The sequence below is a fragment of the Odocoileus virginianus genome, chromosome 6, assembly GCF_023699985.2.
Source record: "Odocoileus virginianus isolate 20LAN1187 ecotype Illinois chromosome 6, Ovbor_1.2, whole genome shotgun sequence".
NCBI classification, from domain to species: domain Eukaryota; kingdom Metazoa; phylum Chordata; class Mammalia; order Artiodactyla; family Cervidae; genus Odocoileus; species Odocoileus virginianus.
This window is the reverse complement of record NC_069679.1, coordinates 52,956,507-53,061,381: the sequence shown is the minus strand read 5'-3', so window position 1 is coordinate 53,061,381 and position 104,875 is coordinate 52,956,507. Positions and strand designations below refer to the sequence as shown.

The window sequence follows — 104,875 nt, the reverse complement described above, 5'->3', positions numbered from 1 at the left end:
AGAGAGATCAAAGATGCAATCAAATCAGCATGCCTTTTGGCGCTCCCCCTTGACTGTTCCTGAAAAAGAGACCAAATAGAAAATAGCTTTTCATTAACTTAAAAAAAAATTGAGATATAATTCACAGAGCATAGTATTTAAAGTTCACAGTTTGGTGGTTTTTTAGTAAATTCACAAAGTTTTACATCTCTAGCACCTAATTCCAGAACATCTTCGTCACCCCAAAAGAACCTACTTCTGATCCCTCTGTCCCCAACCTCAGGCAAACACTAATCTTTGTGCCTATGGATTTGCCTATTCTCTGCACTTCAGATAAATAGGATCACACCTTATGTGACCTTGGTGCTTAACTCTTAACAGCATAATGTTTTCAGGATCCATCTGTGCTGTACCATGAATCAGTACTTTGTTCCTTTTTATGGCTAATATTCCATTGTGTGGATATGCCACATTTTCCTTATCCATCAGCTGACAGATAGTTGGGTTGTTCCTACCTTTTGGCTGTTATGAAGAATGCTGCTGTGAACAGCCACATAAAAGTTTTTGTGTAGCCATGTATTTTCATTTCTCTTTGGTATATACCCAGGTTCATTGACTCATAAAAATCATAAGTCCCCTTTTCTTAATTTCCATCTGAACATAATAGAAATTTAAGAGAAGCACTAAATTCTAACCACCTTCAGGGCAATAAAAATTATCTAGATCTTACTAGAGATTTGGCAATTCTGAAAGGATTAAAGCAAGACTACTTTTGCAACTTTTGCTACTTCCTTATCACCTCAAATTTTCCCAGATAAAAATCTCTGATTGTTAATCTCAAGGAATTACATATACCAATTATGAAGTACAATTTTATTTGCTTAAGCTTCTAAAGAGCATTGTGGCCCTGTAGAGGCAAATAAAAATGAACAGCCTTGTGATGGTTGGCCAATTAGAAGAGCAAATTGTAGTGTTTGGGAGGGGGGACTGTGTCTTCAACTTTAAAACACAAGTCTGATTGAAATGCAGTGGCTTTACAAGATGAACAAGGCGGCGGAAGGTACCATGCAGTGGGTTTGGGAGGGGAAAAGGCCAATAGCAATATTGAAATGTACGTTTCAAAAGATTTATTGATTTTATTTTTGATAGTGTTCTCAGCATTTTCCCCAAATGTTTTATCTTGAAAAATTTTCAAATATGCAGAGAAGTTGAAAAACTAGTACAAAGAACACTCACACTTTTGATCAGTTGACATTTTTCCACATTTGCTCTATCTTTCTGTATACTGTGCTTTTTAAAATGAACTCTGAAACTAAGTTACAAGGTAAAGCTATTTATGCCTAAGAGTAAGGATATTCTAGCCAACTGTTACACTATTATCAGTCCTGAGAAAATTAACATTAATTCAAACATATGACCCATTTCCTCTAATTTTAATGTACTTTATAACTGTATTTTTTAGTCCAGATGCTTATCCAAGCTTCACTTGTTGCATTTGATTGTTAGGCTGTTGTACTGAATACCTGACAGCTATGTATGGTCATGGAGGTGACTCCCAAGGAGCTTATAGAACTGCTTTCTCTAGAGTTTGATCTGGATGCAATTCTCTTGCATTGTGGGCTTTGAAATTTAAGTTTGAGACATCATAATGACATTTTCAAGTAATCTAAATATTTAAGAAGTTGTACAGTTATTGGGCATTCACTGTCTGGTGGGTGCTGTGCTGACCTCAAGGATCTGATAGGAAAAGGACACACACTTATGAACAAATCCAAGCAATGTGATGACAATAAAGCAAGGACAGAAATGAGCACATGGTACAAAGGAAGTCTTCTGGAATAACAGGGATTCCTGAAAACCTAGTTTCTTTCAAAACAAGTAATTAAAATTCAGAAAGGGAATTGAAATAGAGATACATATTTACCAAGCCACAGAGGGCTCAGATAGCAATCTTTAGAAACTTGAGTAATTTAGTACATGAAATTTAATATTGAAGTGTAAGGTGGGATAAGATATTATGCTATTATCCTGCAGGCAAAAAGGAACTAGATTAGGACTTTTATTATATATATAAGATGGGGATGAACATCATACAGTTTACTTAAGGGAGTGTTGACTGTTACCAACTAGAGGTTTGTGATGTGCGTGGAGGCCAGAGACCAGCTGCTGCCAGTGGTCCTGGGTCCAGGTGGAGCCATGACTAGCTAAGGAAATGGCAGAGGGAATGGAGAAAGGAGGATGTACTTGAGAGTGATTGAAGGGGGGAAGACCTCAAGGCTTACTGGATGTGGCTGGGGGATGTCCAAAAGGACTCTCAGATTTCTCACCCCAGTGGCTGGGTGGGTGGTGGTGCCAAGACCGAGGATACAGGAGGGAAATAAAATGGAATGTTCAAGGGAGGGGTAGATAAGGAATGAGTTAGGTTTTGGAATTGTTCATCGGAGAGCCCAGGAAGCTATCTAGGTAAATTATTTCTCAAGAACTGCAAAGATGTGTGTTGGAGACAGTTCAAAGGATGATAAAAGCCAGGGTGTGGATGAAACTGCCTACAGAGCCAGTTATAGAGTGATATGAAGACTAAACAGACAGACAGAAGTGTCATCATGAAGGGCATGGGCTGGAAAGAGGATTTGGGCCCTGGTGAGGATGGAGAGAGGGCTTCCTAGGTGATTCAGTGGATAAAAAATCTGTCTGCAATGCAGGAGACGCAAAAGGATTCAGTCCCTGGGTTGAGAAGATTCCCTGAAGAAGGGCATGGTGACCCACTCGAGTAGTCTTACCTGGAGAGTCCCAAGGACAGAGGAGCCTGGTGGGCTACAGTCCATGGGGCCACAGAGAGACATGACTGAAGTGACTGAACACATACGCACAAGGACTGAGGAATATGGGGAAGGAGAATCAGCAGATACATCATGGAGCCCAGAGAAGAAGGAATGCTCTTCCCTCGTTGGTTCCAGTTTGCAATTAAACCAAAAACCCAGAGTCCTTCAGTTAATAGCCTTGAGCCTTAAGCAAACACCCATCATTCTCTCCTATATAAAAAGAAGATATGGAATTAAGCTTTCTGAATAAAAAGGTTAAAGGCCATGTCACTAAAAAACGAGTGAAGTCTAATTATGTACTCACTCAACATTATTTTCTTGGGGGAAATTTTCTCACGTTTTAGCTGAGACTTTGGAGAATGAAACTACAGGCTCTGAAATCAGACCACTCTGCCACTTTTCTACCCATGTTTTGTAACTCAGATTCCTGGTCTATGAACTTGGGTTAATCTGTACCTGCTTGGGTTAGTTGTGAAGATGATGTGAGATAAAAATACCTAACTTGGTGCTTAACATGCAGTAGTTGCTCAGTGTGTGTGTGTATTCGGTCGCTCAGTTGCATTCAATTCTTTGCAGCCAGCCCACTAGGCACCTCTGTTCATGAGATTCTCCAGGCAAGAATACTGGAGTGGCTTGCCATTCCCTTCTCCAGGGCATCTTCCCAACCCAGGGATTGAACCCGAGTTTCCTGTATCTCCTGCATTGGCAAGCAGATTCTTTACCTCTAGCATCATGTCATGGTCCTTTTTGCTTTCTAAAGAATGATTATTACTATAAAAGAGAAAGCTCTTAATGTGTTGAAAATTATATTCTTCCATGAGTGAGAATGTTGCCTGTTTGAAATTCACACATGTCGACTGGTCTGGTTCACCTTTGGCTCGCAACGCCCTAGTTATAAACCTTTGCCAGAGCACAGACACACCCAAAGATAAACAGATCTCACCTTTACTCTCTAGACACCGAGCTAGAAACAAGAGCCTCTGCATGCGTGTGCACATCTAGAAAAGACATACTAGCAAAAGTAATTATTTATTTATATATATATATAATATATGGACATGAATTTGAGCAAATTCTGAGATAGTGGAGGGCAGGGGAGCCTGGCGTGCTGCAGTCCATGGGGTTGCAGAGTTGGACACAATTTAGAGACTGAACAACAGCAACATATGTAATGTTAAAAATGTCACTAGCAAACTACCTTTATTTTAGTAATCACCGTATTCCACTTCTTACATTCAAAAATGATGGTAGGTGGAGTTCCTTGGCGCTCCTCCTCTCCGTGCTCTTACTGCAGAGAGCCTGGGTTCAATTCCTGGTCAAGGAACTAAGATTCCACATCCCACAAGCCATGCAGAATGGCAAAAAAAAAAAGAAAAAAAGTTAGTATGAATAAGGAAGAGAGGTGAAGTTGAGTATATGTATGTAAGAGAACACTAGGAATCTAATTAGTTTTCCTGGTAATTATTCCTTATAATATCTTTTCTCCATGCTTAGAAAGTTACTTTCAGGTATTTATGTAGTTTCTCCCTAAAAACTAAGGCTTTGGTTTCAGTAGTGTTTTACTACATCATTTGCCTGTGTGCTTATGACTTAGCTTTAAAATGAAAATTAGAATAAAATTAAGGAAAAAAAATTAAGGAAAAAAAACAAAAGCCATTTTGATAACTCTTGCTCACATGCTAAAAGCAAATTGCTGTTTTACCTGGTGTGACTTATGATACATATATAATAAAATATTGTGTATTTGGAGAGAGGGCATACTATTTAAAAAATTAAACTCTACTTTTTTGTGTTTTCACCAAGTAATACATGTGATTTCTCCTTTACTTAGTTGTGCGTAATCATGAAGTTGATACCATTCTATTCCCTGGGTGTTTGTTCAGGTTGCATTGCCTTAGGCAAGTTAACCTGATTATTTTATAATGCCTGTGTTTATCTAAATTTTCCTTATCAACATTAACAAGAAATGGGTTGTTCATGTCACAAGGCAAATGTGACTGTTTGCTTGTTATTTTGGAGACAAGTTCATTGAGTCAATCACTGGACATTTCTCAAATTTTTTTCCAGATTTTTGAAAGTAGAATCATTACTTATTTATTTTACATTTAGATATCCTTCAGATACTTGGAGGCTTTTCGGATGTGCATACCCTTCAGGGCACAAAGACTTGAACCTCTTGGTTTGCCTAATTTTGTGGGGTTTTCTGGGTCAATTGAATAACGAACCATTTTCAGAGGTCACCTCCAGGCCACTTACTGGGAAAGTGCACTGTTTACTTTTTAAATTATTTTTTTAAATTCAAGCATAGTTTAGATAGAATAAAATGAACAGGACATAATGGTTCAGTTAGAAGTTTTGAAAATTATACATACCCATAGAAGTATCAGGCAAAACAAGTGAAAGTGAAAGCCTCTCAGTCGTGTCCAACTCTCTGCAGCCCAGAATGCAACTAACTCCAGGCCAGAATACTGGAGTGGGTAGCCTTTCCCTTCTCTAGGGGATCTTCCCAACCAAGGGATTGAACGCAGGTCTCCCACACTACAGGCAGATTCTTTACCAGCTGAGCTACAAGGGAAGCCCATCAGGCAAAGCAAACTATTGAACATTTCTATCACCCCAGAAAGTTCTCTTGTGGCACAATTTACTTTAAAACCCACCAAACTGTACACTTTAAGAGGGTGAGTTTTATGGTATGTGAATTATATTTTTTAAAAATCTGCTCTATATTTATTTGCTCTCTCACCTCAAGAAATAACAGGGGTTGGCATAACTTTTTCCACCATATGTAGTAGTCTGCCCCCAATCCCCATATATTATTACATTTTGGTTGTTTTCTTTTCCGAAAACAGAAAACTGGAATTTACTGCAGATTGTAAGAAACACACCAACAAGAACACCTGGGCCAGGCCTTGTAGTTCAAGCTGTCCCTGCAGTGATAACAAACAGGCGTCCCTGGGCTCGGGTGTGGATAGACCCAGAAGCAGAGTTCAGACACTGGGTTGACCTGGTATCTAAATGATGTAAACATTACCACCCACAGAGGAAGGGCCCAGGCAGACTACAGGAGTTACTGTAGCAACTAGACTATCCCTGCAATAAATCCTCTCCAGGACAAGGCTGTGACCAGGCAAAGCAGGAGAAGTCACAGTTGACTTCACAACTGGATTAGCGTATGCTCCACCAGCTCCTCTATGGTGTATGTCAGAGCTTGCCCAGAGAGCAAGGAACCTTCCATATCACCAAACCCAATCCTCCCAAACCACGCTAGGAAGCTGGCTCATTCTTTCAGTAAGAACAGCTGTTCTCAAACCTGAGCTGTTCTCAAACACCAGGCTCTCCTGTGAGGCATCTTAAAATGTGGATCGCTGCTGTTGTTTTAGTCGGTAAGTCATATCTGACTCTCTGTGACCCCGTGGACTGTAGCCCTCCAGGCTCCTCTGTCTATGGGGATTCTCCTGCCATGAACACTGGAGTGTGTTACCGTTTCTTCTCCAGGGTATCTTCCTGACATAGAGATCGAACCTGGGTCTCCTGCATTGGCAGGTGGGTTTTTGACCACTGAGCCAGCTGGGAAGCCCAAAACATGGATTGCTGTGCTCCCAATGCAAAGCTTCTGCTTTAGTGGTTCTGAGGTGGCACCTAAGTATTTGAGGTTCTAATGCCTCCCCCAGTCCAGGCTGCCTGCTCAGTCACACTGACCCCAGCACCCTAACCCGAGGAGTGGTGGGTCTAGGAGGTGTCTGTGGGGTTAGATGCAGATGCCTTTTTGACATCTTCATTTCTCTGCAGAGATGACACTACTGACCACCCATGTCAGGACAGATGGCGGTGGTTCTACCAGTAACAATCAAATCTGACATGAATTCAGCTTCATGGTGGGCACAGTGGGCAGGGAGCAAGCAGACAGGTCAGCATGTGACTCCAGGCTCTGCCAGTCTAGAGCTGGGTGACCTGGGTGGGTTTCCTAACTTCTCAGAATGTTACTTTGCAAAAGGATCCTTTGCAAAAGGATCATCTTAAGGGTAAGCCAGTGCAATGGGTTAATATTTAGAAATGTCTTCACTGAGATATCTTATTTCTGCACTATTTCCTCATTGCTCTTCTTCCCTCCAGTGTTCAATCAGAGCACCTTTTGCCTCAGGGTAAGGACTGAGATGCAAAAACAGTCCTACTCTGGGACTTCCCTGGTAGTCAAGTGGTTAAGAATCTGCCTTCTTCACCAATTCCCTGACACATTCCCTGACTCAGGTTTGATCCCTGGTCAGGGAACTAAGCTTCTTCTGGTGGCTCAGTGGTTAAAGAATTTGCCTGTAATACAGGAGACACAGGTTCAATCCCTGGGTCAGGGTGGTTTCCTGGAGGAGGAAGTGGCAGTCCTCTCCAGTGTTCTTGCCTGGAGGATCCTGTGGATAGAGAAGCCTGGTGGACTAAAGTACATGGGGTTCCAGAGTCATACGTGACTGAGTGACTAAACATGCATGCAAAGAACTAAGATCCCACATGTGCTATGCTATGCTATGCGCTGTGCTCCGTTGTGTCTGAGTCTTTTGCTACCCCATAGACTGTAGCCTGCCAGGCTTCTCTGTCCATGGGATCTCCTAGGCAATGGGGCAGGTAAGTCTTCCCCCTCCCCCAGCCACAACTACTGAGCCTGCACACCACAACTAGAGAAGCCTGCACATTGCAATGAAGACCCAGCACAGCCTCATCACCTGGGTCCACACCCATACCTCCTGAATCTGCATCTCTGGAGGGAGGCCCAGGATTCTGGGTTCAGTACACATCCTCTTCAGGGTCCTGCATGGCTTAAGTTTGAGAAGCTCTGGTCTGGAACAAATAAATAGAAACACAGAGGCTTCGAAATCCATAGCTGACACCATAGCCTGCCCCAAAGCCAGTAGGCACATATTTGTGGCAAGTTGGGAGAGAAAGGGTTTTTGTTTGGTGGACAAGCCTTGGTAAATTGAGGCCAGAGGTTATGTTCTAAGCCACAGCATCTGGAAGACTTTGTGATGGTGTAGTAGCCATCTGTATATCCCAAAGGAAAACCAGTTTGACAAGCAGGAAGAAGAGAGGATGAGAAGAGGCTGAGATTAGATCTTCCAGTACCTGCAGGGTTTTCCGTCCCCTTGTCAGTGGTCTCGTGAGGCCCTGGCTTGTAAAAGGATTACTGTGTCAGACAGACTCTCTCAGAAGCTTAAAGTAAGAGACAAGAGTGACAGCCAGGGGAAAGTCAGGGACTTGCACCCTAAGTTATTGAAGGAGTACGGGTGGAAAGAAGTCAGTCAGGAGAGGGGGGGACCTGAGCAGAAAGCGAGGAAGGGGCCGAGGTGTGGGCAGCTGCATGTGTCCAGAGTCACTAGGATTATTGCTGTGAGCTCAGGGCCCTGGGAAGGGGTGCAGGCAGTTCAGAGGCAGAGCCTCAGTCACACCGCATCTCCCGATAGTAGACTGTTCAGTCACTGTCTCGTCCAATTGGTCTGAGGGTCACTGCTCCAGGCCTGCCCTTGACCTAGCCCAGAGCAGACCCTGGGGAAGGTTCTATCTGGGGTGGTTCCCTGCAGACCTCTGACTATGGAGGAGCTGGCATGAGGAGGGGAAGAGGCTGGCGGAGGCAGGGGGTTGCGGAGTAGGCTGCACTGCCCTGCAGTGTTGGGCAATATGGGAGTGTCCCTGGGTTTCCTGGAGAGTTGGCTCATTCCCTTGACCAAAAGCAAAACTGGGACGCCCTTGGTGAAGTCAGTTTCAGTTTCAGCTGCTTTGCACACACACAAAAAATTCTTTCTCCTCTTGACTGGAAAACTTACACCTAAAACTTGAGCGTGTTGTTGGGTGAGCCAGAAGGTGTGGGTTTCCTCTTGCTCTGAAGGACCTTTGGAGAAATGACCCACACAGTCAGCGGGTGGTGGCACCTTGTTCAGCAGGCTCAGAACACGGTCCATGATGAACAGGTCGGTAGGTGGCTGGATCCATGTGCAGACCGCTTCCTCAAAGGAGCCTTTACTGAGGCCCAGGCAGATCCTCTTGCCCACATTTCCACAGTCCTGTGACCCTTTCCTTTAATAACTTTTTCAGACTCATTTTATGTGCATTTGGAAGTCTAATTTCTTCCCCCACAAATCTGGAGCGCCATGGGGACCTATTTTCCACTTGTCATTGGATCACTAAGCCACTGGTGTGTGCCTGGTGTGTCATGGGCATGCGTCATATCTATTTGTTGGATAAATGAATACTTAAATGTATGCCAAAGTTCAATTATGGCACGAGTCTTTGCAAAAGGATTCATCACGGTTGAATCATCCAGAAACCACTTAAGGGGCATCTGCTACCTGCCATGTGCCGTGCTAGGTGATACAGTGAGAGGGCTTAGATGAAGGTACAGCTAACAGGGGCACAGGTGGAACGTCCCTGGTGGTCCAGTGGTTACGATGGTGCACTTCCACTGTGTGGGGGGGTGCAAGTTTAATCTCCGATTGGGGAACGAAGATACTACTGGCCACATGGCCAAAAAAAGAAAAGCAGCACAGGCTGGGGGTAAGGCCCACGCTCTGCTGTGGCTGCTCTGGTGTCTTATCCTGTTGTTCTTCCTGTGAAGGAAGCCGTTTCATACCTGGTCATGGTTGGGGGTAATCAAGAGCACATCCTAGCTCTCATAGTTAGAGGAACAGAGGTGGCCATCCTATGTGGGAGCTTTGCATAGTCAGACAGTCCATGAACCACCTAGATTTAGAATTAGAGGCATAGGAAGTTGGACATGGGAGAGATCTCACAGATGGCCCATTGAGTCTGCTCACCCTGGGCCCCCACATACAGACCAGCCTGTGCTCACGGTTCCGACAGCCCCAAGCTCTCCGCATCTGAAAAGCTGGGAAAGAATGGCCCAAGTGCTGCGGTGAGGATTCAATGACATGATGCTCACAACACTTCTGTGAAGAACCTGGCCAGTGAGGGCAGGGTCCTGCCCACTCCGAACACATGGGCCATACTGCTAACCTTCCTCCCATTGGCCCCGGGCTCTCTGTACTCCAGACAGCACTCTGGGGCAAGGTCATGCTGCCCAGTGGGCAAGGGAGTTGAGGTCACTGTCTACTCTCAATTCTTGTCCCTGAGTCACTGCCTGGGTCTGAAAAGGGGAAAGCCAGCCTTCTGGCTGCAGCCACCCTGCTTGGCTCCGCTGGTTCTGGGGATCCCCACTGTCCCTCGGGGTCTTCTAATGCCTGGGGTCCAGCAGTTGCTGAGGACAGCAGGCAGACAGTAGTCAGGAGCTCTCTCCACTTTGCTGCCTGTTCTCCACGGAGCCTGCCTCTGGGGAATCTGTGAGGTGTGTGATGTTTTTTTCCAGTCCCTTCTGCTGGTGTCAGGTCAGCCGCCCACAAGCCACCCGCCCAGGGGGCTCACATCAGCTGCCTTCACTTCAACCCACAGCTCTTGGCTCGCTCATACCGAAAGCTGGCTGGCATCCTGGAGAACTCATGCGCCCTCACACGGAAGCCACGGAATTTCCCCAGTAAGGTGTCTTTGGCAACTCCAAGACCACAGGAAGTTCACAGCTGGTGAGACACAGAATGTGAGGGAGGAGGTGCCAGCCGTGGCCACACTGTCTGGGGCCCCTCCCAAGGGGACAGGAAAGCTCCGAGTCTCCACAGACAGGACCCTGACACCACCAGGGAGTGCCTCGGCTTCAGGAGGGTCTCATGTTACGTACCTGACGCCAGCAACACCCCCTGCCCCCCACCGTCTAGACCCGGAGTTGTCAGCCCTGGTACATCAGAATCTCTGGGGCGGGACCAAAGTGGGTTACCTGTGCTTTTTAAAGTTTTCCAGGTGTTTGCTGTGTGCACATGGTGTTGAGGGTCGCCACTTAGGAAAATAAAACCCTTAAATCAAATCTTCGTGTTTGGGCGTGTGGGGCCTGGGGGCAGCCAAGTTTCAGATCCTTCCCCCATTACTTACTAGTTGTGCCTTCACAGTTCTGAGTTTGAAGCCTCAATCTCCTCATCTGTTAATGTGAGAATAATAATGTAAGTGTCTACTTTGTGGGATTAGATGTGCCAGTCTGCTTACAATAGAGCTGGTCACTCCCTCCTATTTCCTTATAAGTCATACTCTGTCTTGTCTACACCTCCAAATGTGAAACCCGTGTCTACCCAGCTTGGAGTGCCCAATATTTGTCTATACAGTGCTTTGCACATCACTATACTCAATAAAGACGAGTCAAATAAAGGAGTTGGAAGAGGATCCTTGTGCAGTGCTAAGACTTGTTTCCTAATTAAGCATTGGAGTAAATCCACAGTCCATATACTGATTCTGTTTAGCAAATTATTATTTTTTTGAGTGTCCGCTATGTGCTGGGCTCTAAGTATTTGATGATAAAGACATAATTGCTGTCACCGAGGAGTTGAGTCGGGCGGGGACACAGATTCATGACCTCACACTTTCTTTATCGCCTATAAAGTTAGTAATAGAAGCACCCCAGGCAAGAGGAGGAGGACGGGGTGCAGGAGGAGGAACAAGAGGAGGGTGAGGAGGAGGGGCAGGTAGAGGAAGAGAAGGGGGAGGAGGGCGGTATCCACACAGAGAATGGGAGATGACTTCTGAGATTTTTTTTTCAAGGTTTTTTTTTTTTTTTTTTAATTATTACTAATTTAGTTTTGGCTGTGCCGGGTCTTGGTTGCTGTGTGGGTTTTTCTCTAGCTGCTGCGGGCAGGAGCTACTCTCCAGTTGTCGTGTGAGGGCTTCTCACTGCCACCAGCCCCAGGCGCTTGGGGTTCAGGGGTCCTGTCACATGCGCTCAGCCGTTGCGGCTCGCGGGCTCTAGAGCGCAGGCTCAGCAGTAGCGCAGGGGCTGAGTTGCGTGCGCGCTCAGTCCTGTCGCCTCTTACGACCCCATGGGCTGTAGTCCATCAGGCTCTTCTATCCATGGCAGTTTCCGAGCAAGAATGGGAGAGTGGGTTGCCATTTCCTCTTCCAGGGGATCCTCCTGACCCAGGGATGGAACCCTCAGTCTCCTGAATTGACTGAGGTCGGTCATAACAACGGGAAGGAGCTTGACTGGTGGAGAAGCAGAGAAGGGTGTTGGAGGCAGAGGGAACGGCACCTACAAACCCAGAGGGGCCCGGAGGGTGTTGCGCCATGTTCGAGGATGGTGTGACGAGGCCGGAAGGAGCATGGGGTCCACTTGGTGGGAGATGAGGCTGGACAGTCAGGTTGAAGCCCAGCTGGGAAAGGCTTGGGGGCTGGGCTAAGGGGCTGGGGCTTCATCCTGTAAGGACAGGGAGAGACCCGTCCTGTTTGCGGGCCGGGCGCACACCTGTGTTTGGTTTCCTTCCTTAAGGCATTAAGGCAGCCACTCCTCGCCCAGGGGAGCCCTGCCCCCAGTCACTGAGCAGCCTTTTCCTCCTGGTCCCCGCCCGGGAGAGCCTGTCAGGTTGGGTCAAGCTTTGTCCCCGCTTCCTGGTGTCTGAGGGGCAGATGAATGAGATGGGTGTGAAGGAAGGTGCAGGAGGGGGTGGCCGTGATTTCCGTTGAGTTTCACCCACTGGAGGCATGACTTTGGGCTTCAAACCAGCTGGAAAAGCTGGGGCGGCCTACCCTAAACAGGTGGGCTGGGGGTAGGGGTTAGCCAAGGGCCCCTGGCGGAGGGAGGCCCAGGAGACTGCCTTTTTTGTTGTCAAGCATGATTACCTCGCCTGCTGTGGTACCGTGGGCGCTGAAGTCCCTCTCAGCAGCTTCCTCAGCTTTGAAGTGAAGGAGGAGGGCCACGCCATCTCCCAACCCCGATTCCGAGGGAGGAGCGTGGGACTCTGGCGCGCAGGCTGCTGGAGGTGGGGGACTGCCCGGCAGGACAAAGCCTCTTCTAGAGGGACGGGCGGCTTTCCAAGGCTCGCCTCCCTGCCGGACCTCGGCTGCTCCGGGACCTGCCCGCAGCCGGGCGCAGGCTGACGCGGGACCTCGGAGGTGCGAGCGGAGGTCCGCCTCCAGACCCGGCAGATGAGAGACCAGCCGACTCGGCCAGGCTGCGCCGGGAACAGCGCTGGGACGCAGGAGGGGCCAGCTGCTCCCTGGGGGTTCCCCCTCCTTTCCCGAGGTCCCTCTCCCCCGCCCCCCGGGGGCAATGAGGAGCCCACAGGAGTTAAGCCCAGGGGCAGACACCGGGGCCCCGCAGGCAGGGTGGTGGGTGACAGCAGGAAGTCAGCAGGGGCCTCTGGGCGGAGAGCCCGCCAAAGGATGGAGACATCCCCAACCCCGAAAGCCAGCCAGACCGCCGGCGCTCGTCATCCCCAAGTCAGCCGCACCAGGCAGCCCCGCCTCTTCCGCCGCCCACCCCTCCTTACTCACTCAGTCACCTGAAAGCTCTGGTCTTCAAAAGCATCCTTGTTTTAAAAATAATTTCTGTTTCCTTTATTAGCACTCAGCTCCAGCTTTCATAAATATGTGAAATCGATGTAAATAATTTTTTAATTAAAAATGCACATGTTCCCAGGTGGATCAAGAAGACCTAGCGGTCATTCTCAGGAGCTCTGTGCTTGGGGAACACAGCCCTGTACTCAGCGTCCTCACAGGGCTGAGGGTCATCACAGGACCACAAGGGGGGTTCAAGGAAGACTCTCGGGAGGGAACCTTGAGCTGAGACCTGGGGCTTAACAGAGATCTGGCCAATGAAGAAGAGAGGGCATCTCAGGAGAGGGGCCGACCTAGGCAGAACCAGCAGATGGGCAGCACCAGGAGTTGGGTCAAGCAGGGAACTGAGGAGGAAATGTTCCTTTTCCTGAACTCATCACACTGATAATCATTTGTACAAGTATCTGTCAATATCTGCCCTGGTAGGTTACAAGCTCCAGGTGAGGAAACGGTATACATTTTATGGTTCCTCAGGATACTGGTGTTCAGTACAATGACTGGCACACAGTAAGTATTCAGTTAGATTGGTGTTAATTGACCAAGTAAATCAGAATTCTCCGGTTAATGTGGGTTTGGTCAGAAAGGGCTGAGAAGCCAGGCTAACTAGAGTGTGAATGTTATCATAAGGGCAGTAGGGAGCCACTAAAGGTTGTAAATACTTGACAACAAAAGTTTTAAATAAGGGAATGACTCGGTCAGCTTTGTGTTCCAGGAATCCCTTTTTGGTTTTGGTCTGGAGAATGGCTGGAGCCAGAGTCCAGGTGGCAGACATATTGTCCTTACCTAGGAGCACTGTTTGACTTAGTATCTCTTTATGTGACTCTCCCTCAGTAGGCCATGAGCCCTGGAGGGCCAGGGCCAGGTCTGTTCACCCAGCACACATGGCACGTGGTAACGCTCTGTGGGTTTAATGGGTGAAATTCTGATTGGAAGTTGCAAATGCAACTTTAAGGGTAGGTGATGATGTTTAATGCATGCAATGTCACAGGAAACTTTCAAAACATGGGGAACATGAAGGAAAAGGTCATTTAAGTTTGGGAAGCAGTGGTCAGAGCCCTGGGAGGTTGGATGGAGGAGGAGGAAGAGGGGTGTGGGGAGATGAAGCGGGCTCCCCAGAGCTGTGACAGTTGCTGGACTGATGAGGCCTTCCAGGTTTGGGATCTTTCTGAGATGTGAGGCTGAGGTGGGAAGCAGCAGGTTTGGAGGACTAGGTGAGGTATTTGGGTGTCTATGGGACATCCAGCTCGAGACTGGGGTGTCTCCAGCAATAGAAGATTCTGGAAGCTTTCAGGGTAAGCGTATGGCAGAATGTGGGGAAGTGTCTGGAATTCCCTGGAGAGGAGAACTTTTAAGTAGGAGCGGAGGAGTGAGTCAGGGAGTCAGGGGGGATGGAGAAGCAACAGGAGCTCCTACCGCAGAACTGTGAGCCAGTGACTTCCTCTCTGTTCCCTCCAGACTCTTCATTATGAGCCCATCATAACAGCCCTGTCAGGAACCAGCACTGCAGAGCCTCTGGTGAAGCCCAACTCCATGGGGCTCAACTTCTGTGTGTTTTTGGCTCACCTCCCTTTTGTGGTCAAATTGCCACATTCTGTGATTGCCTTCTGTCTTCACAAGACCTGCCTTCTGGACATTATATTTTACTCCACTCAGTCACTTTTACTGCTTTTCATTTCTGCTTGTCACCTTTCTCGTGCTCCTGGCTTTTCCAAATAGTTCTGCCCACGCCCTAGTGAGCCAGGCTCCCTGCTGCTATGTCCTGGGGGGAACCGAGGGTGTTTCCCAGCTTCTCTCCACTTCCTCCCCTTTTCTCCCCCCTTGTCTGCCTGAGCAAAGGTCCAGCACTGGCAGCAGTGGGGGGAAAACAGGGTTGGCTGCCCTCCCAGCCACTGTGCATCCAACTGTGGGCCAGGCACAATGGTGTACCTGTCAACAAATAACTGGTACTTGGGGCAGAAAGCCCTGATTTCTTAATTTCTGTGGTGTAAATATTTCCACCACCATCAATTTCAAGCTACCAACAAGATGTTACTGAATGCAGAATTGGGGACAGATGGGCAGCAGTGCACTGTCACATGATATATCCAGCAAGCAGACGCAACAGGTGTAGACAGCCTCAAAAGCAAATATAATTACAAAATTCAGTCAAATAATTGGGAAGTTTGGAGTATTTGTTGCTTTTAAAAAATATAACTTTCTCTTGTAAGATTTTATAAATGTTAACATAATGGCTATTTTACTTTGCAAAAACCAAAACAACAAGCTTTGCAGAACTCCTTAAAACTTAACAATTAGATCTTGTAAGCAGTACAGACTGGCTTCAGCAAACCACTGGGTGCCACATGGGCCAGGAGGAGAAGTAGAGACTCCAAGCCCCAAACTGTAGAGCGTTCTCACCTGCAGCCTCTCCCTGCCCAGGCCGTGTGGGTGGCAGGTGACAGGTAGCAAGCCTCTGCAACCCAGGAGGAGCTGGGCCTTGGGCACCCCTCCCACCTGTAGACATGCACTTTTCTGGCCTGGGCCTGTGGGCTCTGCGCCCACCGAAGCCCCAGCTTCCGGACACCTACCTTAGTAGCCTCCAGAATGAGGAAGTCTGAGCGGTGCAATTTCCTCTAACCTAGAATGTGTGAAATGCTGCTCAGAAAGCAGGCTTGCCCAATTACCCACAATGAAAAGCCAGGAGAGGACAAAGCCTCTCTTTCTAAGCTTCTCTTTATATCAGTGGGCTGCACAGCAGGTCGTGCTCGGTCTGAACAGACGTGGGATGGAGAGGACTTCAGGCGTGCAGCTCAGCCTGTGGCCTTTCTGAACACTGAGAATGAAAAGCACCAGTGAGCTAATTCGACTTGTTCTAAGTGTGCCAGTCTTTGTACTAGGTCTTGGGGACTCAGAGGTGGTGACCTACCGTGGTAGAAACCTTGTCTTGGCTACTCCAGGAAATAGCTGAATCTCTGACTTGATGTTCCTGTGTTCTTGCCAGTGACCATTGTGAAGGCTAGATAAAAGGGGTCACCTTCTCACCACATCCTATATGTGTCTCGGGCCCTGGTTTATGTCTTTGCATAAGTATTAATAACTAAAGGTGTCTTTTTGCTCATAATCACATCCCATCACAAGCCAACCCATCACACCTGCCCCCTCAAGCTCACTTTCAGAGCTGCACCTCTGTTTGCAGCTTTTCCACATTCTCTCATGGGGTCTTCCTTTGAGTCTGGGGTTTGTGTGCTCTGATATGTAAGCTCAGGAAGGCCAGGACTTCATCACTCACACACGCATTCATTCCTTTGTTCAGTGGGGAGTGGGCTGGGGAGAAGGCAGGAGGATGGAAAGGTCTGTCCAACTCTAAGTGGGGGCACAGCTCAGGGAAGCCTGCACCCTGAGTGGAGGCAGAAGGAGAGGCAGAGGGAGGCAGGAACAGAGACCAAACCCCTGTTTCTCTCTGCTTTCGGACTTTGTGCTAGGGGGTACCTGCATTTTGTAAACAGTGAAACAGTGTCTGAATTCGAGGTGAGGTAGTTATTCATTTTGTTTGGACTGAAGGTTACTCCCAGAGGGTGTTTCCATGGATTTGCCCACCTCAGAACAGCCTCACCTCTGTTTCCTGCTTTGGGGTAAAAACTTTTTTATTCCTTTATTTGCAACAAAAAACATTAATGTGTTGTTTTCCACCCTCCGACCAAAAAAAAAAAAAAGCCGTTCTAGCTGTATTCCATCTAGCTATATGGTGGCTTTAAGTTTTGATTTCTCATTATTTAAATTGCTTACTTGCAACATTTGGGGAAATTTAGCTGAAATTCAGGCACGGCCAGTGGAAGGCTCAGGAGCAAGGTTATGGCTCCATCTACTGGTAACATCTAAGTATGACAAAGTTGAACTTGCATTGAGCCTCTTGCGTGGGTGAAAACGACTTGATCTTTAAGTGAAATACAGTTGATTTACAATGTTGTGTTGCACATGAGTTGATTTAAAAACTTAAAATGAAAAGTGTGTCTGCATCAACATATGCAGATAACAAGTTAATATAAAAAAACCTCAATAGAAAAATGAGCTCAGAAAAATGCATGAGACATAAAGGGATACTTAATAAAAGAGGATATCCAATGCATGATGAATTTCTGAAAGATGGTTGACTTTTCATTCTTGGAGACTCCTGAGGGAGGAAGAGACGTAACAGAGGGCCTCAGACCGAAAAACCAACACCTTCCAAGTAATTCAGATTTTATCCACCAAGGGGAGGTCTTCCACTTTAAAGTGCATCAGGGAACTGCAAATTGAAACCACAGGTGTCACCATTTACCCTCCAGAATGGTTAAAATTAACAATAAAAGACTGTCAGTGCCAAGTTGGCAAAAATGTGGGGTTATGGGTATTCAAATACACTGCTGCAGGGAGTTGTTCTGCGTTATCTAAAAAAAGTTGAACGAATGGCTTAATCTGTAACATAGCAACTTGGTATATACCCAACAAAAATATATACCCATGTACCCTAAGATGCATACACATTGTTAACAGCATGAATGAAGCAAAGCTGGAATCAAGATTTCAGGGAGAAATATCAATACCTCAGATACACAGATGACACCACCCTTATGGCAGAAAGCAAAGAAGAACTAAAGAGCCTCTTGATGAAAGTGAAAGAGGAGAGTGAAAAAGTTGGCTTAAAACTCAACATGCAAAAACGAAGATCATGGCATCTGGTCCCATCACTTCATGGCAAATAGATGGGGAGACAATGGAAACAGAGACTTTATTTTGGGGGGATCTCCAAAATCACTGCAGATGGTGATTGCAGCCCTGAAATTAAAAGATGCTTGCTCCTTGGAAGAAATGCTATGACCAACCTGCTGCTGCTGCTGCTAAGTCGCTTCAGTCGTGTCCGACTCTGTGCGACCCCATAGACGGCAGCCCAACAGGCTTCTCTTTCCCTGGGATTCTCCAGGCAAGAACACTGGAGTGGGTTGCCGTTTCCTTCTCCAATGCATGAAAATGAAAAGTGAAAGTGAAGTCGCTCAGTCATGCCCGACTTTTAGCGACCCCATGGACTGTAGCCTACCAGGCTCCTCCATCAATGGGATACTCCAGGCAAGAGTACTGGAGTGGGTTGCCATTGCCTTCTCCTATGACCAACCTAGACAGCATATTAAAAAGCAGAGACATTACTTTGCCAACAAAGGTCTGTCTAGTCAAAGCTATGGTTTTTCAGTAGTCATGTATAGATGTAAGAGTTGAACTATAAAGAAAGCTGAACACTGAAGAATTGATGCCTTTGAACTGTGGTGTTGGAGAAGACTCTTGAGAGTCCCTTGGACCACAAGGAGATCCAACCAATCCATCCTAAAGGAGATAAGTCCTGAATATTCTTTGGAAGGACTGATGCTAAAGCTGAAACTCCAATAGTTTGGCCACCTGATGCGAAGAGCTGACTCATTTGAAAAGTCCCTGATGCTGGGAAAGATTGAAGACAGGAGGAGAAGGGGATGACAGAGGATGAGATGGTTGGATGGCATCACCAACTTGATGGACATGAGTTTGAACAAGCTCCAGGAGTTGGTGATGGACAGGGAAGCCTGGTGTGCTGCCGACCATGGAGTTGCAAAGAGTCAGACATGACTGAGCGACTGAACTGAACTGAACAGCATCACTGGTAATAGCCAAGAAGTGGAAACAATTCAAATGTCCATAAACAAACAATAGGCTAGATAAAAAGAAAAAACTGTAGTATATTAATGCAATGGAATACCTAACAGCAAAACAAACAAAAGCAAACAAATTGCGGCCACATAGCAACAGCATAGGTGAGTTTTACAAATGTAATATTGAAAGAAATTGGACATAAAACAGTGCCTACTTTGTGATAATGATTGTATAAGTCAAAGAGGCAAGTCATTTTTTAGTGTTGGATGTCAGGATGATGGTGTGCAGGATGGAGGCAGAGATCAGGACTGAGCTGGGGCTGATGACGTTTTATTTCTTGACCTGGTGGTTATATGGGTGTGACCACATTGTGATCATTTATCTTTGATTTGAGCACTTTAAAAATAACACCTTTTAACTAAGTGTTAATAATTTAACCCTTCATTTATAAAATTTAAAAATAAGAATAGTTAAAGGTGAAAAGGTAGAGTGGGATTCCTAACCAGTATAATATAGGCAAAAGTGTGGAAGGAAGGTATCAGAAACTCGGGAAAAGAGAGAACAGGTGTTGGCTGCAAAAAGGTTCCAGGTAATTCAGATTCTTCCCACTAGGGGTCTGCTTCTCTGCCTTCTCTCAGATTCTTGCCCTAGGCAAACATTTTGTTTGGGTTTTTTGTTTGTTTGTTTACTTTTGAAGTATTTCCATAGGGGAAATTTTCACGAGTAGAATAATTTGGTTGAAGGGTATGGCTATTTTAATGTCTTGTTTTATATACTGTCAGACTGTCCTCCAGAAAGACTGTATCAACCCATAACAACTCAAGAATGCTTCAAAGTGTGTGTTTCTAAAACAGGGATTTAAGAGTTTGTGGATTTAACATTGGCAAAATGGTATGGAAGTGGACTAATTTACATTTCCTTAGTTATTAGTGAAACTAAACATTTTCCTTTAACATGCTTAATAATAATTCCCTCTTATACATACTGGCTGGTTAGTGTTTTCTCTGCCTGTTTAGGAGTTTGTTTTTTCTATGGATCTGTATTTGATCTTTATATATTTTATTAGCAAATTTGTATCTCTCACAATTATCACAATTTCTCCAGTTCCCATGTGTTGGTCCTTTAATGGACGGGAACCTGATGGTCCGGAGTCGACGATAAGAAAGTAAGAGAGAGAAAGAGGCTGATAGCACTTGTTGGTCCTTTAATGGACCGGAACCTAGTGGTTCCGAGAGAGAGAGAAAAGGTTGATATCCCCTGGCTTACGCAGAAAGCCAATAAAGCCCCGTTCTCAGGGCTCGCGCTGCTGCACGGAGGCACCGGCGCCCTCTCGAGTGGGTGAAGGCGCAGTGCGCCTTCTCGAGAGGGGCTTAGAAGCCCAGGCAAGAAAGTGAGCTCAGCGGGCCTCCGCGCTCCAAGGACTTAGCCAGAAATAGAGAGAGAGAGAAAGGAATAGAAAGAAAGACACGGGGACCCAAGCTCTGATGGAGCAAAGGTGTTTTAATCAACATGGCGTGGGCATATATACTGTCTTACAAGGTGGTTATTCTCAGCAAAGACAAAGATTAAAATTCCAGACTTACAAAACATAAGATGATCCCTATCAAAGAGAGAGTTGCAAACGATCACCTTTTACCATTTGGCTCATAATAAGGAAGAGGGTACTTTCACTGTAATGGGAAATGCCTGGATTCCTCAGCCCTGGGAAAGGCGTGCCTCTCCTCTTAATTCCTGAATATTCAAGATTCAATAAGGGCCAGAGGGTTCCTAACAGATCCCAAACAGCACACAGGAAGCCTCTTGTTAAATGCTTCCTGACACTCATGGTTACTTTTTTCCATCTTAATTTTTATCATTTTCTTTTGTAATACACTGGACTGCTCCTGTGGTTATACCTTTCCATTTTTTTCATCTATTAAAAAAAATTAATAGTAATAATATATATGTCACCAGAGGAATGGTGATTTCCTTGATTCTTGTTCTCTCAAGGGAAAGGATTCAGTTCAGGGACATGGAGGAGTTTTAAGTAACAAAAGCTTTGTTTATTTATTTGTTTGACTTAAACACCAAATTTATTTTCTCAGAATTTTGGAGGCCAGTTGTTCAAGATTAAAGTGCTAGCAAGATGTTTTTTTTAATTACTTATTTTATTATGGTTAGAACACTTAACATTTAACATAAGAACTTAAGAACACAATAAAATTTTAAGTGTAAAATAACAATATCATGATCCATAGGCACAATATTGTTCAACAGATCTCTACTGATTATCTGTCTTGCATTGATTATCTGTCTTGCATAACTGAAATTTTTCAACTGTTGATTATCAACACTGCATTTATCCCTTTCCTCAGCTTCTGAAAGCCACAGTTCTGTGGTTTGTTTCTATGGGTTTGGCTGTTTTCCATATCCCATATAAGCAGCATCATGTATTTGTCTTTCTGTGGCTCGCTTGTTCACCTGAGCATGATTGCCTTCGGGCTCATCCATGTTGTCGTATGGCAGAATTTCCTGCTTTTTAAAGGCTGAATGACAGTCTATTGTATGTATATACCACACTTGCTTTATTCTTTCATCTATTTATGGACATTTATGTTGTTTCCACATTTTGAGTAGCAAGAGTTTTAAGGAAAAGGGAAAGTACCGCTCAAGGAAGGATGCGATCTGGCTGTCTGGAAACCAGCAGCAGCCCGGCGTGGGGCGTGGGGCGTGGGGCGGCGGCGTGGGGCAGGGCTGGGTGTGTTAGGAGTGGGGGTGCCTCCCTGTGTCCTGTGTCATCTGACTGACAAGTTGATAGTTAGCTTTAGGTTACATAGCTTTTCTCCTAGTGTGCTGCTGCTTTCCCCGGGGAACCCATGGTGGTGGGGGTGGGGGTCAAAAACTGCAGTGCTAATTTATTACACATACAGCACAATGAAGCCCAGGTTACTTTGAGTCACCTTTTAGGTCTTGGTGCTTGTGTGCCAATGTGTGCTGGTGGTTTTTTTCTTCCCTGGTCATGATATGCCTGCATACCTAGCAGGGGGCCTTGGCCACAAGAAAGAAGGTTTTCTCATCACCAGAGTCCAGGTGGAGGAGAGAAAGATGACACATTGCAGGATAGGGCATGAACCCACTCATGTCTGACTGCCTAACATATGTATATTTCTTCCTAAATTAAGGTAAATGTGCATTTCCCCTAGGTAGTGTTTCCCAAATCAGTTTCCTTTTATCTCTTTTAATGTTAATGCATTTTCTGAAGGGGCTCCATGGTCAAAGAATATTGGGGAACAATGAATTAGACAAAAACTAAACATCTTCCTTTACTACAGTACTTATCTGATCCAATAAACATGGTAGTTTATTCATTGAACAAAATATTTATTGAGCACCAACTATGAGGCACTAGTGAACAAAGAGCCAAATGTGTATTTCTAGGTGAAGGACACAGTAGACAAATTTTCTCTAATGCGTTTGAGCAAAAAGTTTTTATATCACCCATTAATCTTTTATATGATTCCACAGAATATCCTGATCTGGAATTTTTGCAGCATGATGTGAAAGACATGAATCAGCTTTCATTTTTTCCTAACAGACTCATCCATAGTCCTTCGCAGAATTTGTTAAATGTGATTCTTCTTTGTGTGGTTTTGTTGTCTTCTACTCATTGAATATACATTTTCCATAATTTGGGGATTTGTGGCAGAGTTGTTTGTTTCATTGGTTCCTATTTCTGAACTGTGTGTTGATAATGAAGGAACTGTTATTCAGTCACCAAATCGTGTCCGACTCTTTGTGACCTCATGGACTGCAGCACACCAGGCTTCCCTGTCCCTCACGATCTCCCAGAGTTTGCCCAAGTTCATGTCCATTGAATCAGTGATGCCATCTAACCATGTCATCCTCTGTTGCCCTCTTCTTCTTCGGCCTTCAGTCTTACCCAGCATCAGGTCTTCTCCAACGAAAATAAGGAACTAGCTGTATCCTAAAAGGGACAAGAACTTTCACTTTTCCCACCTTTAATTCTTGCTAAGATGAAGTGGTGCCCTTGAGCTGCAGTTTCCCTAGGCATCTGCCAGCAAGAGCTGGGCATCTCTCAGAAGAAGCATGAGAGCAGAGGGTATAATGTCTCTGGAGCCGCCTTAGTCCATTCAGCCACCCAGAGGGCTGGCCCTGGCTGGAGCAGGAGTATTAGGAGTCTGAGCAGGAAATTGATAGTTACTGAGTGCTTACTATGTACAAGCCACATTGCGTGTAAGGAATATTTAAGGAGAAAGTAAGGCAGCCAGAGGAAGCAGCAGAGAAGTGAAAGGAGAACCAGGAGGGAATACGTACAGACTGAAGGAGGCGAGTTCCCAGGATGGGTTGGTCAACAGAGTAAAAAGTTACAATCTGTTCTCGGTAAAACAAAAAAAAATCAGCCTATAATTCAGGAGACTGGGTTCGATCCCTGGGTTGGGAAGATCCCCTGGAGAAGGAAATGGCTACCCGTTCCAGTATTCTGGCCTGGAGAATTCCATGAACAGGGAAGCCTTGTGGGCTACAGTCCATGGGGCCCCAAAGAGTTGAACACAACTGAGCAACTAATACTTTTCACTCTTACCATATAATCGAGCAAATCACAATCCTTCGAATCTAACCAAAGGAGCTGAAAACTATGTTCACACAAAAAACCTGCCCTTGGATGTTTATAGTGTTGTCATTCATAATTGTAAAAACTTGGAAGCAATTGAGATGTCCTTGAGTAGGTGAATGGATAAATAAATTGTGGTACATCCAGACAATGGCACATTATTCAGAACTAAAAAGAAAGGAGCTATCAAGTCGTGAGAAGACATGGAGGAAAGTTAAATGCATATCGCCAAGTGACAGAAGCCAACTTGAAAAGGTTACGTACTATGTGATTCCAACCATATGGCATTCTGGAAACATCATAACAATGGAGACAGTAAAAAAAAAAAAAATCAGTGTTTGCCTAGAGTTGGGTCAGAGGAAGGATGAATAGGCGGAGCACAGATTAATGGTGAATGCGTGCCACTATAGATTTGTCAAAGCTTGCAGAATGTACATCAAGAATGAACCCTGAAGTATGGACTTTGGGTGATAATGATGTGTCAATATAGGTGTCTTTTGTTGTTTTTGGATTTTTGTTTTGTTTTGTTCTGTTTTTTTGCTGCACTGCATCTTCCTTTTTGGCCTGCAGGCTCTTTGATGTAGTGAGTAGCCTTCTCTAGTTGTGGCACATACAGGCCTGGTTGCAGCATGTGGGATCTTAGTTACTGGACCAGAGATGGAACCCACATCCCCTGCATTGGAAGACAGATTCTTAACCACTGGACCACTGGGGAAATTAGGAATATAGGTTAATCAGTGACTCAATGGACATGAGTTTGAGCAAACTCCAGGAGACAGTAAAGGACAGAGAAGCCTGGTATGCTGCAGTCTATGGGGTCGCAGAGAGTCAGACAGGACTTAGTGAGTGAACCACAACAACAAACAAAAAGAACAAAGCAGCACTCATGATCTGGTCATGTGGGTTAAGTCAGCACTCACAGACAGAATGCCCTGAGGAAATTCAGGATGGAAAAACAGGGTACACCAGTCCCTGATAGTTAAGATGCATATCTAAAGAAGAATTTCAATGATTCCAGATTCTTGCACCTTCTCATACTTAGAAAAGCATGAGAATCATTAACTGGAGATGTCTGTTCTTTGTGATTAGCAGTCATTTTTTACCAAAATGTATGCTGGATACATGTATTTCCCAGCCGAAAAATTCACATATATATACTGGCTCTTCCCCTAACTCTTTGAAGTAGTCCCTTCAAAGCTAGTAAGAGGCTATTTTCTGGGGTGAGGGGATGTTGACAGTGGGGGAGACTCTGCATGTGTAGGGGCAGAAAGTAAATGGGAAATCTCTTACCTTTCTCTCAGTTTTGCCATAAACCTAAAACTTCTCTAAAAAAATAAAATCTTAAACCCCAGTCTTGCAGATCCAGTGAGAACTCAGCTAGACCAGAGTTCCAATTACTGGCATGAAAGATGATTAAGATGATATTCCTAGATGATATGAAACTGAGTCCCCCCAAAACTGAATACCCTGGCCAAGTTTATGATTAACCTCTCCAACCAAAACTTTATTCTCTTTTTTTGTCCCACACTTGTCCCCTCAGCATTGAGGAGTATCAAAGCGGAGACTGAAAGCTAGCAGGACCCTGTGGAGCCCTCCCAGATACAGTCTCCTCCATGCCGCCCACTCCCTTCCTGTTTGTAGAAAAAGGCTTCAGCCTCCTAGACCTTCTTGAGTTTCAAAGGGCAGATTCAAGGACTTCCTAGTTTGGGAAGAGAGGGAATGCAGAAACAAAGGAAAAGCCGTCAAAAAACAATGTGTATGCGTATTCAGTCCAGCCGGATTCTTTGCAACTCCATGGACTGTAGCCCACCAGGCTCCTCTGTCCATGGAATTTTCCAGGCAAGAATACTGGAGCGGGTTGCCATTTCCCTACTCCAGGGAATCTTTCCAACCCAGGGATCAACCCATGTCTCCTGCATTGGCAGGTGGATTCTTTACCACTTGCCACCTAAGAAGCCCCTCAAGAAACAATGGTGCAGCAATTTAACAGAGTCCTGGTTCCTCCTCAAGGGCTGCGTGTACCAATCTGATACATAGGGCTAGGTTGTTCTGTAGGAACTAAGGCCCCCACCTTGGGCCTAAGTTCACAGAGCTGAATTTGAACTGACTGCAGGCAGGATCCAAGCCCTCTTTTTTCCACTGCACCACGTTGTCTCTCCTTAGTGTCTCACCCATGAAGTGTACGAGAGAAGAGGCACCAAGAGCATAACCCCTTGGGGTCTTTTATTTGCAAAACCTGCTAGAGAGCCTCAGGCAGTCCTGGGAGACATGAGGTCAGAGTTACAGGTAACCTGTCCATCCAGTTGGACAATCACTGATGAAGCAAGCACAGTCCTGCTGGGTTCCTCTTCTCCCATGTCCATCCCACCCACCCAGGTGGGTTCTTGCAATGGCCCAGGACAGTCAGCCCAAGCCCTTCTGACCCTCTGAAAGCACCACACAATATTGCACTTGATAACCAATGTGGCCAGTCACAGCTCTAATCACATCATAAAGGGTAAGAGAGTGGATACTGGAGCCTGATTGCCTGGATTTGAGTCCCAGCTCAAGGTTACTAGCTAACCTTAGGCAAGTTTCTTAACCTCTCCCTGTCTTAGCTTCCTCACCCGTAAAAGTGGGATGAGAATAACTCATAGGTTTGTTTGGTAGGATTCTCAAAAACCTGAAAAGCTTTTAGAACAGTTAACTACCCCAAATGAAAATGAGCATGTCTCTACATGAAATGGATTAAGAAAAAATAAATACTTGAAACTTTTAGAACAATGCCTGGTGTATACAATGCTAAGTACTCAGTCAGTGTTTTAAAAATAATAACAATTATTTTTATTATCATTATTTTTGGCCATACCATGTAGCGTCTTAGTTCTCAGACCAGGGACCAAACCTGCACCCCTGGTGGTGGAAGCACAGAGTCCCAAACACTGAACAGCCAGGGAAGTCCCTATTATTATTATTATTATTATTCAGATAGCCAGACTGAGACATAGAAAAACAGAGTAACTTGTCAAATGAAGCATGTATATATAGAAAAGCTGGAACCAGAACTGGTTCTTTTGCGTTTTAATCCAGTGTACTTTGTATACTTGGTCACATGCTTTAACACTAAGATTACTGATTTAAAATTCATTGATTCTTTGAAAGTAGCCTGAGCTGTTCCCCTATGCTGAAAATAATCACTTTATTAATTCATCTTTTTAAAAGTCTTTTATAAAAACAAACTGTCATCAAGAAGACTAGAATTGACAGGAACTAGCTCAGTTCTACCACTGCATTGGACTCCAAGAGAGATTATCAGGCTCTATAAGTGATAAAAACTGCTGGTTGTTAGCACCAGTTTAGTTGCAATTAATTGCATAACTGTCTTGGGTGTTTCAGAAAAGTGTCTAATTTCTGTTGCAATCTTAAAAAGATAAAACCATAAATACTTGCACAGCTGTAGTAGAATTACACATATCCTAAGTATAAAAAACCAACTTGTCATTGGGAGATGGCCCATCTGGAATATTTTTATAGAAGAGTGGGTTTCAGTGACATTACAGAGAAGAGGCTAAAACATTGGTGGTGGGGATTTTTAGGGCTCCTTAAAAAAGTTTCTGTGTATAAATTGATATTTGATGATGGTATAGTTTCCAACCGTGGGAACATTTATGCAGCCCTGCAGTGTCTCTAACATTGGAGAGTCAAAGAGCAGACCTAGGTCTCACCCAGGGGGCTTGTGGGTAATCAGACAGTGGTGGTTTTCCAGGATGATGGTGACAGAATGAGGGAGGTGAGCACAGAGTTGTGTATGTGTTAAGTTGCTCAGTCATGTCTGACTTTGTGTGACCTAATGGACTGCAGCCTGCCAGCTTCCTCTGTCCATGGAATTCTCCAGGCAAGAATACTGGAGTGGGTTGCCATTTCCTTCACCAGGGGATCTTCCTGACCCAGAGATCAAACCCAGGTCTCTTGTATTGCAGGCAGATTCTTTACTGTCTGAGCTGCCAAAGAAGCCCAGAGAAGTGGCTCCTGATAGGGAAGGCAAGGAAAGCTTCTTGAAAGAGATAATGCCTGAGGAGTCTTTAAGGATGAGTTGATTTTTGTGAGGTAAACAGCTTGAGGAAAAGGTCTTCCAGATAAAGAAGGAGATGAAGGAGCAGAGATAAGAAAGTCTGTCTTGTTCTGGATGTGCAAGATGCAACGCTCAGTTTTTTTTTTTTTTAAGTCTGCATTTGTGAAGAAATTAACATGCGGTAATAAGGATAGCTGATGTTTTGAGTTTTGTGTGTTCTTAAAACTTTGATTATGTTGGTCATTTAATTCTTGCAAAAGTCACATTAAGTAGAGACACTTATTGTCCCCATTCTGCAGGTGGAGAAACTGAGGCACAGAGGAGTTCAGTGATTTTCCCCCGTTCTTCTGGAGAACCAGGATGGTAACCTAAACCGTATGTCAGAGACTTTGCCTCTGTGTGAGCTCACAATGAGAGCATCTGTTTGGTTTGGAGCTACCTAGTAACTAACCCAGATAACAACCAGATTTTACCCACTCCCAACCAAGATGAGATCAACTTTAGCCCATAATTCCATGACTTGTGGGAAGTCCATTCTCTTCTTGAAAATTTCTATGAATTACGAGGCTTGTGTTTTGTTTCCTGTGGTTCACATTCTCTATGCAGCATTTCTGAGCTGTTTCTTTGTCTCTATCCTGTCTTGGTGATGGCCGGTTGGTGGGTACAGCCCCTTCTTAATTTAACCCCTTCCTCCCCTACCCAAACCATGCATGAATTAAGATTTGGGGGGCTGCTGTGACCAATAGATGCCATGGTATGTTGACTGTAACATGGAATTCCCTCCCCTTCCCGCCTCACAAGCAAGGCCAACTGTGGACTGGGAAATGCAATGTCCTGACATTAAAGGAGTGGCAGGCTGCAGAGAGAAGGCCTGTGGCCTGGATCCCAGCCCTTCCCAATCTGCGAGGGCTGAGGAATGAGAGGAAGGGCGAGGGAAGGGGATATGCTGGGACGCGATTCAGTGCCATCCCGGTACCTCAGAACACAGGAACTCAATTAACAAACAGTAAACTTTTGGCTGCTTTCTTGCTAACCATGCAGGTAACTGTATAAGGTTGAACGTTCCCTAAACTATTATACTTCTCTGACTTTTAAACACCTATTATCTAAAACCTGGTTGTGATTTTTAACTGCATTAGTTTATATTGCATCCCTTTTGTATTACATGTTTACATGTTTTTGTATTACATGTGTATAACTGTATTTAGGAGTCATCTGTGATTTCTGTTTCTGAATTACTGCTTTACCTTTACCTATGGGACTTTGGGCAAGTCACTTCATTTCTTCTGATCTCAGTTTCTTCAGTTGCAAAATGAAGATTATAATTATCTTCAGAGGACCATCATGAGGATTAAATAATACATAAAAAAGTGCATGGTACAGTGTCTGAAGGGCAGTAATGGATCGGTACATGTTAGCAATCATTATTTCTCCCATCAACCAAGAGCTGACTGTAATTTGGCTGATGTAGGGGAGGTAGGATGGCAGTAAGCAGTCACCAATTAGAAGGATTTTGTGTTTTTACCCAAAGGATGGATTTCATCCAGTTTTTCAAGCCATCTCTAATGGGAGTGGGATCTATCTATAGGGGTGACAGTATAACCCAACATGCTCTCCAAAAACATAACAGAGTTTAATTTCCTGTTTAATTTAAAAAATACATAGGTGTTTCATGCTCTATTCTGTAACATGTTCAGTGGTACAAAGGTGGCCTTCAAAGAGGAATATTTAGTTGAATGATTATAAAATCAGCATCTGGAAGGAGTCTCAACCTATTCTAGAAAAAGAGAAAATTGCCAACCAATAGAACCAACTTTTTGAAATGTCCTGATTTCAGTACCATGTCATCTTAAATTCAAGACTGCTTCTAAGATCAAATATATATATCAATGATTAATATATTCTGTAATACATTCCGTAATACTTTGTCTTAGGGATTAAAAAAAATATTCTGGGCTTTGGAAAATGTTCTTACACAAAAAAGCAAAGAGAGGATAGAATATGCTCGTGTTCTGAAAATACTGAAACTTTGGTCAAGCTGTAACTGATTAAAAAACCTGTTGGAACTAGGATTTGCCTTGGAGCCTTCACAGTTGAATATGATAGATTAGTGAATGGAAGCCCAGGAAACTCTTACCTTCACCCCAGTTCTCAAGTTTGAGGCCAAACATTCAACGTAATCACTGTTACATTGGGTAACACGGTAAATATATCCCTGTTTCCTTTATGCTGTTGGCAAGTTTCTTCTGGAAAGGTGTAGGGGAATGGTGATAGGAGAACGTGCGGACAGACTGACTTTCCTCAGTCCTAGGAAAGTCAAGGGAACAGTCTTGCTGTAAGGCTAGCCTTGCTTCATGAGGTCTGTAAAAGTTTCCTATTTAAAAATATCCCAGCAATTCCAGCAGCACAGTTTTTGAGGAACTAGCCTACTGTGTTCCCCCTTTGCTTGGCAAAGTAATAAAGCCACTCTTTCTTTTTCTTTCAAAAAAAACAAACAAAAAAAAGTCCTATACTCTTAACAAGAAATACCTCAATATATTTTGGAGAAAAACCTACCCATACACGTCTTCTCCATACTGTCAGCATTTTGTTAAAATGAACAAAAGTTTTGTTTTTTTTTTCCAAAAGAACAAAAACAAAAATACCACAACAACCCACAAACCAATATGCAGAAACTGGGAAGTGAAACACAGAAAATAGGAATTTAAAAGTCAAACCAGAACAAGTCTTTGAAAAGTCCAGGACAGGATACATGGAAGCTATTTTGTAATTTACAAACTATCATCTTTATGTTTGGTAATACCCACAGGCCAAATTTACAGTTTATGTTCTGTAGAAATCACATGAGAGCCTTAAACCAAAATGCTGCTTGAAAATGATGAGCTCATTGGTGATACTTCACTGAACCTTACAATTTTAGGAGGTTTAAACATCTTATCTCCATGACTCATGAACAGATATTTAGTCATAGGCTTCATACTTTCTATATATGCTTCATTTATTTCACAGCTTATAGCAATTATAGTAGATCATAGTTGGAGCTGAAATATAACAAAAAAATTATTCTAATATATTAAGTAAGGCTGAAAGTTTAACATAAACAAGTCTATAAGATTGGTACCCCAAATTAGGATTATTTTAATATATGACACAAACCCCAAAAATAAAACATCAAAAAAATAGAAATAGACCAAAGAGTATGTCACAAAGAGTATGTAACATACAAGTGCTTACTAATATAACATATCTAAAACTGTATTATTATTTTCAAAAATAGTTGTCTTTTACTAGCTGGGTACCGAAAAACTTTAAAGAACATACTGTTTTAAAAGCCTTATAAGCAATTTTCAATTTACTTAGCAGATAAAATGTTATCTTTTTTGTTTGTGAGCTCCCAGTTGGTACCAACTATGTAAGGTATTCAACATGTATATATTTTTATTTCATTCATTTTTTTGGTAATAATTTATGTGCAAAATTTAAAAATTCAGGTGAATAAGCTCTATGTTGGAAAGTATTCTTAAATGGTGCTAGTGACCATGGTGCTATAGAAAATGGCTTTGCTGCTGAACATTATGTAGAACATATGGTAATTGAAATCTTGCTACTCCTTCTCTATATTTTGGCCCCAGACTCCAAGGCGGATAAAGAAAAGAAAAATGATAAAGGGAGGAGAAGATCTTTTGGTGACTTGGTTAGCTGTCAGATCAACCAATCACAGGAACTTCCAAGCGGGCTCTGTTGAGAGCTTGGTGCACCCATTTATGCTGTTATGGTCCTAAAGTGATACAACAGGGCACACCAGAGGCCAGCACACTTTTTCTATGAAGGGACAAGCAGTAAATATATTTGTCACAACTACTCAATTCTGCCACTGTAGCATGAGTGCAGCTGTGGTTGAATGAGTGTGACTGTGTTCAAGTAACTTTATTTACAGACGCTGAAGTGTACCTTATGTAATTTTCACATCATGAAATATTATTATGATTTTTTAACGTTAAAAAATGAGGAAACCACCCTCAGCAACTTGGGCCAAAGAAACAGATTGTGGCAGATGGGCCAGTGAGGTGTGTCTGAGCCCTGGTCTGCAACGGTTGGAGGTCCTTGGGGCATTGAGCTCACTTTCCAATGGGCCTCACCAAACTGACTCCCACAGCAGCTTCTTTCTTTCCTTTGTGCCGTTGTTGCTGGGCTGCAGGGACATCAAAAGGGGCTGATATGGGAATTCCCTGGAGGTCCAGTGGTTAGGGCACCCCACTCCCCCTGCAGGGGTCCAGGTTCATCCCTGGTTGGGGAACTAAGATCCTGCATGTAGCATGGCCAAAAAAAAGTTTTTTAAGAAGTGACAGATATAAAAAGATAAAGGTTATTTCAATCTCTCTTTTGTCCTCTCTGGAAGATTTTCTTCAGGTTTATTTCTTAAACATCTAAGAGGACATTAAATTAGAGATTCTAAAACTAGATAGCTTAAAATCTATTTTCCAATGTTTTTCTTTCTATGAAGATTACATTTTGAGGCCTACTATGATTATTTGATTTTAAATATCTAGAAATTTAAGGCACTGTACACTTTCACTTTTTTAATAAACCACATGGCAAAACAATACTTTAATAAATGTATAGGAAATTATAATTTGAAGATCGCAAATTCAGTACATATACATATACTATAGTTGGATTTTAAATTACATGGACAGACTCCAGCTTCAAAATCTTTCTAAAAATCAACCATTATGCAAAATACCTGGTTTCTGAAAGTGTATATGGGAAAGTATATACAATTTCTTAAAGTGTGATATGGCTTACTTATTAACATGTATTTATTTAGAGAAGCATAAGCTTTCCAAATATACATTATCTTTCAGGTGCAAAGTTGACATACTGGCACATTTCAATTTTGTTGCAGTTATTTCAGAATATACTTAATTGCAATATTTAAATTGACACTGTCATAGGTTTAACTGGGAGTCTTCTTAAGTGTTTTCCAATCTAACCAAAAATTAGAAAATGTTTGTTGGTCATCACAATATGACTAGAAGAATGAGTTAAATCTTTGGAAAGCGAGAATTCAATGACCGGCTGGCTGGAATGTGTAACAGAGGGGCACACATACAATTTAACACTGAGGACTTCCCATGATAGTTCTTCTCTACAATTTGTGTGCTCCTACTGGCATCACAAGCAATATCCCTGGCTAGCGATCGGTAACATAAATGTGAAGCCCTGTCTGGTCGGATTCACAGGACAGATCTGTAGCCAGGGTTTGCAAATGATATTGTGGTCAGAGAGACATTAGGCATAACAACAATTTGGGGATCAAGCTGGCCTCCCCTCAACAGAGCATACAGCAAAGTGTCACTATACATTTGTGACTAATAATACCCAAGTGAAGTTTGATTCAAAGACAAACTGAACCCGATGAACTAGTCTTGTGAACACATTCTGTAACTTTAAATTTACTATAATATACATAAGGCAGAGGCAACAGCAAAAGTGTCTAAAACCTCATTCCAAAGGGGCTCAAATTCTATATAATACCTTATTTCGTTGACCAACTGAAGAAAATACATTTAGAAAATACATTAATTGTGCTTGTTTCAGAAGTGAACGCTTCTCTGTGGTAAGAGTGGTTGTGTGAATCTTAGCAGTGATCCTGGCTTGTGATTGTGCAGTGCATCTACTTCTACCACACTTAGCATAAAACTCGGTGTGCAGAGAAACTTGGATCAGGAACAATCAGCAGCTTAAACAAAGGTTCTGCCCTACCCAGAAACACATTTATAAGTGGTGCTTTGTCTCTGAAGGATGGTTTTTCCTCACATTAAAATGAAAGGGAAGCTCATATATCTGATCCTGTGTCTATTCTGGGAAAATTCTACTGAAGACAAACACTCCGTGAGGACACCTGGGCTCAAGAGACAAAACCAGAACACTGAGACTCCTAAGAGCAGGAAACTAGTTTTAGGAAATGGGAACAAAGCACCCAAAATGGAAAACAGTGAAATAAGAAATCCAGTGATGTGGCAAACAATACTGATGGGAGCTGCAAGTTGTGAAAATCCAGGCTCACGTCACACAAGGAATAGCTAATGCAAAATGTATGAAGGAATTTAGTTGCTTCTGGTTCTGCATTTCAAAGCCCTCTGAAATATGCCTTATGCAACTATATTCCCCATGTTATATTTCTAAAGCAGCATGGTTGTTAATGAAATGGGCCATAAAAGTCAAAATGCTGCATCTGGCCAGAGCAGTGAAACACAGGTTATACACATAAGTAACTCTGACTATTTGCAAATGATAACTAAAATACACCTCACTGAAGAACTGTCCAGTTTTTATGTTGTGATCTGTTTTCCTTATGCAAAATTAATAATGCTAGGTGTTCATACATACAGCCACCGCCTTTGCTGGACAATGGAGAGCCCTTTTTGAGAGCTGGCTGAGGAGTATAACTACAGGCTGTAACTAGGTGGGGGAAGGACAGACCAACTTTGCAATTCTTGGTCGTATATGCTAAGTTTATATCCTTCTCTGTGGATCTTATGAAGTTACAAGTTAAATCTATCAATCCTCAAATCTTATACTCCCAGTGAAGTACCAGTACAAAGTCTATAGTCCTTGCTACAAAAAGCAAAGCATAGGCAAACTTCATGTTTCTCATTTTAAGGAGAACACTATAAGATTTACAAAAGTTTTTGGTCTTTGCGTTTTACAAAAAGATCCTTCCAATCCTCAAATGTATTTCAGACTGTTTCATCAAGTAACTTTCCAAGGAATGGGTCATTATGAAAAGTCAGGTATAGCTATTTAAGATAAAGGAAAATTTATAAGAAACAAGCTGGGTAGCTATGAGGAACAATTTGCAAATACCAGGAAACCATTAGCATAATTAGCATTAAGGCATATTCTTTTCCCTTCTCTTGCTAGGTGCTCAAAGTCTACAAGTGCCCAAATGTCTACTGAAATGCCTCTCATTTATTCTTACTTGCCCTCTGTATTTTAATTTTATATTTATTTTGATTTCAACAGCTTATGTGCTACTGAAATTTTTGAAAAATCCAAATCATTATTTTAAATATATTCACAGTAAGATTCTCATAAAGTTAATATTCAATTCAACAAACACAAGGTTTTATTAGGAACCATTAATCCTCATCAACCCTTTTACTGGATACCGTCAACAATAAATTTTGGGGTAAATCCAGGTTTTATCTTAGGCTTATTACATAGAGAGGTATTTGGCAGAAAGATAAAGTGTGTGTCCTGTTCATTTATATCAGGAGTCATCTGCATGCCCATCTAGGATTTCAGTTCACAACTTGCCTGGTACACTGCTGCTCTGCTCTGATTCTGAGGAGTCAAAGGATCCTATCTGTTCTTGGTATAAGAAACTGTTCTTGAAAATGGATTTGTAACATGTATAAAGATAATCTCAAAACCAACAGTTGCAAAATGAAACATGAATATTCACAGCTGCCTCTTTAACACAATCGTTACCAATTAGTTGCCTCTGCTCTGAAAACTAATGCTTAGCCTCCCCACAACAGATTTAATGTCTATCCCCATTCCCCTGCTTCAAAACACAAGAACATACAAGGTCAAAGACCCTTGAAAATTTTGTCTTCTCAGAGTAATATCTTCCCCCAATCCCTCTGGGCATTTCTGTTATGATACTATCATTGGAAAAACTTCAAAATTATATCCTAGGATTTCTGGAGTCCATGGAGAATCCCTAACCCATACCATTGATCCAAAATTCCTCCTGGAGGAAGGTGGTTGGTCTACACATGAGAGGTGGAGGGCACGCTGAAACTTACTTTCCCAGAGTTCTACCCTCAAAGGGCTCCCACAGATTAACTGGTATGGAAGCAGGAAGGAAGGTGCCGAGCAAACTTCCTATACAAAAAGCAAGGCAGTTCTTAAAAGGACAGAGAGTCACTGTTTACCTTCTGCAGTCTCTTGCTGTTCTTAAAATAATTCCACGAATAAGTGATTTCAGGAAGACTTAAATCTGAAACCCCACAACCCATTCTCACTCCTAAATTTTGTTTCAAAGTATCATATTATAATTTGAGTTTATGATTCACTTCTCCTATTCAGAATAACACAGAAAATATCTCCTAAACAATTTAGAATCAGTGGCCACAATATGTTAATATTTGATTCTGATAAGATTATAAATAACCAAAAATGCTAACTTTGACATACAAAACCCGGTACTATCTGGAAATAGTTGATTACAAATTATAACAATAAGATTTGAACTTATTTGTGAAATAAAACATTTCTGAAACTCTAGGAATACATGCTTATTCCACCCTCTGGATAATTAGTAGTACTTTGAGAAATAATTTTGGTAAAAAGAGAGCTGGGTGTCAAATTCAAGAAGCTGGGTTCAAGATTACATAATAAAAAAAAACAGTTTTCCAGCACTGGCTTGATATAAAAATGGTCTTTAAAAAGGATTTTTAAATGCAAATACTGAATTCTTGATGCTTTCTTTTAAAACATGTACTGTCATAATTAGTGAAGTACGGTCTTGGATTGTCTTCTATGAGGTATCTGTAGAGTCATGTCTCATTCTGTAAACAGTGTTTTAGAAACATCTTCATATGAGAATCATGGTGAAGTCTCATTTTACCATTAAACAGAAACTACCACTGTGAGGCTGGAGTGTCTGTTTTGAGAGACTGGTGCTTGATAGTGACACAGCCGTCAGGGATTCCATTTCTCACTCAGGTGTGCATTTATTGCTCTCACATCTGTGACTGCAGGATAAATAAGGCAGCAGTCTCCCCTATATACACAGTTAGGAACTGGAATTCTGACAGTTTGCACAAGTTCTGTCCACTTCTTGCCTGTAGCTCTGAAGCTGAATAGTACATTTATACATGCCAAATGTGTTCAATAATAAATGCTTTGCTTTGGACTGTACTTCCTCCCATTTAGATGAACTTCCAGGAACTGCAATATCAAGAAAATATCATTACTATTCACTGCACACAGTTACATATTAGTGAACAAGATAAGGGGCAAAAAAACAATCATACTATTCTGTGTACATGTTTTTATTAGTTTGAATTCTACCCTCTTGAAGCTATTCTTTTAGAGAAGTGTTTCAGTTCACAAAGCCAGAACGACTTCTTCTTATTCCAATTTTTCTAGTCCACTCTTGCGTAGAGAAAGAACACTAGACATCAATTGCAAGTCTTTCATCTTTTGTAGTCTTTTTAAAAAAGCCATAAGCATGTATTATTTTGATAAAAAATAAAAAGCAACAATCTGTGAAATGTTTAAATAAAAACATAGAGTCTAGCTTTTTCTATATAGAAAAAACATGGTAAATATACTTTATGCCTTTCATCTGAAGGCAAAAAATCAATCTGTAATATCTCATCAGAGAGAATATGATTGCTCTGCTATCATTATATTGACTTGCAACTCACCTTTTGAAGAGCTTCACCCTTCCCTTAAAATAAATCTTTCCAGCAGAAAAGTCTTCCTATTTACTCCTAAGGACAGTTGTTAAATTCCAAAGATAGAAGTCCACCAACCCCAGCATTTACCGTCAGCAACATACTTAGCTGTATGTGTACTATGGCAGTAGGTTTTCCTGAAGTGAGAGACCAGATATTTAAATCTTCCACTGAATGTACATCTTCTATTTTCATCAAAGCTTCTTTGATATAGTCTACGTTCAAATGGCTTGGTACACCTATTCAGAATGGATCATTTATAAATAAAGGCTATTTTAAGAAAAAAGTTATATATCACTAATATGACATTTTTTAAGAAAAGAAACCAAATGGGTTTACCTAATTCAGTTTAAATTAATATTTAAATTATATTAAAACTTTAATATAAACTATGCATATATATAGCAGGATATACACAAGAGGTTAATAAATACTTAAAAAAATGCACACCAAAAAGAAATGTCAACCAAATCAGAATACTTTAATAAAAAATAAGCTAGGATAGATGAAAAAGAAAAAAGGAACATACAATGATGATAAACCTACTTTTGAGAACTCATGGTTACATGCTTATACTTAGTATCAGTAAGGCAGGAATGTTGGAAATTGAAATAGCAAGTTAAATGGAAATTATAGACTTAACACATGAATTACTACACATAACTACATTAAGAATTATGAGTTGCATTCTTGTCCTAGCTCCACAGTTTATTAGCAGCATGACCTTAATGAAGTTATGTTACCCCACTGTGCCACAGTTTTGTTATTGGTAAATGGGGATAATAATGTCTGCCTTGCCTACTTTTCTTGGCTATTATAAAGATCAAATGGGCAATAAATGGGAGAGTGCATTGATTCTTGTATGTTTTTTCATGTAAGGTGGTATTATAGACTAAGAAGTATTAGTAAAAAGAAAGACATGACTCCTACCCTAGAGAATCCCTCCTGCCAACAGCCCCAATCTGATTTAGGGAAATAATAAACCCACAATGGGGAGAACAGAAACCTTACCTTCTAGAATTATCACTACTGTGTCCCATATGATTCGAAGGGTTGTAAAAGCCACAAGTAATGAAAACACATATGTACAGATGGGATCAGCAATCTTGTATTCTGGCTGAAAAGAGACAAATCAAAATTGTGTGATTAAATGCAAACAGACATAAAACAAGTCTGAAAAGCAAAGCAAGGCATACTCTGTCCCTTCTTTAGCAGGACTGGAGCATTTCTTTAAAACTTGGATATTGCCAATCGAGAAATGTCTACTGTTCTTTGTGAAACCCATTTCCATAAGTTTAGCCATTTGTTCCACTGTTTTCCTCTGTGCCTCCTCTAAATCTTCCACCCACAAGCCACAGACTATCAGAATTGAAAGGAGTTTCGGCAGCCATCCATCTGGTCTAAGCCCCTCGTATTAAAGTGGAGGGAACTCAAGTTTAGAGCTGGGGGACTTGCTTAAGGTCAAAGCACTACAGCCAGAGCCAACACTAGAACCCAGATCTCTGTATTTTCATGCCGGTATATATTCCAGTACCTAGTAGTTGAGTGACAAAGCTTAAAATTGAGTTTTTCAGTGAAAGCACCACCAAAACCAATAGATAAGTTATCCCTTGAGGTGATACTATTGTGACTGGTGCTAATAAAAGAGCGATACTGATAGTTCATGTATGTTTGCATAACTCAAAATGAATAGGACTGGCATTGGTGTCTAGTATACCAATAAAAGATAGTCGTCACCTTTAGTTTTGTTTTTCGTTTTGGCCGAGCCGCACAGCATGTGAAATCTTAGTTCCCCAAAAAGGAATTAAACCCATGCCCCCTGCATTAGAAGCACAGAGTCTTAACTACTGGACTCCCAGGGAAGTCCAGTCATTTTTAATGATGAAATTACAAGCATTTTAAAATAGAAGAATTAGCGATTATGTTACCTTGAATCGTATGATGTATGCAGCTATTAGCACACCAACACTCTGTACCAGATCCCCCAAGGCATGTACAAATGCAGCTCTCACTGCCAGGCTATCCTGCCCTTGGTTTTGTCCACATCTGGGACCTGTGGTAGGAGAATTTGAGGGCAGGGAGTGGGAATGGGCATGATGGTGACCAGATTGGTTCAACAGAAACCCCATTCTGTTAAGAATAAAAGAAAAGATTATTATTCTTTCTAGTATTATTGATTAAAATATTTGTTACTAGTCAGGCACTAATGAGGCAACATGAAACTCATTCATTTAATTAATATTTGAGTGCCTATTATGTATCAAGTACTGTTCTAGGTGTTGGGGTCAAAATAGTGGTAAGGCAGACATATCCCCATGGAACTTATGTTCCAGTAGAGAGGGCAGAGAATTAACAAATAAATACGTAATATACTAGTTGACAGTGTGAATGCTTTGAAGAGAAAGTAAAGCATGACCGGGAGATGGAGAGTGATGGGGAGTGATGGGAAAAGGCCTCACTAGGATTCTGAGTAGAGACTTGAATGAAGTCAGGAAGTGAGTGGTGGTGGAAGAGTGTTCTAGACAGAAGGACCACCAGGGCAAAGGCCCTAAGATGAAAATATGCTCTATGTGCTTTAAAAAGCAAGACAGCCATTGTGGCTAGAATAAAGTAACCAGGATGCTAGGAGGTGAGCTGGAGAGGTACACAGGATCTAACAAAATGCCTGCGGTAAAATGTTTTGATTTTATTCTAAGTATGAACGGAGGCTATTAGCACAGGGACTGGCAAACCAGAGTCTGTAGACCATGGTTGGCTCACTTCCTGTTTTACTACATTTTTTTCTTTTTCTTTTGCAAATAAAGTTTTATTGGAACACAGCCATGCTCATTTGTTTAGATACTAAATGGGGGTGCTTCTGTTCTATAGCAGTAGAGCTGAGTATATGTAAAAGAGGCTCTCAATGCCTCACGTATTTATTATCTGGTCCTTTTACAGAAAAAGTTTACTGAACCCTGGTCCAAATGATTAAGTAAGTATTAAAGATTTTGTAGTTTTTAGGAAAAAGTTGGTAGTTAGAAAAACTTATTAAAATAAAAATACTATAAAAGTTATTTTAAAAACTTTGTCCTACTTAAATTCCTGATTATTAGTCAAACTTCAGTATACCTGGGCAAACCCATGAGAAACTTATATAATTTCACAACAGTATTTTATTAACACTTAGAAGAAAAATTAATGTACTATAAAACTTCAAAATATATTAAAATATCACTGCACATTATTGAATGCATACACAATAGTCTCTAAGTTCACAGTACTTGAAAATATTAATGTGAACACAATATAGATTGTGATACTATAATGGTAGATAGTGTCATTATAAATTTGTCCAAACTCATAGAATGAGTTTAACACCAAGAGTGAACCCTCACGTGAACTATGGATTCTGTGCAGTAATGATGTGTCAGTGTAGAGCTCATGGCTTGTATTAAAAACAAGTGTACCACCCTAGTGGGGGATGTTGATAATGGGGGAGGCTATGCATGTGTTTGGATAGCATACATATGAGAAGTGCTTGCAGTGAACCTAAAACTGCTTTAAAAAATAAAGCCTATTAAATTTTTTAAAAAATACAGCTTACATCACGTTAACTGCAACTCCAATAGCTGCGGTAATGAGCATTATATCTCCATTTATTTCATATTTCATGTGGATGGTTCTTTGGACAGCTTCATAGAGGAGAAACCCCATAAGGATATACACCAACAGCACACTAATCATAGCTGACAGAACCTCTGGAAGGAAAAATATAAAAAATAAATATATTTGCAGAATGGCTATTATACTTCATACATACTAAATACTGTGCAGTCTCTAATTTATATCTTCTTTCCTCTAAGGAGATAAAGACATTATTTTTGTCATGTTATTTTTCTTATTTAGAAAATTGTTTAGTAGTTTGCTTTGGATCCTCTATTAATTCATTCCCACCACTCCCCACCTCCTTCTCATCTCTTTAGGGTCAAATTATATTTTTGGGTCAAAGTATATTTACAAACATAATGAAAAAAAAAACTGAGAAAGAATTTGTAACACACTTGGCCACAGATTAATTTCTCCATAGATGATATACTTACAAATCAATAAAAAAGCAAACAACCCATAAGAAAAATGGGTAAAGGACACAAATAGTAATATACAGAAAAGAAACAGGCATCAAAATCAACCATAATACAAGAAATTCTAATAATTCCTTTTTGCCCCTTACAATACTTTGGCCACCTCATGCGAAGAGTTGACTCATTGGAAAAGACCTTGATGCTGGGAGGGATCGGGGGCAGGAGCAGAAGGGGACAACAGAGGATGAGATGGCTGGATGGCATCACCGACTCAATGGACATGGGTTTTAGTAAACTCTGGGAGTTGGTGATAGACAGGGAGGCCTGGCGTGCTGCGATTCATGGGGTCGCAAAGAGTTCGACACGACTGAGAGACTGAACTGAACTGAATTGAAGTTGGCAAATGTTAAAAAGTTTAACAGCCATAGTTAGCAAAGACATACTGATAGAAGCATAAAATAAAACTATCTTTTTGGAGAGCAGTTAGTAAAACTAACAAAATTTTAAAATGCATATGTTCCTTAATTCTAAAAATCTATCCAATAGAAACACATCCATATGTATGCAAAGACATCTACAAAATTTTCTACTGTAGTTAGCCTGTAGTATAAAAAAAGATCTGGAGACATCTTAAATGCCCACCAATAAGGAACTTAATGGATAAATTATGGTATATACATAATGGGAAGCCATAGTAATATATATATATATATATATATATATATATATATATGTATTTTTAATTGAAGTATAATTGATTTACAATATCATGTTAGTTTCAGTTGTATAGTACAGTATATATATATATATATATATATATATATATATATCTTCTTCAGGTTTTCTTCTCTTATGCTCACTTTAGCTGTGTCCAACACTTCAATTGTGTCTAACTCTTTGTGACCATAACCTGCCAGATTCCTCTGTCTATGGGATTCTCCTGGCAAGAATACTGGAGTGGGCTGCCATGCCCTCCTCCAGGGTATCTTCCCAACCCAGAGATTGAACCTCTGTCTCCTGCATTGCAGGCAGACCCTTTACCACTCAGCCACTGGGGAAGCCCCAATATAACAAAATATTGAGTACAGTTCCCTGTGCTATATAGTAGGTCCTTGTTGGTTTATTTATATTTTAAAAAACGGGGAAAAAAAAGAACTTCTCTGGTGATCCAGTGGTTCAGAATCCACCTTGCAATCCAGTGGGACACGGGTTCGATCCCTGGATGGGGAACTAAGATCTCACATGCCTTGGAGCAACTAACCCCACACACAACTATTGAGCCCAAGCACAACTACTTAGCCCACACGCCACAACTACTGAGCCCACGTGCCACAACTAGAGTTTGTGTACCACAGTGAAAGATTTTGCATGTAGCAACAAAGACTTGACTCATCCAAATAAATAAATATTTAGCCAAATAAATAAGTAAAAAGGAAAAAAATCACGCAAATTGATAATCACAAGAAAAGACTGACAAGAAAATGTATACTTGGGAAGTAAGACTGAGTGCTTGGGGAATTTATTTTTCCCTTTATTTTTTGTAATGCTTGAAAAATTTTAAATTTTTACTTAAACACATTTGTCTTTAGACTAAAGAAAAACAAACCCATTTTTAAAGGAATGTAAGTATGCATGAATGCACTTTGACTTAGGAATTCCTCTTCCAGGAATGATATACACACTCACGTCAACTGAGCTGCACGTGTACAAAATGAGGTATGTTAAGAATCTATCTATCAAATATTACATAGAATAGCAAACAAGTGAAAACAATAAAAGAAGTGATTAGTAGGAGCATTGTAGCATGGAATATTATGCAGTTGAAAAAAGAATTGAGCTTTTAATGTTTTAATGAGGAATCATCTATGTGAAATAAGAAAAGTACACAACAGTATATATGATATGTTAGCATTTGTTGCCAAAAGAAAGAGAATATATAAATAATGATCTGTACATGCAAACTCTGGAAGAATATACAAAATACTGATAAAAACAGATTGCGAAGGAAATGGGTGGCTAGGAAACAGGGATAATGTTCCACTATACATGATTTCCACCATGTGAGTAAGAAGTAGAAATCATTTTATATCTTTTTAAAATTACTAAAATAGGGCAATGTAAAGTACATTTAAAAATAATTATTATATAAAACTAGTGTTGACACGCAGAACAATAATAGAAAGAAAATACATGAAATTTTTTTTAAGAAATCAAATATTAAACCTTTAAGTGTTATAAGTTAAAACAACCTGGAAAATTGTTATCTGGGTCAACTCATTGCTCAAAGGTCCCAGGCAGTTCAAGTATATTGGACTTTGATACATTTTTATTCTACCTCATAAATTGCAACACAGAAAACTATCTGGCAGTAAAATAAGCTGTTTCCCCAAAGACATCTCATTAATGTAGCCAAAACTCTAAAATTCTGTGAATCAACAGATGTTAGAATAAGACAAAAAACATAACAACTCCTATTTAAAACTATGATTCACCTACTCCTGACATACTAATTAACATACTTTAAAGGAGACATAGCAATAAGAAAGACAGAGAAAAACCAACTGAAATACACAAAGCTATGGAGAGACTACCATATCAAGTCTAGGCTCTAAGCCCCATAAGGATGTGACTACTTTACATTCCATGTCACATTTACTGTAGCACTCAGCAGAAAGGCTGGCATATAGTATGTACTCACGTATTTATGGATGGATCTGTAGAATGAAGTTAGTTAGGCTGAGTAAGGAAAGATAAAAGGGTATATATACAATTAAGAAGGTTAAGCTAAATATGAACAATAGGTTACTTACTAAATCCCGAAAAACAAGACTAGGTTAAAAGAAAAGAATTAAGCCAAATATAAGACTGAAAACACACAGAATTTCTTGTTAAGTTATAACTGCTGATGGCAAAATATACATATATAAATAATATAAAGAAAGAATAAATAACAAATTTTGAACTGTAAAATTTCAGGTACTAGTGGTTGGCTCCTCATTTTACTCATGAAGAAATAGAGCTTTAATTCTCTTTAATTCTTTTTAATTCTCTTAATTCTTAATTGATTCTCTTTAATTAATTCTTTTAATTCTCTTTAATTCTCTTTAATCCTTCTCAAACTCTTCTGGAAAAAAAAAAAAGAACTTTAATCATGTGTCCAGGTTGACACTAGCTAACAGTTAGGACACCACAGTTTTAAGGGTACCTAAATAAAATTTTTAATATGAAATTATAAAGCAGTACATTTTGTAAAGATTAACAGTTATATGAAATTATAAAGCAGTACATTTTGTAAAGATTAACAGTTATACAAGTTAATGACACAGAGATGTGATTGCTTATGAAGATCTAAAACCAGTAATTAAAAATTCTTTCAAAACACCTTGTAATTAGGTTGGCCATACTTTTCTGTTTTCCCAGATAGCCCCAATTTATGCCTATTATCCTGTCATAATTACTATCAGTGTCCCATTTCACTCTCAAGAGTGTCTTTGTCTTTTGGATGATAAGATACATTGTGACCCTAGGAGGTCTTCCAGATAAAATACTGGATGCCCAGTTAAATCTGCATTTCAGATAGACAACCAATTTTTGCATATAAGTATGTCCCATGCAATATTTCAGACATATTGTCACCTGGAGAGAGCGAGAGAGCTTGCAAGTTAAATGTGCCAACACCCACATCTCAGTGATCGTTTTCCTAAACACTGAGAATTATCTTTTTGTGAACTTTCAGACAAAGCAAAACCATATTCAAAATAAAGTAAAATGAAAGTCAAACTAAAGCACAACGTTCTTGACAAGGAGGATTCCCCTCCTGAGAAGGCCCGAGGCCCTTGCAGCCGAAAACTGTTTTCCACCACACAGTTTTCACCCACATGAGGAGGACAAAGGACCCTAATGCCTGCCCATAGTTAAGAGTAATGGAATTCAGTTGATTCCTAGAAATTCTCAAAATTACATATTAGGATACTGTAACCAAAGATGTGGCTTATTCAGTAATTAATAGGAATGTGCCTCATATTTAGTTTCCCTGGTGAAAAGCAAAGAATTCATCTGTTATTTTTTTATTCTAATGATCTGTCAAAATGTTTTCTAAACAGAGCACTGATAAATGCAAAAAAGAAACTAAATTTTGAGTATATTTTTAGGACTGAGATTTATAATTGATAAGTATAAGGCACAGGAACATATATAACTAAAATTTCCAAGAGTAGACATATGATCATTCTGATAAAACGAACAAAAAGTTCTTTCACTGTGAATAAATTAAACTTTGGTGAAATATAATGAATAGACCTAATTAGTGTTTAAAATTTTTTCATAGTATTTTAAATATGATGGAATGTAGATAAATGCAGGCAAGATATTGTTTTCTCCCACATCTGAGAGAGAAGGAAGTTTTCAATCAACAACCAAATTATGATTTGCTCCAATCTTCTCATTCTTGACCTGTTGCCCTGGGTTGGTATCTGGTCACATAACATACATTAAAGTTTTTCAAGATGAAAGGAGCATACAACATGTGGATTTTTCATTTTCTAAAGGAGACTCAGGAACTTTCACAATTGAAACCCTAGTTTCTGTGAAAGTTACCATCCTATTCGTCTTAGATAAACCTGACAAAATGGAAATTTAGCATAGGTAAACTCTTGAAAGAGATTTTTATGGAAATTCTAGAAAACCTATTTTATAGTAGTTATAACATAATTTGCTACTTTATTCTACACACAAATAATTGTATCACTCTACTTGACTGAATGATAGCATTGGAGGATAGAGTAAGATGAATGAATATGTGTTTTGTAACACTCACTTGGGTCATTTCATTCAGCTGAAATACAAATGCTTATTATGATCAATGATCTAACAAAGACCAAAATATACCCCAAATTTCACATAGAGAGGACAAACAGTTTTGATTCGAAAAGCTAATAAATAGTAAGAATAAAAATTAAATGGAACAAAACACACATGATTATCAAGTTTTGATAGTAGTATAATAGATTAAAAATGTTTATTGTACATTTTAACACATCTGTAAATTGCCAAAGGGTTTTCCAGGTCGTACAGTGGTAAAGAACCCATCTGCCAATGCAGGAGATTGATCCCTGGGTCAGGAAGATCCCCTGGAGTAGGAAATGGAAACCCACTCCAGTATTCTTGCCTGGAAAATTCCATGAACAGAGGAGCCTGGGGGGTTGCAGTCCATGGAGTCTCAAAAGAGTTGGATACAACTGGGTGACTGAGAGCACGTGCAAGTAAACTGCCAAAACTAGAGGTTTTCAAGATTCATATGAAAAATACTGAGTCCTTCTCTGACATCCTCTGTTATGCTCCATCATACTACCTTATTCTTTCTCTTTACAGCATTTAATATAATTTATGATTATGTTGTGCTTGTGTATATATTTACTGTCTTGTTCCCCGCCCCCCTCCATAATATTACCCATTCAACAGGAACTTTTGAGCACCTATTCAGTGAATGAGTAACAATCTGCTTCAACTATGTAAACCACACTCAACCCAAGCATATTTGCTTTTTTATGAGTGCTGCCCAGATGTACTGGCCTGTCATAACCGTTATCTTTGCCATGATGCCAATAATGTCTGTTTCCCTTGAGGTATACACACTCTCTCTATTGACTCAAATTTAAATAGCAAACATCTAAAGTTCAGCTTTCAGAGGCCTGTAAAAAAGAGTAGGGAACGAGAGTGGAGATATAGTCTCTTCCATTTCCTTTTATGCTATTTTTCTTTTCTACATTCTTCTAAAAGCAGATAGGAAGGAAAAAGAAGGAAAAGCAGTGGGCTGTACTGGATTTGCCTAGGACTTCCAAACTAGTATTTTTAATTCATCTCGTCCACAGATGAGGATGAACTCAGGACAAAGAAGACATCACATAGGATTTCAGGGACCCACAGTTGCCACCAGGATACTAAAAGCTAAACTGCAAAGAATGTATCTTTAGATTCTCTCACTTCCTACTCTAAATCACCTTCTGTTTTCTGCCTTTGTACCACTCCCTCTTCCCCACACCCACAGTGCCCAGTGCTCTTGAGTCCACTTTTGGCTATCCAGTGTTGACTGATGTCTTATACCTGTCCCATTTCTAGCACGTACCTATACTTTTCCTACATATGTTCATGTGATATGAATTAACGTTTAAGATGTGACCATGACAAACAGGCATAACTTTTGTCAGGGGTGGGAGGAAGTTGTTGAAATGAATCACCAGGGAGAAGAGAAGGGTTTTTTTTTTTTTTTTTGGCTGCATGTATGGGGGAAGAAATTTGTTTAGCTGAATACTTTCTGTTCCTTTAGTAAGTATCAGGGGAAAAATAACAAACTATGTAGAATTAGCATTATAATCAGATCGTTACCTCAGGACAACCACCATCTAGTCAGATCTGCAAGGTCTGTGCTCAGTAGAATGACACATTGCTATACAAAAGATCCCTGCACTGTCACTTCACAGTTAACCTAGACTGAGGTCTGCATTACCAAAGTTAATCTTGCTTTTTATTTCAAATACAGACAACTCTGCTTATTATAGTCCTATCACATGGCCACTATCTTTATCTAATCCTTGCAGACTCTTCAGCCCAAGAACTGGAAGAAAAGCCAAATAAAGTCAATTACCCTCATAATCCACAGAGGATAAAAGCAGAAAGTTTTTCCCCCCTTTGGAATAGCATGTCCCCTGAGACATAATGCTATTCCTCCTAAGGATTTGTGGGATTTCTTCTATAGTGTGGCTTCATGAAGTTCTGAGTTTTATTAACATCCAGAATAAGATGACATACCCACAGTCAAATAAATCCAGGCATTTAAAAATAACTCACATACTTTCTCACAAAAGAGCTGCCATTGCAACTCACTGAAATGTAAGAAAGAAAGAAAAAAAAAAGAAAAAGGAAAAGAAAAACCTGAATGATTTTATACAACCTGTGAGTTCACATGAAGGACAGAAAGCACTAACAGAATGGAACTGACTCCTGCAACAGCCAGCTGGGCTTACCCCTCAGATCTGAAACTACCTCTCTCGCCTTGACTGAACCATTTTTGCTAAAATAAACTTTGTTATACTGCCCCAAATGTTACTAAAGACCTGAGTTATAAAGCACATCTTTAAAAATTGTTAATCATGAGGGTGAATCATGTTACTTTTCTCCTACTACCTGGCTGAGATAGTTTTCCTTAAGAAACAAGAATTTTCATTGGGGTCAGGGGAGGCAGGCAGTTTTGAAGCATAGAGCATTTTGAGAGATAAGGAAAGTCTGGATAAGATGACAAACTGGCAGATAGAAGAGGGAAGGAAAAGAAGGCTGATACTGACTTTTAGTGAGAATTTACTCTGTGCCAGGTGTCATGTTAGGGACTTATACTGCCTTAATTATGTCTTTTTTTTTTTTTTAACAATTCTGCAATAAAAGCACTATCATCCTATTTTACAGTAGAAACCCATAGTTAAGTCAAGTCATTCTCCCAAAGGTCATACGGCTAGTGAAAGAGCAGATCTCAGATGTGGGATCAAACCCTGACTAAGATAAGGAGAAGAAATTCCCTTCTGACTAGTTTCTTAATTAGCCTGAAGGACCTACAAGCCAGGCTACACAACTCAGCTATGTTACTGCAAATAAATTTTTAGAGTTTGTGAGTATAAACTGATTCAGAATTATAGAAAAATGCTTTCAAGTCCCAAATAGTTTTGTCCCAAAATTTAAAAAATTCTCCTACTCTCAGTTTGGAAGTTGGTTTAACTTCGAAAACAAATGATTTAAGGATCACTAGATTATCTGTTTCAGTTTTCATATCCATATTTACTCAGCTTTGACTATGTAACAATCGGATGAATGATACCTTATACAGCACTTATTAGTGCCAGACCCATAGAGTTTCATATTTTATGTTCTTGTCCCTACTTAATTCATGGTCTAGAAGGAGACACTGTCTCATAAAAATATCTATAAATATGTGATAAATGCTATTAGACATGTATAAAGTGTTACAAAAATGGAAGGGACTTAACTGAAGTAGAAGATATTAAGAAGAGGTGGCAAGAATACACAGAAGAACTGTACAAAAAAGATCTTCACGACCCAGATAATCACGATGGTGTGATCACTCACCTAGAGCCAGACATCCTGGAAGGTGAAGTCAAGTGGGCCTGAGGAAGCATCACTACAAACAAAGCTAGTGGAGGTGATGGAATTCCAGTTGAGCTATTTCAAATCCTGAAAGATGATGCTGTGAAATTGCTGCATGCAATATGCCAGCAAATTTGGAAAACTCAGCAGTGGCCACGGCACTGGAAAAGGTCAGTTTTCATTCCAACCCCAAAGAAAGGCAATGTCAAAGAATGCTCAAACTACCGCACAATTGCACTCATCTCACACTCTAGTAAAGTAATGCTCAAAGTTCTCCAAGCCAAGCTTCAGCAATACGTGAACTGTGAACTTCCAGATGTTCAAACTGGTTTTAGAAAAGGCAGAGGAACCAGAGATCAAATTGCCAACACCCGCTGGATCATCGAAAAAACAGGAGAGTTCCAGAAAAACATCTATTTCTGCTTTATTGACTATGCTAAAGCCTTTGACTGTGTGGATCACAATAAACTGTGGAAAATTCTGAAAGAGATGGGAATACCAGACCACCTGACCTACCTCTTCAGAAATCTGTATGCAGATCAGGAAGCAACAGTTAGAACTGGACATGGAACAACAGACTGGTTCCAAATAGGAAAAGGAGTATGTCAAGGCTGTATATTGTCACCCTGCTTATTTAACTTATATGCAGAGTACATCATGAGAAACGCTGGGCTGGGGGAAGCACAAGCTGGAATCAAGATTGCCAGGAGAAATATCAATAACCTCAGATATGCAGATGATACCACCCTTATAGCAGAAAGTGAAGAACTAAAGAGCATCTTGTTGAAAGTGAAAGAGGAGAGTGAAAAAGTTGGCTTAAAGCCCAACATTCAGAAAACTAAGATCATGGCATCCAGTCCCATCACTACATGGCAAATAGATGGGGAAACAGTGGAAATAGTGGCTGACTTTATTTTTCTGGGCTCCAAAATCACTGCAGATGGTGACTGCAGCCATGAAATTAAAAGACGCTTGCTCCTTGGAAGGAAAGTTATGACTAACCTAGACAGCATATTAAAAAAAGCAGAGACATTAGTTTGCCAACAAAGGTCCATCTAGTCAAGGCTATGGTTTTTCCAGTGGTCATGTATGGATGTGAGAGTTGGACTTAAAGAAAGCTGAGTGCAGAAGAACTGATGCTTTTGAACTGTGGTGTTGGAGAAGACTCTTGAGAGTCCCTTGGACTGCAAGGAGATCCAACCAGTCCATCCTAAAGGAGATCAGTCTTGGGTGTTTACTGAAAGGACTGATGTTGAAGCTGAAACTCCAATATTTTGGCCACCTGATGTGAACAGCTGACTCATTTGAAAAGACCCTGATGCTGGGAAAGATTGAGGGCAGGAGGAGAAGGGGATGACAGAGGATGAGATGGTTGGATGGCATCACCGACTCAGTGGACATAGGTTTGGGTGGACTCTGGGAGTTGGTGATGGACAGGGAGGCGTGGCGTGCTGCGGTTCAGTCACAAAGAATCAGACACGACTGAGCGACTGAACTGAACTGAACTGAAAGTGTTATAAGAAGACAAAAAGAAAATAGATTTAGGGTATCATACTACTAGTATCTAACTCTTATCCATAGACACACACCTCTAGTATGCTGCCTTTGCATAGGAAAGGGTGGCGGGGAGTGGCATATGAACGTACATATTTTTTTTTCTTATACTTTCAAAAGGAAATGCTGGAAGGACAGACAGAATGTAATTAGAATGGTTGCTAATTAGGAGTAGGGCAGAAGGATGGGTTGGAGGGGACAGGATGAAAGCAAGGCTTCTCTGAGTAAATCTTTTCTTTTAAAAATTAATTTTTGACTTCTGTGACAGTTTTACATATATACAAAGTAAATCAACAAAGAAAAATCCAACTCCTATCACCCATGCCATCAAAGCAAAACAAAACTCAACAGCACAGTAACCAACCAAAAGTTTCTTAGGGGGAATTCCTTCCGAAACGTTCTTTAGAACCTGAATCCCCAAATCTCGGTAGTTGGGAGGTCATTAGAGGCATGCTCTCTAAAGGCATCCAACGTAAACATACCTTCCCCTAGAGAACTTGGATTACTTGTGAAGCTGTGGAATGTTATAGCACATGACGACAGCCACTGCTTCGGTTTATAGCTTTGTTCAACTCTACATACCTTTAGTGCCTTTTTAATCCTCCTCAGATCATCATAAGTTTTTCTTTCATTACTTCAAAGAGCAGAATATGTGAAATACGTTCTTATCTATCTATATTCTTGTAAGATTTTGGAATACAAAGAAGAAAAAGATCTCAAAAGGCCCTTCTAATATGAGGGAGTGATTCTCTCCTTAGCTCTGGAAAATACTCACCTATCTGTATCACAATAATCCTCTTCCTTCTATTTTTTAGATGACTTAAAAAATTTAGATAAAATTCAAATAACAAAATTTACCACTTTAACAATTTTGAAGAGGACAATTCAGTGGGTTTTAGTATATGCACAGGTTGTACAAGTACCATTAATTCCAGAACATGCTCATCAGCCCGAAAAAGAAACCCTATAATGCTGAAGCAGTCACTTCTTTTTATTTTTTAAGTCTCTTTTTCTGAGGTTTTTAATAGTATACTTCAGACTTTCCAGATCATTCTTTTATAGTTTTAAACTTTTTTTCCTGTTTTTATTTATTTTTGTTCTGTATTCTGGGAGACTTTTTTTCTTTTTTAGTACTGTTTAAAATTTTTATTGTAGCTGATTTACAATGTTTGTAAATTTCTTCTGCAGAGCAAAGTGACTCAATTATACATATATATTCTTTTTCATATTTTTTTCTATTATAGTTTCTCATAGCATATTGAGTATCATTCCCTGTGCTATAGAGTAGAATCTTGTTTATTCATCCTATTATATAATAGTTTGCCTTTGCTAATCCCAAACTCCCATTCTGTCCCTCCCCTACCCAGCCCCCACCCTCCCCATCCCCTTCGGCAACCACAAGTCTGTTCTATCTGTGAGTCTGTTTGTTTCATAGATGGGTTGATTTATATCATATTTTAGATCTCATATATAAATATTATCATACAGTATTTCTCTTTCTGGAAGACTTTCTTGATTATATTTTCTAGTCCTATTGAAAAAAAAATTTTTTTTAATTTTTTGTAATATTTCAATTTCAAAGAGCTTTTTCTATATGCTTTTTTCAAAATATTTTACTGTTTTACTATACTGAGTATATTAATAAGATAATTTAAATCATTTTCCTCTGTTTCTTAAGTCACCTCTTTTTCAGGTAGGACAAATTTTTGTTAGTTTTTTTTTCTTTTTAAACTTTCTTTCATGCTGCTGATTTTTCTCATTTCCTAAAAGATCCTTGGTTGTCTGTTCACATTTAGGGTAGAAGGACAGGACTATGCAAAAAATAAATGCTGGAAGGATAACACATAACTATTTAAGATAGTTATGAATAAGGGGTATAGAGCAGGGCAGACTAAGACAAGTGTATTACTTTAGCATGAGTATGTGGGGAACCAAACTCTAAGGCTGCAGAACCCTGAATTCTAGGATGAAAAAGATTTATTTTGGAGCATCAACATTCACACTAAAAACCTCAGCTTTCTCCAAACATCTGGCTCAGTTTCTTTCTAGAACTATTTAGTGTTCACATGGAGAGAAATGCAGACTGCCTGAGGGAGGTGGGGATGGGAAGAAGGTAGGGACATAGTGAATGAACTAGTAGGAGCAGTTTCCCATTTATAGCCATTCAGTTAATCTTGTTTTAAGCCCTAATTCTCACTTCTGCCATTTCTGTCCCTGAGTCTTCTTTGGAGTTCCATTAGGCTGATCCAGTTCCTGCCCAAGTGTACTCCAGGCTGCTGCTCCTTGGCTTGTTTCTTTCTTCAACCCACTCCCATCTACTTTCTGACTACCAGAAATTTCCTGTTTATTGGTTACCCAGCCATTTGCTTTTCTTTGTTGTTTTGGTACTCTGTATTTCCTATTGAAATGTATTTCCCATCTCAAATGATGATTTCTAGTCCACCACCTTGAACTAGTACTTTTAAGGAAAGGGAAAAATTTGACTTTCTATAGAAATATACAGAAATACAATAGAACCAGTCAGTTCTTTTTTCTTTCGTCTTTCCATAGTGCTTGTAATCTATGACCAAATAAATATTAAATACTTCTTTGACACTTAATAGAATTTCCATGATTATGTGTTCTTAATTTATCACTTGTAGAACCTTCTATGTTACTGCACGTTTCTAGGGGAGAACTCCACTGTTTTCATTAGAATTCCAAGGGATCTACAATCTAAAATGAATGTACTCTCTTTAGAAAATAAAAATCCCCATTCCATGATGCTATGTTTGAGTTCTGATTTAAATTTCAGGAGTTTATATCACAAAAAGATTAAAGTTTGAGAATAATTTTGAAGCTGTTCACAAACCCCAAGGCAATCAGTAAACAAATGGATGTATAATGTGTGAGTTAGCAGTGGGAGTTTTTTAGGAACACATCCAAATGCATTGTGTTGTGCACTGGCTTAACAAATAACAGAAAGACCTTGTTCAGGGCTTTACCTCTCTTGTACAGCAGCTGAGGATGCTGAGATACAGGGATGCCAGATAATTTCCCTAAGTTATGACCTGGATAGCTACTTGGAATACAGCCATTCATGTACAACATCAAGTTTTACACCAGAAGACTCAGCTATTAAATTATATGAAACCTACATGTTAAGATTAGGCTAAAAAGTAACAAAGAAGGGGAGATATTGACTACCATATTAGCCCAAAGTGTCAACGTCTCTACAAAAGATGTTAAGTCTGATTCTTTAAGACCAGCTTTGCTGAAGCTACTTAAATGTCAATTTTTAGGTTCTAAGCAAATGCAAAAATTGGTCATATGGCACTTCATTTACTAATTCAAGTGACTGTTCTACATGTATTTTAAAAATAAGTAAAAAATTTAAAAACAAACAAGAGCTGTGTGGATAACAATGTATGATTTTAACCTCTTTTAACTGAATATTAATATTTATCCAAAATAGGAAAATAAAATATGTGTGCATTGTTAAAGAAAAAAATTCAATGACACTTGTTAAAATGTAGTAAACAAGACTTTATTAAAGGTTGGAGGAAGCCATCGAGATTGGTATAGGAAGTCTTGCTGAAAACAAGCCAGGGTGATGAGCCATCACCTGGGGATAACCCATCGAATATTGAGAATGGGGTTTCTGTTAAATTGGCTTGGCAAGGTTCTTGCTAAAACTAGATTTTACAAGGAAGAACACAGATGGGCTTGGGAGATGGCTCAGGTTTGGTCAAGCAGAGAATCTTCGTTGTATTTACAGTTAATGGCCACAGTGAAGGTGAGCCATGCAGCATGTTATACAAATTACAGTAGTACCCCAAACCTGGACTACAGTAGCTTTGGTTGGAAAGCCTGAAGTGAAAGAAAGAAGTTAACACTCATTGATGAATTAAATACATATAGTTCTGCTTGGTTCAATAAACTGAAGGTAAACTTTTTTTCTGTTAACATCTTCAGGACACAGGGAACAACATTTGAAGATTAATGATCATCATATAATTTTTTTCTTTTGGCTATGCCATGGCATGTGGGATCTTAGTTCCCTGACCAGGGATCAAACCTGTGCCCCCTGAAGTGGAAGCACAGAGTCCTAACCACTGGACTGTCAGCGAAGTACCTGATTACCATGTAATTTTACATGTGTAAGCTATTTAGCTGAATGAACTGAATGTACTCTGGAAGATATATATCTGAAGAAATATATCTGAATAGCTTTATTTCCTAAGCCAATGCATAACACATAATGCATTTGCAGGTGTTCCTATTTGTCTATTTTCATTTGCTTTGTTCTAATAGGCTATCACCAGAAAGACTTTAATCAAAGGTTATATAGTTCATTGTGATTTTACTATAAAATTTTATAAATAAAGAAACGCCCCATTACTTACCTAAACGATGAAATCCAAAGGTGAATCTTTTGGTTGGTGATTTTGAAGACAGCCACAAAGCAAGCAGGGTCAATATGATGGCACTGAGGTCAGTTAACATATGAAGTGCATCTGTCATGATTGCTAGGCTATTTGCAATGTATCCACCTTAGAGTAAGGGTGACAGGAAAGAAGGAATAAGTTAATTAAAATAACAAACATAAGCAATCAAACCCCAAATATGCAATATTTCACAAAACATGAACTTATAACTAAAGTTAACTAAATACTTATCCTATTGCAATTAAGTCAAAGTATCCTGAAGCTTTATGTAAAACATTAACTATGCATATTTTTTTTTCTGGTGAGACTGTCCATTTCTAGAAGCAGATTCTCTGAGGAATCAATGGTCTTAAAAAAGTGAAGAGGCACTAAAGGGGGGCTACCACAAGAGAAGTTTTATGTTTTAGCACTTCAGCTTTTACTCAGCCTACTAATTCTGCGGCTGCCACTTATTGCTTCAGCTGTGTCCAGCTCTGTGCGACCCTGTGACTGCAGCCTGCCAGGCTTCTCCGTCCATGGGATTCTCCAGGCAAGAGTCCTAGGGTGGGTCGCCATGCCCTGCTTCAGGGGATCTTCATGACCCAGGGATCAAACCTGGCTCATATTATTTACTGCTGAGTACTGTTAGTGAAATTAACCACCATATCTAAATATTATAATAAAGCTGAATAAAAGGTAGGTATTCACTAATTTGGGAGGGTTTGAACATAAACTAAAGAAATTCATAAGGTATTCAATAGTTCAAAACAAAAGATAAAAATTAACTGATTCTCTCAGATATAAATAGCAGTGTCTCCTAATAGAGGGATAAAAGATGGCATTTAGAAAACAATATTTTTGTACTGGTTTTCCAGTAAATGATAATAATGTATATATTTCATATATTTGGGTGTGTATGTCTGTGTCTGTATATATAAATTTATATTTATTTTATATATATATATGTGATGTATATACACACACACATAATATATGTACACTATTTATTATTATTATTACTTAGTTCCATTATGGTCAACCAATTTTCCTATCACCATTCAGAGAAGAAATTTTTATTATACAGAGTATTCAAGCTTGTATGTATATCACAATCACCTGGAAGGTTTGTTAAACTATGGACTTCTTGACCCCACTCCCAGAATTTCTAATTCAGTAGGTCTGGATGAGGCCTGAGAATTTACATTTCTAACATGTTCCCAGGTCGTCATTGATGCTTCTGGTTTTGGAACCACACTATGAGAATTACTGTTACAGTGTACTGCAGAACTTCATGATCAGGATGTTGTGACACTTAAATGTGTTGATTCCCCTGTTCCTGGGATGGGTGTGCAGAGCCAAGGGCAGCAGAAGTAGGGCTGATGATCTTGTAGGTACACATCCATTTACCCCAGTGTTGTCTATACAAGACCATTTTTTATGTATTCCCCGACATGAAAAAGCTGGAAATCACTGGGAGAAAATACAGCTTGGTGGTTAATAGCATCAGTTCAGTTCAGCTGCTGAGTTGTGTCCAACTCTTTGCAACCCCATGGACTGCAACATGCCAGGCTTCCAGGACTTTGAAATCTCAGAGACTTTGAGCAACTTACTTAATCATTTTTGAGCTTCAATTTACTCATCTATAAAATGAAGATAATACCTTAAAGCCACACTGTCCAATAAAACTGAGATGATGGAGATGTTCTATCAGTGCTGGCCAGTGGAGTAGCCGCTAGTCACATGTGGCTTTTGAGAATCTGAAATATGGCTAGAGCAACTAAGGGATTGAATTTATTTTAGTTAGCCTAAAGAGCCACATGTGGCGATCACTGGCAAAGAAACCAGAGTAAGGACCTCTGAAAATCATCATTGTATGGAGGCATACAAGGCATGGAACATGGGCAAAAATTGTCCAAACCAGCTTTCGGAAAACTATGGAAATTAATTAAACAAAGGCTGATACAGGTAGCATTTATTCAAGGAAAAAGGCTCAACCTTGGTAAGAAGCTCAGTAGCTCTGTGGCATTTTAGCTTGCTTTATACCCAGTCTCTCCCTCTTCAATTCCATGGTAATCTTGGAAACTAACAAGCAGTAACCACAGTGAAAACCTCAGCCGGACAGCCACTGTAAGGAATAGGATGGAGTTGAAAGTGAAAGTGTTAGTCGCTCAGTTGTGTTTGATTCTTTGTGACCCCATGGACTGTAGCCAGCCAGGCTCCTCTGTCCATGGGATTCTCCAGAAAAAAATACTGGAGTGGGTTGCCATTTTCTTCTCCTGGGGATCGAACCTGGGTCTCCCGCATTGCAGGCAGATTCTTTACCATTTGAGCCACCAGGGACATCCTCGATGGAGTTACAGGTCATTAAAAGCCCCACCGCCAGGAAATTGTCATTATTTGACCTCTCTGGTAATTCCCTCAGAGACTATACTTGCAAGGTTCTTTTTATTTGACTTGACTTGGAACTTGGCCCTGGTGCAAACCACAGTGAACGTTTGTCGAAAACAATCAGAGACAGTTGTTAAACACACCAGTTGCCTGAGCAATAAATAAGTCTCCTGAAATTTTACAGTGACATACCTTGGTGTGGTATTATTTTCATCCAATTTGGGCTTTTATTGACTCTGTCTGTAATTATATACCCATTGGTTCTGGGGAAATTTCTTAAACTATGTTATTGATAATTTCTTTCTTATGCTTTCTCTGTTCCCCAAACCCCTATTATTTGGAACTTGAACTCATATACTAGTTTTCTTGCCTTTCTTCTCCCATGATCTTCTATCTCTCTGCTCTATTCTGTAAGAGACTATCTTAATTCACCTTCTAATTTGTTTGGAGTTAAAAAATATTTTAATGTTTTTATTATTCAAAGTCTTTTTTTCTACCCTGAATTTCTTTTTAAGAATAGCCTATTCTTGTTTCGTAGATTCATGATCTCATTTTATCTCTATGGATACTTATTCTGTTATTATACTATTATATCTGACTGGCTCTTAAACAAGTTTTCATAAGCTTTCCTTATTTTAGCCTTCCTCTTTACCCACTTAGAGGGGTACCTGATACAACCAATTCTAGTCCTGCTTAGTATTCTCTAGTGCAGTTCTCAATTGTAGTATTCAGGATCAGCAGTATCAGCATCTCCTGGGAACTTGCTAGAAAATTCTACCCCAGAACTACTTAATTAGGAACTCTGGTCCAGCAATTTGTGTAACAAGTTATCGAGGTGTTTCTGATACACTAGTATAAACTGGATTGGGTCTTGGTTTTCCCCACTGCTTGTTTAGGAATTGGCTTTCTTGGGCCTATTTTATGTGATTCTTTTCTAGTTTGTGTTGCTATTGTCTCCTTTCCAGTTTTCCCCATCTATGTGGAGATAATATATATATATTCCATATATGTATGTAGATATATGTGTATGTGTGTGTGTATATACATATACACACATATGTATCTTTTTCATTCCCACGCAGCTGTTAGAGCAGTCAATAACTGTTACTAAATCCAAAGGATATTTTAGTTCTCATCTTATTAGGCCTCTCAGAAGCTTTAACTTATTTATTTCCAATTTGAAATACTCTTTTCTTCAGTTCTGGGATACTTGTTTACCTTCTGCCTAACTTCTAAAGTTGTAGTTCCTCAAGACTTAAGCTCTCTAGATAATTTTTTCTATTCCTATGGCATCTACCTTGACCTCCCTTCTGAATGACAGACTTACATATAATAGGTCACTAGACATTTTTACATGGCTATTGCACATACCTGTAATACTTAACATGTGTAACACAACCCTTGAGCCCATGCTTAAATCCTGTTCTGTATTTTCTCCCTTCCCTGCTTCATAAATGATACACATTTCCATACACTCAGCAGGTTAGGTACGAAATTTCAGAATCATTCCTGATATTGCTTTCCCATCAACTCTCACATTCAACTCATTAGCCGTTTTGCCACAGTTACCTCTAGAATGTTTCTCAACCAGTGTATTTTTCTCCATCCACTCTATTTCAAGTCATAATCACTTCCTATTGGGACTTCTGTGAAAATATACTTCCTTCTACTCTTGTACCAGCCAATCTACTCTCCATATAAGAGTCAGAGTTATCTTTTAAAAAAGTAAATCCCATCATGTCAGTCTCTACTCAGAAGCCATCACTGGATCCCCGATGTACTTAGAATTAAAGAGTAGACTCATTTAAAATGGTCTATCAGGACCTACTTGATCTGGGCTCCCTACCTCTTTCCCTCTTACTTACTATATTCTGGCCAAACTGGTCTTTTTAGGTCCTCTTAAAGAACTGCTGGTTTTAGGACTTTGGAACTTGCTGTTCTCTTTGCTTGAAAAAAAAGTCCTCCTCCAGTCCCTTTTCTTAAATAACTCCTAATATTCTTTTTTTGGTTTAACTGTATCTGGCTCATACATAAACCATGTCCTATTGATTACTATGTACTATAGTATCTTGTTCTTTTTCTTCACAGTACTTAAAACCATTTGCATTTTAAATTTACTTGCATGTGTAACATCTGTGTCCTCCACTACAGGAGGACATAATGTCCTCCAAACATTAGATTAAATGCTTTAGATAGTAGGGATCATAATAGTTTTGTTCTCCATTGTATATCTGGAACACCACAGCACACTGCCTGGTACACAGTAAGTATACCAAGAAATACTTGCTGAATGGAAAGAACTGACCTTGCCTAATGTCTCAGAGCAAACCCAAGATTCAAATCAAGTCTCCTCTTTCAGATTTTTAAATTATTTCATTTTAAAAATTACTCCATATTTTCTACATAAGATGATTTATTTCTAAGTGCTTTTGACACATTATAATAAATGCTCTACTGTATACAATTCTATGTAACATTCTGAATAATACTGTTAACGTCTATTCTAAGTACTAGCATCTCTACAGTGTTTGACAAGATTTTCATACCTGAATATTAAGTTAGTATTTGAAAAGAAACGCTTAGTGTAGCTTTTGCAAAACATCATTTACCAAGTAAAAGACTTAAAAAATGGTAAGTCAGGGCAATTATATCTTAGTAATTCTTATAGGTGTAAACTCTAATTTTAAGGGGAGAAATTGTGATTAAATGTGACTTAACTTCAAATATTAAATATTAACTGAATGACTCCATATTCATGTGAATTTGGGCATCATTGACTCAGTCTGCTAAGGTCATACCTTATCTGATCTCAGCTTCCACTCCTTTCTTTACAGTGTAAACATTTATAATTCTCAAACAGTAATTATTAACTAAACAAAAATTTATTAGATGTATACTCTTTGCTAGTCACTGTGTTGTGTGCTGGTAACTGAGCTTATATTTCAGTGGACACTGATATTAAACAAGTGAATATACGAGCAAGACAGTCTGAGGGCTTTTAAAGTGGGGGAAGGAACAGGGGAGAAGAGACCTATAGTCAGTCAGAAAGGTCTCCAAGAGGTATCTTTTGAGATGAGACATGAATGACAAGAAGTCATCCAAGAATGTTTTGGGAAAAGGCAGTCCATATAAAGCTGTGTTTTTCAAATTGCCGGCTGTGACCCATTTATAGACCATGAAATCAATTATGGGCTGGACCATAATTGAAAAAACAGTAGAACACATCACATGATGTGCAACTTTTGTTTTAGTTATACATACATTTATACATATGTGTATGTGTCTGAACATACTTACAGATGTATGCATGCATGCCTACACAGGTCACTACGTTAAGCACGTATCTTACTACAGTGAGATCAAAAAAGTTTGAAAGCCACTGACTTAGAGGGGCCAGTCTTTGAAGGCATTATGGGCAGGAATAGAGCTTTGTGAGTTAAAGAGAGAAAGAAGGCTAGAAAGGCTGATGTGAGCACTGGGGAGGAGTGGCATGAAACAAGTTAGGAAATGTACATAATTTTTCTGCACATAACCTCCAGCCAACATCTTAAATCCAGACAGCTTCCTCTGTTTTCATCACGGTTCATCATTAAGCGAACACAGGAGGGAATTCCCCGGCAGTCCAGTGGTTAGGACTACCTCAGAATTTCAGCCCCTGGTCCAGGAACTAAGATCCCACAAGCTCCAGGGCGTGGCAAAATATAAAAAAGGAGAACACAGGAGAATAATGTCCTTTCTTTAATGTCACTTTATCAATTATCACTTAGAGAAGTTAGCAGTTACACTAAAGTGACTCTGAAATTAATCTCTAAATGGAGAATGTACTTTATAGTAAAAATGCATTACTTGAATAACTAAAAAATGAAAAAGCCAAATTCATAAAATCTGGGGAAGACCTCTGGCTTTCAGATTCTCCTTAAAATGAAAAACTTTGAGGTTAGTTAGTGGTATTTGTTGGAGAAGGAAATGGCAACCCACTCCAGTGTTCTTGCCTGGAGAAACCCAGGGGTCGCACAGAGTCGGACACGACTGAAGTGACTTAGCAGTAGTAGTATTTAGCTATGCAAATTTCCTGGATGTAAATACAAAAGGAAATAGTGAACAACCACTAAATTCAACTGTAGAGGGAAACAAAATCAAGACAATGGGACGTAGATCTTCACTTACTTAAGTGTCCTCATAATTTATTTAACCTCTGTGCCCTCAGATCTCTTAAAAAAGGTGGAGCAGGTGTTCAGTAAGGTCCCTTCATATAGTAAAATGTTATTTTTCTAAGTAATTTTAGAATCATTTACTATTTTAAACGTTGCAAAAATTAACCTAGTGTTTTATCAGTTTTTTTCTGAAACAGGAAGTTACGTGGTATATAATGAAGATAATGTCCTTAACTTTAACAGTAGATGACACAGTGTTCAGAGAACTAGAAAATGTCAAAGTTATCTTTGGAAGTTTATGTTGTACCTAGGCTGATCTGCAGTTTGTGAGGCCTCGTCACATCACCAGATCAGTATCTTGATAAATAACAAGCTTCCTAAAAAGCAAGTTTAAATCCCAAAGCAATAGGCAAGGTAAGTGGAAAGTGAGTTGGCAACACAACTCACCTACAAGCTCTCCAATCATGAAAAGCAAGTAAAGAACGGCAGCAATGGTCAATCTGGTTTTCACCTTTCTCTGTTTCAACAACTCTCTCTGCTTGCTGCAGTTGTCACAGGGGTCCGCCTTCAAACTCAGCTGACTGTTGGTCAAAGGTAAGTCATGGTCCAGCAAGGAGTCATCGTCGGCCTGGAGAGCCGAGTGCGCCCCGTTAGCAGGCCTTTCCGGGGTTTCGGAACCGTCGTTGGCCACCACAACTCGAAGTTTGTTAAACCGAGAAAGCCCCTCGTCGCCCACCTCGTCCGAGAAGTCAAAGGCGCTGGTGTCATTTAAGAACAGCGGCGCATCATCCTTCCTCAGCATTGATTTGAGGCGCTTCCACGCGCCGGATCCGGCCATGGCACTGGCTGAGCGGCCGCGGCGCCGAGCGGCTGGGTGCAGGCGGCCGGCCGGCGACTCCTACTTCACTGGAGAGCCAGTTCCCAGGGGCACTGCGGCGCGTCCCTCCTCATCCTGCGGGAAACGAAACATTATAAATTATAGGCGGCCCGACAGAGCCCACAAGTTCCGAAGCCCGGGGCGGCTGGGGGCGCCGGGGCTCCGAAAGGGGGCAGCGCTCTACCTGGGGTGCCGCCGCCGGGCCGCCGCTCATCTCCCCTCCCCCGGCCGGCTCCGCGGGGCCGGTTCGCACATCTCGGCCCGGGGCCGCGAAGGAGCGGGGCAGTCCTCGAGCCTGCAGCGCCCGCCGCTCCAGGCCGGCTTCCCGAGTCTGACAGGTTCGGGGCCGGGCCCCCGCGGCCGCCGCCTCTCCCCGCCCTGCGCGAAGCCGCGCGCGTGCGCTGGAGCGGCGGCGGGCGAGCCGCGCCAGGGAGGGGTGGGCGCGAGGACACGCAGGCCTGGCGCGCCAGGCTGAGGCGCACGCGAGGGGCGGGGCAGGCCAGGGGCGCGCGCCGCGTCCCCCGCCCCTCACCGGGCTCTCCACTTCGCTAGGCTGGGAGGCCGGGTCGGATGGAGTTGGAGTCCTCGGGTTAAGTGGGCAGATTTCTACGGTCCCGCCCACCCGAGGTTGGGCGTTGCTGCCGGGAGTTCGCTCCGTTGAAGGACGGCCTAGAGAATCTTTGATTGAGATCTGAGTTTCGGATGCTTGGCGACATGAGAATGTAACCCTTTCTTGCTAAGTTGAGCAGCTTTTCTGCCATTAGAGTTGTTGCCTCTCTGGCAAGTTGGCAAAATTTGCTGCACAGTCAGATCAGCTTGGAGAGGGCAAGGCTTGTGGTCGTAAGCAGTTCAGTGTCCTGCTTTATATTTACTGTTGTTTTTCAGCAAGTATGTGTTATCTGTGTGCTCCCTATCAGGTTCCTTTTGCCGCCAAGGTATTTACAGTATGGACTAAACCCAAGCACAGGAGGTAAGTCCCCTACATACCAGCCTTCAAGTTGTGACCGGTCAAAGGCGTGAACTTTCAAAGATGCGAACATGCTTTCCATGCTTTCCCCCTGCCTAACCACATAGGTGAGTTCACGTGTCTGGCATATATTATCATATATGTGCATCCTCTACAAGCGGTTGCGCTTTTGTGTACTTTACTGTACAATACTATATAGAGTATAGTACTCCAGTATCTTTATTTTAAGCTCAGGATGTCCGGAAGCAAATTTAACAGCAGCAGTGATGTAGCTGGTTTATAGTACTACCCAGACAGCACTGGATCTTTTTTTTTTTTTTTCAAGAATGTAGATAAACTTGAATCCAGCAAGGAATCAGAACCTGTGCCCTTAATGTCAGGTGTGAGTGAAATTACAGTTTGCCCTCCCGTCTCCTGTTGCTTCAGCGCTATCAGCTCCCACCTCCTCTCCCTCCAGCCAGTAACTCTTCTTGCCTGTTCACTCAGTGCCAACCCTGGTATGCCAGCTGTGTACTGTACTACTGTACTTTTCAAGGTACTATAAGATTAAAAATGTTTATTTTTGTGTTTGTTTTTATGCATTGTGTAAAAAGTATTATGAAGTATTATAAACCTATTACAGTACAGTATTATAGAGCCCATTGTCTTAGTTGGGTACCTAGGCTAACTTGGTTGGAACAAATTGGACCTGCAAATGTGCTCCCAGAATGGAATTTGTTTGTAAGTAGGAAACTTACTGTAGAAGTATTTGTACTGGCTGTTGATTTTATTTAACAACAAGGTTTAAAAAGAATTAAGTTTTTAGTGGTAGCTTCTAGTTTAGATCTAATTTTAATGACAAAATGAAATGACAATAAGCCCCACCTCCTGCTTCTCTGGCGATTCTCTGGATGAGTCTTAGGGGATTTGGAGGCCTTAAAACTACTTGCAAAATTTTGTGGGTATATGTATTTTCTTGAGTAAGTCTGTTAGCCTTCATCACATTCTCAAATGGGGTTCAAACTCAAATAAGATGAAAACAACAGCACTGTTAGGAGAACTCACAGATCAAGACCCTAGCTTCTGCTTGGAGTTGAATTGTAGTGCAAACTCCCATTAATCCAGTGTTTATAAACATATTTTAACAACAATCTATATGAATTACCACATTTTAAGTTACAGAAAATACAATAATACAATAAAAAGTCGTATGAAACATCATTTTCCTCTGAAGATCCAGATGACACTTTAGAATCTTGCATGTCTCAGGTGCAACTCACCTTTGAATGCCCACAATATTCCTACAGAACTGCAGTCATGGGAGTCAGGTTAGGAAAACTGGGTTAGCGATCCCCTAGTTCCCTAGACCCAGAGTATTTAATAACCAGGGGACTCCGGTCATTATCAACAGAAGGAAGAAATTTTCCTGAAGGTTGCTTCCTTAATTCCAATATTAATCCATCCAGATTGGGAATAGTTTATTTGCTGTTAGTACTTTTAGTTTGTTATATTGCCTGAAATCCTACTAATGAGAAATAACAAATAAAGTATTTCAGGAATGTGCTCACTCTTTAATAAAAATTTTGCAAATGAGATTCCATTAAGGAATGGAGATTGATATTTTTGAAAACAAGATGAGGCAAGAGCATGTGTTTTGTTTGCTTGTTTTTGATACTTACAGTAAACTTTGTTGGGAAGAGCTAAAATATGGTAAGTTTTGGGGTAAGGTGTTACACAGCAGTAGATGACTAATATAGTCGATATCAACTTTCGTCTGTTCCAGAAAAGACACCTCTCTTATTCTTTTATCACATGGACTCTTGTTCCTAGGCCTACCTTGAGTGGCCTGATTTCTATCCTTGAACTTTAAAGGGGGCTAAATAAATAGATTTCTGTGAATAGTCTTGGAAGGTAACCAGCATTTTCAACCTTTTGTCTACTTATTCAGAGTTTATAACAATAGATAAGTCAGCTTTTGAAACACAACCCATTTATAAGCAGAGTGCTTCCTGCAAGTATGCTAGCTGTTGATCAGTATGCCATTCTTTTATAAGAGACAATACTTAATACTTTGGGCAAATGGAAAAAGTTGTCAACCATTTAGCCTATCTCTTAACCAGGTAACCTATGTATGTTACATACAGATGGTTTAGATAATAGCAGAGACCTGTCAATTCGATTTCAGGACACATATCTCAGGACAGTTAACTGGAATAGATGCAAAATATCCTATGTCAAAACCTGTTTTCTGGCCCAGATATCTCTTGGAACAAATGACAGTGCTAAAATTAATACTACAGGTAACATTTACTTAAGGCTTGTTTATGTGCCAGGTACTAGGCAGGGGATCTGATTTACCTGAATTCATTTAATCCTTATAGAATCACTTGGATATAATCACTAGTGATACAAAGCATGGGTGTGGGAGTCAGACTGCTTGTGTTTGCATCCTGATTTCCCCACTTAGAGTCATATAATCTCTGGCAAACTGTTTAACCTCTTGGTGCTTCGATTTTCTTACCTAAGAAGTGGGAGTGATAATCATACCTGCTTCACAGGGCCTTAATAAGGATTAATGTATATAGAGCATGTAAAACTTAGCATACCTAGTTCCTAGCACATAGTAAGTGCTCTATCATTGCCAGTGATTGCTATCTTTTAAGTAGATGGAGACGCAGAATCTCAGGGAGATTAGGTAACTTGGCCAGAGTCGTGCTGCCAACAGAGCAGGAACTCAGTTCCAGATCAGTTTGGTTTCAGAGCTCAAGCACTTAACTATCACTTTGCACTGTCCCTCTTGGTTTCTTTCTGCATAAAAATGGAATAATCTGCAGAAAAATATCTAGACTTCTTGGGATATGTTAGGAGAGATCTCTGTTTCATACATCAAAGATTTGCCAGCAACTTGAGACCTCTGCATTGTCCTGTGAAATCCAGTTTGGGAATGGAATGGGGAAAAGGTTTTTTTTTTTTAATTGAAATGTGGAAAAGGTGCTTCATCTACTTAGTTGACAGGTTCAGATGCTGCATATTCCCCATCCTGAGAACTCTTTTGTCTGTTGGAGTATGTGGCTGTAGGAAGTTCCTATAGGATGTCTTTGGAATGTGTTCCCGTACCTTTTTCAGGAGGGGATGAAAGCTGTTGGATGGATATGAACAAGAGTTAGTGATGTGATACACAACTCTGGTGAAGGTAATGCTTTCATCTTTCCATGGATTACTCAGTAACACAGTGGCTGGAGATTCAGTTTAACCTCTCCTCCAGGGGAGAAGAAATACCAGAAATAGATTACCTGAGGACAGGCAGTTGCCTTCTTAGCCAGGGAAGAGATAAAGGAGATCTCTGGCTCTAGAGACCATCTACCGTTTCACCAACCTGTGAGCCAAACCTACTTTCAAACAAGTTCGTTGTTTTCATATCTTTGTTTCTGTCTTTAAAAAATTTTTTAATTAAATATTCCTATGGATTTCTCTGATCATGTCTGGCTGAAATGAAAGGGAATAGCAGGTCCCAGCTGGGACAGTAATTTAAGAACCAAGCATTGGATTTCCCTCTAGTCCAGTGGTTCAGTTCCCTGGCTGGGGAACTAAGATCCTGCATGCTGCTCTGCCAAAAAAAATTCTTGAATTGAATAAAACTAAAAATACAACATATCAACTTAAAAAAAAGTATATATAAAAAAAGAACTAAGCACATCGGTCCTGAAGTTTGGAGGTTGTGGCTGGGCTGGGGGACTTGAAGATGAGGGTGGAATTTGGAAAACGTGGTTTCAGCTTCTAATTTTGCCATCTATTCACTGTGATCTCTAGCAGTGTACTATTGCTGAACTCATTTCCTTGTGTGTTAATAGTGGAAAATAAAATTTGTCCTACCGAAAAAAACAAAAAAACAAAAAATTTGTCCTACCTGTTTCATAGCAACACTGTAAGAATCCAGTGAGATTTTGAATGTGAAACATCCACTTAACCTACTTTGTTAGTGAGAACTATTAAAGACCATGCCATCTAAATCAAATTGCAAACCAGGGGTACAAGCGAATGCTGGTCATCAGATATCCTTCTTAGGATTGCTACACTCCATTTTTGGTTTTTTAAACATGTTTTGACTTACTTAGACCTCTTGATCACTACCACATATATTTCACTGTTTTTTTTTTTTTTTTTTAGTTCTATCAGTTTATTGCTACCAACCCATCTCCCTCCACCCTTGTGCACACAAGCTCAGTCATGTAACCCCGTGGACTCCTCTGTCCATGGACTTTTCCAGGCAAGAACACTGGAGTGGGTTGCCATTTTCTTCTCCATGTTTCACTGTTACAATTACTATATTTCTCTCCTGGGCTCTGTGTGCCCATAGTAGCTGACATTGTGCTCAGAGCAGAAACACTGTAAATACATGTAATTAATAGATGAAAATATTTTTGTTGTAGAGAGTTCATCCATGACTTTAAGTTCCTTTCTAACAAACATTTTTATGTCTTTAAGCTAGTATGTAGAGTCATTTGTAAGAAATTCTTACTGGGAAGGTCAATATGTCCCATAATGACTAGAGAGTATTAATATGCTAGTAGTTTGTATTTATACTAGACTCATTTCAAAGAACATTACAACATTTATGAATTAAATTGGGACAAAGAAGCAATGGCAGACAAAGGGACTTTTTTGTGGCCTCTGACAACTGGTGGCTTTAAACAAAGAAAGCCATTGTGTAAGAGCTCCCTCCTGGGGTTATTGTGAGGATTGATTAGATTAAAATCTAATCAAAGTACTTTGACTTTTTCCCAGAATTCTTTTACAAATAAAGATGGCGTTATTTTTTTTTTTTTTAAGTATCTTTATATTGGTCCTCGTTGAATCAAATGAAACAAGTTCACCTACTATTTCACTCTCTGTACTCCCTGAAGCAAAAAAACCAGACTAAGCCAACCTAAATTACTTTTAATGGTTTTAAGCTAGTCACCGTGCACACATGACTGAACAGAATTTAGTACCCTAATCACAAAGATCTTTGTGTATGATTTACATGACACAGTAATGCCTCGTAATCACTATGCTACATGGTCATTAGATATAAATTACTGTAATTATACAACTGTTTTGTACTGACCAACAAAGTTATATATTCCTCTTTGTTATTTATATTTTAATAACTCACATTCTGCTTACTCACAAAGAATGTTTCAGGCAGTCTTTCCTTTGGTAGTTCTTCCCTATCTTCAAACATTGTAAATGTTGAAGGTTTTCCCTGATACCACCCTCATTGTTTCATCTTCATTGTTTACACAGAAACACATACAGACACCAGATAAAAAATGGGAGCCGTAGATCCAAGTTTCCAATAGTTGAGGTTCCTTGGGAACCCTCCTCCTTGGCCTCTTGGTCTGTTCTGTTCCCAGTGACCCAACCGGCCCAGACTGTTCCTTCCCTGATCCAGAAGGAGCCACTCTGCACATTCTGGGAGGCAGCAGTTTCTCCAGAGCAGGCCCACATGAGGTCTAGGAACAGTGGAACAAGAAGCCTGTTGGGTAGGCCACCCCAAAAATATGACTTGATGGCATATTATTTATTTTGAATAAAAGTTATGGCCAATTGAAGAAGAGACACTGTGAACCTTCTGTCTTCCTGAAAGCAGGAAAGAAATCTCTTCTTGTGAAAAGTACACTCCCTACATCTTCAGATACAAGGACATCTTATCACCAAAGATAGGGAATTGGAACTGAGAAGCCTATGTAAACAAACCTTCACTACTTCTTTAGCTCACTACCCCAAGCCAAAACTCTGTTTTGATTCTTCACGAATTGGGCACCCAGAACCTAAGTTTCTTTGTCCTGTCAATTCCTCCCAAAAAAGTTTGTCTAAAAAGTATAAAACATTTACTTCCCTGGTTTTTGTTGTTGTTCAGTTGCTAAGTTGTGTCCAACTCTGTGACCCCACGAACTGCAGCACGCCAGGCTTCCCAGTCCTCCACTATCTCCTGGAGTTTGTTCAAACTCAGATGGTAAAGAATCTGCCTGCAGTGCAGGAGACGTGGGTTCAATCCCTGGCTCAGGAGGATCCCCTGAAGAAGGAAATGGCAACCCACTCCAGTATTCTTACCTGGAGAATTCCATGGACAGAGGAGCCTGGCAGGCTATAGCCCATGGGGTTGCAAAGAGTCAGACATGACTAAGCTACTAACACGCACACACACAAGTCCACTGAGTCGGTGATGCCATCCAACCATCTCATCCTCTGTCACCCACTTCTCCTCTTGCTCTCAGTATTTCCAAGCATCAGGGTCTTTTCACAATGAGTCTGTTCTTCGCATCAGGTGCCCAAAGTATTGAAACTTCAGCTGCAGCACCAGTCCTTCCAGTGGTGATTCAATGATTAAGAATCCGCCTGCCAGTGCAGGGGACATGGTTTTGATCCCTGGTCCAGGAAGATTCCACATGCTGTGGGGCAAATAAGCCTGTGTGCCGCAGCTACTGAGCCCACACACTCGAGCTCGTGAGTCATACATGGTGTGAGCCTGTGTGCTGCAACTCCTGAAGCACGTGCTCCTGGAGCCTGTGCCCTCTAACAAGAGAAGCTACTGCAATGAGAAGGCTGCACAAAGCAAGGAAGAGTAGTCCTGCCACTGCAATTAGAGGGGCTTCCCAGGTGGCTCAGCAGTAAAGAATCTGCCTGCCAAGCAGGAGACACAGGTTCGATCCTTGGGTGAGGAAGATCCTCCTACAGAAGAAAGTGGCAATCCACTCCAGTATTCTTGCCTGGGAAATACCACGGACAGAGGAACCTGATGGGTTTCAGCCCATGGGATTGCAAAGAGGTGGACACGGCTTAGCGACCGCAACTAGAAAAAGCCTGGGTACAGCAAGGAAGACCCAGTGTAGCCAAAGAGAAAAAAGTATAAAGTCTGCCTACTTTGGCTACTTCTTAGGTCTCATTCTATGGGTCTTCCATGGGTGTGAATTAAAATTTGTTTCTTTTTTTCCATTAATTTTAAGTCCAGCCACATGAATTCAAGAGGGACAGAGGGAAATTTCCTCCTCCCCAACCAGCCCAGTGTATTAAATGTGGAATCCATCTGGCAGGTGACCAACTGTCCTGGTTGGCTTGGGACAGAGGGGATTTCCAGGGCCTGGGACTTTCACATTACTAGGATGAATTTCCCTCGCAGCAAGAATAGATTCCGGAACCCTGGACATTTGGATTCTGGAGCCCTGGCTGAGTGTTTGTCGGGCAGGTAGAGTATCTTACCTGAGAAAGGCACCTTGTTCCTTTTGGGCCTGCAGCACACAGGGTTGGGTGTTCTCAGGGAACTCTCCAGACATGAATCCTGTTGCATTGAAATGGAAGAGGTCAGAGGTGTTCAAGAGGGAGGCGGTCACATGAGGTAGGGCCCCTGATGACCCTGCTAGAGCTGCCAAGGTCCCAGGTCAGTTCTATCAGCTTTGCAGGTGTGGAAACTATCCCTGAGGATCAGGCTGCAGAAATCAGTGTATGCCCTACTGCCCGGAGAGGAACTTACTGTGTGGCTGATGCCTTAATTGTCCTGGAGGACACACCTCTCCTGTGGCCCTGGCCCCTTCACAGGGCCAGTGGTAGGAGAAACCAAGTTACCTTGGAGATAGAGCAAAGGTGACAGGGAGTTTTATTGTGATATATTTTCCAGGCCTCATCAACTCTCCTGGCCTCTTATGCTTCTGTTTTCCCACTGGGATGTTCTTCCTTATTCTTGGAGGATGTCCAACTCCTGTTCAGCCTTCAAACTCTATAGGTTCTACACAGTTTCCCTCCTTCTTTCCCCCCTTCATCTGTCTCTCTTCCTCTCCCTCCCTCCTTCCTTCTCATCTTCCTTTTCTCCTTTTATTCAACAAATATTGTTTGAACACTTATCATATGCCAATCATTAACCTAGGGACTGGGGCTATAAAGTTGAACAAGACAACGTCTTGATGATAACCCATCCCCCAGTAGCCCAGTAGTAATACCACAGATTCTAAATCTTTATCACTAATTTCTTCTGGCGATTATATGCAGACTGTCATTATCTATGTCTCTATATAACTTTTAAGTGAAAGTGCAAAATAATATAGCCTTTCTTCTAGGTTGAATTTTAGCTTAGTTGTCCTGAAATCATTCCCCAGGCCTCTATCCAGGGGTGTCATCAGATAACCAACCCCATCCATTGTGTACTGATTCTTATAGTCTGGGGCAGGAAATTCACACACTGTTGCTCTAGCTGCCTTCAGTCTTTGCCATTGTGCTTAGTTCTGAGCTGTGACCTCATAGCTCAGAGCCTGGTCTTCATTTTATAAATAGTTTGTATATTTTTATCCCAATGTGCATTACTTTGCACTTGTTCCCACTAAAGCTTATTTGTCAGTTTTCTGACCACACGCTCAGATTTATAGGCTCTTCTGACTAGCCCAAGGACGGGCAACCTTGTTCTATAAGGGGCCAGATAGTAAATAATTTTAGCTTTGCAGCACTACCCTAGTGTTGGTGGCAGTTATCAGCTCTGCTGCTGCATTGGGAAAGAAGCCATGGACAATAGTAAACAAGCACGATTGTTTTCCCATAAGACTTTATTTATAGACACTGAAATGTGAATGTCACGTAATTTTCACCTGGCACAAAATATTCCATCTTCTTTTGATTTTTTTTCAGCCATTTAAAAATGTGAAAACTTTTCTTAACTTGTGGGCTGCCCAGAAATAGGTGCTGGCTGGATTTGGCTCTTGGGTTATAGTTTGCTGACCCTGATCTAGACCCATCGCTAGTTAGAAGTTAGGGATTTTACTGCATTCTCCCTCCGCTTGATCATGTACACATGTCAGTGAGCCCCTTCCTAGCACAGATGCTGGAGGATTCAGGCTCTTTACTCAGGTCCATCAGTCCCTGCTTCCCAATGTTCTGTTAAGGCCGCCTACCTGTCCTCATACAGATGGGGTGCAGCTGGGGTCCCAGAACCCACAGAGAGCTATGCTTGTGGCTGCCCCAGCCTCCCAGGGGTCCTATTAAAATGCTCTGGACTTTTCAGAATAGAAATCTGACTGAGTCTCCACCCTCCCCTTCACCCCTAGCTCAGGCACTCTAACAGGAAGCCACACTGAACTTGCATTGTTTGAGGTTTTGATCACAGCCTTTGTAAGCACAGTTGCCTTATTAGGAATGGTTTTCCTCAACATTCCTTTACCTAATTGATTCTAGGTAAACTCTGGAGCCAGTCTCCCCACGGCACTCATAGCACCCCAAGTCTAGATGACTCCATCTGTTACATGTGCTAATGTCTCACTGTGTAACTTTATTTTCATTAGCGACATTATTTGATTAAGAGCTGCCTCCAACTGCCTTGTTAAGACTCTGTGCTCCATGAGAATGGGGGACTGCACGTGTTTGCTCACCGCTGTGTCTCCCGCGTTTGGTCCTCTGCCTGGCACCGAGTAGGTATTCGAAGAGCATTTGTTGAGCAGAGGAAGCAGAGCCGCAGCAGGCCTCAGCCTGTTGTCTGGTGCACTATTGTCCATGTGTAAGTCTCCCAACTAGAGAACGGTGGAGTCAAAATTTGTCCTAGCCAAGTGCCCACCATCTTTCCATTCTGACATTTTGCTCCCTTCTATGCTTTCTGGTTGGTGATGGTGGTGGGAAGGTGTGTATGTAACATTCTCACTTTTATAATCGTTTGAGTGATTAGCTGCTTGTTATGACTGGTTACTCATTTTGGTGAATGGTCTTTCCATGTCATATTAGAGTTACATCAAAACTCACATAGGTCTTGAAGTATTACCCTTTCATTTACACCACTCATCATCCATCTACCCAACCCATATTTCTTAGCAGGTTATTTTAGTCTGTTTGGACTATTATAACAAAATACGACAAATCAAATGGCATATAAACAACAGAAATGTATTTCTCACATTTCTGGAGGCTTTAAAGTCCAACATCAACAGCAAGGTTGCGTTCTGGTGAGGATGCTCTTTCTGGTTCATTGCTGGCCCTTCCTCACTGTGTTCTCACATGATAGAAGAGGCTAGGAAGCTCAGTGGGCTCACCTTTACGAAGCACTAATCCTGTTTATTCACTCTCATGACCTAATCACTGTCCAAAGGCCCCACCTTCTAACACCATCACATCAGCGGGCATTAGGATTCCAGCATATGAATTTGTTGTAAACCAGACGCACTGTGCTATGTGCCGAATATGCTTTAGGCCAAAGAAGTGTGTTCTTAAAGTTAAAACTTTGGGGAGTTAGTGGAAGAGGCATTTGTGGGGGAGGTGTGGAAGTAAGGAAGATGGAGAGGAAGGATGGGAAAGAGGACTTCCTATGAAGTTACTACCCTAGGGACCCACGAGTCAGGAGGAGGCTACTGGGTATGATGGGGAAGGCAAGGGGAGGTTAATGAGAGTCTTATACACCGGGATAGAAGTGATGAGGTGGAACCAGCAGAATTTCATCCTGGAATGAAATACTGCTTCTATTGGTAGTGGCTTGTGGTTTTCACTTCCCTTCCCAATAAGCCGGTACTTTCCTAGCTCTCTGATGTTCTCATTTACTCTTTTCCAAGCCAGCATAGATTTTGTGTTCTCTGTATAGGTAGCATCCCTACTTATCTTGATAGCCTACGAGTATTGCTACACTGACCCATTGCTATACTGTGTAGAAGAGGTCAGTTCATTTTCCTCTTGGTCATGTGTGTGTGTGCATTGTTTGTGGCTGTGTACACAAGTGTGAATAGACTTGTGCATGTTAGAGGTGAGGGACCCTGGTTGTTGTAGTCTGGTCATTAAAATCATGTTCAGACAGGGGTTCTGTTGACTGCTGGAAGAGACATTTACATAAGGCATTTTACCTTAGTGAGTTCACTGTGCATCAGATTCAGAAACTTGATTTTCTTAGGACATCCTAAGAAAGCATTGATTTCTCATTAACCTAAATTATGGGAACTAAAAAATACAAACCAGAATATTGTGGCTATGTAAGAAAGTGTATGCATTGTTTTTGAGATACATACTGAAGTAAGTGGGGATGAAATGACTTGGGTCTATCATTTGTTTAAATTATTTTAGTTCGTTTTTAAAAGTGCAGGAATGTGAAGCAAGTATAGGATTTGATAATGCTTTAGCTTGGTTAATGAGTTTTCTGCAGGACCACCAGGAACAAACCTGTAGTCTGACAAACTCAGTCTCACAGCAAGGGGGTCCTCTGTAGAGCTGTGATGCGCTGCACTCCTCAAAGGACCTCTGGCAACTGTATTCTTTCCACCCCTCCCCCACTGTAGCATTATTTTCATTCTATTTTTTTATTGGATGAAAGATTATTTAAATTCTATTGTGCTTTACATTTTTCAAAAGTTTCACAACACATGATATCATAGAATCCCAAAATACACATTTTCCCTACCTCTTAACCTTATATTGCCCCTCCTCCCTTCCCTGTCCTCCCCTGGTGACCACTAATTTGTTCTGGATAGCTGTGAGTTAGCAGTATTTTTATGGAATGTCTCAATTAATTACAGAATGAGCTTTCCTCACATGTCTATAAATGAATTAGCACCAGAGACCATTTTTATAGAGTGACAGCTAGCTTCAGAAGCATAGAGTGAGGGCTCTGGCTCTGAGCTCTCCCGTGTGAGTCCCATTCTCAGGGACTGGGGTGGTTGCTCAGGCAATAACATTGACCTGTCTGCGGCCAGGAGCTCCTCTCTCTCCTTCTGCTCTTCTGTCCCAGGGTCAGTTCTAGGGACTGTCTCAAGACTTAAGACATCTGATATCTGAACAGCCCACTCCCCATCCCCATGTCAAGCACTTAAATCCTGTTCCAGGCTGAAGGAGTGGGCACATCTATTGCTATACCAATGCACCAGGCATCTATTTCTCCTGCTTCCAGCTTCAGGTTTAGCTTTAAGACTTTTTATCTCTGGGATACAAAACAAATCCTGCTAACCCAATTGCTGCTTCAACTTCTGTTCCCACCGGCACCCCCTTGCCATCAGATGTCTTAGGGGCTGAAACCTGAGAAGCCGAAGGGCAAGGTGAGGATTCCTGGCCTTGCAACCTGACCTGTCTGCCTGACTCTCAGCCTTGTTTGCCCTTCACCAGCTCCAGGAATGACAGAGGTGGCTAAAGAGGTGCTAATGATACCTCCCTGGTTTACAAGGCCTTTTCAAAGGCATGATTTAATTTGATCTGCTTGCAGACCTGTGAGATACAGTTTTTCCTATTGGAAGAGATTAGAAACTAGGGCCCCACAAGTTTACATAATATGTTTACAGTCACAAAGTTAATCAGCAGCAGGGCCATGAAATGAGAACTGAGGTACTCTGTCTCCTGGGGCAGTTTGCTGCTGCAGGGTTTATCTAAGTCCAACTTGTTACTAAACCACTATATTTCTATAATTAAAATGTTATTTGTAGCCACCTAGTTGTATTACCACAGAAGATGAATCATGATTAGCAGCAGGCTGAGATTGTTCAGTGGGCTTCCTTCATAGCTTGGCTGGTAAAGAATCTACTTGCAATGCAGGGAAGATTGTTTGATAGCCAAATGCTGTGTTTCATTTCCATCCATGTATGAATGTACTATTTTTCCTAATTTTTCATCACGAGGAGTCAGTAGATAATATATAGTTGATAAATCAAGAAAAAGAGGCATAGATATATTACATACAGTTTTCAAATGGTAATCAACAGTAGAACTTAGAAACTGTTAGTTAAACCTCCGAGTAATGGGTGTGGGAGTGGTGGGGTTGGTGGTGGGAGATTTTTGTTTCTCATTTTAGGTACTTTCCACACAGTCTGAATTTTTAGAACAAGTGAAGTGTGTTACTTTTAAATAAAAATTTAAAAAATGGAAACAAGAATGGAAATAAAATAAAAAGTATTCCCTCAGTGAGTGATTACTTAGTCATATGTAATACTAGGCAGTCATTAGAAAAACTAAGGTCCATGTATACAAATTTTAAGTAAGGAAAACAAATTGCAGAATGGTGTGGTTAGGATAACACCATTTATTTCAAATATTGTGTGTGTACATATGCATGTGAGTGTGTGTGCACACCACACTGGGAAGGTACATATTAAAGTGATAACAAAGTATAGGGTTACATAGCAAAGTGGGAGGAACGATTTTATACTATTCTACACTTTATATACTGTTGTCCCACTGTTTTTTTTTTTTAAATTTTTATTTTATATTGGAGTATAGTTGATTTACCGTGTTGTACTGTTTGTTTTTTCAAGGAGCATGCATTGAATATGAATGTATGGAATGTTCTGCAGTTTCAAAAGCAAAGTGATTCTGAGTGTTTCCTTTCCCTTTTTTGGGGAAAGGGATATTACACTGACTTGTAGGGAGGAAATTCACTGGTTCTCCACTCATTAGTATTGTTCCCAAAGGGAAGTTTGTGAATTGAATTGGTCCACTGTCGTGCCTTAATGTCACCATAGAGCTGACCAAAAATCTGATTCATGTTTCTTTTTATGCAGTTCCATTTCCTTCTTCTGCTTAGTTTTGAGCAAGAGTGTGTGGAATTTAAATTTCCAAGTATAGTATCTGATGATGGTGGCAAGGTATCTGTCCCATACTTTGGAGTTCTGATCTTGGGGTTTTGACTAACCCTGATATTAGTTAGAATTCTTTGGCAATTCAATCATTTTTGTATTTTATTTTATTGTGGAAAGAACACTTAACATGAGATTTACCCTCTTAACAAATTTTCGCATGCATGTTCAGTCCCTCAGTCATGTTGTACTCTTTGCAACCCTATGGAATGTAGCCTGCCAGGCTCCTCTGTCCGTGGGATTTCTTAGGCAAGAATACTGGAGTGGGTTGCTATTTCCTTCTCCAGGGGATCTTCCCAACCCAGGGATCAAACTCCATCTCCTGCATTGGCAGGAGGATTCTTTACTACTGAGCCACCTGGGAATCCAACGAATTTTTAAGTGTTTGATATATTATTGTTGACTTCAGATACAATAGTCATACAGCAGATTTCTAGAACTTACTCATATTTTTAATTTTTTTTGTTCCAGTTTTATTGAGATGAAACTGACATACAACACTGTATAAATTTAAGGTGTATGGCATAATTATTTGACTCACATGCATCATGAAATGATTACCACAGTAAGCTTAGCGAACATCCATTATCTCATATAATTTAAAGAAATAGAAAAAAATTTTTTTCTTATGATGAGAAATCTCAGGATTTACTATGTTAACAACTTTCATATATAACATACAAGTGTTAATTATTTTTCTCATGTGGTACATCTCATCCCTAGTACTTATTTATCTTATGATTGGAAGTTTGTACCTTTCGACAGCCTTCATCCAGTCGCCCCTCCTCCCACTCTGCCTCTGGTAATCACATTTCTGATCTCTTTCTCCATGAATTTGCTTTTGAAGTATAATTGGCCTACAACACTATGTTAGTTCCTGTTATTATACACAACATAGTGATTGTATATTGCTATACATTTAAAAATTATCACCACAATAAGTCTAATAACTGTCTGTCACCATTCAAAAATATTATATAATTATTAATTATATTCTCCACACTGTACATTTCACGCCATGACTCATTTATTTTGCATCTAGAACTCTGTACCTCTTAATCTCCCTCACCTATTTCTATCTTCTGCCCACCCCCTTCCCTCTGGCAACCACCCTTTTGTTCTCTGTATCTATAACTCTGTTTCTATTTGGTTATGTTTGTTTATTTGTTTTGTTTTTTAGATTCCACATGTAAATGAAATAATATAGTATTTGTCTTTCTCTTGTGTGACTTATTTCACTTAGCATAATATCTTCCGGGTCCATCCACGTTTTTGAAAATGGCAAGATTTCATTCTTTTTTATGGCTGAGTAGTATTCCACTTCATAGATGGGGCTGAATCTTTTCCTGGTAGTTGTTTGATCCAGTACTGATGCCAGCAGGCTGGTGGGTGGGTCAAGTCCTGGTACTAATAAGCTAGAGGGAGGATTCCAAAATGGCCCTTGCCAGCACAATGTCCTCATGGTAGATGATTCCCCAGAGTGGATGCTGCCAACGTCTCTGTCCCCAGGGTGAGCTCCGGTTGCCTCCTAACTTTCCAGGAATCTTTCCAATAGCAGTTGGTGGGATTGACCCAGGCTTCTTTTGAATTACTATGTCTGTCCTGAGTTCTGGTGTGTGTGAGCTTTTGTGTTCTCCCTTTAAAAGTGGACTCTATTTCCAACAACCCTATGGGTCTCCTGAAAGTAAGCCCCATTGGCCTTCAGCATCAGACATTCTGGTGATTCCTCTTCTTGGTGTAGAACCCTCAGGCTGGGGAGCTTGATGTGGGATTCAGACCCTGTGTTCCTTGGGGTGATCCTCTGCGATTGTAATTGTCTTCTCATTTGTGGGTTGCCCACCCCAGGGCTATGAATCCTGGCTAGACCACATCTCCACCCCTCCTACCCTCTCACTGTGGTTCCTTCTTTGTATCTTTAGTTGTAGGAGATCATTTCTACTAGTCCCCAGGTCATTCTCATTAATAGTTTCTCTGTAAGTAGTTATAATTTTGGTGTGCCTGTGGAAGAAGGTGAACTCAGGGTTCTCCTACTCCACCATCTTGACCACATTCCCTCATTTTTCTTTTAAATAAAAGAGGTTAAATTTACAAACACTTTAAGATAACTTGGGAACTATCCAGTAAAAAAAAGAATGAATCCTTCAAATTACAAAGATTTTGCTAGTATGCAAACTGCCAGTTCCTCTAAACTTGGCATATCCAATCTACTTACTTAGATTGGATACTACTTACTTACTTACTTACTTAGTTCAGTCACTAAGTCACATTCAACTCGTTGTGACCCCATGGACTGCAGCATGCCAGGCTTCCCTGTCCTTCACTATCTCCCTGAGTTTTCTCAAACTCATGTCCAGTGAGTCAGTGATGACATCCAACCATCTCATCCTCTGTTGCCCCCTTCTCCTTCTGCCCTCAATCTTTCCCAGCATCAGGGTCTTTTTCAGTGAGCTGGTTCTTCGCATCGGGTGGCCAGAGTACTGTGGCTTCAGCTTCGGCATTAGTCCTTACAATGAATATTCAGGGTTGAAATCCTTTAAATAGTAATTTTTCTAACAAAGTTTAGTTGGAGAATGAGTAATATATTTATGCCTTTGACAAAGATAACAAGTATGGTATTGCTGTGCTTGAGAACAGAGAATATAAATCCTGGCTAATTTTATTGTTCTGGCCTATCAAAACTCAAAGAACACGTGAGGTTCTGCCTGTCCAGTGAGGATAGGCAAATATAGCAGGTGTGCTAGGTGGACACATGTTTTTATCCTACAAATCTTATGGTTGTTCCTCTTCATCTCCATTAGGAAAATACATAGGGAGTAATAAATTTTAAGAGTAATCTTTATCTGTGAGCAGTTTAGAATCACTGAGCATCTCTGAGCAGTTTTTATGTCCAGGTACAGAGCCATTTACATAACTTATATTGTGCTTTCAGTCCATATGCTGTCCTATCTGTGCTTCTCATATGTCCAGGCATTTTAGTTCCAGGCTGACTCTGGCCACATCACTGGTTGAAATTCTTCTAGGACGTCTGTGGTTTTTTTGTTTGACCATGAGTAGTAGTTCAGTTCAGTTCAGTCGCCCAGTTGTGTCTGACTCTTTGTGACCCCATGAACTGCAGCACGCCAGGCCTACCTGTCTATCACCAACTCCCGGAGTCCACCCAAACCTATGTCCATTGAGTCGGTGATGCCATCCAACCATCTCATCCTCTGTCATCCCCTTCTCCTCCTGCCCTCAATCTTTCCCAGCATCAGGGTCTTTTCAAATGGGTCAGCTCTTTGCATCAGGTGGCCAAAGTATTGGAGTTTCAGCTTCAAAATCAATCCTACCAATGAACACCCAGGACTGATCTCCTTTAGGATGGACTGGTTGGATCTCCTTGCAGTCCAAGGGACTCTCAAGAGTCTTCTCCAACACCACAGTTCAAAAGCATCAATTCTTCACCACTCAGCTTTCTTTATAGTCCAACTCTCACATCCATACATGACCACTGGAAAAACCATAGCCTTGACTAGATGGACCTTTGTTGACAAAGTAATGTCTCTGCTTTTTAATATGCTGTCTAGGTTGGTCATAACTTTCCTTCCAAGGAATAAACGTCTTTTAATTTCATGGCTGCAATCACCGTCTGCAGTAATTTTGGAGCCCCCCAAAATAAAGTCAGCCACTGTTTCTACTGTTTCCCCATCTATTTGCCATGAAGTGATGGGATCGGATGCCGTGATCTTAGTTTTCTGAATGTTGAGCTTTAAGCCAACTTTTTCACTCTCCTTCACTTTCATCAAGAAGCTCTTTAGTTCTTCTTCACTTTCTGCCATAAGGGTGGTGTCATCTGCATATCTGAGGTTATTGATATTTCTCCCAGCCATCTTGATTCCAGCTTGTGCTTACTCCAGCCCAGCGTTTCTCATGATGTACTCTGCATATAAGTTAAATAAGCAGAGTGACAATATACAGCCTTGACGTACTCCTTTTCCTATTTGGAACCAGTCTGTTGTTCCATGTTCCACGGTTTATTGTGATCCACACAGTCAAAGACTTTGGCATAGTCAGTAAAGCAGAAATAGATGTTTTTCTGGAACTCTCTTGCTTTTTCGATGATCCAGCAGATGTTGGCAACTTGATCTCTGGTTTCTCTGCCTTTTCAAAACCAGCTTGAACATCTGGAAGTTCACGGTTCATGTACTGCTGAAGCCTGGCTTGGAGAATTTTGAGCATTACTTTACTAATGTGTGAGATGAGTGCAATTTTGCAGTAGTTTGAGCATTCTTTGGCATTGCCTTTCTTTGGGATTGGAATGAAAACTGACCTTTTCCAGTCCTGTGGTCACTGCTGAGTTTTCCAAATCTGCTGGCCTTTGAGTAGTAGGCTGGCCTTTAAATCCCCATGTTTTTATGATGCCTCAAAAACCTTTATCAATGTGATTTTTGTTGTGACATTCATATACTGTCTGGGAGAAAATGAGCAGCATAACAAGGAATGCCTAGTTTAATGAGAGTGTTGTCTGTTTTTATGAAAGGTTTTCAACTTTCCATACTGGCAGCAAGTCAAGTTTCTAGTAAATTTCCAATATAGATGTAAATTTACATAAATGTGATACAATTTTTCTTCCTACAGTTAGGGCTGCCATTTTTCCATTATGGTTCTTCTTTGGAGTGTATTTTAGGATGTGACAATCTTGTATTTTGTTGCCATATCCTTTTGACCATCCTTAGTCCATAAAGGCATCACTCCCAGCTTCAGTGTGATAAGGTCAACTTTAGAGGAACCTGGTTCCCAAGGATGTAAAGGCCATGGTTCATCTTTTAATGGACGTAGTTTACTCACTAACTGGGCTTTTTTTTTTTTTATCAGAGATCAACTGCTTAACAATATTTTCTTTGCAAAGATGCTTATTCCATCAAGTGCAGCTCTTGCTGTGGGGTCTTCTAACAACGAGCCAGGTGTTCCTTCTCTTCCCCAAGCCCTGAGCAGCACCCGGGCTACCTATGCCTCAGTCGAGTGTGGACTAAAAAATATAGTCACAACCACAAAGTAGAGAGTTATTTTATTTGGTGGGAATGTTTAGGACTCTGAGTCAGGGAGACGGCATCTCAGAAGCTCTGAGAAAACTGCTCCTATGAGGCAGGAGGGGAAATCACGCTATATACAAGTTTGCAACAAAGGGAGCAGGCAGTCTGAACATCAAAGATCAGGTTATCAAGTTAAGGAATTTAGCACTCTATGTATGGGAAGATGCAGGCCTCTGGGCTCACTGAGTTCATTCCTTTCATATGGACTTCAGCTATCTGGTCCAATCCTGTTTCCTTGTTCACCTTGCTTCTTGCATTCCCCCAGCTCCTCAGCAATCACTGTGGGGGGTGGCCGCATCCTCTGGATCAGTTTTTGGAGTCATCATTCATATTTGGAGGCCAAAAATTGCTGATAGCTGTGGCATTTCTTTTTGATTGATGTGGAAGGACATATTTTCATTTCCCATCAGCATCTATGCACTGGTCCGCACTGGCAACCTCCAACCACGTATCCTGTGGCTGGAGAGATGTCTTTTTGGGACACTTGTAGGTGTCCCATCACTCTGTTTTCAGGGCTTCTCTGCCAAGGGTCAGACATCTGTGATCTATTCAACCAATGATCTGGTTAGAACTTATTCCTTTTGCTTAACTGAAATTTTGTGCCCCTTAAGTCCTCATTTCCCTCACCTCCCAGCCCTTCACCATTCCATTCTTTGATTTTATGAATTTGACTATTTTTGATACCTGTTATAAGTGGAATCATGCAGTCATCTGTCTATGATTGGCTGATTCATTTAGAGTAATGTCCTCAAGATTCATGTATCTTATTGCATATTGCAGAACTTCTTTCTTTTTAAAGGTGGAACATCCATTGTGTTTGTGTGTATATATCAATCATATTTTCTTTATCCATTTATCTGTCATTGGACATTTGTTTTCACATCTTTGCCATTGTGAATAGTGCTACAATGAACATAGAAGTGCTAAGATATTTGAGATCCTGATTTCAATTCTTTCAGAAATGGGATTGCTGGATCATATGGTAGTTCTATTTTTAATTTTTTAAGGAACCTCCGTGGTTGAGCATGTGGAGCATGCTCAATAACCTGATCACCTCTATAGGCTGTATGGTGAAGGGGGAACATTTATTTACTTGAGACTTAAGAGACTTTAGGATGTATCTGTTACCTTAACTAGTATGGGTATTTTTAAATGCCTCTGCTATAATTGTTTACCCAGCTGGTAGAGTCATTAGTATTGACTCCTTCAAGTAATTACTACATTTTTGTTTCATTTTCAGTAAGTTAATTTTAGGGGTCCTGCTGGCATTTTAGAATTTTGGAAGAAAAATTTCACTGGCTTGTCAAAGCTAAAGCTCTATAATGTCTATATATAAAGTAAAACAAAGCTTTGAATTATAACATATCTTAAAAATAGGGCTGTTAGCAATTACTGCAGCTGTTATATTTTGGGGCGTGCCTGTACATATGTACACATGTATGTGTTTTTTTTTCCATTTATTTTTATTAGTTTGAGGCTAATTACTTTACAATATTGTAGTGATTTTTGCCATACATTGACATGAATCAGCCATGAATTTACATGTGTTCCCCATTCTGATCCCCCCTCCCACCAATGTATGGGTTTTTAATTGAACTATTCCTTGCTTCTGATAATAAGGAAGCCTAAGTGAAAAGACTTTGTTATATGCAATAACTGGTATTTCAAACAAGTTAAATGTGGCTTTATTCATTGCTCCATTAAAAGTGATAATTAAAAAAAAATAGGGCTTTTAGTGTTGGTGTAGAGGAGATACTATATGTGTTCTCCAGGGTAAGACAGTCAAGTCTTCCATCATTTAGCACAATCTATATAATCATTATAAAAATTATATACTCAATATGTGCTTGTTGTTGTTCAGTCGGTTAGTGGTGTCAGACTCTTTGGGACTACATGGACTATAGCATGCCAGGCTTCCCTGTCCTTCACCACCTCCCAGAGCTCAGATTCATATCCATTGAGTCAGTGATGCCATTCATCCAATATGTGCTTAGACATTGGGAACCCAAGGATAAATGAGACAGGCTTACTTCTTTTAACCATGGCATTTTTAATCACATATTTACCTGGCTGACTATGGGCAAGCTACTAATCTCTGTGAGCTTTAGTTATTCCATTTGTAAAATGGAAGCAATATTACTGTTACATTCCTTCTAGGATTCTGATGGAGCCTTGTTGCTGTTTACTTGCTAAGTTGTGTCAGACTCTTTGCAACCCCATGGACTGCAGCATGCCAGGCTTTCCTGTCCTTCACTATCTCCCTGAGTTTGCTTAAACTCGTGTCCATTGAGTTGGTGATGCCATCCAACCATCTCATCCTCTTGTCATCCCCTTCTCCTGCTGGCTTCAATCTTTCCCAGCATCAGGGTCTTTTCTAAGGAGTCAGTTCTTTGCTTCAGGTGGCCAAAGTACTGGAGCTTCAACTTCAGCATCAGTCCTTCCAGTGAATACTTAGGATTGATTTCCTTTAGGATTGACTGGTTTGATACTCTTGCTGTCCAAGGGACTCTCAAGAGTCTTCTCCAGTACTACAGTTTGAAAGCATCAATTCTTCCATGCTCAGCCTTTTCTTTATGGCCCAACTCTCACATCCATACATGACTACTGGAAAAATCATAGCTTTGACTAGAAGGACCTTTGCTGGCAAAGTGATGTCTCCGCTTTTTAATACACTGTCTAGGTTTGTCATAGATTTTCTTCCTAGAAACAAGTGTCTTTTAATTTCATGGCTGTGGTCACCATCCTCATTGATTTTGGAACCCAATAAAATGAAATCTGACACTGTTTCCATTGTTTCCCTACTATTTGCCATGAAGTGATGGGACCAGATGCCATGATCTTAGTTTTCTGAATGTTGAGTTTTAAGCCAGCTTTTTCAGTCTCCTCTTTCACCTTTATCAAGAGGCTATTTAGTTTCTCTTCACTTTCTGCCATTAAAGTGGTATCATCTGCATATCTGAGGTTATTGATATTTCTCCCAGCAATCTTGATTCTTGCTTGTGCTTCATCCAGCCCAGCATTTTACATGATATATTCTGCATATAAATTAAATAATCAGGGTGACAATATACAGCTCTTGTCATACTCCTTTCCCAATTTTGAACCAGTCCGCTATTACATGTCTAGTTCTAACTGTTGCTTCTTGACCTGATACAGGTTTCTCAGGAGGCAGGTAATGTGGTCTGATATTCCCATCTCTTTAAGATATTCCACAGTTTGCTGTAATCCACATAGTCAAAGGCTTTAGTGTGGTCAGTAAAGCAGAAGTAGATGATTTTTTAAAATTCCCTTGCTTTTTCTGTGATCCAGCATATGTTAGCAATTTGATATCTGGTTCCTCTGCCTTTTCTAAGTCCAGCTTGTTCATTTGGAAGTCTTTTATCACGTACTACTGAAGCCTAGCTTGAAGGATTTTGAGCATGATCTTGCTGGCATGTGAAATGAGCATAAAAGGAGATTAAACATGTAACACAGTGCCTGTTCTATACTAAGTACTCAGTAAATATCAGTTTGTCTTTTTTAAAAGATTTACTATCGTTCGTGGTAGTTGGTAGTTAAAGATTTCCAAAGAGCAGTTCTTAGCTTTAACTTTGCCCCTGAATCAGCTTCAGTCCATGGAGTCACGAAGAGTCAGACACAAGCGAGCAACCAACACACTCACTTTCACGCTGAATCAGCAGCACCAGAACTTTGTCATCTTGGTGAGGGACTTCCTTACACTGGGGCTACTGAGTCAACACTGTTCTCCACAAAAGCAGTTTTATAAGAATTTTCATTTGTTGTTGATTATTTGGTAAGTTGTGTTTGACTCATTTGCAATTTTGGCTAATTCCAATTTATTTTGCTTTGTTTTTGGCTGGTGTTTTGGTGTCATGTCTAGAAATCCCCTTGCCTAATCCAAAGTCATAAATATTTACACCCTTGTTTCTGTTTTGTAGCTTTAGCTCTTACATATAGGTCTATAATCCACTTGGAATTAATTTTTGTATATGGTATGAGATAAGGGTCCAAAGTGATTCTTTTGTATGTGAATATTCAGATGTCCAAGCATCATTTGTTGAAAATTATTCTTGGCATTGACATATTCTTGGCATTGAACTATCTTGGTCCTGTTGTGGAAAAGCAGTTGAACACAAATCAGTTTTCATTCCAATCCTAAAGAAAGGCAATGCCAAAGAATGTTCAAACTATAGCACAGTTACACTCATCTCATATACTAGCTAAGTAGTGCTCAAAATTCTCCAAGTGAGGCTTCAACAGTATGTGAACTGAGAACATCCAGATGTTCAAGTTGGATTTAGGAAAGGCAGAGGAACTAGAAATCAAATTGGCAACATCCATTGGATCATAGAAAAGGCAAGAGAATTCCAGAAAAACATCTACATCTGCTTCACTGAATACACTAAAGCCTTTGACTGTGTGGATCACAATAAACTATGGAAAATTCTGAAAGTAATAGGAATATCAGACCATCTCAGCTCCCTCCTGAGAATCTGTATGCAGATCAAGAAGCAACTGTTAGAATTGGACATGGAACAGAGGACTGGTCCAAATTGGGAAAGGAGTACGTCAAGGCTGTATATTGTCACCCTGCTTATTTAACTTATATGCAGAGTATATCATGCAAAATGCCGGGCTGGATGAAGCACAGGCTGGAATCAAGATTGCTAGGAGAAATATAAACAACTTCAGATAACACCACCTTTATGGCAGAAAGCAAAAAGGAACTAAAGAGCCTCCTGATGAAAGTGAAAGAGGAGAGTGAAAAAGCTGGCTTAAAACTCGACATTCAGAAAACTAAGATCATGGCGTCTGGTCCCATCACTTCATGGCAAATAGATGGGGAAACAATGGAAACAGTGAGAGACTCTGTTTTGGGGGGCTTCAAAATCACTGCAGATGGTGACTTCAGCCATGAAATTAAAAGATACTTGCTCCTTGGAAGAAAAGGTATGGCAAAACTAGACAGCATATGTAAAAACAGAGACATTACTTTGCTGACAAAGACCTGTCTAGTCAAAACTATGGTTTTTCCAGTAGTTATGTATGGATGTGAGAGTTGGACCATAAAGAAGGCTGAGCACCAAAGAATTGATGCTTTCAAACTGTAGTGCTAGAAAAGACTCTTGAGAGTCCCTTGGACTGCAAGGAGATCAAACCAGTCAATCCTAAAGGAAACCAGTCCTGACTATTTGCTGGAAAGACTGATGCTGAAGCTGAAACTCCAATATTTTGGCTACCTGATGCGAAGAACTGACTCCTTAGAAAAGACCCTGATGCTGGGAGAGATTGAAGGCAGGAGGAGAAGGGGATGACAGAGGATGAGATGGTTGGATGGCATCACCAACTCGATGGACATCAGTTTGAGCAAGCTTCGGGAGATGATGAAGGACAAGGAAGCCTGGCGAGGTGCTGTCCATGGGTCGCAAAGAGATGGACATGACTGAGCAACTGAACAACAAAAACAAACATATAGGTTTATTTCTGGACTCTCAATTCTATTCCATCAATCTATGCACCTATCCTTCTGCATAGTTTTCAGTGTAGTTCTAACTTGCATTTGTGTTTTCCTGATGACTAATAATTGTCCTAGAGGTTCTTTTTTGCCCTTTCCCGTCAATCCCTTTCTTTACTCCTTAGAACTGACTACTGATTGGATTAGTTTTTTTTTTTTTTTTTTTTTTACCATACATCAGTCTTTGCTGTTCTAGAACTTTATATAAAAGGAACCACACAGTATGTACCTATTTAGTATATAGGCTTCTTTCACTCAACGTAATGTTTTTGAGATTCACCTTTTGGGGCCAGTGTGAGGAAAGCAGGAGAGACTGTATCTTGAAGCCTGTCATCCGTCTTAAAGACAGGATGTGAACTGGACCTGAACCCTACCCAAGAGTGAGGAAACTGTTGCTAGTGAAAACCAGGTCTCCTGGAGACTTCCCTCCCCTACAACCGGAGATTGTAGTTGAGGTCCGGCCACCCCTGTTAGATTAACCATGGAGACATCCCCCCTTAATCTTTGTTGCCCCCCTTTAACCTTAATTGTTTTCCTAGCACCTTCTTGTTGTAAAACTCAACCATATACAACAAAGAGGTTGCTAACATGTAACCAGTCATGGAGTGGGGGGTATAAAACTGGGCGTCTCAGAAACATCAGGGTCCTTGCTGGGAACTGATTGTCCTTGGACCCGCTGTACTCCACTGTCTTGAGTGTCCTTTGCGACACTCAGGTGCGTTTTACGACTGTGATTTCCACAACATTCCTGGTGCATTGGCTGGGAAGCCCTTGGAGAGACAGGCCCATTGAGCCTCTGCCTGTAACTTGCTGGGACGAGAGCCTCTGGGAGAGGAAGGCGCCTCCCCCTCCAGATTGACTTGTTTGAGCAACTCGTCCTTCCAGGTGGACTTTACAAGACTGTGGATGACAGAAGTGAAGCGCGCAGGGAGGTCTCACTGTAATAGAGGTCTCACCTCTTGGGGCTGGATGAGTCTGCGGTGACTGTGTCCTCATAGGCTCAGTGGGAAATTGTTTATTGAAATAACTGGTACTCTGTTAACCAGGCCTGTACTGATTGTCAACATATCTTTTGGTTTCCAAGGGACTGTCCCCTTTGCCGCGACACCCTCCCATTCTTCTTAGGAACTCGGGGACCTCCTGAGCATTGCTTGGGGTCAGATTGGGAACTGTGGCTTTGGACACATGTTTGCCTACATCAACCAGTGATAAGACCATCTTGGATTTTGGACAGATCAGACTTGTCCAGAGAAGAGTTCCTGGAAGCCTTAATTGATTGGATCTGGCTGGCTGCTGAGAGAGCAAGAAAAGCATGAGAGGTATTACCATTGAAAGACTTAGCAGGTAAAGCCCTTTTCACCCCAGTCATAGCTGAGGTAAAGTGGCAGTTGCCTTGTTTCTTTGAGTGGAGACATCAGCATTGGCTGGGATATAAGACCCTGGCAAAGGAGCGACAAAATAGAAGTTGGACTTGCCATAAGTGATAAAAGGAAAGTAAAAGCAGGATGGGTGGTGGAGAATCCAAGCTGACCATTTTTGAATGTGTGATTAAAAACTTCAGAAAGGGCTTTGGAGGAGACTATGGCATAAAGTTAACCCCAAACAAGTTTAAAACCTTTTGTGGATAGACTGGCCATCCTTTGGGGTAGGATGACCTTCAGAGGGAACCCTAAAACTGGACAAAGTTCGGGCTGTGTACTGTGTGATAACCAGGTAGCCAGGCCACCCAGATCAGTTTCTGTACATTGACTCATGGCTACTAATTGTGCAAAACCCACTCCCTTGGGCCTGGGTATGTTACCTTCAAAAAAGAGAAAGCGAGATTTTACCGGCTCAGACAGAACCCAGGCAAAAAAAGCTGAAAAAATATATAATGATCCAGAGGAAGAGGAGTGCCCACTTCCTCCCCCATACTGGAGAACACGACAGGGACTCCCAGGCGTCTGAGTTCTGCAAAGAAACCTCAAGAGAGAGAGGTTTTGCAGATGCCTTTAGGAAAGTCCAGGTGGCACTGCAGACCTGCATATTCGTCCTGGCCCCACTGCTCCTTACTACCAGCCATTCTCCATGTATAAGGAAAGGGGGCTATTAACTTCAACTGACAAAGAGATAAAAAAATAAAGATAAAATTCTGCTGCTGTTGGAAGCAGTGTGGGAACCCGCTGCAGTGACAGTAATGCACTTGTAGGGGCCACCAGTGGTTGGAGACACCTCAGACGAAAGGGAACTGTCTGGTCAACTGAGCGGCAAAACAAGCAGCCACCCTGAACAATATAGCAACCAAACTTAGGGTGACGCCTGTGGAGTCGAGCCTACTAACCACCCAAGCGGCCCCAGTCTAAAACAAGGAAGGAAAAACCACCTGGGCACGAACTGAGTGAGATTTTAGCTTGCTATTTTGTCATACCATATCTAATAGCCTTGTGTGCAGATGTAAGCCCCCGATGCCTAACCTGTGCCAAGAATAACCCATCTCCCAAGGAGAATGAGCCTCCCAGAATACAATTAAAGGGGACAGCTTCATTTAAACATCTTGAAGTGGACTTCACTTAGGTAAAGCCATGCCATGGATACAAATATTTGCTGGTGATGGTATGTACTTTTACCGGATGGGTAGAAGCTTGACTTCTACCCCACCATGACTGAAAAAGCAAAGGAAGTGGCCCGATTCCTGCTGAGAGACATTATTTCTAGGTTTGGGTTCCCTCTGAGTATAGAATCAGATAATGGGCCTGCATTTGTGGCTGAATTATTCCAACTGGTCTGCAAAGCAGTAAATATTCAATGGAAACTACATACAGCATATAGGCCACAAAGCTCAAGAATGGTTGAGAACAAACTGGACCATCAAAGTGACTTTGGCAAAATGGGTGCAAGCAACTGGTGCCCCCCTGGATGGACGTGCAGTCATTAGTGTTAATGAGGATCAGAATGAAAAAAAAAAAATGAGGATCAGAATGACCCCCTGGTCGCCCGGGTGTTCCTGCTATGAGATAATGTTCGGGAGGCCTCCCCTACTTATTTGGGAAGTAAAGTGAAATTTATTACAAAGAGAAGGGATGGAGGTGTTGCAGCAACTGGAACAGTTGGGAAAGGTGATCTGTGACATCACCCTTTATATTAAAAAAATACCATTTTCTCTAGATGCTACTGTATACCCATACTCACCGGGAGATTTAGTATGGGTAAAGGATTGGAAGCAACAGATGCTGTCCCCGCCCACCTGGAAAGGGCCGTACACAATTGTACTAACCACTCCCACTGCAGTTAAAGTTGCAGATATTACTCTCTAGATTCACCAAGAGGAAAAGGGGCCTTGGACTGCCCATCCTAACCTGGAGGAACCACTGAAGACCTGATTTGTCTTCCATCAGCGACCACAGATTCAGGATGGAGCCGCTGCAGATAATTCTACTGTTCCTGATCAGCACAGTGATCCTACCGGGAGTGCAAGCTTAGGATGATGTGTTCCTGTCCTGGGCCCACGTGTATACAAACTTCCACAGTACTTCTCACTGTTAGGTTTGTGGGGCCATGCCTTTGTCAGTGATGGATGTACTCCCTTGCTGGGTGTCTCCCCTATGCAGAGGGGACTTCAGCTCCCTCTGCTCATTTTTGAGACAGCAACGAGAGGTGTTTGCTCCCTCGGTAACTCACAACCTGTCGCTTCTTACTTGGTATAACCTGGACTTTAGCCAGATTGATCAAGGCCATGGGATAACATGTGAGGTAAAATGACCAAAGCCTATACCTTTTACTTGAAAAATACAAGGAATGAGAACTCAGTGGCCAGTAAGAAGGGCCAATCCATCAGGTAATTTGATTAATTTTACAAGATATGGGATGAATATTTTTGGATGACCCCAGAAAAAGGCCAGCCTATTGTCCCTGCCCCTATCTGTTGAGAACAAAGGGAGCAAGAAGTTGGATTTCGTGACCATCCCATAGATTGAAAAGAATGAAAATATGTGGGATACTTGTCTTCTGAGCAATGTGAACAAATATTGAAGGTCACTTATTGCCCAGATTTACCAGCTTGCTGGCCTGTCTCAGACTGGAAGTACAACCCTGGGGTCTGATAGGTGGCCCCTAATGGTACCCAATGACTGTGTGGATCAAATTTATGGCCTTGGCTTCCAGTCGGTTGGGTTGGCTGCTGTACATTAGGATTTGCCTTTGCTCATGGAAGTATTAAGCCATCCTTAAAACAAGCCCCAATAAATTTGCCTTATTTACCTGTGCAGTGGGCAAGGTCTGTGATGACTAAAATAAAAACTCTGACTAACTTCACAAAACAGGCGCTCTTAGACAATGCAAAGGCAATCCAAGCTTTAAATGAAGAACAGATACAAATGAGAAAGGCAGTGATTCAAAATCAAATGGCTTTAGACATACTTATGGTCACCCAAGGAGGGACCTGTGCTATAATTAAAATAGAATGTTGTGTATATATCCCTGATTTATCTGGCAACATATCAGCCACTCTAGACAACATGAAAAACCAGGTAAAATCTATGTCTAATGATAATCCTCCTTTTTAGATGTTGGTATTTTCTTCGATCAAAGGTGATTGGTGGAAAATTTTTTTGTAATTATTTTGTTAATCATTATATTATTAATTTTGGGGCCTTGTATTCTCCAGTGTATAACTTGATGTGTAACCTCCAGACTGACAACCCTGCTGCAGTTACTTAGTCCCTGTGTGCTGTACTTACCCATGACTGATGCCCAATGTTAAAGATAAGATGAGCATCAAGAGGGGGGAATATTGGGGTCAGTGTGAGGAAAGCAGGAGAGATTCCATCTTGAAGCCTGTCATCCATCTTAAAGACAGGATGTGAACTCAGCCTGATCTCTGCCCAAGAATGAGGAAACTGTTGCTAGTGAAAACCAGGTCTCCTGGAGACTTCCCTTCCCTAAAGAAGACAACTGGAGATTGTAGTTGAGGTGAGGCTGCCCTGTTAGATTAACCATGGAGACATCCCCCCTTGATGTATAATCTTTGTCCCCCCCCCCCCCCCTTTAACCTTAAATGTTTGCTCTCCTAGCACCTACTTGTTGTAAAACTCAATCATATACAACAAAGAGGTTGCCGACACATAACCAATCACGTAGTGGGGGTTATAAAATTGGACCTCTCAGAAACGTCAGGGTCCTTGTTGGGAACTGATTGCCCTTAGACCCGCTGGCATAATAAATGTACTCCACTGACTTGAGTGTCCTCCAAGGTGTGTTTTGCGTCTTGATTCCACAACACACCCATGTTATTATTTGTGTCAGTCATTTGTTTCTTTTAGAAGAAATTTTTATTATGAAGATTTTCTAATTTATTTCAACTTCTTTCTTTTTCATGTAATTTCTGTGTGAAAAATTCTACACTACTAGCTAATTTTTTACATTTCTCATCCAGTAGCTGATTCCTTTAAATTTTGGTACAGTTTTAAGTCTGTTCAGTTTTGAGTCTCTAACTTTTCATTTATTCCTGTTTTTTTTTTTTTTAATCACGCCTGTGTAGTTTCCTTCTTAGAGTCCCTTGAAGGCGATACCATTTTTTCTTCCTTTCAATGTTCATATTGACATCTTTTTACTAACTTGCTTATTTATGTATTTATCCAAACATTTTATTTTTTCCAACTTAGATTTTATTTTTCCTCTTGAGTTATTCAAATACATTCTTAGTTTAGGATGCCTACTGATTTCTAGAAAATTTGCCAGTATAATTTGTGATATTTGGGGAAACCCTCTAGATGTAGAAGGAACCCAATTCCTTCCCTGCTTTTTCTTTTTTTCAGGTGCATTTTTGCAGATGAGTCTGGAAGCATTAGTTTCAAAAATATGCATTTGCCTCTCTGGTTACATGAAAGAAGAGAAATGTACAAATAGGCTAAAGTGAGCTTGTGCTGTTATGAGAAAGAGCTTTCATGGTGTTGGCAGTTACCTTGGTCCCGTTAGAAAGTCAATGGTCCCTCTCTACTCCCACCGCTGCCAATAACTAAAGCTGCTGAAGAAGAGTGAGTTTGTGGTGTGGTTGCCCCACCTTTTCTACCTTTCTTTCGTTTGAACTCTCAGTGTCCTCTGAGAGTTTTCTGTCCTTTCTTTTCTTTTCCCAAACAAAGACTTCCTTGGGCAGAACTGTCAAATCAACACCCCTGTCAGCATTCCCTTTTGCTGCCTGCTCCTCCTCTTCAGAGTTCAGCCAGAGAAGCAGAACCAACAGGAGATAAATTTAGAAATGCATTGCATAGAATTGGCTTACGTAACTATGGTGGCTGCAAGGGGACACTGGTAGGGTGGACCATCAGGAAGGGCAGAATGGGATTCTTGGGCATCAGTTAAAACTGTTAACCACAGAGGAATTTCTTCTTCTGAGAAACCTCAGTTCTGCTCTTAAAACCCTTTTAACTGACTTGAATCAGGCCCACCAGATTATCTAGGAGAATCTTCCTTAAAGTCAACTGATTACAGATTTAATTCACATGTACAAAATATCTTCACTGTAACACCTGAATTAGGGTTTGATTAAATAAGTGGGGACTATGTCTAGCCAGATTGACTTATAGAACTGACCAGCACACCCCATTTCTTTTAAAATTTTGCTTTTATATAGTGGCTTAATTAGTGGTTATTAATGGAGAGAGGGAAGTGGGGAGGGGCAAAATTGTGATAGGGGATTAAGAGGCAGAGACTACTATAAATAAAATAAGATATAAGGATATAGCCTAAAACATAAAATAAACAAGCTATAAGGATATATTATACAGCACAGGAAATACAGCCAATGTTTTATTATAACTTTAAATTGAGTATAATCTATAAAAATTTTGAGTCATTATGTTGCACATCTGAAACTGATATAATTTTTAATGAACTATGCCTTGGGACTTCCCTGGTAATTTAGTGGTTAAGACTCTTTGCTTCCAATGCAGGGGGCATGGGTTCAGTCCCTGGTCAGGGAACTAAGATCCCACATGCTATGCTGTGTAGGGGGAGGGGCCCCCTCAGAAATACCTCAATTAACTAAAAAATAGATTTCAGTTCATCACAGTGAAGAACCTCCTAACAATTGTAAATCCTCAAAATAATAGGCCATTTACTGAAATAATGAGTTTTTCATCACCGAAAGCTATTCAAAAAGAGATTGGCAGTAATGAAAGATTTCTGTATTGAAAATGAGAAACAGCAACAGTCATAGACACACAGAACAAATGGTGGTTGCCAAAGGGGAGGGGGTGGTTGGAGGATAGAAACAGGTGAGAAAGATCAGAGGTACAGACTTACAGATCAGAATAAATGAGTCACAGTATGGAATGTGGTGTGTGGAATATAGCCAATAATTGTGTAATATTCTTGTATGATGACATGGTAACTAGACTTACGGTGGTGATAATTTTGAAATGTACAGTAATATAAGATTACTGTGTTGTATAACAGGAACTATTGTAGTATTGTAGATCAAAAATACCTCAAAAGCAAAAAATAAATAAATAAAATAAACTCATAGGAAAAGAGATCAGATATGTGGTTACCAGAGGCGGTGGTTGGGGGAACTGGATGAAGGCTGTCAAAAGGTACAAACTTTCAGTTATAAGATAAATAAGTACCAGGATTGTAAGGTACAACACTACTGTATGTTATATATGAAAGCAGTTAAGAGTAAATCCTAGGAGTTTTCATCACTAGGAAAAAATTTATTTAATGTCATACCTATGTGAGATGATGGGGTTTACATTTATTGTGATAATCATTTCATAATGCACATTCATGCTGCACATCTTAAACTTACACAGTGTTATGTGTCAATTATATTGCAATAAAACTGTAAGAGAAAGAAACATTATTTAAGAGAGCCTATGGAGGGGGAGACTTTGCAGAAGCAGCCTCTATTTGTTGAGAGTGGTCCTTAGTCAGCGGTCAACAAAAAAACAGAGACGTCAGACCTACACCTGCAAGGAACTGAATTATGTGAACACTCTGAATGACTGCTTGTTCCATAAGCCTCCAGATGAGGATGCTACTAGCTGACACTTTGATTTCAGCCTTGTGAGACCCTGAGCAGAGAACCTAGACAAAATATGCCGGACTCCTAGCTTGCAGAAGCTGTGAGATAATACATGTGTGTTGTTTAAGTTACTAAATTCATGGTAATACATTATGCAGATAGAGCAAACTAAACCAGGCCTTGTTTCTGGATTAGTTTCTCCCTCCAAATGTTTCTCCTTTGTCAGTTGGCATGATAGTAAGCTTCGTCAGTAGGAGATGCTGGAGAGACACTGCGGGAGGAGGGTTTTTCTCCTCCCTTTCAGCTCCTGGGTACTTTCCTCACCGCTGCTCCTGAAGTCTGTGCTGCTTCTGCAGTGCCCGGCTCCTGCAGTGCTTGCAGCTCCTGCTACTGTGTGCCAGTAACTCACAGTACTTCCCTGCGGGCAGCTTCCTCCAGCATCCTCCAGAGTGGCCTTGCAGTTACAAGGTAGGGGCTGGTTTCCCTCGGCAAGTTCTGCGGGTGTGATACCATAGCAAATGTCTCCACCATTCAGCGAAAGAAAGAAAGTGAAAGTAAAGTCACTCATTCGTGTCCTGTTTGCGACCCCATGGACTGTAGCCCACCAGGCTTCTCCATCCATGGATGGAGTTTTCCAGGCAAGAACACTGGAGTGGGTTGCCATTTCCTTCTCCAGGGGATCTTCCCCACCTAGGTATTGAACCCAGGTCTCCCGCATTGTGGGCAGACGCTTTACCCTCTGAGCCACCAGGGAAGCTCACCATTCAGTGAGCCATGGCTATTGTTTCCGCCACGATCTGGATCTTAGTTTTGGGGAGGTAGGGAAGGATGGTACTTGCTCTCTAAGCACCAGAGTTGTAACTACTCCTTATATTTGCTATCCTTTATTATTATTATTTTTTAATATTTGTTTTTGGCTGTGCTAGGTCTTTGTTGCCGCCCTTGGGCTTTGTCTAGTGATGGTGAGCAGGGGCTACTCCTTGTGGCATGCAGGCTTCTTATTACAGTGGCTTCTCTTGTGGAGCACAGGCTCTAGGGCCCATGGGCTTCAGTAGTTGCGGCGTGTAGGCTCAGTAGTTGTGGCTTGCAAGCTTTAGAATGTGGGCTCGGTAGTTATGGCACATAAGCTTAGCTGCCTCACAGCAAGTGGGATCTTCCCAGACTAGGGATCCAACCCCTGTCCCCTGCATTGGAAGGTGGATTCTCAACTGGACCGCCGGAGGAGTCCTATACTTGCTATTCTCGTGTTCTTTAGATTTCTCTTCATTTCTTATTGGCCAATCCTGCCTTACTCCTGTGTCTATTATAGTGAATAATTCTTTATATTAAGCCTTCTTCATTCACATTACTGCATGGATTTTCTCTTCTGAGTGGACCCTGACTGACAGAGCTGAAATCCTGATAGGATTCTGCAGTGGGGAGCTAGGACCAGACAGGAGAGCCAGTTGTTGCTTCACTTGCCCCCCAAGGCAGAGAGGGACAAACACTGGGACTTCTCTACTCTCTCCTTTCAATCTCCCAACCTCCAGTCTCTACCAGTGCCCCCAACTGGCCAAACCCATCTGGAAGTCAGTTGGGACAGGGCCAGGCACACAGGAGCCTGTGATACAGAGCAGAAAAAGGAAAGGTAGGGAGTGGATCTGAGGGCCACTGGGGCTGGAAAAGTCCTTCACAGTCACTGACATTAAGGAATTAGTTTTACTAGGCTAGTGATGAAATATAGACAGATTTTATTTATCTCTCTGAGTAAATTAAATGAATGTATTTTTCTCCTGGGAACACATAATTAAGACTTTTGTGAAATCTTGAAAAGAAAAATGACATTTTTAAATCTTTTGAAATCTTTAGCTTTGAAATCTTTAAAAATAATGCTTTTAGGGTTTACCTGGTGGCTCAGTAGTAAAGAAGCTGCGTGCCAGTGCAGGAGACACAGGCTCGATCCCTGATCCTGGAATATTCCACATGCCATGGAGCAACTCAGCCCTTGCACCACAACTACTGAGCCTGTGCTCTGAGCCCAGGAGCTGCAGCTACCGAGCCCACGTGCTGCAACTGCTGAAGCCAGTGCGCTCTGCCGGCCAGGCTGTGCAAGAAAGAAGCCACTGCAGGGAGAAGCCCGCGCAGCTGCACCTGAACAGCCTGTGCAGCAGTGAAGAGCAGCACAATCAAAGTAAATAAATAAATAAAATTATTTTTAAAACAATGCTTTTAAATGTGCTCTTTCATTTAGGAAATCAGGTAAGCAGTTCAGAAAAAAATACTCGATGAAGATGAAAGTAAGTGAATAATTAAAGACAGCACTTTCATTAAGTAGTTCAAAAGACACTGACAAGAAATTTATAAGAAGGCCAAAGACTAGAGCAATAATTTAAAACTAAGGTGATCCACTGGAATTTTTAAATTGAAAAAGGAATTGGAGACACTGAACTTTCTGTATGACTGACCTCATCATATTACAAGAAACTGAATTTTTGTATATCATTTCACCATCTGGTCTGAAGACTCTTTGGAAATTATTTATATCTAGCAGCAGAAATACTTTGAAGAGAATATTTAAAATAACAAGAACTGTTTTGGAATGCTACTGCATGTATTACTTTTAGTAACTTTGAATAAAGCATGATTAATATTAGCTGATTTAAATAAATCTATCCTAAAAAGAAAACTAAGTTCTGGAATAAGTTATGTTGCCTATAGTCATTGAAATTTCACTTTATCCATTATATAGAAAGAGAATATGGTTGGTAGCCACTTTGATATCTACATACTAAGATAAATAAATTTTGCAAAAACTCTAAAGTTTGCCTTTAGAGTTTGCCTTTTGAATCAATATAAGCATATTAAAAGAGAATTTTAAGATGTAAAGCTCTTGAATGAATAAAATTTTTACTACTAGTTTTACTAATAGTCCTAAAACACTGATGATATTTTAAGTGATTTCCACTAAATATTATGAATATTCCTTTACTCACAAATAAGACCATGAATCAGACATCATAATGCTAAAAAGAAGAAAATAAGACACTTTGTCCTCCCCCTTCACACCAATAGAAGGAGAATACTGACAGTGGTATTGAGAGTAAAGAAAGTCTTGGGTGTTGGTAGTTCATACATGAGTGTGTATACACACACACACACACACACACATTATATAGATATCTTTCCATTATATTTTCCATATTTTTTCCATTATACTTCTATAATGGAACTATATATGGTGTATCTATATCTATGTTCTTTTATCTTGGATTTTTTTCCATTATCCTTTACTATCAATACCACTGTCAGTATTCTGCTTCTATTGGTGCGGGAGGGGAGGACAAGTTTTATCTATTTTATATATGGTGTTGTGTATCTGTTAATTCCATACTCCCAATTCATCCCTGCCACCCATTCCCTTTGGTAACCATAAGTTTGTCTTCTATGTATATAAATTTTATTTCTGTTCTGTACATAAGTTCATTTGTTCTGCTTTTTAGATTTCATATATTAGTGATATCATATATTTGCCTTTTTCTGTCCAACTTACTTCACTTAGTATGATAATCTCTAGGCTCATCCATGTTGCTGCAGATGGCATTATTTTGTTCTTTTTTAATGGCTGAGTAATATTCCATCATATATATATATACCACATCTTCTTTATCCATTCCTCTGTCAATGGACTTTAGGTTGCTTCCACGTTCTGACTATTTTAGATAGTGCTGCAGTGAACGTTGAAGTGAAAGTATCTCTTCAAATTATGGTTTTCTCTGGATATATGCCCAGGAGTGGTATTGCTGGATCATTTGCTAGCTCTATTTTTACCTTTTTAAGGAACCTCCATACTGTTCTCCATAGTGACGGTATCAATTTCCATTCCCACCAGCAGTGCAGGAGGGTTCCTTTTTTTTCCACACCCTCTTCAACATTTAAGATTTGTAGATGTTTTGATGATGGCCATTCCGACTGGCTTGAGGTGGTACCTCATTGTAGTTTTGATCTGCATTTCTCTAATAATTTGTGATGTTGAGCATCTTCGCATGTACCTGTTGGCCATCTGTATGTCTTCTTTAGAGAAATATTTATTTAGGTCCTCTGGGCATTATTTATTGTTTTTATTTGTTATTGTTATTGAGTTGTATGAGCTATTTGTATATTTTGGAAATTAAGCCCTTGTTGATTGCATCATTGCAAATATTTTCTCCCATTTTGTGGATTGTCTTTTTGTTTTGTTTATAGTTTCCTTTGCTGTGCAATGTTGCCTCTACTAATGTTCTGTAAAACTTGCTCTTAATCCGTCAGTATACAAAAGGATCTGAACTCCCCCCAATCCATGATTATCTTCTCTTGAATAAAGGAGATCAAACTTGTTATTAAATTGTTTTAGTTTTGTCATTTGACATAAATGAGGTACTAATTAAAGAAATAATACTGTTTCTTCTGACAAATAATATGTACTTAGGGACTGCTGTTATTTTCAATAGTGCTTCACAGCTTACAGATCCTTTCATATGTTTTATTGAGTGTTTGTTTCTCACAAGAACTATGTACAGTAGTGGGGTCTGGTATTATTACCTCCCTGTCTGTTTTACTGACGAAAAAAGGAAAACCAGAGACTAAATGACTTGACTAAAACCTCACAACTGATATAGTTGATATCTGTTGCTTTTGTTGGGCCAGTTTACCTTCTCATTTTGGCAATATGTCTCTGGTTTTCCTTTAAGGACTATCCCTGTGTCTTTCTGTAACCCCTAGCAGGACGGTCAATCAAGGGACTTTGCCTATCTCTGTTACATATGACCCACACTAGCCTATGAGTCCCACTATATCCCACTGAATGCAGAGACTGAGGTACTGGTTGGCATATGGCCCAAGTAATTTGAGTTTTTTTTTTTTTTTTAAAGAGAGAAATAAATGAATTCTAGGAATGAGTTGGCTTCACTTGGGAGCTGTAAGGACCTTGAAAACCTAGAGCTATTGTCTAGAGAAAGCTGCTAGAGGGAAGCCAATACAGAGGAAAGCCAAATGGAGAACCAGAGAGTGAGAGAGAAAGAGAGAAAGAAATTCCTGATTTTATATAAAGAAATGAATATAGCTCTCTCTGAAGCTGGATTAACTCCTGGTTTTTAAATTCTTTGAGTCACTATGTTCCTTGTTTTTCTTAAGCAGGTTTGGACTTTTTCACTTGAAACCAAAAATCTGCTAACTAATTCACCTAATAAATGTCTTAGCTATGATTGAACCATGTCTTTCGACATTAAATCCTTTGTTAATTCCACTGCTGCATACTTCTGAAAGATGTTCCTATCTATAAATGTCAAAACTGATAGGCTGCTTTTGTGGGAGATTTGAGAATCTGCCCTCTTTACGTGAAGACGTTCTGCCCTGGGCTCCTTTCAAGTTTTCACTTAAAAAATTCTACTAAAAGAATGAGAAGACAAACCACAGACTGCAAGGAAATATTTGCAAAAGACATATCTGATAAAGGACTGTTATCCAATGTATACAAAGAGCTAAACAACAAGAAAACAAGCAATCTGATTTAGAAATGAGCAAGAGATCAGAACAGATGTTTCACCAAAGAAGATATACAAATGGAAAATAAGCATATAAAAAGATGTTCTACATCATACATCATCAGGAAATACAAATTAAAGCAACTAAAGAATACTACTGCACACTTATAAGAAGGCCAAAATTCAGAATACTGACAACTCCATATGCTTGCAAGGATATTGAGCAAGAGGAACTCTCTTTCATTGCTTGTGGGAATGCAAATGGTACAGCCAGTTTGGAAGATAGTTTGGCAGTTTCTTTCAAAACTAAACACAATTTTACTATATGATGCAGCAATCTTGCTCCTTGGTATTTACCCAAAGGAGTTGAAAATGTATGCATGCACAAAAATCTGCACCTGGATGTATACAGCAGCTTTATACATAATTGCCAAATACTGGAAGTAACAATGATGTCCTACAGTGGTGAAAGAATGAGTAAACTGTGGTACATCTGGACAATGGATTCTTACTCTGTGCCAATAAGAAATGAGCCATCAACCCACAGAAAGACTTGGAGGAACCTTAAATGCATATTGCTGAGTGAAAGAAACCAACCTGAAAAGGCTACATACTATATGAGTCCAAATATATGATATTTTGGAAAAGCCAAAAGTATGAAGTAAAAAGATGAGTGGTTGCCAGGGATTAGAGGGGAGGGAGAAATAAATAGGCAGTGCACAGAGGACTTTCGGGACAGTGAAACCATTCTGCATCATCCTCTAGTGGTGGATACGTTATTTTACTTGTCCAGTTTCAAAGAATATACAACATGAAGAGTGGCTCCTAATGTAGACTGTCAACGTTGCGTGATAATGATAGGTTCTTTTTAAAAAATTTTTATTTTGCACTGCTGCTGCTGCTAAGTCGCTTCAGTCGTGTCTGACTCTGTGCGACCCCATAGACGGCAGCCCACCAGGCTCCTTTGTCCCTGGGATTCTACAGGCAAGAATACTGGAGTAGGTTGCCATTTCCTTCTCCAGTGCATGAAAGTGAAAAGTGGAATTTGCACTGGCAAGGGTACTGGAGTGGGTTGCCATTTCCTTCTCTGATTTTGCACTGGGGTGTAGCCTATTAACAATGTTGTGATAGTTTCAGGTGATCAGTGAAGGGACTCAGCCATCCATGTACATGTATGATAATGATATATTAATGTACATTCATCAGTCATAATGAATGCAGCACTCTAGTGAGGGATGTTGATAATGTATGTGAAGGAGTAGAAGATATCTGTACCTTCCTCTTAATTTTACTGTGAACCTAAAACTTCTGTTTAAAAAAAAATCTATTTTGGACTGGTGGTTCTTTAAGAGTCGATCTATCATTGCAGGAAACACAGGTTTGATCCCTGGTCTGGGAAGATTCCGCATGCCACAGGGCATCTAAGCCCATGTGTCACAACTGCTCCATGCTGCAAGTCGTGAGCCATGGCAAGAGAAGTCACCGCAATGAAAAGCCTTCGCACCGAAACGACAGAGCAGCTCCTGCTCGTTACAACCAGAGAAAGCCTCTGAGCAGCAATGAAGGCCCAGTGAAGCCAAAAATTAAACAAAAAATTTTTGTGAGTCTATTTTAAAATATCAGAAGCCATTGCTTTTGACCTCTGCATATATTTTACAAACTTTCTGGCGGCAAGGTTAGAAGAATGGGTTGGTGAAATAATCCATGGAAGAGTATGTTTTTTGGATAAGGCAAGAAAGGAGTGATGGAAATGTAGCAGAGTTACCATGGGTGGGAGAATTTTAGTACTTTGCTGATGTGAAAGAATATTTCTCATGTAAATATAAGAAAAGTGGTTCAAACTGCTTAAGATACCTCTTTAGGTTGGGTCACCATAGACAAAATGGTAAACTGTTTTGCTGTGATGTCCCAACTTCTCTGATTTTCTACCTCCAATTCCCTTCTTTCCTTTTTATTATTTTGCAAGCACAGCACCCTATATGAATGTTTTCAAATTTTCAGCACTTTAATCCACTAGAAGGAAAGGTCTTGCGCTGTAACACCTTTCTCCTATATATCTTCCTTTTCATCCCTTTTCTTCTGCAGCCCCTGGTCCTGCATTTTTCTCACTTGAATCTTTTTGTCCTCCCACTCCATTATTTCCTTCATTTTTAGAAAAGAATGGAGAGAGATGAAGGGAAGGGACAAGCAAATCCTGTGAGAGAATTAGGTCAAATTAGGACAGTTAAAAAAAATCAAATCAGCATATCCTAAATATAGGACACCCTGATCAATAAAAGGAATAGAAAATATTCATGTTATTAACATTTTTTACTTGACTCTGTTACCTAGCTACTCCCCTTACGTTAGCAAAAATGATGTAGGAAAATTTAAGGAAAATGGCAAAACTGAAAAATAGAAAAAAGATTTTGTGTTATTTATTGCAATAGGTTTGCTTTCCCTCTTTTGGAATTCAAGTTTCTTGAAATCCAATGGATTTCTTTTCCTTTTGCTATGAATACATACAGCATTTAGCTCTTTCTGGATATCATTTCTTTGGACTAACTTCTCCAGAGCAATATGACCATATTTTGTCTTATTTTTTGTCTTTGTAAGTTCTTTTGATATAAAGGATTATACAACACCTTTCTCCATTAGGTTCTTTTACTAACCATTTAATCTATGTTATTCTTGTTTTCCCCAAAAGTCAGCATCTTGAGGTCTTTGAGTCTTAAGTATATTCTTATTACTTCTGGTGTTTTTGTTTTTCCTGTTAGAAGATCTAAGTAATATTTGCTCTGCATATTACATTGACCTGTCCTTCAAGATATATCTTAATTTCCTCTATTAAATTTTTAAATTTTCTCTAGTTATCTCCCATTCATGTGCTACACAACTGCACACCTGTGGCTGGCTGAATAATGCCTTCCCCTCCCCCACAAATATGTTCACTTTCAATTCCCCAGAATCTGTGAATATTACCTTACATGGCAACAGAAACTTTGCTGATGTGTTTAAAAAGAACCATGATGAGATGGAGAGACTATCCTGAGTTATGCAGGCAAGTTCAATGTGATCATAAGTCCTTATGGGTCCTTATGAGGACCAGAGGATCAGAATAGAGGAGGAGACGATGCAACAATGGCAGTGGAGGGAGAGAAGGCAGTGTGAGGTGGGGTCTGAGCCAAGCAATGTGGCTACCCTCCAAAAACTAAAAAAGGTAAGAGAGAGGATTCTTTCTCAGAGCCTCCAGAAGTAAGTAGCCCTGCCAAAACCTTGATTTCTAGCCCACAAAGGCTTATTTTGGACATTTGACCTCCAGAATTGTAAGGTAATAAATTTGTGTTGAGTTAAGCTACCAAATCTGTGTTCATTTGTTACAACAGCAATAGGAAACCAATATGACATCATGATGTATTTTATATTCTTCTAGGTCTGTCCACATAATTTAGTACTTTCCCATCATGCTTTCTAATTCTACTATGTAAATGCTAGAATATAAATTCCTGGTAGACAGCAACAAGAATTTTTGCCTTTTTTTTTTTTTAAATAACACGCTACAGTGCCTAGTTCAATCTCAGGTACTCAGTTATTTTAAATGGATTATAACTTTGGTGCATAAAAGAGAATGGCCACTGCCACTGGGGAAATTAAAGGTACTTCAAAAGATGTATATAACTCAATGAACTGTTTACTTCCGTGGTATCAAATTCCAACCTTTTTGTTTTAAGCTGTGTTACATGCAGTACTAAG

General features: G+C 40.7%; 1 protein-coding gene and 1 pseudogene across 3 annotated transcripts; both read right to left on the bottom strand.

The window, feature by feature from the left end:
• Positions 1–32,106: 32,106 nt before the first annotated feature.
• Positions 32,107–104,204, bottom strand: SLC30A4 (solute carrier family 30 member 4). Of its 3 annotated transcripts, XM_020912840.2 has the most exons (9): positions 104,105–104,204; positions 70,755–70,833; positions 62,137–62,641; positions 55,127–55,273; positions 40,559–40,712; positions 38,904–39,105; positions 37,987–38,092; positions 37,080–37,214; positions 32,107–36,463 (listed from the first exon to the last, which is right to left on the bottom strand). In XM_020912840.2, the coding sequence occupies exons 3-9, from the start codon at positions 62,525–62,527 to the stop codon at positions 36,309–36,311; spliced, it is 1,290 nt and encodes a 429-aa protein (XP_020768499.1). In that variant the 5' UTR covers positions 62,528–62,641; positions 70,755–70,833; positions 104,105–104,204; the 3' UTR covers positions 32,107–36,308. The 3 variants fall into 3 exon arrangements, with proteins under 3 accessions (XP_020768499.1, XP_070325454.1, XP_070325455.1); XM_070469353.1 differs by lacking the exons at positions 70,755–70,833; positions 104,105–104,204 and adding an exon at positions 62,751–62,970; XM_070469354.1 differs by lacking the exons at positions 32,107–36,463; positions 37,080–37,214; positions 37,987–38,092; ... (2 more) ...; positions 70,755–70,833; positions 104,105–104,204 and adding exons at positions 54,243–54,590; positions 62,751–62,981.
• On the bottom strand, positions 79,742–82,429 carry LOC110150058 (large ribosomal subunit protein uL3m pseudogene; annotated as a pseudogene).
• Positions 104,205–104,875: the final 671 nt, after the last annotated feature.

Coding starts and splice junctions, on each gene's coding strand:
- SLC30A4 (XM_020912840.2), bottom strand. CDS start 62,527: ATGGCCGGATCCGGCGCGTGGAAGCGCCTCAAATCAATGCTGAGGAAG. Junction 40,713..55,126: donor CTTTGGATTTCATCGTTTAG/GTAAGTAATGGG, acceptor TTTTCCTTCCAG/AGGTTCTGTCAGCTATGATT. Junction 39,106..40,558: donor GGAGTTGCAGTTAACGTGAT/GTAAGCTGTATT, acceptor TATTCTTAACAG/AATGGGGTTTCTGTTGAACC.